A 110,425-nucleotide genomic window follows, 5' to 3' on the forward strand; every position below is an offset into this window, starting at 1 on the left:
CGCACACAATTTCTGGCACCTGGGCATGCGCAGACGCGATTTCCGCCGCCCCAGTTTAGCGCAGCGCGGGGGGACTCGCTGAGCGGGCAGCTCAGTTCGGGGATGGCTCATGGGCCGGTTAAACTACCCCCGTGGGCTGCAGGTTGTTGACCCCTGGTTTATTCCCTTGTCCAAAAAGCACGTTCTTTATACAGGCGGAAGCCAAGGTCTTTGGGAAGCAACAGATGACCTTGAGCGCCCTTTGAAGTATTGGAGTTTAAAAGAACCAAAAACAAAAAGCACACAAACCCCAAAGCATTTTGGCTCATTTTGGAATAGGCAGCACAAAGTGTCATCACATGAGATTTAATAGCTGTGTTTGCTATTTGAAGAATACAGAGCGGTTTTTGTTCTGTTTGTTAGCTAGCTTAATCTCTTTTAAGGCACTAAGAAATACCTGGCACGTCTCTACAAAGAGAACACAGATTATACTATAAATACCGTATATCTCATCACACTGCTGAAAATATCTTCCCAGGGTTCTGGCCTTTTAAAGTTGGTTGGGGGTGGGAAATGACAAGTTTTGTGCTGCTGCTGCTGCTGCTGTACTTTCTCAGTGTATTTGAAGCTGTCAACCTGATGTTTAAATCCTACCCACACCACACACACGCACACACACACACTTGGGAGTAAGTCCCATTGAAATAAGCAGAACTTACTTCAAAGTACACATACAAAGGATTTGGCTGAACATCCTTTGCAGAATTAAGTGTGCCTAAGCCCACAGAAATAATTTGGTTCAGGATTATTGTTCTTGGCATCAGTTTGTCTCAAGAGACAATGGAGTGCCTCTGGGGGCGAAGTTAAACTACTGCATTAGCACACCAAAGTGACCTCTCCGGGCAGCACAAGCCTGTGCAGTGTGTATGGAGGGCCTGGGCTGCCCAGACGACAAGACACCCCTCTCAGCCTTATTGATGTGGTCAAATGAAAGCATTTGGCATCAGCTTGGCTACAGGAGTTGTCAGAAGGAGGCGTACAAGGCCGCCTTAGGGACTCCACTCTGGATTTGTGCAGGGTTTACTCCTGAGCCTTTTCTTCTCCTGAAGATACCCTGCAAAGCAGCGGAGGTTTAGGACCAGAGTTTTCCTTCTCCTAGATAGGCTACCTCCCCAGGTTGAACCCCACCTACCCTTCACTTCCCTCTACAACATGTGCAGAAACCGCCTTCTTGACCGTTGAACCCACGATTGGTCTTGTCCCCTCAATCCACCACAGCCTATCTTCGAATGCATTATTACGGTATTATTCTATTATTAATTAAATGTCTATTCTATTCATCCAAGGATCACAAGTAAGCTGACAATATAAAAACACAGAAATACAAAACAAACAAAAAACCATCCTCTGCCACATATTATGTGTGCCATAAAGTTGCAGTCCTAAAACTGCTTTTTGCTTTTGATATGCTGCTAATATTGGTAGCACCACTATAATGTACTCCAAAGGTAATTCATATACATATAGATGTTTTCAGACTTTAATACTACAAAGCCTCCCTCCACCCCAACTTAAAACACATGGCTAAGGCCTTGGGAATCCAGAGTTAAGTCTCTACTTAGCCATGAATCTCACTGGGCGACCTTGGGTTAGTTACTATCTGTCGGCCTAACCTACCTCCAGTTGTTGCAAGGATAAAATTGGGTGGGTGTCAGAGAACAATATATATTATCTTATCCCATTGAAGATGAAAGAAACTGAATCAAAAGTACTACTGTATTCTTACCAGAATGGTAACTGTCTTTCAGCTGTAACCTCTTTTACACCCTTCAAGATGTAAATAAGCCTGATGTTTCACAGCTGACAGGCAAATACAGCAATATTGTGTTAATGTTAAAGAAACTTACCTTGTCATCCATCTAAATCTTAATGCTTGTCAGTACAATTAAGTTATAAACTGTCAATAAATGATTCTATAATCCAGTAGATAAAATCCAGAAGACTGTGTCATTCTATTGCAGAACAAAGGGTATTTCGACACCTTAAAGATTAACAGATTTAGAGCGCAATCTTACACATACTTTCTCAGCCACAGGTACCAATGAGTTCAATGGGAATTAAGCCTAGATCTGTATAGGACTCTGGCACAAGCTTTTAGGAACAAGGGTCTGCATGAAGTGTTTTTTCTCAGTTGACAGGAACCATGGAGGCTGCTGCCCATCAGGATTGGTAGGGCAGGAATCAGGAAGACCAACAGTAGAGAGAGCCAGAGGTACTGTAATGACAGGCAGAACTAAACCCTCTTCAGGTGTAAGACAGAAGGCAGGCTGAGACTGGCAGGGCAGAGCCCCATTCACATTCTCTTTGTTTTGCAGTGTAATGTTGCCCACAAGGTGGTTGTGAAGTTAAGAGATGAAGAGACCATGCATAATGCCTTGAGTTTCTTGGGAGGATGGTTGGACCACCAGCATAATGAATAATAATATAGTGTTTCTAAACTGGCTTTTCCTATACAGTATAACAAATGGTCATTAGCACATACCAGATTTTCCCCAGAAAGAGGAAATCTGGATTAAACTGGGGGGCGGGTGAGGAGTAAACTGGCTAACGCTGTTATGTGGAGCACCAATTCTACAATAAACACCTGCCTGGACATACCCTAAATCTCTTAAGTCTCAAAAGCAGCATCAGGAGGGTGTTCCCATTGTTTGGATCCCTGTGATTACTTGAAGGCACAACACTTTTTACATATGGGGGGGAGGGGAGCAAGAGAGTAATTCTTATTTGACTGATTTAAAATTAAGACCATCAAAGTTAAAAGGACTTTGAATGTGACCTATATTGCAATTCCTCTTTCAGAAATCCAATATGCAAGGCAAAGCCACCCAAATTTAATGTACTTTGGCCCTTTTCTAACCTCTCTGCTCCACTCCCCTGGTTATAGATCATTGGTTGGTCAATGTGTCACTGACTGTATCCCATAAGTGGCCATTTAAATTCCACACCAATGGATCACTCTGGAGCATTCTGGGAAATTAAGACGGCTGCCTGCTATTGGCCACTACCACCAGGTAAGGCCCGACACACCAGAAGTCAGCTTTCTAAAGCTGCAAGGAAACATGGAGCCTTTGCATCCAGTGTTTCAATTTAATGTGCTAGCTAGAAAGTCACTAAGAGGTTTTGTTTTCAGTGTGCAATAAACAGAAAGTCAATGCAAATCTAGACTTGGTAATAGAGTTAACCGTGCAAATTTGACAACAGGTAACTGAAAAGCAAGTCCTATTGAACTCAGTGGAGTTTATGCCCAGGTACTGCAGCACAAAAAGACAGGTACAAAACACACGGTATTACAGAACATCATCTTTCAATGGAATCTGCAAGCCTAGGATTAGGCTGTCAACCAAGACGTGAGGAGGCCGAGCAAAAACCGACGTGGCCTGCAGGCCTAGACTAGTACAGGGAGAGAGAGGTTTGCTAGGAACCCAACTCCAGGCTGTGAAGAGGCCTTTTAACGCAGCCGCAGCAGCGACAAAACCGCGCTTGCAGGCTTGGAAAAGGCCCATCAATCTGCAGCTCGGTGCTCTCCCGCGAGGCCTGGGAAGGTAACCTTGGCAACCGCAAACGGGGCTCCTATCGACGACTCGGCGTTCGGCACTGCTCTGACCTCTACTGACAGCTCGCGCTTTATCCGCCCCATTTTAAATAACGGGTTTACGAGGAGGACGCACCCCAAAACAAGCGGTTCAATGGGTGGAGGCCCGGGGATCACTAATTGTTTTATTTATTTAAAACGACCCCCGCCCCCCCTCCCCAGCGCCGAGACAGCTAGCCGGCTAATACGTCTGTGCCGAGGCAACAGGCCTGCAAACTAACGCGCCTGCGCGGAAGTCGCCATCGTACCTTGTCGCCCGTCGTAACCGCATTCCCTTTCGCGCACGCGCAGACACAGGGAAAACAGGCTTTGAGCGAAGGAAAATAATCGGGTGGGGGGGGGGGTGAAGGGAACAAGAGGAGCGATATTGTTCAACGAATGCGCAGGCGCGGGGAGCCGCCGCAGCTCAAGCGGTGGAGAGCCTCGTGCTTAATACGCTCGGGGAGGGCCGTTGGGTAGGGTACCTTCGGCTCGCGCCCGTGCGCGCGCGCGGGGGATGCGCATGCGCGCGGGCGACGTTTACACCGTTTCTGCCTCTGGCTCTCTCTGCGCCCCCCCCTTTCCCCGGCCTCCGCTTTCCTTGGACTGAGCCCCCGCTCTATGGGCCGCCCGCCTCGGGCTTTTACCTCAGCCGCCGCGGGCGGAAGGTGAAGAGGAGGAGGAGGAGACTGAGGCGAAAGGAAGATGCCCGGGAAGCTGAAGGTCAAGATTGTGGCGGGGCGGCACCTGCCCGTCATGGACCGAGCCAGTGACCTGACAGACGCCTTCGTGGAGGTTTGAAGGGGCGGGAAGGCGGGAGGGGCTTCTCTCTCTGTCTCTGTCTCTGGTCAGGGGAGCCCTCAGGGGTCGGCCCCGGTCAATACACCTGCGGCTCTTCGCATTGGTTGGTTTACCTGGGGCCATTTGTGCCTCCGAGGTCATCTCGCCTCGGCGCCTCGACTGGCGGGGCTGGCTCCGTGCGGTGCCCTCCTCCTGTTTGTGAAGAACTTCGGAACTCCCTGCCTGTTGAGGTCCAGCAGGCGCCTTTCCCGCGCATGCTTAGGGGAAAAAAAAACGCCTCCCCGCTTTTTAGACTACCCAGATGCTTGGGAAGTCGAGGTGGTTTTAGCCCGTTTTGTAGGATGGTGGATTATTATTATTACTGTTTTATTTGTAATGCTCTTTCGTTAAAAATGAATACAATCAAGGGGTGTGTAAGTTTTGTGAAATAGTTTTCTACACCCCACCCCCATTGTTAAAAACAACAACCACCACAAAGTGGTTTACCATAAAATTATCACAAAAAATCACAACCCTACTTTAAAACATACAAGAGTTAAAATACTAAAACAAATTAGAATCACCTCAACTTGTCTAAACAATGATGTTTTTAGCAGGTGCCGAAAATGCAATTTATTTTATTTTGTTTATTAAACTTACTAGTCACTTGTCACCCAAAGTTTTCCAAGCAACTTGCAGAAATATATAGCCAGATGGGTGGGGTACAAGTAATACATTGTTATGATTATTATTATGTGCCTATTTAATACCACAAGGGGAGGGGGGCATCATACAATACTTCAGTGTATCATCTTATATAACATTTAAGAAAAAAGAGCACACCCACCATAAGTAATAACAGGAAACATTAATTGCATAAATCTGCATATAGCACACGGCAGAATACACACACGTGTGTGTGTTATTAATATTCTGTTATTGTTTTATTATTTAATAAATCGCTCAATAGATCAAACCACTTTGCGAGGCCTGCATGAAAAGCAAGTGGTATGTATAAACACCTTAAATAAGTTACTAATCACAATGCATTATTACTACTTACTAGTTGCTTGTCACCCAGAATGGTCTCCCAAGCGACTTGAAAAGCACATACATTGGTGAATACACTATATGACAGAAAAGGGAAAACAATGATTATAAAAATTCTAAATAAGTTTTTATAAAGGGCCAAGTTTAATAGAAAACGAGCATGAATGTATATTAATCAGATTATATGTAAGCTCAGGAATCCCCAGACTTCGGCCCTCCAGATGTTTTGGACTACAATTCCCATCTTCCCCGATCACTGGTCCTGTTAGCTAGGGATCATGGGAGTTGTAGGCCAAAACATCTGGAGGGCCGCAGTTTGGGGATGCCTGTGTAAGGTTATTACAGCAGTATTCTCTGTTGTTGACATTTGTGTGTCTCGAGACATAATGGAGTGTGCCTTCAGTGGTGAAGTCAAACTCCTGTGTTAGCAGCACCAAAGTGACCTCCCCAGCATGGGCAGTGTATATACAGTCCTAGGCTGCCCAGATGACAAGACACCCCTTTCAGCCTCGCTGATGTGGTCCAAAGGAAAGAAGAGCAGTATGTTTGGCACCAGCTTGGCTGTAGGAGTTGGTGGAAGGAGGCGTACAAGTCACCATCCAAGTGTCTTAGGGACTCCACTCCGAATTTATGTAGCGTTTGCTCCTTAACCTTTTTTTCTCCCAAAGATGTTTCACAAGGCAGCAGAGGTTAGAATTTTCCTTCTCCTATATGGGCTACCTTCCCAGGTTGATGAGCCTCACCTTCCCCTCTTACCATTAATCTCCTAATATCCAACCAAAAATCTATTGTCTTGCAATTTCATTGAAACATAGAACGACAGAGATGTAAGGGGCTCAGTGGGGCATCTAGTCCAGCCCACTGCAATGTCCATTTGATGTTTGCTTCGCTACTGGGAGAGGAAGAGTCTTTGTCCTCTTCCATATCCTCGCCTTTTCTAAACTAAAAAGTGTAAAATGTTGTTGCTCCAAACTCTTGATCAAATCTGTGTTCAGTTCTTGCCTAGAATTGTACAAACAATAGTTGTCAAGTACCTTGTAGTTCACAGGACATGGCTGCTGGATGATATACAACTAGGTGAATTGCATGTCATGCAGGCCTGATATAGATGGCTACTTGTTTTCCCGGCTTGTGTGCTAGGTGCTTGTGTGTTTGCCAGTGCACTTATGGCAGAGAGCTAGAGCCACTCTTGGCATGTGTATTTGCATGTGACCAGAAATGTGTGTTACAGATATTTGAGTACGCATACAGGGAGAACGTGTCTACTTGAAAGGAAACATAATATAATATATTACGGCATGTTGGGAAGAAACATAATATATTAAGTTGCCCAGTATGCTGCACAGAGTAGTCTATATGAAGATTTTTATTTCTTATACTGGTATAAAAGGTCTACATGAAAGTGGTTTGATGTAGGAATTTTGTAATATTTGAAGTAATTTTTCAAGGAATTGTTTTCCCCAATGCTTAGTTTAAAAAAGGAGAAACGTCATTTCATATTTTTTGTACCATATGCTTTCCTTTTATTAGCTATAGATAGATGTTGGTTGTGTTTCTTCAGTAGTGATGGAACAACACTTGGCTCATACTCAAAAATACCATCTTTACTATTTAACTTGTCCCTGAGCTGAGTTCAGGCATTGAAAACTGGTTTTGTGGTCCTGGTGACTATGGTGGGCTTTTTTCTACCTCTTTAATGAACAAGAGCCTGAAATTTTATCTCTCACATGTAAGCAAATTATTCATTGTACTAAATTGACAATTGACATGTTTAGGGTTGTCAGTTTCTCACATATAACAACTATTGTGCCTTTAATACAATAATTGCTTCACGGACTGCTATACGTAATGCACTTATTATACCTGCTTATTGTAGGGAGAATCTTTGCCATCTTTATCCTCACAGAGCTTCTGTGTTTTTAAGACTTGTACTGTATAATGTTCAGAAATAATGTTGATGATAACGATAACAGCAACAACAATAATTTATTTATGCCCCACCTTTCCCCCTGATGGGTCCCAAGGCAGCTTACAGATAATAATGTGAACTGCTAAAAACATAGAAAAAACAATAATTAAAAACCTATCAAACATCAATAGATTATATATATGTATACAATTTTAATTCTATTTAAAGCATATCAAAATTTCTTCCATAAATTATTGGGACAACAAGGGAGGGACACAGTCTTGCTTCTCTAGGGAGGGAGCACCAACGTCTGGGAGCAGCCACCAAGAAAGCCCTCACCCATGCCCCTGCCAAGCATGCCTGGGAGGGTGGTGGAACCAAGAGAAGGGCCTCCCCGAAGATCTCAAAGGTTTGTTTGAGGGAATACAATCTTTCAGATAGCCTGGACCTAAGCTGTGTAGGACTTTATAAGGGGATAACCAGCACTTTGAATTGTGTCCAGAAACAGTCAGTGAAACTGCTGTAGCGAAAGTGTCATATGCTTCCTATAAGCAGCCCCGGTCAACAATCCGGCTGCAGCTTTCTGAGCGCCTTTCAAAGGCAGCCCTGCGTAGAGTTCATTAAAGTAATCCAAACAGGATGTACAGTAACTAAGGTTTGTGTCATTGGCCAAAATCAGACATCTCAAGGAATGGATGCAGCTGGCAGGCACACTAACTTTAATGCAAATGTAATCCTGGACAATGCAGAGACCTGGGCATAAAAGTATGAATCTACCTAAGTACTGCTTTTCCCCATCAGGGCATCTCTGTGATGTAGGAATTCATGTGGGTGTTAAAGACAAAGAGCCTTTGCAAAAAAGGTGATGACTAGATTTAAATCTTTTCTGTTATCCACTGTTCGTTCATTTACACTGTTTTAAAATCAGTTGCAATGTCAGCTAGAGCACATTTGGTGATAATTCAGGACACAATTGTGAACCAAATGTGGTTTAAAGCCCATTTAAGAGCTTATTTTATAGTGGTGTTGGTGGCAAAAGAAATATTTCCCACTGATATTGCAACTGCAGAATGCCATCTGGCAGTGCTGCTTAGGAAAGACAGGAGGCTGATACAGCTGGATGACTGTGATTCTTTGGAATCAAATATCACTCACTGTGATATGTTTGAAATATGATCTGTCAACAGGCCAGTTTCAGGAACTGTATAGGATGTTCCCTTAGCACAGTGATGGGCAACCTTTGGAGCTTGGTGTGTGTGTTAAAAATTGCCAAAAAACCCGAGCATAACTCGGGTGGTGTGTCACTTCGAGAAAAAAACCCATAATTTCGTGATATTTATAGTTTAAATAACAAAAATGTATAATTGTAATATAGAACTGTATTTAATAAACCAAAACCTAATTATTTAACCAAACCAAAACAAAAACCCCTTATTTATCACAAAGTGCCCAGAGCTGTTGAGCTTTTTTGGGGGAGCTGCTGACCAAAGTTTTGGAGGTTTTGTTGCTTTGCTTTTTGGGGGGGGGTATGCCCCAAAGCTGCTGCACTTTTTTTGGGGGGGGAGGAAGAGAACAGATATAAATGACTAATAATACCTTCGCTGGAACTAACACACAGCACCGACACAGTCTGCCAAAGCGCCAGAAAAAACAGCACAGAAAGGGTTAAAAAACCAATCTCTGGCTACCAGCAACTAAAAACAAAAAAAGGATACAGGTTTTAACAGCGGAGACAAGTTGTAGCTGTAGGAGCAGGAGAATAAATGGGGGAAAAACAACAACAGCGCGAATGGGCCGATGGGGCAAGTGCCAGCAGTGAGGGCTCTGCGTGTCACATCTGACACACGTGTCATAGGTTCACCACCACTGCCTTAGCAGTTGCATGGGTGATGGGTTTCACCTGAGGCTGTGAACAAAGTACTTGGGAAAGTCTTGTCAACAATTTTCTCTTCTGACTTTCTTCTGTCCTAGCTGGTGAAAGCCAGCTGAGAGGCTTTACCTGCTCTTGTGTACAGTATTTGGTAATGAATACAACTTTACCAGAGGGTTAATTTTGGGCCACCTTGAAGGAGGCATGGTTGTTCACATTATTTTGCTGTTTATAAACTTCTATTACAATTGTAGACTGCGGAAAGCCAGCATACAAATAGAATTATGTATGTATGTAAATAACTACACAGAAAGATATTAATCCCACTTACTTTTGTACAAAAGTGTGCTTAAAATGCTGACCTTTAATTTTCCATGTTAAATACTATTCCTACACTGTGGAATGCCACTGTTCCGTATTCTGCTCTTCAAAATGCAGTGGGTGGAGACATTGGAAGTAAAGCCTTTGCAATGTCTGAAAGGTCAGATATAAGTCTGATGCAGAAAACTTTGTGGCCATCTGAAAAAAACTGTCCATGTTCTCTGAGTTGAACATGCACCTAAACTTTCCAACATTAGGAAGACTTGTGTCATCTGAAAGGTTTCCCTCTCTTTCCCGATTGTGTTCCAATTATACAAATAGGAAAAGGAAATACTGTATAATACTGTATAATAACTAACCTTTAGTCTCTTCGACTGAGATCCAACATTTCACCAGCAGACATAATGGGACTCCCTTCTCTTCCTCCCCCACCCCATGCCTTTCCCAACTAGCTCTGGAGATGCCTCAGCCATCTGGAGCATGTTTTGGAGGAGTGTGGGAAGATGCAATGGGGAGAAGAGAATTCACATTTGTGCGAGTGGTTGTCTGCTTTGCAAGTGGGATGCCACAATTTGTTATCACCCTTTAAATACTAATTCTTCCCTGTCCTCTGCTGTTTAAACTAGCTGTGATTTTTCTGTAGATTACAAAAAACCATGTGCAGAAAGAGCCTTTAAGCTCTGTGCCTTGCTTACCAGGCTCTGAGAAACTCTCGTGAGCTCTGGAGGCCTTCATGAGATCTTGGATGGCCTTGTGAGATCTTGTGCTGGCTCTGGAAGGTAAGATTGCTTGCACAGGGGTAGTTCCAAGGGGTTGTTTTGATTATATATGATTTTGACTTTACATGCCACCCCCTGGAACATAACCCCCGCAAAATGCGATCCTACTGTATATTAATAGACTAAATAATTTTGTTGCAGCAGTTATGAAGCTTCTGACAATGTTGGCTGAACCATAGGAATGGGATGAGTGTTTATGAACATTCTATCTCCTGAGTGAATTAAGCTGTTAGCCATAGAATGTTCAAAAGCATGGGGGAAGTTAAAGGACAGTTTGCCTCTAGGGCCTTTTACAGATCCTAGAGATAGGCAGAGTTTTGTGAGCAAGGTAGCGAGACTGAGAGGTAGAAAACAGAATGAGAAGCCCTTCAATCTCATGGTTGTTTGAGGGAGGAAGCCCAAGGTGTTTTAGCTAGGTTATCAAAGCTGTGTGCTTACTTAGAAATTTTCTAATTTGGCTAATTTTCCAGACAAGCTCCTCTCAAATTTTTGGATAATGGGTCTTTTTGATTAAATATGGGTTGAATCCTAAAGTTTTCAAAGTTGCATCTATTAGACAATTACACATGTTAAAGAGTTTTAGTACTCATTTTTAATCTCTCTACTGTATGTGAATAGAAATTTTACATCTTACACATTAGTTTACATGTGTATTGATGGGTCTGTAGTTGGGAGATGAATACTGAAGGAACCTCACTCTGCACCCCCCCCCCCCGAATATCTTAATTTTCTTTCTGCCTTGTTTTTCATTTTTCTCTATATAATCTACAAGTGTATAAGTCCTTCACTTGCTTACATGTTCAATAATTATGTGTAGAAACTACAAGCATGCACACCCACCAACACTGTACAGTGAGCATATTGTTTTCACTGTCTAGCCCACTTTTCATCTCCCATATAAGCACAACCATTTCTTTCACACCAACTCATTTTCCCTCATTCTCACTGTTCTGCCATAAACCACACACTGTCACACTGTTTTCTCTCATGTGCATTCAGTAATCATTTCCAGATTCTTCTTAGCCTTTGCATTGTTCTTTGTTGTCTCTTAGAAGGTATAACAGACTATCTGCTGAAGGATAGAAGTGCTAGCTGGTTACTAGCTGCATTGGAATTAAAGATGTAAGCTGGTTATTATCTGGTTTGTAACTTTGAGCCAATCTAGATGTTGGGGTTGCCACTTGAATTGGAATACCAGGACTAAAGTTTTCACCTCCCCAGCTCTATAATTTCAAAGAACTCACAGTGTTAAGTCAGGACAATCACATTTAAACGCCCACCTTACAGACATGTATGGTAGCAATGGTCTGTCAAATATTTGAAAGCAATTGCATGGCATTTACTTTGTTTTAAAAGTTTAATTTTGGAAAAAGGTGGAGAACAAGATTTTGCTTCAATTTGTACTTTTTTTTGTATATTTTTCAGGTGAAGTTTGGAAACACCACATTTAAGACAGATGTGTATCCCAAATCTCTCAATCCTCAATGGAATTCTGAATGGTTTAAATTTGAGGTAAATTCAACAACAAAAGGTAGACTTAGAAGCAAATTATTGAGTAAGACCAAAGAATGTCCATTTTCAACTAATAGCGTCTCCTCTTTTTGTCTGAATCAGCACAAAATGTACTTAGTTTAATCTGGTTTGTCCAAAGAGAGAAGATCAAACTGGTTTCTGATTTTGGATTCTTTAGATAAACTGTAGCAGAAACTTAATTGCAGTTCCCATTTCAGACAGAAAAACAAATAAGTTGAAAAACAGAAATGGATGTTTTGTAGTGGTCATCTGAACATGGTTGCTTTGTGTAGAACCATTTGGAATTCGTAGATTTTGAGACTTCTACCAGTTTCATGTTAATCTTTATTGTATGCTCCACAAGGAATTTAAACTAGCAATTTTGAATCAATAAAGGTTTTGTTAATACAGATTCTGCCTTGTGAAATTTTGAAGCTCCATATTTTTATTTTCTAGGTGGATGATGAAGATCTACAAGATGAGCCTCTGCAGATAACTGTTCTTGATCATGATACTTATAGTGCTAATGATGCCATTGGAAAAGTTTACATTGATATTGATCCTCTCCTCTACAGTGAAGCAGCTACAGTTATCTCTGGCTGGTTTCCAATTTATGATACGATACATGGTGAGATTTTTAACATTGTTTTAAAATACATTTTATTTGGCAAATTGTTTAGGAGTGTTGAGGTAGACTTATTGTGCCATTTAAAATATAAAATAGTTTTAAGCTTTCCTGAGACATCAGTTGAGTTCTTTCAGTTTCACATGTTGTTTCAAAGAAAGAAGTTGAGTTTAAAGTTATGTCATTTTTTCTTTTGCCATGGATCATAGCACTGGGATGACAAATCTTCCAATGCTAAATCCCTGAAAATCTGGACAAAAATAGTATTATATAATATGTGAGCAACACCTAAACAGTGCTGTATAATAGCTGTTGTGATGCAGATTTTGGGTGATATTCATTGTTAGTAGACTCACAGAAGTCAGTGATCTAGTTGGATGTCGCCCTGTGTTGTGTGTGTGTGATTCTGTTTTTATAAACAACAGTAGCAAAACCAACAATAATAAACAATTATCACTGAGATGTCTACATTAACCTTGTGGAAATAAATTTAATTTAAATTATTTTTAGAAACAAATCAAAGAATTCTGCGCCATATACTTAATGTGGTCGCTTTAGTTATTCTTAAAATTTTAAGATAATTTTAAGAATACCAGGTGTAATCTTTAAATTACATTCTGCCATCATAATATTTTCTGAAAACTGTGCCTTAAAAAACTATTTATGGAAGGAATGCCTTTTATTTTAAGTAGACCTGTGTTATGGAATGATTTGTACTCTTTAAAAAAGGATACAGCACACGACATAGGGTCATTAAGGGTGTTCCTCAGTCAGTTTCCTTGTGAACTTACTGGCTTTGACTCATGTGTCATGGGATTAGAGTTCACAGAGTGCTGAAGCAGTAAGTTTCACTTGACACCAGGCTTACGCCATCCTTGCAGCTAGGACATAACTATGGAGGGTTTCTTGCAGCTATTTAGATCTGTTCTTGACATACTCTCCAGTTTGACACTGTTGCAGACTGTGGTTGTTTTTATCTTCCCAAGATGCAGGTTCCAAAGCAGTTTGAATTTGCTATAAAAGTTGCTCATAGCTTTCATGTTGTATTCTATGTTGTATATCGTGGATATACTATAATATGTGATGCCATAGAACAGGAGTCGGCAAGGCTTACTGGGCATGGGCCGGATCACTCCCGTGGAGTGATTTACGGCGTCTGGGCATGCACAGAAGTGATTTCTAGAGCCACGGGTGAGAGTCCCTGCTCCGCACTGCACCTGTTTAGCACAGCGTGCAGGGACTTGCCGAGCGGGTGGCTCGGTTTGGGGGCGACTCGTGGGCCGGTTAAACGGCCTCCGTGGGCCGTTTCCATCCCATGGGCCTTAGGTTGCCGACCCCTGCCATAGAATAAAGAATATTCCAGTGCTATTTGGGACTAATATATATATTAGTCTGAAGGGGGACTATTAGCCTCCATTTAACAGACTAAGGCTGCGCAACGCATGGCAGGGCCAGCTAGTACTGAATAAGAATGTTCCGGTTGCTAAATGAATCTGCCCAGTTATTAAAATTTTCATTAGGGGCCCTTTTATAGGTTACTTCACCTTAGTCAGGAAGGATCTGGTGACGTGTGAAAGGACATTCTCTACCAGTACCCCCATTGCCAAGTCCATGTGGTGTGTTTAGTTTTCATTTGAGTACTTATTTGATTTTTAGTATTTTTGTGGCTCTGTTTTTACTATCTTTTAATAGATTATCTATTGTTTTCTGTTCTTTAATTAATTCTGAACCCCCTTGGGAGTCTTTGGGCTGACAATGGTATTCAGATATTTAAAGCAATAATGGAAGACTATTTTTCTATTCTAATACAAATTCTCACTTTCTCGCACATTTTTTACAAACAGGTATACGTGGAGAGATCAATGTGGTGGTGAAAGTAGACCTCTTCAATGATTTAAATCGTTTTAGACAGTCATCATGTGGAGTTAAGTTTTTTTGCAGTAAGTCTAAAAACATTGTTGGAAAAAATTGTCTGTGAAAAATGAGATAAGTGATATACTAAAGAAATAAAGCTTTTAAGATTTATATTCTTTAGATTGAAAATAGCCAGTTAGTGCAGAATGCAAGTGCCAGAAGAGGCTGCTGGTTTGTTTCCATCCCCAATTCAAAATGGATTTATTTATTTATTTATTTATTTATTTATTTATTTATTTATTTATTTATACATGCATACATACATACATTCAAACCCTTAATAATTTTGGTAATCCAGATAGCTGAAGGAGCCACAACAAGCTCCCCACACTTTTGCAATCCTTTTCTGATCCCATACTAGCAAGGGGGCTTTTTTTGTTTTGGATGTGGTGCCCCTTTCCAGTGAGGCTTCTTGGTACCAGTGCTTTTTTATTATTATTTCTTTTTAGTGCCTGATTTTTTTAGCATGATTCATCTGTAAGCTTTTTATCTTTGTGTTTTATGAGTGGGGTTGTATTTTTTATTTATTTTTAAGTTCAAATTGTTTTATTATAATCTGGCCTAGAATGAGTTGTGGGAAAAGGTGGTACTGTATATAGTTATGTTAAATAATTAAGTATTTTACACTGTACTTGTGCTTTTAACAGCTACATCTATTCCAAAGTGCTATAAAGCTGTAATCATTCATGGGTTTGTAGAAGAACTGGTAGTTAATGAAGATCCAGAATATCAGTGGATAGACCGAATCCGTACACCAAGGGCATCAAATGAAGCCAGGCAGCGGCTTATTTCATTAATGTCAGGTAATTAAAATATCATTTATTGCTTTGAAAAAGGCACACATGAAATCTAATAAAGGCTCTGCATTTCTGTTAATTTCTGTCGAGATTTTTTGCAGATTTTATTGCTGTGTTTTAAAGCCAGCTGAACATTTTATATTAACATTACCTGAAAGAATAGAAAAGTATCAAGTTTGTAGTTCAGGGCTGCTTCCTGAACAATCCTTGCCACTGGAGACTCAGGCAGCCATGGTGGTTAGGACAACATCAACTGTTGTGCAAGCTACTCCAATTCCTCCGCAGAGGTAACTTGCCCACAAGCTTGTAAATGCATTAGTAATTATGTAGAGGTTATTCATATAAATCTTGTTAAATAAAATAAAACAAGTAACTTTTAGACTGGATTGTTGCAATGTACTCTATTTGTAGTTGACCTTGAGGCTGATTTGGTGGTATATACCCAGGTGGCGCTGTGGTTAAACCACTGAGCCTAGGGCTTGCTGATCAGAAGTTCGGCGGTTCGAATCCCTGTGACGGGGTGAGCTCCCGTTGCTTGGTCCCAGCTCCTGCCAACCTAGCAGTTCGAAAGCACCTCAAAGTGCAAGTAGATAAATAGGAACCGCTACAGCGGGAAGGTAAACGGCGTTTCCATGTGCTGCTCTGGTTTGCCAGAAGCGGCTTTGTCATGCTGGCCACATGACCTGGAAGCTATACGCCGGCTCCCTCGGCCAATAATGCGAGATGAGCGCGCAACCCCAGAGTCGGTCACGACTGGACCTAATGGTCAGGGGTCCCCTTTACCCTTTACAGTGGATAAGGTGCTTGATGGACCACCCTACCATAGCTGCCAAGTTTTCCCTTTTCTCATGAGGAAGCCTATTCAGCATAAGGGAAAATCCCTTAAAAAAAGTGATAACTTGGCAGCTATGCCCTACTATGCACATATAACTTCTGCGCCAAAGGAATTGCGCTGGTTGTCTCGTTGCTGACAAATTGATTGTAATGTTTTGTTACTGACTTACAAAGCCCTGTACAGCTTGGGACCAGACTACTTGAGGGCCGTCTTCTGTTTAGACCATTTCATTCACTGCGATCATTGTGTGAGGCCCTTCTAGTCATGTATGTCCAGCAGAGTTGCATCACGTGACTGAAAGGAGGGCCTTCTCTGCTATGACACTCACATTGTCGAATGACCTCTGCTTAGAGATATGATGCAGGTGTTTCACCAGCGGTAAAAGCTTACCTGTCATAGTTGTCATTCCTGGTCACTGACCCTTAATACAGTGGACCCTCAGGTTACGTTACCTCGGGTTAGTATACACTTCCAGGTTTTGCCACGTGTGCATGCGCAGAAGCTCTCTATTGTGCCGCGTGTGTATGCAGAAGCAGCGCCTCATTTTTCAGACTTTTTGCGGTACGTAAGGACCACCAGAATTAATTAAGTTCATATCCGGAGGGTCCACTATACCAGCTTTAAATGAAATGGATATCTGTTACATACTTTACAAAACAAAACAAAACAAATACAGTAAACTACTTTGTTATTTTTATGATGAAAATGATTTATACATTATTTTAAACAAATAAAAATAATTTCTCTTGGGTATTAGGAAGTCTACAAAAAGTCATATTAATAGTAACTGGTAAACATTTCACTTGTTAACATATACAGTAACTTAATATAGCAATAATTTACAAACAGATACCGTAATTGCAACATGGGGTGGTGATTTATAGTTCGTGTTGAAACTTTAGCTCACATTATATAGCAGCCACGTATCCCCTGGAAAGTTGGAATTTCAAAGGTCATTTTGAAATGTTGGACTATGAAGCAATCTTTACAGAATAACTGTGTAGACACTGAATGAGTGAAGATCTGGTCTTAACTGCTTAATGATTCTTTTTCATATACTTGGCAGCTAATTCAGCCTACAGTTGTTTGTTTTGCACTGTTAATAATTATAGGAGTTCTAGCACTTAGCAAAAATATTTTTTTACTTTCTGAAAGTATATTATTTACAGTATTTAAAAATTGGAAATCTGTTACATACTTTCTGATGGAATATTGCCTCCTTTGGAGGGGGTTGTTCACGGTCCGGGAGTGCTCTTTGTCTTTCTTTCACTAAAGGCCCAGGTGATCTCTAGGCGTGCCTTTTACCAGCCTCAGCTGGTAAGACAGCAATCCAACACCAAAAGAACCTAGGTCACGTACAGTTCAAGCATAAACCACAAAAAATGCAACCTGCTGAGAAAATTACATACCGGTACAATGTCTAATTATCTCCACATGGGGTAAACAATGTAGTAAATAGCAGTGGCACTCAACCGCTCTGTCGTGTAAGTCCAAATGAAGTATTACAACAAATGTTCAAAAGGACTCAATATATGTGGATCCTATGAAGTGCGAAGTCCATAAGTAGATGCAAGCAGAACAAGGTTTTCCGGAATAAAAACAACCTGTTTCGCCTTTTGGCTTCTTCAGCCGCTTGAGGCCTAAGTGATGTAGAAAGATGCGAATGAAAATCTCTTCCTATACATTCATATAACAAAATGATCTATTCAATATTATAAATACATACCAACATAAGATTATAACCAGTAATACCACAAGTATTTCTAAGGTTGTAAACCCCTTCACAATTTGGTGAGGAACATCCTTTCTTCAACGTAATGAAATCTACAAAATGTACATAAATACAATGCTATAGTCTTGTCATATTGGGATTAACAGACTCAAAATCATAAACCTGTAATATTTACAAGATAGTAATACATACACAACACTGCTTTCTATTCTTTTTTTACAATTCTTATATTACAGTGATATTCCAGGACACTGTGCGATACACTCACGTTATGAACTGTAATTTATACAAAAAGCCAAAGTATCAACCCAGGTGTATGTAATTAACCAATAGTTACCTCAGTCTTAAAATGATAACCCCCCAAAATGCTGCAAGATTACAGTTCTTAAATTATAAGAAACAGTTAAGATCTAAATCAGTATTAAGACCTGAAGGTGTTAATGTATAAATAAATAGGACCCAGGTGGCGGTGTGGGTTAAACCACAGAGCCTAGGGCTTGCCGATCAGAAGGTCGGCGGTTCGAATCCCTGCAACGGGGTGAGCTCCCGTTGCTCGGTCCCAGCTTCTGCCCACCTAGCAGTTTGAAAGCACATCAAAGTGCAAGTAGATAAATAGGGACCGCTCCGGTGGGAAGGTAAATGGCGTTTCCGTGCGCTGCTCTGGTTCGCCAGAAGCAGCTTTGTCATGCTGGCCACATGACCCGGAAGCTGTCTGCGGACAAACGCTGGCTCCCTCGGCCTATAGAGCAAGATGAGTGCCGCAACCCCAGAGTCGGACACGACTGGACCTGATGGTCAGGGGCCCCTTTACCTTTTTAAAGTAAATAAATCTGGTTTCTGTAGAAGAATCTTCTTGGCTAGTTCCAAGGGTCCATGATATGCCCAAATAACGAAAAAAGATAAATCCTCGTCAGTATGAAATGCTTCATTAAAGTGTGCAACTAGGGGAGCATCATTTATATTGTTCCTTATTCTGGAAAGATGCTCCGAAATTCTAACTTTAATGGGTCTCAGTGTGCATCCCACATACAAGAGACCACATGGGCATCTGATAATGTAAACCACCTTTGACGTGGCACATGTGGCAAAGGACTGTACTGTAAATTTAAACCTGCATCTAGTGCAGAATGTGGCACCTCGACTGCTCACTGGGACAGAATATTGCCATCGTCTTATGTCACTTTTGAAATCATTGCACTGGCTGTCAAAGAGCTACTGAGCAAAGTGTAAGAAGCTGGTACTGGTGTCCAAAGGCTTATACAGCTTGGTAACAGACTACCTTAAAAAGTACTGTAGTCTTATCCCTTATGTATCCGGCTGATCACTGATTGGATTTGAAATGGCTATTATATATGTAATTGTTTTTATTGTATTTTTATTGTATTCTAAAATCGATTCAAGACACTTCATAGGAAGTGATTCATAAATGAAATTAATTATTATTATTTAGATTGTTTCCAGCAAACTCATTTCCTTTCTTTCATTCTCCCCTTCTTTTGTGCCCACCCGATATATTTGCTTAGAAGTTCAGAACTGTATTTTATATTCATCCTGATTTTGAAGTGCAGTGTGTGTGTCTCTTTGATCTCTGCTGTGGTATTAAAATACACAATTTTGCAAAAATGCATTGATATTGTCCACTGAAGGAGGAAACTTGGGTTTACAAATTGATTGTAATCTCAATAATTTTGGCTGCAATTTTTTCAGTAGTGTGAATAATTCAAATAGCTGTCAGCTCACTGCTGATAAAATATTTCATTTTATTTAGAAATTTGTAATTTGTCCCCCCCCATTTAAAGAAACAAATAAATCTCAAAGCACCCTACCCACAAGGCAGCAAAATTTTTGAGTGCTCACTAGGGCATGTGTGTGCCCTGAGGGATTTCTGCACCATTTCTCTACATTCTGCTCTTCCAGCACCTCCACATGCTCTATAAATTGCTTGCTTTGTGACATATTCTGTTGCTGTTTAGAGGAGGTGTGTGGTCACAAGCATTTAGTTTTGAAGGTTGTGCCTAATATCCGTAACAACATGGAAAGATGATTTAAATTACATCCTGTTACACAGAAGATATAATTCTTTTGTATAGCTAAAGTTTCAGTGTCCATTTATTTTCAAATTTTGCATCAATCTATGAATGCTTACATAGTACATGCAAGAGCAACAAGATTGGGCCTGCCACAGAAAAAAACATCAACAAATATATTTAAAGTCTGCTTGTAGTCTGCAGAACACTTTTGGTCTCATACTAATGATGGGTTTACAATCTCAATGCACTTGCCTACTATTAACACTGCTCCCCAGAGATTTCTTGTTGATCAATTTTGCACATTAGAGGGCTTTTCTAAATTCTTTTCTAGGCAATGTATTTCAGCACTGCCTATGTTTATTCTGAACTTAGTTTACTACTGAGTAAATGAGTATAGGAATGAAGCTGGCATAATTCTTATATTTATATTTAGAGAGATTACACACACACACACGTGTGTGTCCATTGTTGTTTTGTTTAGCACTAATACATCACCTGTTGCTCCTAGAAGCTGTCAGCATGCAACAGCGGTCATACCCAGGGACCAGCTTTGACTAGCTGTCTAAACCAGGAGAGGGTAGCCAATGGGTCTCAAACCCTCAGTGAGTTAGGGACTACCTCTGCATGCGAAGAAAGGCTCTGGTGGATTGTGCTGTTTTAAAACAAAAGTGTAGCCAATTTGAATAATAGCTCCTATTTTATCAGTATTATAATATATTAGAAAATGGCTTGAAAAATGTTTGGCGTCTAGTTTCATGGTTATAAAAAGTTTCAGCAGAGACACTAAGGGCCACTTCACAGACTATATAGTTGTCATGTATTTTACCTGTGCACAGGAAACTTGTTTGCAAATAAGCATATATCTGCATCTGTCTTATTTCTACTACAGGGATAGGGAGCCTGTGGCCCTTTAAATGTTGAACCCTCATCAGACCTGAAGAATGAGTCCAACCACATCTGAAGGGCCATAGCTTCCCCATAGCAGTTCTATAAAGGTAAAGGGTAAAGGTACCCCTGACCGTTAGTTCCAGTCGCAGACGACTCTGGGGTTGTGGTGCTCATCTCACTCTATAGGCCGAGGGAGCTGGCGTTTGTCTGCAGACAGCTTCTGGGTCATGTGGACAGCATGACTAAGCCGCTTCTGGCAAACCAGAGCAGCACATGGAGCCTTCCCGCCGGAGCGGTACCTATTTATCTACTTGCACTTTGACGTGCTTTCGAACTGCTAGGTGGGCAGGAGCTGGTACCGAACAACAGAAGCTCACCATGTCGCAGGGATTCGAACCACCGACCTTCTGATCGGCAAGCTCTGTCTAAACCACAGAGCCACCCACGTTCTATAGGAATCTATAAAATATTTGTGTATCTGAAGAAGTGTGCATGCACACGAAAGCTCATACCAAAATATAAACTTAGTTGGTCTTTAAGGTGCTACTGAAGGAATTTTTTTATTTTGCTATAAAATATTTGTATGCATCTGTAAAATTGTAACTGGTGAAACAGTCCTTAAGCCCATGTACTTCTGGATGACAGAGCACAACATTTTTAAAAAAAGAATAAATCATGCTATCTACATGTGAATATATTTTTCTGTTCTCAACTTTGTCTTATTATCAGACTTGCAAATATATTTTAAGTTACTGTAATTTGTGGCTAACTGGCATATACTTCTTTTGCAGGAGAGCTGCAAAGGAAGATTGGCTTGAAGGTCCTTGAAATGAGAGGGAATGCAGTTGTTGGCTATTTGCAGTGTTTTGATCTGGAGGGAGAATCTGGACTAGTAGTACGAGCCATAGGAACAGCCTGTACCTTGGATAAATTAAGTAACACATCAGCATTCTTACCCACATGTAATTCCCCATCCAAAGAAATGAAGGAGTAAGTATGAGTCAGATGTTCACTGGAAAGAGATTTTCATGTTTTGTTTACATACTCATACAGTTTTGCATTATTTCATTTTTCTGCTGTGATTTCATACACATGTTCCTGCCTACCATTCTTGTTGGTAATTTTTTGGAATTTAGAAATCTGAGGGGATTCAAAATGAACGGATGGTCCTATTTGACCAGATACTGCAGAAATAAAATTTGTGTGACAAATGCCTATGCAGTCATACCATATATAATTCTAGCAGTGTTTCACAAGGTGCTGCTGATGGTGTTTGCCTCTTCTACATTGCAGTTTGATGTGCATGTTTTTACTGGTGGTGAACCTGCATCGATGGAATGTTTTGTCTTTCAGAATCTTTTGCCGTATTACAATTTTTCAACAGACCTTCTGTTTCCAGTACTTGTAGTCCAAATGTGCATCTGCATAAGAGACAAAAGTATTACAATGTGAATATTAAATGCTATAATACCATAAGATGCTAATATGTGTTAAGCTATTTCTATTAGGTTCTTATATCTGCCTTTATTCTAAATAAGAGAGGGAAGCACCGAGTTGTCTTTGCTGCTCTTTGACCTGAAATAGTAGGCAAGCTTTCACTTCACTTATAGTTCATGGGGTTCAGTTTTTAGCATGAGCAAGTGAAATAAAAATAGTAGCATGCCAGCCTGAAAGCACCTTGTTTGGGAAAGCTATGTATATGCCTGATGAAACGGCATCTAGCTACATTTACAGCATCATAAATACTTTTTTTATGCCAGCCCTAAGAGAAGGACCAGCATATGTTTTTTTCTGTGTGTGTAAATCGGGATTATGTGCGCTCTAGTTGAGAAAGCTGGAATCTTGAAAACTATCTGTTATTTAGGAGCTCATTATTGAAAATAATTATTTTCATACATTGAGGTATGTGCAAATGTTAGACTCACCCTCCTATAACTGTATATTTTGTCAATATGCTTTGTACACTGCTGTTGCTGGGATTGCTGAACCTTAGGTTTCATGCCTATCCCATAGTTCCGCAGTTAAACCTGTCACATTCTGTTTTCATATCCCTCTAAGGTTGGCTAAGGTTTTATGATCTGCTGCAGGAAGCACCACACTGACATGGTCTGTGTGAAAGCAATTGATAGCTAAATGCAGGGTATATGACCAAAGTTAGTCTGTGCGATAGCTAGCCAGGTTGCTTTTGCACTGGTAAGATAAATAAATGCTTCCAAATCTTAGTTCTGAATTAGCTTCGTTCATTGTTCAGAATTGATGCTACTTTGTCATGTTTGATCAGACAATTGAAACAAAACTCTTTGTGAACTCGGATGTCACTGGCTATTTTTATTTATTTCTGTTTTCAGCTAGCCATGAGGCTGGTCCACAGATACTGGCTTGGCTTGCTAGCCAACCTTTACTTGAGCTTGCAACATACATCCTTCCTCAAATCCTCTGGCATGCACAGAGGGCTTTGGGGGGGGAAGAGTAGAGATCCCCCCTTTAGCCTTAGTATGGGGAGAAATACAGCAACCCATAATATATTTTCCCCCAGCTGTTTCTTGCCTTTTCCAATTCTCAGCACAAGTGAGAGTTTAGAGAAGTATAGGCTACTGGGTTTATTTTCATCAGAAAACATGGGAAACTCATATTGTGAGTAATTTGTATATACCCATCTTTTTGCTAAGAGCCATTTTAAAAAAAAGGAAGACAATTTTTCTTTACAAAGCTTCCCTGTAGTGGAATCATAGGTCCATAAGTAAAACCATGCAATTGCCACATTGCTTTTACACATCTAATAACCTGCTAAGAATGTTCTTCCTACATCTTTTGTCATTCCATCTTGAAAGGAAAATAGAAACATTATTTCTCGATTCCCTGGTTGCACCTTGCATGCTAAGATTTTTATGTTTATTAGAAACAGAATCAAACCAGTCTAAAGAAATTGCATTGAATCCAGGTTTTACAAGATTAGCAGGCACCTATGGATATTTCTTTCTTCCCAGTTAACCCATTGCTACAGATACCATGTCACTTTTAACAAGGTAATGCTTAGCTGCTTTCTTAAGATTTCATCTTAATTGTTTAGAGCAGGGGTGTAAAAAATGAGTTGGGGGGCCAACTTCTCAGTGAGTAGATCCTTGGGAACCACATCCATTTTTTTAAAATAAAAAAAATGTGAATCCTAGCACAATTTGTTAAACACCTGCTGCTGAGTCCCCACCCCACAATTTCAAGTACAGTATTTCACTGTCTGGTGTATATCCCAGACAGGGAGGGGGGGGGAAAGCTATGAACGAGAATCTCCTGTCAGAATCCACTGTCCAATGGCTCCCTAATTCATCTCCCTTGTGTGAGCATAATTAATTTGCTGAGGCCTTTACTTAGCATGAGATAAATTGAAGTGGCAAGCTAGAGCCATGTCATCGATTGATCTGCTTGTGAGGAAGCATGCCAGTTTGCCATTTTTGGCTTCTTGGCTCACATGGCTGAAGTTCTGTGAAATATGATAGGTGTCCTGTGGGCCATGTTGGGAACCACAAAAAGGTATGATAAGGCCCTCAAGCCTTACGTTTGACACCCCTGCTTTAGAGCCTGCTCTTAAAGCTCCCTGAAATATTTTTAAATGTAACTTTGCAATATTTTGTATGTATTTTTTTTTCTTTCCTCCCACCTTGGCTGCAAATTCTCTCAGGTCTCCGCTGGTTCATCCACCAAGCCATGGATGTCGCTCGACTCACAACAGCCCAATTCACACAGCTACTGGCTCACGGCTTACTCAGAACTTCTCTGTGTCTGTTCCCACTCTCATCTACACTGGTACGAGACTGCTCAGACTCAGAAGCTGGGGAGAGACAGGCTACAGGCACAGTGACTGCAAAGGGCAGGCAGGCAGGCAGTGTAGGCAGGTACCACAAAACTTTTCTCACTGGGAGTCTTACTCCTGGAAATAACTACATTAGTCTTCATCTGATACAACAGAGGTGATAGGCGACTGGAATTTAAGCATCTCTCTCTTTGTACTTTTGCTTGGTGTGTGTGAGGTTTTTTTCCTTTCCAGTTATAAACTGAAAAACCTAAGGTGTGGAAATATCCCTTGTCATGGTGGGGAAATATACATCTTGATTGGGCTTCAGGCTTAATCATGATGTCCTCAAAGATGTTTCTGTGACAGAAGTCTTAATTTGGACAAACAGGTAAGGCACTATTAAATGTAACCAAGGTTGTCAATACAATGGTATCAGTCTGGTTTCCTTCTTTGTTTTTAGCTGTGGCACACTGCAGATGCTAAAGGATAAGGAAACTTTCTTGGAAATATATATGTGTGTGCGTATATATATATATAAGTGTCTGTGTCTGTGTGTATATAAACACACAGATATATGGTCTGCAATTGTCTTTGTTTTCCTTTTTGATAATTGGTTCAAAAAAGCATTTTGCACTGCTGCCCCAAGTGATGGTTTTGACGAGTTTTACTTTCTTTGCCTGTTTTTCTTGGTTTTTGATGCTTCATTCCTCAGCTGTGTATTTTGTTCTTGTTTTTGTTTTGCTATCAAATATTTGCCATCTCCCTGCAATAATGCTGAGTTGGCAAACAAACTTTTTTTTTTGCCGTTGCCTTTGGCCTCATAATCCAGCTTTGCACTTCAGGACAACTAGTGGCCCTTCCCCATCCCTTCCCACACCCTGGTGTTGGGATCATGCTGCTATCAGCTCGGTCCTTTGGCATAGGATCACTGAATATGTTTCCACCTTCTTCTGGCAGGATTCCTTTCAATGAAGATCCCAATCCCAATCCTCATTCATCAGGACCCTCCACCCCTCTGAAAAACCAAATCTATTCCTTTTCACCTTCCAAGTCCTACAGTCGACAGTCCTCTTCTTCTGACACAGATTTGAGTTTGACACCCAAAACTGGTAAGGTGCTGCCACCCACGTTATTTTGATTTGTTTATTTGTTTTGTTTAATTTGTGTTGTTTCTATTAGCTTTTTTACTCACTTCCTTTTCTCTGTTTTTTGGCATGTAAGTTAGCCAATATTTTGGCCAATAAAGTTTGAAAACTGTCTACATGCCTATGAATTGCTTTTTTGCATTATTTAGTTTATTGACAGCTTTTGCAAGCTGACATATAGTACATCAGAATATAAGAGAAAGGTCACAAGGGGTTGTCTTTTAATTTCCTCCACATTATATTGCAAATTATGGAGATAAATGGTCACCATAATATGTTGGGGAAGTAGTTTCACATTCCTTTTTAACAGTGTCAGACTCATAAGACTAACTACCTTCTAATCCGAATATGTTTCTGTATGCGTGCACTTCTTGGCAATTAATCACCTGAGCTTTCTAGAAATGTGGCCGACTGGCTGCCTGCTGAGCTGCTTCCAATCTATGTACAATTGGCATAGACACCACCTACTTTAAGTTAGTAGTAAAGTCCTGTTAGCAACTTATGTTTTTGATGTAGAAAACATTTTAAGTTTTTAAGTTTTATTATTTCATTTAATCTAAGGAGTGAATGCATGCCATCTTACAAACACTGAACAAATGCCACCATCCCTTAATGTTGCTGCTTTACTCTGCCTGCTAATTCAGTGGTTCTCAAACCGTGGGACAGGCTTCCCTTAGGAGGCATGAGGCATGAGGCACCAGGAGAAAGGTTGTGAAGTTCCAGTTAGGGATAGGATCTCGAAAATTGTGGTACCGTCCATGGGCTCCAACCAAGACCTCAGTGGAGTACCCCCTGACAGACAACCTTTCTGATCAATGTGGGACTTGAGGCAAATTGCATCCTCAGTGTCCCATCTTCTTAGGGTGATTTGACAGACAAGAAACCTAGAAACTGCTACTGCTTTGATCTTTGATGAATCACTATGCAAAGCTCCAGTTTTCTTTTCTAAAATATATGTGGGGGTATTATCCAGATCCTTATGCATAATTTAGGTGCAAGGATCTCTACAGTTTCATTTGTGGAAAATAATTGATATTGTTTGCAGAATGTAGTGGATGTTTGAAAAGCAGCCTGAGTTCAGAAAGTTTGAGAACCACTGCTTCTAAAAACCACTGTTTTAATCTGTTTCCTCTTAAAAGAGTACATCTTTATTTTGTACTTCCTTTGCTAGTTAAACGGATACATTCCTGTTTATGTTGATTTAAGAGGCTATTTTAACATGTGGTGTGGATCTAAACTTGATCATACTCTGAGTAGGCCCATGGTATCCATGGGACTTAAAATAACTTAAGTTGGCTTTGCTGTGTCTATTTTAAGTATGGATCCAACTCATTGTCTTTACAGAAATAAATTATTTTTCTATGCTGTTGAATTTAAAGAAATGGAAAGAAATAGTTGACATCACATTAACCATTCTTAGAAAGTAGGCTAACATTTGTGCATGTGTATGAGGGAGAGAGAGACAGGCACACACACATGCATACACACAAAGACAACATTTACTGCACTAGATCTAATATTGTTGTTGTTGTTGTTTAGTCGTTTAGTCGTGTCCGACTCTTCGTGACCCCATGGACCATAGCACGCCAGGCACTCCTGTCTTGCACTGCTGTCTAATATACTGGTCACTAAAGGAAGGAGAAAGGATCTGAACAACTTGGCCAAAATCTTGCACTCACTTACATTCCTTTAACTTTGGTGAAATTTAAACAGGCTAATTGGCCAGACCATGGATGGAATCCAAAGGGACTCTCATGCAAATGGAATACATTTCTCCTCATACCAAGTGTGTGTGTGTGTGGCATAGCTGCCAAGTCCGGGTCGTAAAGATCCGGGATCTTCAGCGCGCATGACCGGAAGTTGCGTGACGCAACTTCCGGTGGCGCTTCGCCCTTCTATGGGCATCAGAAAATGGCGTCGCCAGCGCCGGAAGTCGCTTCCGCGCATGACCGGAAACACGTAAAAGCGACTTCCGGCGCCGGCGCCGCCATTTTCTGATGCCCATAGAAGGGCAAAGCGGCACCAGAAAAATGGCCGTCGGGAAGAAGCGAATTTAAGGGAGAATGCCGGGATTTATCACCAAACGGGAGACCGCCGGGAAACAGTAAGAAAAAAGGGGTTTTCCCGGCGGATACGGGATACTTGGCAGCTATGGTGTGTGGGGGGAGTTCTACATTTCCTTCTGATTCCTTCCTCCATCTGCATCTACCCTGTTTCATATCCCATGCTATTCCTAATGACCCCAGTCCTTTTCATTGGCTGAAGCCAGACACAGTGTCTGGAAAGCTTCATTCCATTAGCAGAATTCCACTTGGAGTTTGTTGGATCTCAAACTTTGAAACTAGTTCCATGATCTCAGGAGAGGTTTAGGCACATTCTGCTTGAAAAGCAAACCTCTATAAAGCATGACAAATCAAGAAGAGTTTTCAAAAACAGCTTTCATGCTGAAAATTACTTCCTCATTCCACTGATGGAACACTTCCCATCTGCTAGGTGGCACCATAGGACACAATCACGTATAACCAGATATAGTAATGGAAATGATGGTGTATATTCTTTCTAAATATATTACAAGTGTATATTGCTTTAAAAAAAGTCAAGTTTTGCTCTCAGTGTAGATTAAGTGTTAGTGATTAGAAGTTTAGCATCTTCAGAATGCTACTTTGATGCAGCTTAGAGTCTTGATTTATAACTTGTGCTTTTTTTGTTTGTTTGTTTGTTTTTTGCAAACCAGCAGAGTCATCTTCCTAATAAAATGTTGCTAGCTGTTTTTCTAACACTGATGATTACCCTAACATATATGTGGAGGAAATTGAGAAGATAGGAACTAAAAATAAAAAACTTAGAGTAGTTCAAACATGAAATAAAAATTAAAGGCTGTGTGGTTCAAGTTAAGAAATTCCAAAATTCTTCTGAAAAAGAAAATGTACATTTTTTAGGCTCGTGGAAAGTAGCTGTTCCTCATCTGCAAGCAAATTTATTTTGAATATCATAGTTTGAAATAAAAGTAAAAGCACATTGAAACCATTCCTGCTATTAAGGAAGAACAGTTTATTAAAGTATCATTTGAATGTGCTCTTCATTCACATTGTAGTGCTGTATTTGTCATTTCATTTATTGTATGTCAGTAATAGCTCATTCATATTCTGTTAGGTTGTCTGTTCGTTTTTACAAAATTTGATTTTGCTTGATTCATTTTGCTTTTTGCTTTCTTTTTAGTCATCTTCTGAAATCTATCATCTCTACTGCTTCCCTCCACAGCACTTTCCCCCCAGGGACCTAAGATTTTCCTGTATCCCAGCTCCCCCACACTATCTTGTGATTCCCCACAGCTTAAACAGCCCTGTCTCCTTCTCTCTGGGTCTATCTCTAACCCTCTTCACACTAGCCATGCCAACCCAATTCTGAGGAAAAGTGTTTCTTTCACTGAAGAGCTGCTTCTGGCTGCTTCTGGTAGGATCAATCTTAAATCGCCTTGCTGTTTTCTTTAGTCCCACTATTGGCGCTGAGGGTAGTTTTAAAGCTTCTCTTGTTTTCGCTGCACACCCTTTTAAAACTCTGAAAACTGCTGGCTGCATGACGATGACAAAGTCTACTCACTAAATGGGTTTTTCAACTTAATCAGCTTTTTTCCCCTTTAGAGTTTGGTCACCATTTAAAGAAACATCATCATTTTTATACTACAGATTTTTCTCTTTTTTTCTCCAAAAACTTTACCAAGCATTGGTAATTGGTTTGTTTTTCATCATTAGATGGTGATGTAATAATTCATTTCCAGTCATTTTAAAATATTCCTCTGCTTTACCTGGAGCAAACATTCATTCTTTCTCTTCGGGCCATTTCTACCGTATTCCTCTGTTGACCATCATGTGGCCACCAGCCATATTTGGTTTCTGTCCTGTTTTCAATACTATTCCCAAAATGCACGTCTGTTTTGCCTGTTATTTCTCTAGATTGCTTTGCTGAATACATACTTGGTTAGTGTTTGTCTACAGGTAGTGTTTTAGTTGTTCTTTCTTCTGCAAAAACATGTTTCATTTCCACAAATAGTCTTCATTCCATTCTGTCTTCATTTTTAGTATTGTATAGTCCCTTGTAAGATATTAAATTAGATTGACAATACAGAATGGGACTATATAGATGCTAATGTTAGTTTCCTTATCCAAAAGCAGCTAAAAATATTTCCTTTGATTTTTTTTTGTCCTTACTCTAGAATCTGGTAGTTTTAATAAAAGTGGGGGTGACCAGCAACCTGTAGATTCCCAATATAAGTTCAAACACTTACAACCACTTTCTGCTTGCATTATTTGGATTTGTGAATTTGCAAGTGGTTAAAAAATTCCAACCATTTCAGATGTTTTGTACGAAATTAATGTGTGAATGTGTGGGAAATCTTATACCTTACAATTAGCTTATCTGTTCAAATTGTGGGTTTCTTTTTACTTGCCTTATTTTAAACAGATTAGTTTTTAGTCTAGTATAGGATGGTATATAGTGTGTACATCAGTATCTAAATTGTCAGTGGTATGGCTGTCCATATTTATTTGAGATAGGGATGCCATTAAGGGGGGCAAGGGGCTGAGAGCCCCTCCAATTTTCAAGGAGGTGGCCAGACCCCCTCAATATTCTGCAGCAATGTTCGCATACTGTGTGTGCACGCCATGTGACGTGCGCACATCATGCTCAAGCTGCACGGTGTGTGTGTAACACATCAGCATGTCACACAGTGTGCGCAAGTGATGTCAGCGCGTTGTGTGGTGTGCAGGCATAGTGTGCGCACGTTGTGTGGTGCTGGCCCTTTCAATCGCAGGGGCAACCTGGTGTGCCTGATTTCAGATAATTTAGAGTGCTAGCGATTTTCTGTTTTGTAAGTACTACGTGCTAATGGGTAAGACCCCTTTATTTCACTGAGGCTTGCCCAGAAGCAGTTTCTGGTGGATTATATTTTATGAGAGAGAATAAGCATTTCATCACCGGAATTGTTATGATTTTTAGATGAGACTGATACATATTGATGTAAGAAAACTAGGCAGCGTTGAAAGAAGCCCTTAGCAAGTACATTGTAAAAAAAATTACTGGTTTTGATAGTAGAAATTGCATTAGAAACACAGGAAGCTGCCTCCTGCCAAGTTAGACCTTTGGTCCACCTGCCTACACAGACAGCTTCTCCCCAGAGTTTCAAGCAGGAATATTTTCCTTTCCCCACCTTCCAATGTCAGGGATTAAACCTTTGGATGTTTTCTACCACTGAGCTGTGGCCTTCTTTATTATTTTAGATGCTGCTGCTGTGTGAACACTGAGGTGTAATGCCCTTAAATGCTTTAATACTTTACCTTGAAATTTTTACTGTAGAAACTAAAAATATTCACAGTTGTATGTTTGCCTTTTTAAATGCTCTGGGCTCATGTGAATGTCATATAGTGCAAATTTTTAGGGACCCACATAAACTATAAGGTTTAGACCACTGTTGTGGTGCAAAAATGTTCTAGTACAGTGGGACCTCGACTTACGAACTACCGTACTTGACATCTGACGTTTTCGACTTACGATCAGAAAAAGTGGCTGCGCGCTTACGATTTTTTCGACTTACGAATTTTTCCATTTCCAATGCATTCCTATGGGAAACTGCTTTTTCTATGGGAAACTCGACTTACAAAGTTTTCGACCTATGAGTGTGCATTCGGAATGGATTAAATTTGTAAGTCGAGGTCCCACTGTACTCTGAAACTTTAGAAGAGAAGTACATAAATAATCCAATTAATGTCAGGAGAAGAAAGTCACAATATTTTGCCAACAGTATACTGAAACCTCTAAAACGATAGCTTTTACTTAACCACAGTTTATGAGCATGCTGACAGATTTTTTTTATCCTAATTGATGACCTGCTTGAATCCTGAAGTTCTCAGTATTATCAGTGAAAGAAAGAACAAACTATATTTAAATCTTTAGACCTACCGTTTTATTTCTGTCTACACTAAATCCCTTTTAATTTTTCTGTACTGTATATGTTGATGGGAAAATTTTTAATCTTTTTGCTGCATTGGATAAATAAAAACACATTGTTAGGTCTTCTCTACAACTAGAAATAAAAAGACTGACACATTGTATCTATCAAAATATATTTTTTGTGCAAAGGTACATGGTAAATGATTTTGGCTTTCAGAATCTCGCAAGTTTGACCTTTCATAATTCTTACATTTGCATGTATATGCCATGTTATTTAAATTAAAATTCAGTATACTATAGTATTTAGCTGTTTGATATGACTGCTTACTTACATGCTGTTATCCTTTAGGAATGGGCAGTGGGAGTGCTGGAAAAGAAGGGGGGCCATTAAAAGGTCTGTTAAGACAGCAAACTCAGACGGCTTTGGAGCAAAGGGTAAGAAAGGCATGATAATCCTATTTTTAACTTGCATGTCTGAACCCAGTCACTGTGGAAATGTCTCTTTATCAACTGCTAATTTCCTTGTTCATTAAACAACTGTTATCTCCTTGTGTTGATCCTGAACTGTATGGGATTTAATCCTTGTTCAGATGGGAGAATTAGCTATCCAAAACAAGGACATGCCATGGATAATTCCACCATAAGTATGTACAGTATTATGTGTTTCTGTCCTTTCTCACAATTTGATAAACACTGTTGGATATCCATAGTCATACTCTAGAAAGCTCTAAAACAGAATTTAAAAAGCTAAATCTTCATGTAAATGAATTTGTGTCAAAGCAGCTGTTAACCTCCTCCACCTGCTCCCTAAGCTTGTATTTTTAAGTGGCTGTGAACTAGAACTAGAACTATAAGCACATTCTGCCTAATGGATCTAAGCTCAACTGGATACCTGCACCTAAATTCTTTGTGAATTTCAGATTTTTTCACTAAAGACAAACTTTTACTTGGGTTTAGAGGACTGTACCAAATGTTATATACTTAACACTGTATATGCACACACCATTAAAATGTGGATTAATTCTAAAATGAATAGCAACATTAAGTTTGTATAAGTTGGATGATTCTCTTTTCATTTCTTGTGTTACCCATTGCTAAGGGAGGATCGCCTCATAGGTTCTGTAGAAGGCGGGTATGTTCCAAATCAATGTGTGACATTTCTTTTAAGCCCTCTCTTTTTGTGTTAATTTTATTTTGAAAACCCCTTTTGAGTTTGGAGTTATATTTTAGGAATTTGGGATTATTTGTTAATAGTATTATTTCCAGATTCCTTTTAGAATCCTTCAGATGCAAATTTATAAAGATTTCTCCTCGGATCATTTAACAAATCCAAATCCTCCTGCTTAACCAGTAGACCGCATGACTGTACATTTCATTAAACTTTTCATTTCATTTAAATAGCAATTCATATTGTTTATTTTGTAATGTTTAATTTGAAAATAAACTAACGCAAAAAGGAAGTTTTTACCCTGTGCCCCTGTCTAAGTAATTTAAATGTTTTGTGGGTTTTTATATGTTGTTTGGGTTGATAACCTTTATTTTTATTTTAAACTCCCTTTGCAAGCTTTTAATACTTTGATGAATTCTTCATTAATATGTTTATTAGTAATGAACAGTCATTATAAAGGCTAGGCTTAAAATGTATCTTTAAAAATGTCCTGCACCTTCACACCAAAAAGTATGCATATAAACTATGTATGGTGGTACATTGTGGGTCTAATTTCCATAGTTGATATATGCTTTAATTTTACATCTGCTTCTGTTTTCCCCTCTCCAATCAAACCATTTGTTAGTCATCTGTAGTGCAACAAACCAAGTATTAACAGCTATGTTCCTTCCATTGATTTTTGTGTGGATTATGCGGAAGTGTTTGTCCCTGTAGCCTGTACCAGTTTTAGGAGTTAGAATATAAGCCAGTAATGTGGCTGGGAAATAATTTCCAGGGGCTGGTTCTGATGTTACATTCCCTACTTAAGGAATGTAAGGAAATGGCTGAAGATGTATAAATGTTTGTTCTGAATTATTTATTTATATGTGCAAAAATATACTCCTAATACTAAGAAAAGAATATAATGGCAGTGAACACAGCTTAAAATCAACAATAATATTACATTCATAAAACAAGCCCCAAAAAACACCTACAAATCAGCAATCATTTTAATACATCAACATAGTAGGATTACCTCTCAGAGTAGGCCTAGGTGAACAAATGAGTTGGATTAAAGGGACATCTAGTTCCAAACTCTTCTCTCCTAAAACAGCCCCCTAGATGTCCCCAGGTGCCTCTCAAATGGGAAATAGTATAAGCAAAGTCTAAGATTGCTCATATATACGGTATTGGTATGCTGTGTTGTGTGATTGCACAACTGGCTTTAATTTTTTTTAAAAAAACCCCATTGACTTATAGTACAAGGAACTGGAATGGAAATGGGTTGAGAGCTCTTGTGAGATGATTTATTGTTGATGTCTCCTATGCAAATGCATTTTGCAGTCTTTTTATTATGCCTTTTTAATTGGAATACATGTAGGGCTCTTGTTGGCTATTGGTCATGAAACCTCCACATTTGGAGACCATATAACTCTGAATATCAGGTATAAATACAGTTAGAAGTCATGAGATTAAAATGTAGAATGGCATGGGACAGGCCTGTGTATCATGAGCTAGAATATGGCAGATGCCAAAATTACAGTTGGTTTATATATTGATCTAGTTTGCAAATTACACTAAACCATGGTTTGTGTTGCAAGGAAGAGCTGTAGTGAGTCTTGGGCTCACGCCCTCCCCCCTCTTGTTTCAGGCATGGAGACCAGAAACTTCTGTTTTAGATTATCCACAGTTTAGCATTATATCTAAAGCCTAAACAGTGGATAATCTTAAATGTGCCTAGTGAAAACAAGTCAGCTTCATAAACTATGCTTTGAAATTGTCTTTGTTTCCAATCACCATAGTTAAGACTGACCACAGTTTGTCAAGGTTTGGGCAACATAAGATGGTGGTTAATGTAAAACAGAAGAAAAACGTATTAATGCCTCCTCAGTGCCACCCTGGAAGAGGACGGTGGTAGTGGGGGAACACACAGGCCAAAGGCTTGCTGCAGATCATCCTCATGGTTTAGCATTTACAAGCAAATGATTCATTGCATTTTTGAACTGGGGGAAAAATGAGATGGCTTGAAATAATCATGGTAATGCAGGCTTAGAGGTTGCAAGAGTTGAATATCTTGTTATTTTCATTGTTCTTATCTATTATTTCTATTTCCCATCTCATTTTATAACTGCCTATGAAATCTTGTGGGTTAGATATCTAGCTCTTTAAAAACACCATACAGTACCTCTCAGCGAAAACAAATATTCTGAAATGCTAAGATATGCATATTTTCTTTTCAGACTTTTAGAAGGTTTTTCAAAGTTTGTGCTTGGCTTGTTAATGGCTTCTTGGCTTTTTTCATGCTCCCCCCCCCTTTGTACTGCTTTTTATAATCTAAGGAAGAATGTTAATGCTATGTAACTGAATCAGTAGACTATCCAGGTTGTGAGCTTTATAGTATGAAAGTAGAGGCATCTGTCATTTTTCATGTCATAGTAAGATGTGATAATGATTATTTTCTCCTTTCCTTTGCACTTACCAATCATAGGAACATTATGAAATAAACCATTGTTGCATGAACTTCCATTTATTTTTTGCATTGATGCTGTAGAACTGGCAAATGGAAACCCATCTTCTTTCCCCCCATAAACATGCTATATATTATTGTGTGCAGATCTGCATTAGACCAGCCCATTTGGGGCAATCCCTGTTTAGAGACAAAAAGATAATCTTGCATAACAGATATAGTAGTATTGTTATCTGAATCTTATTCTTTAGATTCGATTTTATCCCTTAAGTAGAGTAGCCATGGTCAAGAAAAAGCTTGGTGAAACATTTTAAAGTTGCATTTCTCCTTTTTATTATTTCCGAGTTTTTGTTTGTAAATTCCATTTGTTTATGGCTGTGTGACCACACAGAACATTTTCAGTTGCCTAGAAATTTCTGTTTGCTGGAGTCAAGACACTTCCCCCTTATCTTTGCATCTCTCTGAACATTAGCCCTGTGGTTTTGGAAAGAGTGGTGCTACTCCTCTACTTGTGCTTCATGTTCAGACCCACTCCTGCCATCCCTTTCCTCTTTCCTATCCATTCATTTCCTCCTTGTAGCCCTTCTCCTCTTGCCCTCTTGTGTCTGGAAAGCAGATGTACATGATTCGAACTTAAGGTTGCAATGGGAAGGGGAACTGCAGCCTGAAATCATCTAGTGTAGCCTAAACCTAATTTATGCTAATGCATGGGTGTTTCATGCTGTGTTAGGGATCAATAATGCCTGTAAAATAATTTTAACTTGTCCACCATTCCAAGTATTATGGGTATATGTGTCTCTTGGTCATGGGAAACTAATCAAATCCTAAAGCGGCTTCTTAAACATCCTGTTGCCCTGGGCTCCTGGAATAAATAATAATAATAATGCATAATAAGAATATTTTCTGAAATGATGGGCCCAAATTAATTTACTGTGTTTCTGGATGTGCTTAATGAAATAAAACACTCTAGCAGCCGAATCTCAGGAGCTGATCATGGTGCCACTATAATATGACCTGATTGAAGTTAAGGAAAAATCTAGGACTTTATTAGGTCCTTGATTCAGCATTTTTCAATACATTCTCCTCTCAGAGTAAAAAGACTGTTTGGTACCTATTAAAGCATTTGTTTGTCTTTTAATTGCCATAGTATAATGACTCTTTGAGGTCCTGTTTCTGCAAAATAATGGCAAGATCCCCGCATAGTGTAGTTGTTTTTTATGAGGCAAAAAATATGTAGGGTAAAGAAGATACCTAACTGCCAGAACAAAGATAGACTATAGGATTCCCAGCACAATTCACTGAGCATTTACTTAGAAGTAAATTACTGGTTTCCATGTGATCTAAACCCAGTATGGTTTCAACAGCAGCTATAGTAGTAGTAGTAGTAGTAGTAGTAGTAGTAGTAGTAGTAGTACTGGTAATTAATGTATTGAGCTCCCTGGAAGAAAGGAAGGATAAGAATGTAAGAATTAAATATAAGAATTAATCAGGACTTACAAGTAAACACCACTAAGATCAGGCTCTAAGTCTCCTAATAATATCTCTACAATACTCCCTGATCCCTCTTAATGCACTCATTAGTACATTTTATTGAGTCCAGCACGATGTACCCATTCAGGGCTTTAGGATTCTAGTATCACAATATACAGTTAACATCCCTGTCCAGGGAGCACCATTATGAGGGGGAAAGTAGTGTCTTAACTGCTTTTGAGATGTCTGATAACCCCACAGCGTGTTGGGTCTGTGGATGGCATACATTTTGCTTGTTTAATGCATAGTATAAATCTTTAAAAAGCATTTTGCCAACTGTCCTGCTTTGCCTGTGTTTCAAGAGATACTTGCATGTTGATTGGTGAACAATAGGTCAAGCCCTTAAGATCAATTATAATTTCTTCCTTTTTTCTTCTTATTGGAACAGGAATTTCCTTTTTTTACTTTGACGGCCTTTCCTTCAGGCTTCCTTCTTCATGTAGGCGGTGTTGTCAGTGCTCGCTCAGTGAAGCTCCTGGATCGCATTCACAATCCTGGTATGTTACAGGAATAAATCTTGATATTTTGTTGTGACCTTGACACTCTGTATATTTATATATATTTATTGGAGGTAAGACCTTGCAAAATGTTTTGAAGTGAAATAAACAAAGCTTTAGCAAGACTTTTTCCCAACAGCCTTCTTGTAAATGTTTTCAATGTCATTGAGCTATTTAATTATAGTGCCAGTGATATATAACATCAGAATCAATGACAAAACTGAATTCTCAAATTGTAAATCTTACTAGGACTCTCAAGAGAAAGTGTTCAAGTGCAAACTTGGATGTTTTTCTGTTTCAGCTCTTTTTAAATGTTTGAAAGTTGGCTATTGAGGATTCTTCCAGAATCTAGGAACGTCTGATTTTTTGTGTGATGAATCAAGGAAAATTGCATAAATTATCCTGAGATTTCCCTAGAATATTCTCTAAACATGAACAGAGTAAGATTTGGAAGTGAGGAATTCCATTTTTTAGCAAGTTAGATGCAAGAGGTTAGAAATGGCCTTATTCAAATGGTGAGCTCCCAGCCTCTGGTCCGTTCCTTTAGAACTAGAAAGCAAGTGTTTTTCCATTTAGCATTACCCATTTCCCAGTCTAATATTTTTTTCCACTGGGCTTTAGTTAGGATGGGAAAGGGTGTAAGTTAGAGCTTGGTAGTGTTCCATTTACTCTAGATGAGCAGAGAAAGAGGAGCAAAAGTGGTTAGAGTTGGAGATCCCAGAGGGAATAATTCCCTAGACCAGGGGTAGTCAACCTTTTTATACCTACTGCCCACTAATGCATCTTTCTTGATGGAAGAATTTCCTTACTGCCCACCAGTGCTTGATGGAAGGAGGATTTAGCTTGTGCCGTAGAACCCCCTACCACCCACCTAGAATCCTGAAACTAGTGGGCAGTAGGGACCAGATTGACAACCCTTGTCCTAGACTCCTCCCTTAAGGAAACATTTCACCCTGCTTTTCATTGGATAGATTCAAAGTGTGATATTGGTGCTGGGAACTTAGTTGCCCTTTCCCCAATCAGGAGCTTAAGCTTGAGCCTTCAGCAGTAGCCTCAGTTAGACTCACAGCAATAGACTACAACCCCTCTTCAGTCTCCCATTAATCAGAGTAAGCTGTGGAGCCCTGTGGACTTGGGAAGGAGGGAAGGAATGAAGCCCTGGGCTTAAGGTCTTAAAGGAAAAGGAGCAAGTGCCATTAATGCCACAAATCTAATTGTAAACATAAAAAAAGAGTTATCTGGTGGGCACTAGGACACAACCAGATGAGATTGTATTCTTCCTGTTGCTTGAGGCAGGAAAACTCCGAAGGAAGGTCTCAGCCCTCTGGGAATGTCAGTTTGTTTTCCCACCTCACTTGCAGCAGACCTATATTCACTCACTGCTCTTCTGGCCTTTACTCCCAGTTCACCAAGTTGTCACTTTCACTGTTTCTGAGACTTCAGAGTGATTGCATTTAGTTTCTGTGTTTCAGTGTTTCGGTGTGTTGGGAATTTTATTTTCAGTCAGTTGTCAGTTAAATTACCTCATTGTGGTGTGTCTCTTATTAACTGTCCTGTTACCGTTCTTATTTAATTGAGATCCTATTTATTCAAATTAACTGATTCTTTTAATTCATCCCTCTCATTTATTAATTCATTATTCCTCTCAATTCATTAATTGTGAAAATAGATTTTACTTGAATACAGTCATACCTCATGATACGTCCGCTGCGGGTTGCGTCTTTTCAGGTTACGGACGCGCCGAACTTGGAAGTCCCAGAACGGGTTACTTCCAGGTTCGGCGCGTACGTAACCTGCACGCATGTGCAAAAGCAACGCGTCACACGCGTGCGCAGATGTGGCGCTTCAGGATGCAGTCTTTTCATGTTGCGAACGGGCCTCTGGAACGGATCCCGTTCACAACAAGAGGTACCACTGTAATTATTTTGCTTGATTGAAGAAATTAACTGAACCCTTAAAAAAGCACAATCTCCCATTCATAATCCTTCTCAACTTCCCTATCTTCCTGCTTGGTAAAGGCTGTGAACAGTTCTACTGACTGCTAAATACCTTGTGCTTTAAGGAAAGGTTCCTCTGCCTTTGTGCAGGGCCTATGTTGATAGAGGGTATATTCCTGTCAAGAAGCAAGGTGTTGGAGCCAAGTCAACAAGGTATGCAAATAGATGTCTGCCACTTGAAGGTGAAGTAGCATACCACGACCAGCCTGCAGTAGCAGTGGCAGCAGTGGGCAATGAGATGGTATAGAGCCTGATTGGCCAGCAGCGGGCAGAGGAGGTGGCCATCGGCTTCAGAGCTTGTATACAGGCAAGCCAGATACAATGGTGAACGGCAGCAAACAGCAGTGAATCACAGAGATGAGAAACTTCCTGCACATGATGTAGGATCTGGGTCAGCCCCAGATCAAAAGGTCTTGTTGAATTCTGATAGCTCTTCAGGGGTTGAGGTTATGGATTTTGAAGCCACCCCCCTTTCCTGTAGCTCCAGTGTTTATGATTGCTTCAATGCAATTCAGTTGCTTTGTCTGTATAACCAAGAAGTTCTACTACCTCTGCTCAGTGTATTGTACAGCAGTTATTCCCCTTCATGGATCAATGCCTTGTCGATGCAAAGGCGCTTGAATAACTCAGAGAAGCTATGAGCTATGCCATGCAGGGCCACCCAAGATGGACAGGTCATAGTGGAGAGTTTTGACTAAACGTGATCCACCTGGAGAAGGAACTGGCAAGCCACTCCAGTATCCCTGCCAAGAAAACTCCATGGACAAAGACAACAGGCATATAAAAGTTATGACTCTGGAAGATGAGCCCCTCAGGTCGGAAGGCGTCCAACATGCTACTGAGGAAGAGCGGAGGACAAGTACAAGTAGATTCAGAGCTGATGAAGCGGCTGGGCCAAAGCCGAAAGGTCGCTCCGTTGCGGATATGCCTGGAAGCGAAAGGAAAGTCCAATGCTGTAAAGAAAAATATAGCATAGGAACCTGGAATGTGAGAACCATGGATGGAGGTAAGCTGGATGTGGTCAAAAATGAGATGACAAGAATAAATATTGACATCCTGGGCATCAGTGAACTAAAATGGTAGGGAATGGGCGAATTCAGTTCGGATGACTATCATATCTACTACTGTGGACAAGAATCCCATAGAAGAAACGGAGTGGCCCTCATAGTCAACAAAAGAGTGGCAAAAGCTGTAATGGGATGCAATCTCAAAAATGACATAATGATCTCGATACGAATCCAAGACAGACCTTTTAACATCACAGTAATCCAAGTTTATGCACCAACTACTGGTGCTGAAGAAAGTGAAATTGACCAATTCTATGAAGACTTACAACACCTTCTAGAAATGACACCAAAGAAGGATGTTCTTCTCATTACAGGGGATTGGAATGCTAAAGTAGGGAATCAAGAGATAAAAGGAACAACTGGCAAGTTTGGCCTTGGAGTTCAAAATGAAGCAGGGCAAAGGCTAATAGAGTTCTGTCAAGAGAACAAGCTGGTCATCACAAACACTCTTTTCCAACTACACAAGAGACGAATCTACACATGGATATCACCAAATGGGCAGCATCGAAATCAGATTGATTATATTCTCTGTAGCCAAAGATGGAGAAGCTCTATACAGTCAGCAAAAACAAGACCTGGAGCTGACTGTAACTCAGACCATCAGCTTCTTATAGCAAAATTCCAGCTTAAACTGAAGAAAGTAGGAAAAACCACTGGGCCAGTAAGATACAATCTTAAATCAAATCCCTTATGAATACACAGTGGAAGTGAGGAACAGGTATAAGGATTTAGATTTGGTGGACAGAGTGCCTGAAGAACTATGGATGGAGGCTCGTAACATTATACAGGAGGCAGCAACGAAAACCATCCCAAGGAAAAGGAAATGCAAGAAAGCAAAATGGCTGTCCAACGAGGCCTTACAAATAGCGGGGGAGGGGAGGCAAGCAAAATGCAAGGGAGATAGGGAAAGATACAGGAAGCTGAATGCAGATTTCCAAAAAATAGCAAGGAGAGACAAGAGGGCCTTCTTAAACGAGCAATGCAAAGAAATAGAGGAAAACAATAGAATGGGGAAAACCAGAGATCTGTTCAAGAAAATTGGAGATATGAAAGGAACATTTCGTACAAAGATTACCATAATAAAGGACAAAAGTGGTAAGGACCTAACAGAAGCAGAAGACATCAAGAAGAGGTGGCAAGAATACACAGAGGAATTATACCAGAAAGATATGGAGGTCTCGTACACCCCAGGTAGTGTGGTTGCTGACCTTGAGCCAGACATCTTGGAGAGTGAAGTCAAATGGGCCTTAGAAAGCACTGCTAATAACAAGGCCAGTGGAAGTGATGATATTCCAGCTGAACTATTTAAATTTTTAAAAGATGATGCTGTTAAGGTGCTACACCCAATATGCCAGCAAGTTTGGAAAACTCAGCAATGGCCAGAGGATTGTAGAAGATCAGTCTACACCCCAATCCCAAAGAAGGACAGTGCCAAAGAATGCTCCAACTACCGCCCAATTGCCCTCATTTCACACACTAGCAAGGTTATGCTTAAAATTCTGCAAGGCAGGCTTAGGCAGTATGTGGACCGAGAACTCCCAGAAGTGCAAGCTGGATTTCGAAGGGGCAGAGGAACCAGAGACCAAATAGCAAACATGCGCTGGATTATGGAGAAAGCTAGAGAGTTCCAGAAAAACGTCTACTTCTGCTTCACTGACTATGCAAAAGCCTTTGACTGTGTCGACCACAGCCAACTTCTTAAAGAAATGGGAGTGCCTGATCACCTCATCTGTCTCCTGAGAAATCTCTATGTGGGACAAGAAGCTACAGTTAGAACTGGATATGGAACAACTGATTGGTTCAAAATTGGGAAAGGAGTACGATAAGGTTGTATATTGTCTCCCTGCTTATTTAACTTATATGCAGAATTCATCATGCGAAAGGCTGGACTAGATGAATCCCAAGCCGGAATTAAGATTGCCGGAAGAAATATCAACAGCCTCAGGTATGCAGATGACACAACCTTGATGGCAGAAAGTGAGGAGGAATTAAAGAACCTTTTAACGAGGGTGAAAGAGGAGCGCGCAAAATATGGTCTGAAGCTCAACATCAAAAAACCCCCCAAGATCATGGCCACCGGTCCCATCACCTCCTGGCAAATAGAAGGGGAAGAAATGGAGGCAGTGAGAGATTTTACTTTCTTGGGCTCCTTGATCACTGCAGATGGTGACAGCAGTCACGAAATTAAAAGACGCCTGCTTCTTGGGAGAAAAGCAATGACAAACCTAGACAGCATCTTAAAAAGCAGAGACATCACCTTGCCTACAAAGGTCCGTATAGTTAAAGCTATGGTTTTCCCAGTAGTGATGTATGGAAGTGAGAGCTGGACCATAAAGAAGGCTGATCGCCGAAGAATTGATGCTTTTGAATTATGGTGCTGGAGGAGACTCTTGAGAGTCCCATGGACTGCAAGAAGATCAAACCTATCCATTCTGAAAGAAATCAGCCCTGAGCGCACACTGGAAGGACAGATCGTGAAGCTCCAATACTTTCGTCACCTCATGAGAAGAGAAGACTCCCTGGAAAAGACCCTGATGTTGGGAAAGATTGAGGGCACTAGGAGAAGGGGACGACAGAGGACGAGATGGTTGGACAGTGTTCTCGAAGCTACGAACATGAGTTTGACCAAACTGCGGGAGGCAGTGCAAGACAGGAGTGCCTGGCGTGCTATGGTCCATGGGGTCACGAAGAGTCGGACATGACTAAACGACTAAACAACAACAAGCTGTTATTTTCCCCTAACACCTATCACATTAAAACTAATACATGCTTAATGACTGAGATTTCAGCAGAATTAGTCACAGCAAAACTGCATTCTACTACCACCCTTCCTAGGCGAGTTGCAGCTTGCATTTTATCTGACATACATGTCAATTCACCTAACTGTCACTGCAGACTTTGCAGCCCATTCCAGAGGGGCTGTTGCCACTTCAGCGGCATTTTCCACTAACATACTGGTACCTCTTCAGGAGGTTTGTGGGGCAGCCACTTGAGCTAGTCTGAGCTCAATTACTAGGAATTACAAGATTAAGATAAACATTTCTGCAGAGGCTGCATTTGGGAGGTGAATACTTCCGTGGGATCTTCCTACATATTAAGCAGCCAGCACCTACCCATAGATGTCATGGTTAGCTTTTGAGCATCCCACTTTATGGTGTCTAGTGCCTACTAGAAAAGGGACTATTGGTTCTATATGAAAGGTGTTTTTGAGTGGCTACTAGAACACCACCACAATCCATCCTAGACTGACTGACAAGCTTATAGTTAAGATTTGGTGTTAGGTGTGGGCTGTCCATATAGTAACCTTGTGTCTTTATATGTTATATGTAGTTGTCTTATTTATGGCTGTGGTGTTTTTTAGTTGAATGGTTGGTCTTAGTATTAAGCAGTTTTTGCACTTGGCCAGAAGGTGAACTGACATTCTAACAGAAACTGCAAGGGAGGGATAAGAGATTGCTTTCTCTGGAGTGATAACATTTTCCCACCTCAAGGATCACAAGGTCCACAATCCCACTTGGTGGTATCCTAGTGCCCACTCAGAAACACACTTCAGATCAGACCCTTTTCTTCTAATTCCTCCTTATTCTTCTGTACTGTTCCTGCTCTAAGGAGTTCTGGAGAAGACTGGATAGTTATGGGAAAGGCAAAGAGCCAATGAAGTATTCTTCATGTGGAACTTTTCCTAATATTAACTGTTCCACAGATCTTGTCCGTATAATGAGGGCAACTCCAAAACCTTTATCCCCAATAAAGTGGGAACTCTAGTAGTGGGACAGCTCCTGTCAAAACAGGGACTCTATTTAAGCTTATTAAAAGGTGGAACCTCTCCAGTTTCAATAGTACTGAATTCAAAAAAGATAGTTGCTTTCCCTTAGAAGTACTTTGAGAGAATTATCACTTAAGGTAGTGGATACACAGGCTCCTTTTACTTCCTAGCCTCTGGAAATAACCAAAGTATTTCCTGGTTCTACACATTTTTTTCAAGTTTCATTTCCACCCTTCCTTGCCCAGGTTTTGGTCTGAATAGAAGACTCCACTAGCAGCAAAACTCAGAAACAAGTTGAGGTATTGATTGTGTCCCTTTCCTAAGGACATCTCTGATCCTTTAAATAGCCCCTAAAGTGGATGCTCCTGCCATTGACTTGTTTTCTGTGACAGTTTGCATTGATTTGTAATTGATTTCCTAGCAAAGAAAATGTCAGAAAGGTAAATGTACCCCCAGAAGAAGCTTTATGTCATGACAGCTGCTCATAAGGAATTGACTGCAGGAATCAGTTTGTTTCTGTGGGCTAATCAGCCAGCATCACTTCTTATAACCTGTTTTTTGATGGTCTTGGTGAGCTGTCCTTGGCATCAGCTTGGGAACAAATGTTATTCTGCATGCCTTCAGATTGTTTTGTGTGAACCACAGTGGCTAATATGGTTGCTTGGCTTGGTCACTAGAAGGGCCCTTTGTTCATGTCCAAGAGAGGAGATTCTTTCTTACTTGGTAGATCTCCATTTTGATAAATAGGTATAAATAGATAAATATACATAGGTATAAATAGATGGTTCTTGTTTCTGCTTTGCTCCTTGATGAAGTCCTGTGTTTTGGTGTTGTAGACTGAGGACTGGGAGCCTTCTCTTTTGGGTAAGGTCATTTTCAATGTCTAACTTTTTGAAGAAGAGGACTTCCCACTTCAAAAAATTTCCTCTGTTCCTGTCCAGATTGGTTATTGGTCAGATCAGATACAATCTCCCTTTTGCCTCTAACCAATAAAGATACGCCCATGTCTCAGCACCTTAACAGATATTGTGCGTATCTGTTGAGGTAATACCTAGTCGGCATGCAAAAGGGACAGCTGCCTATGGGGCATTCCCCTGTTTCTAGCAGTTCAAGTGGGCCCTTCTTATGCAGCTGAGACCCCATTGCTTCCAACATACCATACAGTTAGTGCCAGCCAAGCTTTTTCTGTTGTAAAATGTTTTATACATTAGCCACAAAAGTTGAAATATAGCCATTTAAGTACTTTTTCCTTTTCATGTCTCAATACATTAATGAATCCTGCATGACTTGAGAAAATCATGTAGCATGAAAAGAGAAAGGACAATTTCATTGGAACATTTTCCAATCTAATTTCCTGTTAAAATTTTTAAAAAATAAATAAAAGAAAATGCTTCGTAAGAAAGCAAAGGAAAATCTAGAGGCAGGTGAGAGATGCTTGTGCTGATAAAATGCTAATATTGGCTATTCAAAAATAAATTCTCACAGAACTGAAGCAGCACAGTAGTTCTGAAACTGTCCTGCCATTTGCTGTCTTTCTTTAAACGTTATGCTATCATTTCTGCTCAAATAATATTAACTGATAATTCAAGAGAGAAATTCATAAACTGCCAGATGAATAAGTAGGGAAACATAGAAAAGGACTTTTGAAGCATGGTATTGGTAATTGCGTTAATCTTTTTTTACTTGATAAATATAGCTAGAATAATATAGCATGATCCTTCCACCCTTCCTTTTCTATTTTCACTCTCTTATTAACTTTGCTGTCTGTGTCTTTCCAGTTCCTGTGGAGTGGTATTAATCAGTTGTGTTCTTGGTGGTGTGCTGTTTTTTTTCTTTCTTGCTTTCACTATTCTGCTAAAACTGATCTACTAATTTGCTGTTTTGAACTCAGCCTTTGTCGGAATTATGGGTAACACAAGATCATACAAACTGCTAGACTGGAATAGTTTCAATTCAGGTATTTTATTAGTCATTCAGTACTACATACGCTGACAGAAATTATGGCAGCTCAGTGAAGTCTTTTTAGAAAAATGGTAGCTTGTTACCAAGTTAATATTTCAAATTTTAATTATTTTTTATCTTGAAAATTTGCAAAAGAATTTTCAGTTTCAGAACGTTAAAACCTACCATTAAATTAAATCTGATTTAGTTCCTTGAGAGCCTCCCTCAGCCAACTCTTTGCACCCCGATAAATCTAATGAGGTCATGTTCCATGTTCTGTCATTTGTAGAAGACAACTCTGTTAGAATGCCCTTCCCTGAGAGAGAATGTTAACCTTTTGAAAGCAAACTAGGATATTTTTTGTTCCAACAGTCATTTGAGGACCTGGGGAGAATGTGGGTAGTTCTTGCTTCTGTTTGGGGGATTTTGAGAGATTTTTAAAAATGTATCATATCATTTCCATGTGGCTTTCTTTATTTTTAAATGAGCCAAAGTGCTGGGCAGCTGAAGAACAGAGTGGAAATATAGCAACTGCCAAATTATCAAGCCAAATTCTTTTGACATAATGGAAAGCCCCTTGCAAGCAGCAAAGTAACGACATTTTATAAAAATTACCATTTCATGACGTTTTCCATTGGAAAGCCTAGAGACTGGCAGCCACCAGAGTCACATCTATAACCATGGTGTTGTATTCTCTTGATTTTCTGACTTACAGGGAGGGGTGGGGAGAAGGGTGTCCATTGGAAATTGTATGCTTTCTTATTAAATCCATAAAAAATTTTTTTAAAGAAACACTTTATGAAAATGTGTAATGGAAATAAAAGAGAGGGATCAGATAGATCAGGGCCTAGGAAGCGATATGTTCAGATGTCTGAATGGTGAAGAAATACTTCTAGTGTATCGGTCTATACAGTACTGGAATACTGTAATGTAACTGAGTTTGAGATTGGTAGGTCTCATGGAGAAGAATACTGTTGTAAATGCTTTAGTTCCACAATACAGTAATTTTGGAAGCACACACATGCAGCCCTTCCCATTTTGTAAGTGTGTGCATGGATGCATACTGAAATAAAAAGTTTGAATAACCTATTGGTATTGGAGAGAGGTAAAGGACCCCTGACCATTAGGTCCAGTCGTGACCGACTCTGGGGTTGCGCGCTCATCTCGCATTATTGGCCAAGGGAGCCGGCGTATAGCTTCCAGGTCATGTGGCCAGCATGACAAAGCCGCTTCTGGCAAACCAGAGCAGCACATGGAAACGCCGTTTACCTTCCCGCTGTAGCGGTTCCTATTTATCTACTTGCATTTTGAGGTGCTTTCGAACTGCTAGGTTGGCAGGAGCTGGGACCAAGCAACGGGAGCTCACCCCGTCACAGGGATTCGAACCGCCGACCTTCTGATCAGCAAGCCCTAGGCTCAGTGGTTTAACCACAGCGCCACATGGGTCCCTATTGGAGAGAACAAAAGGGTAATTAAAACCAGCTTCTAGTGACAAGGTTCAAAACACACACAACACACCAAAATTGAATCAACAAATCCATACCATATTGCCAATATGGTAATAGTGTGAATGAACCTAGGAAATTGAAAATAATATTTTTTTTTTACTAATAGTAATTTAATTGTGTTAAAATTATTTGATTTCATTCCCGTTTTATAAAATAACTTTACACTTAGTGGGTTGCCTATATTTAACTTCTGAACACTTCTGATCCTTGCTTATAAAAAAAGTCAAAGATGTCATCCTGTGCCCACTAACCTTGAAAGTAAACCCATTAAACACAAAAGTGACTTACTTCTAGGTAGGCATTTATACTATTGCACTATAAGTTAACCATACAATGAATTCTTAATGAATGCCTGGATTTCAGCAAGCAACATGCCTAAGCATCTTTGCATTTGCTTATTTGGCAGGAGCAGGGGGGTACTTTAGCATCCACCCACACTTATTGTGTTATATGTAGTATTTGCATAAAATAGCTTCTAATGAGTGCCTAATCTCAGATGAACCCATCATAGGAAATATGAGTCCTGGTTGCTAGAAAGTAAAGGACAAACTACAGAGATTTCGAGGATTAGAAATGAGACAGAAACAGGAAATAAATGTGCACTAAAGAGAGAAAAGCAGCAACTATTCAGGATTCTGGGGATTCCAAAATCCTGATGTTCCCCCCCCCCACACAAAAAGCATGCATGCATGAGTCACAGGGTCACCTTCACTCATTAGCTGAATTCACTAAAAGCAGGAGCAATAATGTTGGCTCATCTCACAGAATTGTCCTAGAAGGTTGCCTAAATCTCCAGGATGGTTAGAGACTTACTTTTTTAAAAAAATGAAAGCTCAGAGTCTGGATCCCCTGTTTTTATGAGCCAATTGCACAATTCTAATCTGGCCATGGCTGATGTCATGAGCTTCCTGATCAGGACTTGTTCTCTTTTGTTTAACTGGACTTTCAGAATATGTCAGTTGGCTCTCCAAATAATACTGATTAACGATAGTAGTTGATAAATCTAGAATTCTAATATTGCTTATTATTTTGATTAAATGAATAAGCAAGTAAAAGATATTTGAAAAGAAACCAATTTATTGTTTTCAGTTTATTCTTAATATTTATCCTATATGAGCTCTGTAAACTGCTTCAGTCTCTTAAGCAGCCCCAGAGGGGGCCACTGGTATGGAACTGGAGTAGGGTAGCTGAGTTTTGAAAGCAAACTTAGAAAGCTTGCTTAAAAGTGTAATTTAGATGGTAGATAGCCCAAGGTCTAATTGACCTTGGCAGCATTACAGAAATAACTTGGTGTAAACATTAACGGTCCTTGAACAATTTTTTCCCAATCTATTAGACACCACAGAGTTTTTCACTGTGATGTTATCTTATTCTTCTGTCTCTGCATTTAATTTTTATTTTATTTTTGCAATGACTGTGTTAACTTTTGAGGAACAGTTTTATCTCCAGCTTATATTCATTCCCCTTATATCCAGCTTTTAAATGTTAAGCATACACTGCAGTTAAAAATCATTTGGTCATTGCATCATGCAACTCCAATTTAACTTTCCTTATATGAAGTTACTGTAGCTCTCATTTTCATTAGTAATCTCCCCTTGGAAATTGATGTTCATTTGGGATGTAGTGTTGTGGGTTGTTCAGGGAGCCCTAAGCCTTGTATATTACACCATTGAAACTAGCTAAAATGTATAAAACAATTAATAAATGTTGGAAATGTAAGGAAAGAGAATGAACGTTTTACCATATGTGGTGGAAATGTAAGAAAGTGAAAAGCTTCTGGGATAATGATATATAATCACCACCTTCACTTTTAATTGTGAGGTCACTTAATGTTGGCAGTTAAAGCGGTTACCCATGATTCATGGTGGCATATGAATGGTGGCACTATTAAGTTTATGATTTATCTAATACAGTGAGTTCACAGTGATTTCACTGAGTATCAGAAAGAAGCCCTTCAATCTGGAAGTACTATGTAGAATTTTATTTTCTGGAAATGGATCAGGATCGAAACATGCAAGGGAGTAAGAGCAGAGGGTCTGTTTTTGAATGTTGAATGATATCATCTGATTAAAATATTTTTTAATGAAAACTCCCTTTAAAAAAAGTTGGCCTTTGATTCCTGACCTCATGCTAATTAATATACATCAAGGACAATATGAGAGAGACTGAATCACAAATCAGTTTTGGCAAATTAATGGTTCTGGAACTTTTGTTCCCAAAATGTAGAATGAAAAAAACATGACTTAACTTTAATTGGTTTTTTGGGGGTCTGAACAAGAAATAAATTAACAGCACAAACTTATATAGGTTTACTCAGTTGTCCAGTTTATGCAAGGACTTCTGTTGGTGCGGTGGTACGTTCCCCCCCTCTTTTCCCTCTGTTCTAGCAGTTCCTCCATCCTTCTGGACCAGATTTGGGTGCATGCAGGAGGAGAGGCAAGGGAGCACATGTAAATCCATGTGTGAACAGGAAGTCAATCAAACCAACCCTAAGGCCCACTGAGTTCATTGAGTTAAGTGGATATACAGTTGTAGCATGTGCATTCATGTGCATTTAAAATGATAGGTAAATAATAACTGACTCCTTCTTGTTAACTGTCTTAATATTGTCTCATTCAAAAGAGTTTCAGATGGTTTTATCTAGTTTTTCTGACTAGAAAGCATTCACAGGTTTTTTGTTTGTTTTTAAATATATAATTCCCTCTTTCCCCAAGGCTTATGCATAGTTGGGGTTTGCTGCTGCCGTCAGAGTTATGTGCAGGATATATGATTTGAGAATGTTACAGTTTCAGTTGTAATTTGAAACTGCTATGAACTTGTACATTTCATGGGCTATTTTCCAAATATTCTTACAGAAAATATAACTTATATTGATGGCTAGACTTCCAGAACGATAGTGTTAGTCTTTCACAGAAAAACAAAATTTTGTAGTATCTTAAAAACCTGCAACTTTTATGGCATAAAAGTTGGCATAAAATGCAACAAGAGCTGGCTTCTAGTCCACAAAAGCTTATGCCGTAATAAATGTGCTGTTTTTAAGGTGCCTCAAGATTCCTGGTTGATTATGCTGGATATACACATCAGTAGCCTTTTCTGGATTCATTTGAATAGCATTGAGTTGTATCCAACGAAGTTGTTCTGTTAATGCAAAATCTTCACCTTATGGCAGCAGAACTTCCCCTTGCTCTCCTCTCCCACTGTGATCCCCCCCACCTCCCCCAAAATAGATCTGAGATGGAAGAGAGCAAGGGAAATTCTGTTGCATAAATGGAACTCTTTAGTTTCTCTTCAGATTGCAGACATCTTTCACCCTTAAAAAAACCAAGTTTATAGGGCCCACATACTTTATCTTTTATGGAAATAGTTGTTCTGTTAGTCCCTAAAATTATTCTAATGCATAAGAACCTTAAGAAAACCTTTGATAAGCAGCCTCCTACAGAAGCTTCATATATACTTTCTTGTAGATTTGTCTCTATGGCCATAATGGCTGAACTGCAACATTTTTCAGTGCTAAATGTCCCTGTGAATCTTTGCATTGTTGGCACAAGAAGAAGTAGATTGTTTTAAGATTGCTTACTGTAGCTTGCTTATTCCAGCTAATACTGGTAGTAGCAAGCCAGTAATATCTGATATAATGTTGAAGAACGTGCTGCTAGCAGACTGCCTGACTGTTAGTGGGATTAATAACTTCATAATAGTGCAATTCATACTTGATTCTCATCCAGATGAACACTTGCTTAACCTGGCTTATCATTCATCTCTTAACTTGGAACGTTCAGCTGATGAGAATCAGTCAGCAGCCACCTTTTCGTTATGTAGGTCCCTTTGCTCTCTGCAGAATAGTATTTTGAAACGAGCAAAGCTTGAGAAACATTGGAAAGGGTTGTATAATAGCCCTAGGTTAAAATGACCAAGAGAGGTTTTCACGATATACTTACTGGGCACATTGACCTCTTAGAAGCTTCTAAAGAAGAGTCAGCCCTGCTGGCTACCAAAGACTAAACAACAGAGCCATTGATTATATAGGGCTGTCTGTCCCTGTGTGCACAGGAAACAGCACATTGAGGGGATGGGGGCAGGGGGCTACAGACTGTTCTAGGTATGATGCTCTAATGTAGGCATGATGGACCACAGGTTGACTCAAATTAGTTTGTGTGTTTTAGTGTGATTTATTAAACCAGCTTGGCATCGGAGCTACAGTCATACCTCATGTTACGTCCGCTGCAGGTTACATCTTTTCGGGTTGCTCTCCGCGCCGAACCCAGAAGTACCGGAACAGATTACTTCCAGGTTTGGTGTGCACGGATGTGCAGAAGCGCTAAATCGCGCTTTGTGCATGTGCAGAAGCACCAAATCACATCCCGTGCGTGTGCAGACGTGGGTTGCGAATGCTGCAGGTTGTGAACATGCATCCCACACGGATCATGTTCGCAACCTGAGCATCCACTGTACTCAACTTTATGGCCAAATGGGATAATATAATGCATGTTCCTTGAATTGTATCTTAGTCTCTTTCATCTAGTAACAGGATTGTAGCAAAGATATTTTCTGTGTATCCATGTGAGATACTGCTTTGGACATATGCAGTGTTTGCCTAGAGATCCAAAGCTTAGATACTTTGCTATTCTTCAAGACACCAATCTTACCACTGGGTTTGAAATAGGCATAGAAAGTGTCGGGGCAAGTGATGCACACTAAGTTAAAATATCCTAGTTTCTCATAGATTCTAAGGAACAATGAACACCAGAACATCACTGGGGCATGTGATGTGCTGCCGCGGTTTCAGAAATGCCTGTCATGGCCAGGCAATTCACCATAATAGGGGACCTTTTGCAGAAGCCTCCAAAGCTATAAAGAATAAAGGATGCACACACACACACTGTAGGAAATTGCTATAAAGACTTAGCGAGTTTTGATAAAATGTAGTTCTAGTGCTATTATTATTATTAATTAGTTAATATACCTCGTAACGACTACATTTTGTGGGTGGTATTCAGCTAAGTTTTACATAGAAGAGACCCATTGTATACTCTGAGTAAAAGGTATTGGAATAGCATGCTGAGTTCTTATCCATCTATCCATCCATCCATCCTTCAGGAAAGTCTGATGTTTTATCACTTTTTTATAATTATTATCATTATTTCTGTTGGGAGCCACCTACAGTGGCTGAGAAAACCCAGCCAGATGGGTGTGGCATAAATATTTATTATTATTATTATTATTATTATTATTATTATTATTAATATTCACCAGAAGGTCCCAGTGTAGGTTTCTGTATACAAAAATGAAACAGTACCAACCCATAACTCCAAAACACAACCTGTGTTTTCAAATGTAAACTGGAAGATAATAATAATAATTTATTTATACCCCGCCCTCTCCAGTCAAAACCAGGCTCAGGGCGGCTAACACCAATAAAATCACAATAAGATAAAAGAAAAGAAAACAATTAATTAAAATACAGATTAAAATACAAAATATTAAAATTTAAAATGCAGCCTCATGTTGGATATATGTATACATGTTGAATCATCTAGGCCAACGTGGCCAACTCCCAAGAGACTGCAATCTACTTACAGAGTTAAAAACTGGCAGTGATCTACCCCCTTTTGGGGGGTTCAGGTCAAAGTTGTTGAGCTTTTTTAGGGAGGGGGAAAGCCCCATTTTTTGTGGGTGCATTGCAAAAAAATAAGCTTTTTTTAGGGGAGCCAAAGTTGTTGAGCTTCTTTGAGGGGAGCCAGTGATCTACCACAGACGTCCAGTGATCTACTGGTACCTGTTGGACGTGCCTGATCTAGGCAGTACAGGGAACTAACAACTTACATGTATTTAAATTGTGTACATTCAGCTATATGCGCTTGCCCAAAATAAAAAATAAAAATGGGATGGGGGGCAAGCGCCTGGGAGAAAAAAGGCAGAGCCACCCACTATTGAACCCAATGTGTATATGATTTCTCTCTCTTTTTTAAAAAAAAAATCTCAGATGGTACTATAAGAGATGATTATCATTTTTAATAGAAACTTCCATTCAGAGCTGTCAGTGCCACCAGCAGAAAGCTTTTTTTTTTAAATCAATTGAGTTTTAAGTATAGTGTAGGATCTTATTTGCTTTTCAGGGTTGATTCCTGAAAATAAAGAAACAGGAGTAAGGAAGCATTTTGAGCACAACTGTCTTAGTAATACTTGGGGTTTGTGTTAATGCAATATTTTTCTCTTTACATTTTCAAATTGGGTTACTTGGGTGGATTTGCCCTTTCGATATTCTTATCATATCATACAGGCTGCAATGAAAGAATATTAATTAGTCCTAGTAAATTATTTGACTTATTTCTGACAGAACTTAATTTAAGGGCATGGAGCCAATATGCAATTCTAAAATCACATCAGGAGAAAGCTCACTGATGTATGCATGAGTACACCAACCGAAGTTGATATTGACTACAGATAACTAGTTAGAAGCAACAATTTTTCAGCTGGAGTGTCCCATTACTGCTCTACTAATCATTATCCTCCAACACCGTATCTATTTGTAGGAACTAAAATATTGATTGAACCCTGCAAGATTCTTGTAATTCCAGTGAAAGATTCAAATGCAGCAGAATTTTGTACAGATCTTCTGCTCAAAAGTTTTTAGGGAATCCTTGCTAAACTTACTTGAATAGATTTTTGCTAGAAAAGCTTGTGATTGAGTGCTCTGTATGCTTGCCTTTTGCTTTCACCTAGACTCCAGGGCCATTACTTTCTGTAACCATTTCAGTGAGCTGCCATAGTTTTCAGTCTGTACTGTCACCTGATCCAAGCATGCGCCAAAATACCCACCGTTTCTGGCTCCTGTCTGCTGAATCTGCTTTGCAAACCCTTAGTTCTTTAAGCTTTTGCTTTAGCCCGGAACAAACAGGCGGCACCCTTCTGGAGTGTGCTGGACCCATGCCATCCTGCTCCCCCCCCCCAACTCCTCTATTGTTTATGTAAATCCTTAGCTTTACGTAAATGTGTAAATGCTCTGATGGCATCCCCATGTGAAATTGTGTGGCTCGTGTAAAAAAAAAAAAGTCAGAAAAAATAGAATGCTCCACATTGCACTGCATTCCAGTGTTTTGTATGAACTATTCTTGCCATGTTGTGGTGTATTGGTTTTATTTATTTATTTATTAAAGTCATTTTTATCTTTTTACATGCAAGGTAAGTTTGCGTATATTGTGTGTCAATATGCATTGCATTTTGTATATATACAAAGTTCTTTGTTTAATTTTAATCGAGAGGGAACTAAAATCCATTAAAACCTATGATATTGTGGAAGAGGAATTCATTACTTTTTTACCCTTTTAATTAAATTATGTATGAGAGGAGAAACTTTGTTTTAAAACTTTATAGTTTGGCATGTGGTTTTCTGGACACAGTGGAGCTGGTCCTGCTCCCATACACTACGTGTTAAGTGATCCTCGTAGTTCTTCTCTGCTAAAAAGCTAGTTTGCTTTTGGGAAAAAAACATTGGTTTGGCCATTTGTTATTGGATTCCACGTGACAGTATACCACATGGTGTTTAACCATGATCTCACAATGTACTTTGCATTTTTAGGTCTGGTTTTTAGCCATTGAGTGGTTTTAACTCAGTGACCTTTCAGTAACTGGTGCTAGTCAAACATTTACAGTGAACAAGTGTTCACTATTGTGAAGATACTACAATCAAATAACACACATGAATGGAGCTCATCAGGATTTATCACAGTAAAGGTAGCAGGAATAGGACATAACTTGTTTTTAAACTCTGTGAGCTGCAGAATCCCACTTGTTAGCAGAAAGAAACAGGATGAGTCTATGGATCCTTTGACAGTGTTTCTGCCTCTTTCTTTTGAGCATTTCTTTTTTTACCACTCTGTCCTTTTTAGCCATGTTTGCAAATTTCATATATTTGCTTGCGTTTTTATTTTTTTGCTTGCCTTGTTATCTTCCCCACCCTCCCTCTTTCTTGTCTCACCTTCTCTGACCTGCTTTTCTGAACTTTCATTCAAACTTAATTATTTAGAAGGTTAAGCAATACTATCAGTAACTACATATGTTATATATGTTGAGACATGGTTCCAACACAAAAGAGTGATGACACTTAGATTTTGAGAGTAATTATCTTAATGTTTTCTTACCATGGATCATTGTATAACTTAGGAAAAGCTGTGTAAGGTTAGACCAACATTTTCCCCATCAGACTCCATTCGTGCCTAGAAAGGCATTTGAATGAGCTATTTACTTTCCATTGTAGGAGTCTGGCCTGGTTTAGTTTTTGTCCTAAAAAGACCCCACCCACTTGAATAACTGATCCTTGGGCTCTGATGTCTGGATAGAGTCTAAAGTCTGCCCTTGACCGGAGAATAGGAAAGGAATGGAAACAGATGAATGCCAAAGAAGTGGGTGCACCTTGTAAATCTGTTTGCCTGCCTGTGATCCACTATGGCAGAGACTTATAGAAATTAATAGAATGCTAGGTTTAAGTATATGGTCCAAATTTCATTCTGGGAGATAAAAACAGGAGTTACAGATATATGATTACTTCTACACTTTTTAGTAGCTGATGGACTGATCTCACTATGCCAGCAAATGCATTTTTGCTTTACCAACACAGTGCCACAGAATGGCAGTGATATAACACCAGTATTGTTAGAGATATTAACTATAGCATGTACACCAGCGTGGGTGTTTAAGATGCAGATTAAATAGTTTAAAGAGTCATATCTTTAAACGGTGGACAAATATTTCTTCTGAAACATCTAGCTTTTGGTTCCCACCTAGTCCTGGCTTCTTCTCAGTGTGGTAAGGGTTAAGCAGGTTGTTGTCTGGACCCAGGGATGGCCTTAACATTAGACAGAATGAGGCAGCCATCTTACGAAGTAGATGCTGATGAGCGGCAATGAGGAGCCAGAGGACACAGCTATGTGTTCCATGCTTCCAAGCTGGCTGACTTCCCTCAGGTGTAATGGAGAATGCTATTCTGCCTCCAGTGTTAAAGTAATATCCAGCTTCCATTCTGGTCAGCTTCTATACATGGAGTGTATGGAGTACCATCTTGTCCTTTGCCTCAGGCAGCAAAATGTCTTGGGTCAGCCCTGTCTGGAAGTAAACTACAGTCGTACCTTGGATCCTGAATGCCTTGTGAGTTGAACGTTTTGGCTCTTGGAACGCCGCAAACCTGGAAGTGAGTGTTCCAGTTTGCAAACGTTCTTTGGAACCCAAACATCTGATGCTGCTTCCGATTGGCTGCAGTAGCTTCCTGCAGCAAAATGGAAGCTGTGCCTTGGTTTCCAAACATTTTGGAAGTCGAATGGACTTCCGGAATGGGATTCTATTGGACTTCCAAGGTACGACTGTATCTTGATTCATTACAAGATATCCTTATGCTCTTAGAAGGCATGCCCATTTGAGAATTGACAAGCTTTATTCTCAAACTTTTACACTATGAACAAGGTCTACCTATTTTATTCATTAGAGCCTTAGATAGTTAGGGCTTTTGAGAAGGCCTACACGTTACGTGAGAACTGGCGAACCCTCCAAGTGTTCCTGCACTACAACTCTTATTCTCCATGATGGAGAATCAGTGGTGGTTGAGGGGCTGCAGGGAACTGGAGTTCAGAAACACCTAGGGGACTGCAGGTTCCCCACTGTCTTACATGGTTAGCTGCTAGCTTTCCATTTTGTAGGAGGCCTTGAGCCAAGCCCCACCACCACCATCCAAGATTTCACTCGAGCTGCCAATTTTTTCAGCCCTAATTTATAGCAATATGCTTTGTATTTTTAGTTTAGTCACTGCATGCTTTTTTAAAAAGGCAGGGCCATCCACACTTAGGATAAATATGGCTGTATGATGATATAATTGTCATTATGGAGTTAGTGAAACTCATAAATGCATTCATTTTATTTCTCTTTATGGTGACCTCTTCTGAAATTGTGTTATGGAAAGGGAGTCCCCAAAGCCCTCTCTCCTTTATAAGTAAGCTTTCACAGTACATAGTAAGTTGTTTTTTGTTTGTTGTTTTGTTAATTTGCTTGTGTGTGTGTGTGTGCTTGCGCTGAATGCATTTCTTCTTAATTAGCAAGTCCTGCTCTTAAACACATTTTTCTTGAGAATTAAAATTGCTTTTGGGGTTTTGGTTGTGTTGGGCTTCATAATAACTTCCACAAATATTTCTGCTGGTGCACATGTAAGCCATTTAAAAAATAAATGAATTAAAGATTCTTGCTCTGAACACCCTGCTTGTGAGTAAGTTCTGTTTGCAATCAGTGGAACTCACTTCCAAGTAAATCTGTTTTAAGACCAGGGTGCAAGTTGGAAAAACAAGGTTTGCCTTCAGTGCATCCTCACAAACGTGTCATTTATGGTTACAGTGTTAACAAAATTGTTCTTTAAAATGAATGTTATACCTTGAGTTTTTGATTCATTTAATAAATGCCATTTTATTTACTAGTGTAAGAGACACCTTTTCCTTTTTGGTTGCAGCAGCAATAGGCTGTGTGTCTCATTTGGTTATTTTTTGGTTGTCATATCAATATAAAATAACAGACTGGTAGCGAAAGAATGGCTTAACTGTAAACTATGCCATATTCCACATTGCTTTTGAAAAGGTTTAAACCTCTTTCAATAGAAAAAAAAGTTGTATCAATTTGATATCATGGTTAGATGTGCTCCAGGAAAGTCATTAAAAGAAAATACCTGGTGGAAGTTATCAAGCATGAGACCATTTGCAAATAAAATAAAAATAAAAATTCATGCCTTTATTGAGACCTCTTTCCCAATGAAACACTATGATTGCCCGTAAATCGTTGGGGTTAGCAACACCTCACTATGTAAAGTGTGAAAATGATTCCACCATTCAAACATAAAAAGTGCCATTTATACACATATACTTATGCAACTGTTATAATTACATTATAACAGTGCAGTAATAATGAGTGGTAAACTCCTGGTAACAACAAATAATTGTTTTATGTTGTTTTTCATGTATACTGCCTAGGTTTTTTAAATAATTCAATAGGTCTTACTCCCAGGTAAGTGAGGTTAGTATTGCAGACTTTGTAACCATAGTGCATGATAACTGAGCAGCCTGAGCAGAAAGCACCACTTTTCACAACTTGTAAGAGTAGGCCAGACAAATGATTTACCAGTTCTGAGACTGCCATCTAGATGCCCCAAGCAAGCTAGCTACTAGAATTAAAGCAGAGGATGCTGAACTTTAGAATTAGATCCAGCCACAAGGGGATTTTTCAGGATACTCACACTACAGTGGGTTGTTCAGTTTCCAGACATAAGCAGTGAGTGTCCACCATATATTTAAGCACCGTCAGCCACAGTTTAATCATGCATGTGGAACTGTATATGAAAATAATCTGGTCACAGGCATCTATGCCTCCTTTAACTTAATACAATACAGAATGGTCTCAACCTTAAAATTCTGATCTGAGAGTGCGACATAGTTAGCCTATGACTGAAAAGTGTCAAATCTTCTTGAAAGCCAAAATATGTTGCTGTTGACACTTCAGGATTTGTGGGCAAGGAACTTGGGGAGAATTTCTGGTTTGTTTGTTTTTTCAGTGAGCCACCCGGAGTCAGGTTTTTCTCACCAATCCCCTGGCTGTTTATTGTTATATTTCATCCATTATCCTGTAAATCCTGTGTTGCTTGTTTCCTGACTACTGTCTGGCTACTGTTCTCCAGTCCCTGCTTATATATACATATCAGCATCATAAGCATGATGTTTTGGAATTACAACATAGCCAGAGTTTTATGCCATACTTTGTGAATTTGGATGGCATATACTGCCTCATTGGACATCTTTCTTTGCATGGCACTAATGTTTCACCAGTTATTACATTATCATATGTAATAATGAAATATTGTGTGAGAGTGTTAGTAAATGTATCCCATAGGCCACACACAAGGGTAAGCTTATCTCTCACACCTGTAGTTCAGCACTGAAACTTGTCCTCAGATTGAGAACTTAATTCTTTCTTTTGAAGGAGGCCAGTGACATTGTGCCCTAGAAACCCTCAGAAACACATTTCTGTGTTCTATGTCTAGAGAAAAATGGGCACCTAAAGGTCCTGAACTGTCTTGCCACCTACAGAAGTGAGGGTACTGGTTGCTTGCAGTTGGGATCTCAGTGACCCCAAAAACTAGGTTATTTAGTTTGCACAAAAAATAGCTACCGTCTTTCCCACATTTTAAGACACCGTCTTATAACTTTTTTTCCTCAAAAAAACACTGGGTGGCTTATTTTCAGGGAATGTCTTACCGGTATTTTTATTACATCAGGAGCAGTGCCCCTCTTGCTCCCTGTCTCCCTGCGGGGCAGGACTCTTGACTGAAAGAAAATGACGGGCAACAGCCACCACCAAGCTCCATGAGAGGGAGTCTGAGGGAAGGGAGGTGTGTGCATCGCTGGCCCAGCCCTCTCTCCCCGGCCCTGGGATGTTCGTGAGGGAGGGAAGGAGCTCCTCCGAAGGGCTGCTCTCTCTCTCTCCCCTCCCAGGTGGGGACTCACTTAATAGCAATCTGCTACACTGGAGCTTCTTAAATTTAAACCAGTACAGTATAATGGAATCTATCTGTGTGATGCAGTCGTAGCAGTAGCCTATACTAAAGCAAATAAGGATCTCTACCAGCCAGCCAACTGCCCAAGACTTAAGAGCGAAAGTTCCAACAATGTAGCACTTTGTAGCACTGATAGCAAAGAGGCTACCGGCTGAGATACTGCAGAAAACAAAGAAGCCAGCTGAGCAGCAATTAAGATGGTAAATGGTAGCAATTAAGTAGCAATTGAGCCAGCAGAAAGCCGGGTGAGATAATCTGCTGGTCCTAACAACCCGTCTGTGTTTCTCTTACCCACAAAATGTTAACTTTTGTGTAGGGTGTAGGGCAGTGTTTAGCAGCTCCTAAACAGCGAGAAGGGGAAAGTCCTTAATCCCCAAGGCAAGGACTGCGCCACCGGCAGCGATCCCGGTACCGGTACAAATCCTTAAAGGGGAAGCTCTACAGACAAGCAATAGAAAGAAAAAAGAATCCTCACTTTTTAAAAGGCTATTAAAAGGGGGAAAGGTGGGGGGAAGCGAGAGGTGGGCTGTGTGTGTGTGTGAGAGAGAGAGAGAGAGAGGCGGGGGGGGGGGAGAGAGAGACGCGCACACAGAGTCTCTCCCTAAAGGGGAAGGCAGCGTCTTCAATCGCCCCTCTTTTTTCCCTCGTGCTTTCATCTTCTCCCCTCCGCAAATGCCACTTTTCTCCTCTTCACCAAGCAAGCAGAGCTCACACAGCCTAGCTAAAAAAAATATATTTTGGAATCCTTTTACAGGTATTTTAAAAAATGCTTACAGAAACGGGAGGGGGAATCACGAGGCTGCAGGAACGGCTCTACGGTGCATTTTTACAAGCTTTTAAAAGAAATACGTGTCTTTGGAGCGACAGTAAAATGGGGAGAGATTTTTATGGGGGGGAGTTGGCTGGCGGGAGGGGGGAAGGGTCTATCACTATGTCTTATTTTCGGGTTATGGCTTATATCGCGCAACTGCTTAGAAATCCTGCTATGTCTTATATTATGGCTACGTCTTAAAAAGGGGGAAACACGGTATGATACAAAAATGGTTTTGCTTTTTCACAAGAAAAGTTCTCATTGAGGGGTGGGGTTAAACAATTCAGGGTTATAAAGTGGCTTAGTAAAGCTGTGGGGGTACTATTGACCCTTGGTCCCCTCTGTGATGTTGGTAGAAGCTGAATTACTGATTATTATGAAAATAGACAGAACATTTCATCCTCTATGCTCCTTTCTGGTGGACAGAAAGATTTCTGGGCTAAGCATCTGCAGCTATGGCCAACAACTAAAATTATAAGCAGCTTTGTGCAGGATCATTTTGACCCCTGATCCTATGTGCATGTTCTCTCCCCTCGGCCATTCCAGATGTCTATAAGACAAAAACTATAAGAGTAAAAACATTGATTTCCCTCTTCCACTGTTAAGAAAGGAAGGCCTAAACATGGCAATTTACACATTGTCATAGTTAAGGACCAGAAGTGAGGTCCTTATTTTGCCCTAATGGGCAAGAAGGTGGCAACCAACTATGACCAGAGGCTGAGTGAGGACTACCTGGAATATGGAGTTGTAGAAGACTGACACAAAAGTTTTATGATTTTTGCTCTCAGGGTGCATTCGAAAAACAAAACAAAACACCATTGATGGAGAATTCTATATAGCAATGGGGGCTTCTATACACAAACAACAAGTGTTAAGCTCCACTTTTCTTGATTGACTATGGAGTTTTTGAAAGTGATGCCCAGAGAGGGAGGAAACCACAATGAGTATGATCTCTTTAACATTGAGATTTGGTGACTACGAAAGTCGTTAACAGTGGCTACTGCTCTATTTTAGTCAAGAAATAAATACGCACACATAATGTTAGATAGGAAATGAGTGTAGTTCATAGCCACAATGTTCCCCTGTGCAGACAATGTTGGACAAAGTAAATCCATAAAATCTTGTGTTTTTCTAAGAATGAAAGAAGTCAAGTGAATCAACAAGGTTTCTGTTCATGAAATCAGCACTACAAAGGAATAAGCAAGGTTACCTAATCAGTATAGAGATAGGCTGATAGGAAGCAAAAACAAAGTTGTCAGGCTCTTGTGACAGCTTGAAAGCTAAATTATTCTTTATCTTTAGCCACAGAGTTTTACATGCTTGTGTTAGTGCAGAACAGTGACTGATTTTTGCTTTATCTTTCAGATGACCCAGAGACACGAGATGCATGGTGGGCTGAAATACGACAAGAAATAAAATCCCATGCAAAGGCACTGGGGTGTCATGCTGTAGTGGGCTACAGTGAATCAACTAGCATTTGGTAAATCACTTATATTTTTGTAATGCTTTTGAAATGAGTCCTGAATCATACAAGCAGCATGTGTGGAAGGCGAAGAAATTATTGCAGGAAGCAGTGTGTAGGCAAAGCTGAGACAGGCAGCAAGAATGCTTCAGACAATGGTGCAGAAAACAGGCAGAGAGGTGGGGACACCCTTCCTGGCGCATGCCAAAGATGCATCACTGTGATGTGTTTCAGATGCCTGTTAAAAACCTACTTGTTCAGGCATTTCCTGACTGTTGTTTTTTTATATTGCACTGCTTAGTATTTTGTTTCCATATTCTGGTTCTGGATTCTTTTCAGTGATGATGTCTTTTTGTGTTGTTATTTTTAATCTAAACCTTGCAGTTGTACGTTTTTTACTTTGGAAATCAGATTTTTGAAAACAATATTCATTGGTCTATAAATTAATTGAATAATTGAAAAAATAAACATAGCGACAGCACTGTAGGAAGCTTCCATTACTCTAGTATTGGCTGCTGTTTCTTGTAGATGGAGCAGAACAATTAATTAGATCCTTGTATTTACAGGAAAACATAGTGCACCCTAGGGATGCGGGTGGTGCTGTGGTCTAAACCATTGAGCCTCTTGGGCTTGCCAATCGGAAGGTTGGAGGTTCGAATCCGCACAACGGGGTGAGCTCCCGTTGCTCTGTCCCAGCTCCTGCCAACCTAGCAGTTCGAAAGCATGCCAAAAAAGTGCAAGTAGATTGATAGGTACCGCTCCGGCGGGAAGGTAAACAACGTTTTCGTGCACTGCTCTGATTTCGGTGTTCTGTTGCACCAGAAGCAGCTTAGTCATGCTGGCCACATGACCCGGAAAAACTGTATTCGGACAAACACCGGCTCCCTCAGCCAGTAAAGCAAGATGAGCGCTGCAACCCCATAGTCGTCTGCGACTGGACTTAACTGTCAGGGGTACTTTACCTTTTATTTATAGTGCAGCCTTGCTTAGGCTTCACAACCTATGGGAGGATTTTATGTGTTCTCTTGTCCCCAGATCATTCTTTGATCAATCCTGCTTGGAAAGAAATGTCTTCCTTTTGAAATATGAAAGTTGTATGAGGGCATATTCTGCCCATCATATAAAGTATGCCTCAGTCATAGTTCTTTTCCTTCCTTGATTGTTTACAAGATTTTCACAGTGCTATCCAGTTTGCAGAACATAGGATATATAGTTTGGGAAATGCTGTGTTTAGAGCTCTGTAGGGTTTGTGCTGTCAATCACTGGAAATTGAAATAAGCAAGACAGTAGCTCTGAAAAGAATGCACAACTTCTCTCCCTCTCCCAATTGTTTCAAAGGAAAGGCCTGTGAAATTTTCTGATAAGTTCTTTTGCTTTTATTTGCCTCATTTTTTAATGTTCTTTAAAGAGCTAAAGGGACTCTCTTCTACTTCAGTGTAGCAGCTGTAGCTGGGGAACATGCAGTCTCTAAATATTGGCCCGGGGGGGGGGAATTAAACACCCAGAAAAGTATATAAATAGTATGGGCATGGTAGGGAAGATGTATTCCTGATCACTCATGATGCTGCCCAAACAGTGCTTATGCTACTTGTGCATCCACAATCCAGAGGCCATACATGATATAACTGGAAGGGGGCAGATATAAGGTTTTCTGGGTGGCCAACTATCTCTAAACTTCACAGCAGTAAAATTCAATCATTAAACTTGTTTGGGAAAATATGCCAGCAACAGTTCTAGTGTATATTTGTACAACAGAAGTGGGGAACCTTTTTGGCCCAGTGGGTCTGATCTTTATCTCCCCTACGGGCCAACTTGGATTGGGTGGGTGGGATTGACATCATCTTCATCATCTGTTGATGAGAAGAGAGTGCAGTCCTGCTGGCTGCAGAGGGCTGCCTCACCTTTCCTGAATGCTGTAACTATATTTTTCACCATGGCCAAACAGCTCCAAAAGGGTTTGATCTGAATTGGTATCATAATTTTTGTTTTGACTTTTACTAAATAGGATGCCTAAAATGCATATAATAATAAAAAATGTGGCTTTACCATCTTCTTTTCTTTTCTGTAGTGAAGAGGTCTGTATTTTGTCTGCATCTGGCACGGCAGCTGTACTGAACCCTAGGTTTCTCCAGGATGGCAGCGCGGAAGTCTGTTTGGAACAAAGGTTGTCATGGCAGCCTGGCTACTTTTCCATAGGGTCAGAGAAGGGAGAGGTTGATTTTTTTCCTCAAAACCAGGATAGTTCTTCTCTATTAGGGTAGGTTACCAGTGTTACAGTACAGGATGCGGGGCCAACCACTTTACTGATTTTTCACTAACAACAACAGAAGTTGTGGAGCTCTGCACCAAATCTCTAGCCTTATTGTTTTCAAATTTCTAACAGCCTCAGCAAGGTAACACATTTGACTACTAACCACATAATGCAAATCTTTTCTTCCTCTTTGCCACTCCTTCGTATTCTGCTTCTCATAGCACACTGCATACAAGTGACCCCCTGTGGTTTGTTTCACTGCATAAGCTTGATGAAAAATGTATCATATGGCAATTTTCCTCTCTTTTGAATGGGCGTGAGTAAATTGAACTCTTTAAAAATGTCAACTAAAGTTCATGAAATGTTAGAGGTATTAAGCCTGAGGAAATCGGCTAGAGTTGATGGTATTGAAGCACAACTCATTCTTCAACTTGGCACCATCTAGTGGTTCAAGACACAGGGGCTCTCCACACTATCCAGTAGGAAGCAGGCTGTTTTGATCAAAAGTTTTGGCTTGGAGTTAGACTAGAAGGCACCTCCCACTTTCTCCCAGAGGCCAGTATTCTCCCTGCAGACCTATAAAATACTGTAATGTATACCTGTCGTTACATCATTGCATCTTTGTACATTCCCCTTCCCCCTTGTTTCTTCATCTTGCCTTGCAAATATTAGTGGATTAAACTTTTACTTAAATAAAGTATGTCTTAACCCAGTTCATCATTAGGGATCAATAGCATTATGTCTGCACCTAACCATTTCCCCTCTGTGCCCTCATAAAATAGTATATATTGTTATCCCTCCCCCAGTATATAAAAGAGTATCAAATAAATACAAAGATGGTAAGCACCACTTTTTGAATATAATATGTGTATATGCTGCTCTTTTCAGTGGGATCTGTTGCAGGAGATGTTCTTGTTAAATTTTATTTTAAAGCTGTTGTTTATACAATCCATCACTTACATTAGACAAGATGAGTTTGTTTCAGTGCTTCTAAAGGGAAGGTGTTTTACGTCTAACTTTTGCTGCTTGGGTTGTACCCAGTTGTTTTTATGATGAAGCTTTGATATGCAAATTGTGTTATCAGAATCATTTTTTTTATGCCAAAAGCATTAAATTGGTCCACTTGCTCAGCTGAAAAATCCTATCAGTGCAAGGTACAGCAAAGATGTGTGGTAGTTTTAAAATAAAGAAGAGGGATAAGGTGTTATATGTGCAGATAACAATATAAACTACCATGTCCTGTGATTTCATTTGCTTATCCCCAAAACATATACCCCACCTTTCTATGAAATATTCAGTGCAGAATATTTTGAGATTTGCAAACAGTAGCTTTCCATGTTCAGATTACGCTGCAGCTGTCAGAAACACGAGGCACTACACACTGTTAGGTGCTCCCTATTTCCCCAAGAGGTAAGAAGTAATGGGGTAGCATTATGGGTTTTCTTTGGATCAGGAAAATGACTTTGGGTGTTCTTGCCATAATGAGTTTTATTTAAAAAGATACGGGCAGAGTATAGAACAAGCAAAACAGACTCCATGAGGAGGCATCACAACTGCTAATCCTGCATCAGACTCCCTAAGAGAGCAATTGCACCCCAAGGTGCTTCGCCTTTTGCTGACTCACTGCTCTCATGCATTCTATCTCTGCTCAAATTCAAATTGCCACAACCTGTTCTAGAGATGCCCAAACTCTCTGAGTGTTATATTCAAAAAACAAAAGCCCTCGGGGTACAGTCAGGTTTTTTTGTTAAGACATGGATAGGCAAAGCCATAGCCATATATTTGCTCATTCTAATCAAAACAGTCCATCTTATTACTCTGTTGCAATTGTCCCTCTCATTTATGCAACTTGGATTTTTTGTTGTACTGAGCTTTCTTAATTCTTGTCAAGACTGTAACTCTATAGAAGCTTGACTTTTAACATTGATAGAATCAAGTATTCTACCATTAGTTCCCATGTACTCCAGCCTTGCCTTGCATTTACAAGCATACCTTAAAAAGGTAGGAGGGGTAAGAACAAACCTTTATACAGCGTCCCTGCCTGATCTCTTGAAGGCAGTTTGACTCACTACAGGTGGCAGGTGTGTGGCTGTTTACCAGCTTAATCACTTGCAAGAACCATAAAAAGAGAACAAAAGTTGACCACCACAATGTATGGGTCAGTTTAAAAACCACACACAGTAAAATACAATATTTATATTTAACAAGATGGTGTCTGAATGGTAATATTAGATGTCTCACAATCTCATTTTTTAGGTTAGAGGAAACATCACCTCTAGGTTGTGGCTTTTGCCACATACCATACGATGAGCTCAACATGCCATTCCCTGCTCACCTCACTTACTGCTGCAACTGCAGGAAGCAAAAAGTCCCTGATGTTCTTTTCACAACAATAGATTTGCCTGTGGATGCACTGGTGGTTGGGAAAGGATGTCTCATTCAAGCCAGGTATCTTTCTGCCAGATTTGCTTTGATCTCTGTTTTGACCTCTCTGTTTGTTCTAAAGAGCAGGGTACAGTTATCCATGTTAGTAGCGCTGGCTCCTTTAACAGCATCTGAAAGTTTCCTTTTACCAAGAGCAGGTCAACTCTGGAAAAGGGAAGGCAAAAAAAATGAATTTTAGTCTGGACACTTTTTGTCAAGACAAGCAACTTGTTACTTCTGACACATCATTTTTTTCTTACAGCTTAAGCACATTTTCTAGGAAGGAGGTACCATTTAACTTGGTGATACTTCCTTCTGGGTGGAACTTGCATTTCCCCTTTTTAAAATTTGCATATTTAGTAGAGAATGCTGCACATAATTCTGTTGTTGGTAAACTTTAAAACACATCTGTCAGACTGTGGTGGTTTTTTTTTAGTCCTTTGTTTTTGTTCAGACCTTCTAGTTTATCTTTTAAACCCATTTTACCTCCAGCTTGGCATATCACTGATTGGGGTGGGGAGCCTCGGGAATCATGCTTTTATAGAATAGGGCATTTTATAGTGTTAAACTTCTTAGCCATTGCTAAGAGACTTTTCATGTAGGACCAGGCTTCAACTAGGTTTTGCTCATGGACTTGGCTTAGACATATACATTAATTTCAATGGGACAACTCCAACTAAAACATAGTTGAACATGACCCTTTGTTACATGACCCTTTGTGTTTTACTGTCCTCCCCAATAGGTTGTGTCGGCTGAAAAAGAAAGCACAAGCTGAAGCAAATGCAACTTCCATCAGTAATCTGCTGCCATTTATGGAATATGAAGTACACACTCAGCTGATGAATAAGCTAAAACTGAAGGGAATGAATGCTCTTTTTGGACTGAGGATTCAGATCACAGTAGGAGAAACAATGCTAATGGGTTTGGCAGTAAGTTTTTCCTGTATTTATTTTGGGGTTCTTTTATTCCCTTTTCTGGAGAACAGTTAAAATAAAATAAAACCCACATCATGAAAACAACACCTCTATTTAAATTAGGATATCTGCATAGCTCCTTATTCCTGGTCACTGGATGCCAGTACAAAGAGGATATTTTTTTACAATTCTTCTAGAAATTATAGAGGATCAGACTTTGACTGAGATAGTCAGGCGAAGTCTTACTGGTAGCCATTATGTTCTCTAGAAAGTAGCAATCTTCCACAACCAAGTAGCTAGGCTCTATAATCAAGTTGGCACTATTTGGCAGTTAGGCATTCCAAAATTATGGAGCACATGCATTCAGGCATAGTATTCTACGCAAGGACTTGCATTGTGCTATTTACACACATGTTATAAACAAAGTAAAAAAACAAAACAAAGTATGGGCTATTTACATTTGTTGCAAGCATATGTTTTTCTTTTCATTGGAATTAAATGAGAAAAGCATTTACTGTGCCTTAATTGAAACTTGGTCAAGCTAACAGTAGAGCATACAGAATTGACTCAAAAGGTGGGTGTATTTGGCCTACAGGCAGCCAGCTGGTCTTCCATGCTTTAACCACAGTTGGTGAGCAGCCACCTGGAATGCCTCATTTTTTTCCATGCATGGTAAATGCACAATTAAATGGACAGTACAATCTAGTCTTAGTTGTGATGCTTTTTTGATTATGCACCATTTAGTCTTTCTTCTAAACTGCCATGGAATATGATTGAAGGGCAGTATAAAAAGTACCTACCGTATTATAAATAAATGATGACACCAAAAAGAGAAAGTAGTATTTAAGAGATGTAGTTAGTTGATTAAATGTATTTCGGGGGATGAGGGAAGATTATAGATTTGGGAACGGCAGACTTCAATGGACTTAAAGTTTTTCAAGACTATAGAGAACCTGGAAAATAGCCATTGGCAGCTGGCAGAATCAGCAGGTGGCACAACTGTGGCTCTCTTCAATCAGACATGAAGGCCATTACTTAAAAGAGGCAGTCGTTTTCTGCATTTCCCACAGACTCCAGTCTCATGCTCAAAACTCTGGTCCCCCCCCCCAAATCACCTTCCTTTCCTTTGCAGCATCTTTCCTATATTTCAGCTCCTCCATCCGTCAGTATATGTTCAATAGCATCAGCTGCACTCTAGAGAACTGTGTTCCTGTTGCTATGTTCTAATGCCTGATATGGAAAGTAGTGTGCCCCTGAATACCAGTTAATGAGAATCACATGTAGGGAGAGAGCTGTTGTCCTCAAATCCTGCTTGCAGGCCTCCCATAGACATCTGATTGGCCATTGTGATAACAGGAGTGGACTAGGTGGGCTTTTTGGCCTGATCCAGCAGTTCTTAAATAATTGTTGGTAGAAACAGTCTTGCAGCCAGGAATGGAGCATTCCTGAGTTCTCTTCACCCATTCTAAAGAGCATTTGTGTGCTTGGGAGGTGTGCTCCTAAGTCGAACTGTTGATGCACGGGCGTTCACGCCCCTGAGAACTATGATCCAGCAGTTTACTTCTCCATAGTTTTCTAATGAAAACAGAGATTTTGAGATTCGGCATTTAGGGAAGTTCCTTGAAGGCTACTGGCAGAATAAATCTCATTGTGGTTCAAGATGGGATGCCTCCTTGTTAAGTTCTTAAGATGCTGTGTCTGCAGCTTCTGTGTTATCTATTGTATTTTGTATATAAAACAAAAAGATGATATAAGACCTAGGGCATTCTAGACTCTTGCAGGATCCAGCTTATGGCAGTCTTTGTAAAATTGTAAGTATGAACAATGAAGGTGATATCTGTAACAGTGTATGAATTTTTGTGTTGCTAATCTTTTTAAAAAGCTGAATGGATTACATGTTCTGCCAAATGGGTTTAGTATGGAAAGCTTCCAGAAGTTATTCTAATAGTATAACATTACTAGAAAATTCGTGATTGTGAGATTCAAGTTTAAATAGTGGACATGTAACAAATAGTGTGAAATGCATGCTTATAAAGCATTTATATATATAAAAAAGCATGAATATATATTGCACTTCATTATTATTTTTTATCTCATTCTTTAAAGTCTGCCACAGGTGTATACCTGACTGCTTTACCATCTCCAGGTGGGATTCAAATTGCTGGGAAGACGCCGAATGACGCCACTTATGAACAACATATTTCGCACATGCAGAAGAAGATAAATGATACAATAGCCAAAAATAAGGAGCTTTATGACATTAACCCTCCAGTAAGCAAGGTTATGGAACAGTTCAAACAATTCTGAGTCATACACAGTTCATACCTAATCTATAACCTGTTAGCTAATGCAGAATGGATTGTGCACATGAGCAAAGAAACTTACTTAGAAGGTAGCTGTGTGCACAAGCGGGGGAGTCTGTAATTGGGGGAGGGGGATTTCTTTTTATTATTATGATGCATATGTACAAAGAGTTTTGCAAGAACAACTGAACCTTTCCTCCCCACACCCCTTCACCCCTTGATGTATCTCAAGCCTATATTGGTGGCTTCTATAAAGGAGGAAGGCCAAAAGACCAAAGAACCCTGCTATGAAACGTAGGTCTAGGCTTGGTTTCCTGGTTTCCTGCCTTGGCTTATCCTCCGGAACCCACAGTCTGCTCAGTTCTGTACATAACTTTTTTAAACTGCAGAGCCCCAATGTTCCTTCATTTCGTAGAGAAAGCATAAGCTGTAGGTGGATTCTTTAGTCTAAGAAGATGCTAATGCTGTATCCATTAGGTTCTCAGTTGGGTACTCAGAACAGGAACAGTTAAACAGTCAAACGCTTTATTGCTGCCTCAGCTCTTGAACTGCATTATTTCTGCTTTAGGGGATGCTGGCCTCTGTGCTTTTTCTTAGACTGCAGAATCCATGCACCCCTTCATCCACTGCCAAGCAAGGAAAGGAGGAAGCACCAGCAGTCGAATGGTGCAGTTTGAAGAAGTTCTGCGTTGCATGAATTAGGACCTGATCCATGCTACCCAACACTTCTTCAGATTGTACCTTTCAAGGTGTTGAATTTTGCCCTGATGATAAGGGGCAGTGCCTGTACTTTTTGCCTTTGTTTTGGAGGAAGGGTGTAGTGGCATGGCATTTAAAATAAGCGAGGTTTAATAAAAATAAGGGATGCATACATGTTTTCATACCATTGTTCTGCTTAGGAGGCACCTGAAGAAATTATAGGTTCGCCCATTCCAGAACCAAGGCGTACTAGGGTGCTAAGATCACAGTCTGAAAGTTCTGATGAAATTACAGAATTGGACCTGTCACATGGAAAAAAAGATGCTTTCGTCTTGGAGGTATGTTCTGTAAAGTTTAGACTTCTACATGCCTTCTGAAGAACTTAAAGGGTATAAAACTATCAAAGTTGCTAATTAAAGAATAATTTCTTGTTAAACACTTAACACATCTATTGTGGTGCAAGCTTCTGTGAACTAGATTCTACTTCATCAGCTGCATGAAGTATAATCTTTTGGGAAGGTTGGGGGTGTCCACTGTCATAAAGTATAAGATTGTTTGCCTTACACGCCCGATTTTCTATAATAAAAAGTTGCAGGAATTCAAAACTTTTCATGGTAACATAACAACCTTAGGAAAGGCAATCCTAAAATTCTTAGTGACAAACTTATAGTTTAACTATCCAAAATATCAGATATGCTCTATCAGCCAAAATACACTAGAAAGGGGTTAGTGGCCTACAACAAATATTTTTAGTTCCTGTTTGATCAATGAAGACCTAAGTGTATAAGTTGTTTGTTGTTCTCAGCATTCATTGAGCTCTTCTGTTTTTTCATTTCTAGATAAGATTGCTTTGATAATTATTAACCAAAGTATTGCTTTATTTGTGACATTGAAGGAATATAACTGTTCAGAATTTTGTATTTTGGTTGGTTGGTGAAATTATTGCATCTGCTTTCTGACCAAGGTCAGAGATTCAGCTAAGGAACTTAGTAGCTAAGAGGAAAATTGAACAAAATATTTAAGGGACCTAACAGGTTTGGGGAAATGAAAGCTGAAAGAGCGGTCATCTACTGTCTAGTGGTCCGTAAAGTTGGGAGGGGATGCCTTTTCCTCTGTTAATTGTATTTTGCTTTTATGGATAGATAGTCAAAACTATTTTTATTTTATTTATTTTTAAAAAATGTTTTGCTAGAACATCTTTAAAAACTCTGAATTCGTTAACCTCGCACAAAAATCTTAAGTAGAACCTAAGTTTGATTTGGGGTTGTGTCTGTGCCGCCTTATTCACCCCTTACCTAACTGCCTTACCACTCTGTCCAATATGGAGATTTGGCTGCACCAGTTAAGAAATGTTGGAGAGAGATATGGGTGGTGTTTAGTGGAGGCAGCCAGGGAAAAATGGTAGCAATATGGTGACAGTGGTGAAATTGAAGAAGGGGCTGGTTTAGCAGGTTTGTTTGCTTGCATCCCTTCACTCTCACAGCCCAATCTACAGCTTGTGTCACTACAGATCAGAGAATAAATATTTTATAAAGTAGGCACAGCTATTCTTTATGAAATAAACAATTTTTAAAATAAAAATATGGACAGTTGTTTTATAATCATTAGCATCTAAAAATAGTCCCAAATCAATTGAATTGTCTCAAAGAGCGAAAAACCAGTTGAAATGATTTTGGCTGTGTTCATAAACACACTTTCTCTTGAGCATGTTACATTTAAATTCCAGCTCAGTTTGTCCAGGGGAAAGCTTAGTCATGATGGTGATTTTGAGCCTAACTGAAGTTACCAAACATGTTTTTAGGAGCAAAAAAGGCCTTGGCTAGTGCTATATCTATATCTATATCTATATCTAATCTATATCTATATCTATGTCATCCAGTATATGCTGTATTAATCTTGATAAATCCAATTTCAGGGTGCAACATAATTTATATACTGTCTTTTTTCAGATTGATGATACAGATGCAATGGAAGATGTTCACTCTTTATTAACAGATGTCCCTCCACCTTCAGGTATGGTAAACATTGGTTTCTAATTTTGTTGACTTTAGACAATTCTCTCCGACAATAAACTGCTGACTCTCTTCATGGGGTGAAGAACCATGTAATCAGGTATATTGGACATGTTCCATCCAAAGGTGGGGAACCTTTACTTTTGGGTTGAACTGTTACTTGCCTAAAGTGAACTGAAACTGTGTGAGACATTTAATGCTATATATCTGAATCACTTTTGTTAGCCTGGACTTTATATCAATAATATCATACCTTCTGAAGAGGATATTATCTCAGTAAGATTTACAGTGAATTTATAATGTAGGTCAGAATTTTACACACACACACACACACACACACACACACACACACACACACACACCATATTAGAGAAGTTTCTGAGGTTGAGAGATGATGGCTACATTCATATATATACTGTCAACCCACAGACAGAAAACCAGATTCCATTCCAGTGCTTCTCCATCCTGCTTTGGCATCTCCTAACTCAGAATCCTAGGGATGCGGGTGGCGCTGTGGTCTAAACCACAGAGCCTAGGGCTTGCCAATCGGAAGGTTGCCGGTTCGAATCCCCGCGACGGGGTGAGCTCCGGTTGCTCGATCCCAGCTCCTGCCAACCTAGCAGTTCAAAAGCATGTCAAAGTGCAAGTGGATAAATAAGTACTGCTCCACCGGGAAGATAAACAGCGTTTCTGTGCGCTGCTCTGGTTCTCCAGAAGCAGCTTAGTCATCCTGGCCACATGACCCGGAAGCTGTCTGTGGACAAGCGCTGGCTCCCTCGGCCTATTGAGCGAGATGAGCGCCACAACCCCAGAGTCGTCCGCGACTGGACCAACGGTCGGGGGTACCTTTACCTTTAACTCAGAATCCTAGTCTGATGCTCTGAATTAATACTTCAATATTGGTTTTTTTTTTAAACATAATTTTTATTGATTTTACAAATTACAAAAAATGGTACATACATATACACCTTTTCCACCTTCTTCCCACCCCCCTCCATGGGTCCTCCCCTGCCACAGAAGTATCCCACGCAGGTGAACAGTCAGAAGTGGTCCATTTTATGATTGGGTTTCTGTCCTCCTCCCCCTCCCCTGCCCCCGAAGCCCCCCCCTGCCACCAGGGAGCTCCAGTGAACCAGGGCAGTACGCAGGAGTTCATCCATCCAACCATCTAATGTCATACCAAAAAAAAAAAAAAATACAAAAAGAGAAAAAGAGAAAAAAGAGAAGAAAAAAAAAGACAAAAAGGAAAAAAGACAAAAAAAAATTCATCATAATTGTTAAATTCATAATTGTTAAACCATATTTTGTGGGCTTCCCCACCCTCCCCCCTTCCCCGGTTTTCCTCCCTTATTTATCATCTTCAACAGTTTCATAGTTCATATTTTATAACATACACCTTTATATCTTGTACCACTTTTAAACTAACTATTATCATTTTCGCCTATTGTCCAATCACTGAGAAATCAAACTCCCATTTTTTCTTCCCGTGCCTAATTTTTACCCCTCTATAGGCCTCCATATTTTCACCTTTTTCCAGAATCAATTCACTTTTTAAACCTATAATTATTCCCAAACTAACCTTACACCCCCCCGAGTACTGGCTCCACCCCACCAATCCAGCAAGTTCCATAGTCAGCAGTCCAGTTATAGTCCTATTAACCCATCCTTACAATCACAACTTCACTTTCCCTTCACCCCACCCCCTGTTTACAGTCTTTTGCCATCCAGGCCTCCATATCAGACCCCTGAGCTTCTTCTCTTCTCTGCTTAATTTTTCCTTCTTCCCTGTGGTCATTCTGGAGTTCCAGTAAGTCCAATTGTGCCCCCCTTGAAGGGGAGGCACTCCATCCAACTTTTTGTAGAGTAAAATCATCATTTTTTTCGTGATGGGCTTCATTTTGTGTTAAGTCATCACAGTCCTCATCATTGTCATTCTCACATTCGTCTTCTTCAGTTTCAAAAGCTTCATCTTCTAAGAAATCATATTCTGCCATCATCATCTGGAATTGTTGCTGTAACACTTGCCGTTGTGTCTCCTCTTGACATAGTTCTATTCTTGCTTCCCACATTAAGGTCAAAACAGTCCGCTGAAACTCAGGCGGGTACCTTTTTGTTGACATAGTTCAGTCCTGTCAAGGTCAAAACTTGTCACATGGGGTGGAATATAATCGCAGTCTATTTTCTCGACTCCATTTTAACAAGCTGGCTGCATTCTTAAAAATAAAGTTCGAACTCACATTTCAAAAGTATATAAACCAAAAAAGAATTTCCAAAAAGTCCAGAGATAAAGATAGAAATAGAATTTAACTATAAATCCTGATCAACTCACTGGATTGTCTGGGCTGCCGGCTCCCGAGGAACAGAAAGGTCTTTCTTAGTCTTAACTTCTTTCTGCAGGGCAATCACAACCACAGTCTCTCTCCCCTTTTACCCTGCATTTAGGGGAGATTCTCTTTGATGCCTTTGAGGAATCCTTTTAAGTTGAAATCTTCTGTTTACGGCTTCGGGTTTCTGTTTACTGTCTCTTATGTTACCGTAGGGGGGGGGTGGCTTCCTCTTTTCCCCTCTCTCCCAGGTCCAAATTGTTGCCTTAATTTACATTCCAAAGAATCCAAATTACTCACAGTCTATTCATTTGCTGAATGTTCTTTGAAGAATTGGCCACCTCCACTTCCCAGACTCGCAGCTTCGCACTCTCAGAGCAGCAATGTCAGCCTGTCCGCCGCGGTTCACCTCCTCGCTCTCGGGGGCTTAAACAAAGCCGATCCGGGGAGGAGAGAGCCCGCTTTTGGCGCCGCCAGGCAAAATCTGTCCCCAAAAAGCTCGATTTGGGGCTTTTAAGGAGGTTTCGCTTCGCTGGAACGATTCCCTCCACCTCTGAAGCGCCGAGGTCCGCTCCGCTGTGCGGACCCCCGTCTGAGCAAGATGGCGTGGTCAACCGGAAGCCTCAATACTTCAATATTGGTTTTAAGCCTGTTTTCCTCATCTAACTCCACAGGATTGATAACCTTGGATTCTTGTTAAATATTTGTCTAAAACAGGGTGGATTCATTTACAGTATCTCTGTAATGCTATCTCTTCTGGAACTGGCTGAGATAAAGGCTGAAAGACCAAACTTGCACAATCCTTAAAGAACTACTTGAGTCCGGCCCAGCTCTATGAGTGTGTTTTCAACTAATTTGTTGAAGGAATGATCGATGCTGTAATACAGTCTACCAATAAGCTGTGTGCATTTCAGTAGCCGTTGTGTGGGTGTTTGTTCCTTCAATATGGGGTTGCTTATAATGGCTGTACCCTGATGAGGTTCACATGTCCACAGAGACAGATTAGAACAAGTTGAGGGTTGACTCTTTTCTGCCATGCTTTGCAGCGTGACCCTGAAGGTCTGTCCTCCAAATGCTACTAATGTGACCAATCTTTTCAATGTAGGTCTTTATGTGATTGGTCCCTGGATTAGCTCACTTTACTCGCCTTACAACTCTTTAGGATTTATAAAATGAAAAAGAGATGACTTTCCTTTTTTTGTGCTGGCACAACAAATTAGAAACCCTGACGTTTCCCAAGGATGAAAGCCTTCATACTACCTGCTGAAGGGTGATTAAACATGCTCAGATTAAGGGGATCCTAGCATTGATTCAAGGTTCTGCTGGTTAAGAATCCATCCTATTATTGTTGAGCAATTAGTTATTAAATCTGTTGTGTTCATAGAAATTGTATATATTCTTGTTCACAGGTGGCCAACCCTTTTCAGGCCAAGGGCCATGCTGACCCCTGGTGAACTCTCTGGGACTGCATCTAAAAGTGGCTGTGGTAATAGCTGCAGTTCTCAAGGCTTGCTTTCCAAAAGGCATTCCCAGCAGCTGTTTTACACAATTTTAAATCATTCATTATGGATCATATAATTGCATTTGTTTAAAAGGACAAATTCTCAGGCAGTCTTTCAGGGGCTCACAAAAACCTTTTGGCATTATAGGGTCACAGAAAGGGATTCATGAGAGCCGTCAGTAAAAAATGAAGTGCAGGGGAATGGACTGTCTTGAGGGTAATAAAAACCTTTTGGCATGGAGGACCATTTTCTTTATTTAAAAACGCTATATTTTGGGGGTGGTCTTGGTCACAAAAGGTTGGTGTGTGTGGATATGGCCCTCAGTAAGTCATAGAGTAGTCTTGCATACCATTACAAACAATGCTGACTAGCCTGAGATTGGGACAGCCATACTTGCATCCAGAGCTGGACTGTGCTTTATCCAGTGGAGGGTCCTTTAGTTCTGTTGCTGGAACTGGGAGTGACTGAGTTTGACCCTGAGGTTTAGGATGCAGAAACCTTGCTGACAAAACTAGAAGGCCAGGCTCCTGTTATTTAATATTACTATGATCTTGCTTTCCTCCTCTTGGCCTGGTCAGTGGAACAGTATTTTCTACTTGGCCTGTCTAAGGGATCCATACTGCTTGCCAGTCCTAGGAGCCAATATAGATTACCCCATTCTCATCTCTGCCCAGTGGTTGTGTATAGACAGTATGAGGTAGCTCACTAAGCTAGGGTCTCAGTATTAGTTGGTGGGGAGCAACAATTGAAGAGGCTGTTGTTTTGATTTTGTGGGCTTCCCAGAGGCATTTGATTGGCTGATGTTAGTAACAGGATACTTCCTACAGTTGATGAATATTTGATGTGATCCATTTGGGCTTTTCTGGCGTTCTTCCACAATCATGGTCATTCCCCCACCCCACTCTCTTATCTCTTGAAACTGCTTAACCTCCAGAATTTGAAAACACACTTGTACTTTGCACTGTCTGAGGACCTGCAAGTCCAATAACACAGATGCCGTTAACTTGTACTTGAATAAACTGCTGTCTGTGAACTGTCTTTTAGGTCAGTGGACAGAAAAGGTTTCAAAGTTAAACAACTAAAAAGGGTACAGTGGTGCTGAAATGCTGTGTTCTTTCATTAGTATCGGTTTCATGATTTTCTCAGTGCATCACAACTGTATAATAGCAAGATTTTGTCCTTCCCACCACTTCACAGCCTTTGAGAATAGCAGAGACAAATGCAAAATATGTGAAAAACATTTTGGATATTGTCTTTATATTATCTTTTAGTTACTTAGTTTTATATTGACTGTTTATAAACCACATTGAGGGCTGTCATGTCAAAATATTCAATACAAATTTTGTAAGTAATAAATTATGCAGAATCACACTTCATTCAGGTTGGGCTAGTGAGTCTACCAACAACATCCATAATAATTGCTACATTTTAGTGCCCATTTGTTTTCATTTCTCAACTTCCAAGTTGTCCACAATCTACTAGCCGCTTGACACTTTTGATACATCATTTTTTAGTCCTCCCTCCCATATCGTCTTTCTTCCTTTAAACCCTTCCAGTATTTTTGGTAGTCAGTTTCTCATATACAGGCTAGAATAGATCTACAGTATTTCTCTTACTGCATTCCATAATGGACTTGAGAGCATTTGTGGCTCTAGGAGTGCCCCCTGGTGGAATTTGTCACCCACTGTAGTAGTGCTAGTGGGATTTATTTCTCATGAACACTTTACAAAGTGTATTTTGATGATTTTCTCTACAATTATGAGAACAAGAAGGTTGAAAAATATCAAAATTTTATCTCTTCTTATTCAGTCTGTCTTCAGTCACCTAGACTGAACAACTGATTGGATTTTGCAGTTATTTTTTAAAAAAATACCTTGACTGCAAGTACTTTCAAAGAAACCACCTTATATTGAGTTTGACCATTGGCCCATCTAGCTCAGTATGGTTGACACTAACTGGCAGCAGGATTTCAGGCAGGAGTTCTCCATAGCCCTACCAAGAGATGCTGGGGATTGATCATGGAAGCTTCTGCTTGAAAAGCAAATCCTGTGCCACTGAATCATGGCCTTTCTCCAGTTGGGGATCTCTGGCTCATATCATATTTTTACTGTTTTCCTACATGGTTGCTTAAAATATGTAATCCTGGCCACTTTCACAAGTAGGATGTCAGGGACTGGCTGGACAATTAGGAATGGTGGGAGGCTGCAGCCAGAGAACCCTCTAGGGAAGCCTCAGAAGAGGAAGGCTCCAAACCCAGGGAATAGAGGATCAGAGCCGTCTTTCCTATTGGGCTTACTGGCGCATGGCGCCAGGGCGCTGACCTCTCAGGGGCACCCCAGTGAGTGGGGGAGCTGTGTGGCTTTGCCAGTGGCCTCCCCTTTCCCTGCATGCCCACCAGCTGTGCACCGTCAATTATGTGGCTGGCTGGCATGCAGCTTCCTTCCCAAGCCTCCGCGGGAGGAGAGCGAACCCCACAGAGGCTTGGGGAAAGGTTTACAACTCTGGGAAATGGGGGGGGGGGGCGCCGGAGGGATCTTTGCACCATGGCGCCGGATTTGCTTAAGACGGCCCTGCAGAGGATGAAGGGGTGGAGGCAGAATGGTTGAATGCTGAACAAGCAACAGGTTTGAGTGAGAGAGAGGAAGAAGAGGCAGAAAATGGCAGGTGTAGGACAGACAGCTGAAGGAGAGGTGGGGGCTGAGGCTGCAGCAGATTCACAGGAGCCTGCTGGTCCTACTGTATGCAACTCCCCTCCCCCATTGTCGTCAAGCACTTGGAAATTTTTGCATGTAGCAGAATGACAAGCCCAGAGGTTGTAGTGGCCCCCTCCCCAGCAGAGTTTAGGACTGCAGGGGAAACAGCTGGATGGGGAGGAGACTTAGGGGGAAGTGGGAGGCCCAGATAATCGGTTCTTGAAACTTCCTCAGTGGGGCTACTCTCGCGTAGGATTTTCTTGTTTTTATTCTGTTTCCTTGAATAAAGAATCAGTTTTAGTGCTCAGCTCTGAGTCTCCGTACTGACCTACAGCTGAACCAGCCCTGAGATTGCATTTTAAAAACTTTCTGTACTCTTACTTTTTCTAAGGATTAGCACACATATTTGTGCAGGCTCACAATAAACGGATATGTATGTATATTTGTGCAGAATATTTCTGTATTGTATTTTTCTGATATATTACTGCTCTAATTGAAAATCTAGCTGTGAAACTACACAAAACTTGAAAGCTGATCATGTTACACAGCACCATAATAATGTTCTCTGATATTAAAAATAATACCTTTTATGTGATTTGGCAGGATTTTATAGCTGCAACACAGAAATTATGCCTGGTATAAATAACTGGACTTCTGATATACAGGTAAAGAAAAAAGCATGCAAAAATAAAAATTAAATGCCTTTTCTTTCATAGTGAAATGTATAATCTCAGACCTAAATAATGATTTGTGTCTAACACAGTGTTTAGCATTCATAAGAATAGTTATCCATGTAAAAAAATTATAGGAGCAAGATCCCCCATACCATCAGTTCTTTACCAAAAATTATAGCCCAGTGGTGGCACAATGGATTGCATCTAAAGGTGCCCTTCTACTCAGAGAAGGGCCATTTTTACACCTTCCACTAGAGTCCCATTCCTCATCCTGCTGCCCTCCTAATGTTTTGGACTACAACTCCTATCAGCCTTCACCAACAAATGGAGGGCAACCGGTTGGGGATGGCTAAAGAGATTGTTTGGCTTCTGCAAACTGTGATCAAGCTGAAGCATGAGAACTGCTGTGAAACCCGCCTTAACAAATGAATGAATGGACCTGAATATCTCTTTTCAACAAAGGTTTACAAGGCACGTTACAAAGATGCAAATAATAATAATAATAATAATAATAATAATAATAATAATAATAATAAATACAAGATAAGATCAAAACATAAATTGCAGTGGGGGGAAAGCCACACAAAGCAGGAAATACTGTTTTTAAATTTTTTGAGGAGGAAAAGTTTTTGGTGCCCCAAATAAAATAGTTTGCATTCCCTGCAAGCCTCCCAGGCACCACATCTAAATGCGCCTTCTTCTCCTTGGTTGCTAGCCACTTCACCTCAGGTGGAGGCATCCAAACAAGAGCGCTGATAAGATTAGTACACAGGCAAGTTGCTATGGGAGTAATTATTGTTCCATTTACCTGGGTCTCAAACAGTATAGGGCATTATAGCTAAGTGCTAGCAATTTGAATTGCACTCTGAAATGCACCAGGAACCAATATTCAATATTACTGAGGTTTTGTTCCCGATGACCAGTCTCAGTTAGTGCCCTACCAACTGTGCTCTGTGCAGTTTTCAGTTTCTGAGCTGTGTGGAAATGCAACATGTCCCCACCCTCATCTACCAGGTTACAGTAGTCTAATTGGGGCATTACCAGGGCATGGATGACTGGCTATCTAGTAGAGGTCCCAGTTACTACACCAGCCTAAACTGGTGAAACACATTATGTGCCACTGATGTAACTTGTGTCTGCTGTGACAGACCTAGGAGTGTCTTCAAGCTGTAAACCTGGTGTGGGTATGAGTGTAATCCCATCGAGGACAATTTTAACGCCATCAAGCAAATGAGCTACTATTCCACAGAAGTGCTCATCAAGATGTTTTGTAGCACCATGTGAATTTTTTGCGGAAAAATGCTAGTGGGTTTCTCCACTACTCCCCTGTACCTTCAGCTCACAGAAATTTGAAACCAAACCTAAAAGTTAAACTCTAAACTATGTTCCTAATCTTTCCCTTCCCTGGTACAAATCCACACACCCTCCATTATTTAAATATATAGGACATATAGAATTTACTTGCACATACCCACACAGGTTCATGGCTCTTAGTTGTACTGTAAAATGGAACAGACAAGTTCTATCTGTGTTAAGTCATCCTGGATTTAAAAACAACAACAAAAACATCATCACCTCTCTCATCCTTAGTTACTTATATGGTCTGTAATAAAATTATATTTAAACAGCAACTCGTTTAATTTGTTGTTTCTGCTTTAGATGTTCACATCAGTGAGAGTCTCCAGACTTAATAATGTTACCCTAACAAACCAAACACTCAACAAGACCTTTAATGATCTCTGTGAGAATCTGCTCAAGGTAAATGAATGGCTGCTGGAACTATGTACTGTATGTGTTTGAACTATTAAGTTTTTTTGCCAATGGTATCTAGAATTACTTTTCTGGCACGTCTCAGTGCCTACTTTTCTGCTTGTGGCAAACTCTGGAGTGGATTGCATAACCTAATACTGAATGGGACAATGCTGATGAGTTGGTGGGCACAGCCCCGTAGCAAAGGGTTGTACTAGATGGCTACTTGGTCCATTCCAACTTTAGGTCTCAGGAAATCATATACAAATGTTAAATGGCACATAAGATAATGCAAGTCTACACCTATTTTCTTGTTAAGACACCAGAGTAAGTATCAGTGTACTAGCTATCTCTAGGAGCCATGGACATGGTGAAGGGATTTATGGCTGTGTTCCTTGTTCTACTTTAAAACATGAAGGGTGCTTTTCACCAAAATTACATTCCTGAAAACCACTGACAACATACAGATCCAGTAGTAGCACAACACCTGTGGCCGAGATGGAAGATTTATTGCACGGGCATTTCTGGAGTTTGACCAAAAGCCACACATTCAGCATGGAGTGACAAAGGTTGGCAACTATACAGTAATTAGCAAAGCCACCAGATGATTCTTAAATGCCATTTTAATGCCACTGTAAGAAACTGAGCCCCCATACATATTTGCAGTATATATCTCCAAATGTATGAATCTTTCCAACATATCTTTGCAAACCACTACAGGCAAGGGTCCAGGTATGCCAGAAACAGCATACTCAAAATGATTCACACACACTTTAAAGGTAGATGGCAACATCTGCTCTACATCTGATGTAGCTGAAGCAGGGAATTAGAATTGGGCTACAAAGAAATGAAACCCAGACTTCCACCAATTTAGAGCATACTTAATATATACTAATTTCTTGTGTTCAACAGAGCCTGTATTTTAAACTTCGATCTATGATCCCTTGCTGTCTGTGCCATGTAAATTTTACAGTTGCTCTTCCAGAGGATGAATTAATTCAGGTAAGCCAGTCCATTCACCTTTTTGTATTTGAATCTCTTCACATTAATCTGTGACAGGAGCAGCCTTTGAAAAAGTAAAGCTGGTCAAGTCAGACACAGGTTATGCCGAAAGCTCCTTCCCAACCATTTAGTTTTACAATTTTGAGTTTAAAAGCTTGGACTGCTTAGCAAACAAAGTTTATGAAGATACTTTGGAGAATGACAGTTGTAATGCTCCTTTTCACTGCTCAGTTGATGCCTGTCCAAGGTGCTGTAGGACACACATTCTCAAGAGTGTGACTGTTTTTGGCAAGGCCCTGGACATACTATATAACTTTGATAATTTAAATGTGTCTCTACACAAGTGTTCATGTGGTTCCATGTAATTGCAGTGCTCGTTGCCATTTTCTTTTAAAATATGTGTGGCCATGCTGTGAGCCTATTTTAGCAATTGCTGTATTTAAATGAGAGGTTTGACTGCATTCTAACCTTTTCAGTTATTTGCATGCCCCAGAATATGGTGAAATCATGTTTAATTAAATTTCTTTCTTTCAAAGTTGTGGTGAGGAATGCTGACAGAAACAAAACCTTACTATGATTACACTGTTGCAGACAAACTGTTTTGCTATTTTAAAAGGTTTTTTCAGATGCTTTTAATGCTTGTAATTGGTTTTTTTTAAAAAAAATGTGCTGTTTTGTGGTTTGCTGCCCTGGGCTAGCTTGCGAGGAAGACAGAGTAGAAGTTTTATAAAATCTCAAATCAGCCATACGAAGTACCATTGCCTTGGATAGTTATTTGCCTACCATTTTCCCTTTACACAGTCCCAGACATCTTTATTTCTAATTACCAGTTATCAAAATAGGCTCACTGAATGGAATAGTTTGTATTGAAAATCATTGAGTTAGATTCAGACTATTACAGTCATACCTGCCATCAGGTTCTGTTGATTTTGGGGGTAGGAGACATGGGGCTAGTGCAGTGATCAGACCCGATGCCATCACATGGTGCTAATTTTGGATCTAGCAGATTCCAGGCTGCCACAGCCCCTCCCCCATTTGGGGGCTTTCTGCAGGCTGCAGGCAATCCAGCCTGTGGCACTTCTGCCCACTTGCATGTTTCGCAGGCAGAACAGAGAGTTCCCTGCCAGTGGAGTGATACTGATATCACCCCATCGGTGGAAACTAGCAGGGCTTGGTAGAGGAAACCTCTGTCCAGTACACACAAACCCTAAAAAGAAGGCGAGGTCAATTGCAACCTTAGGTTGGATCCAATCCATAGTGGTTAGGTTATGATGTTCCGTAAAGGTTTTTGCTTTTAAACCTCTCTTGCACCCACTGCACCTGAAATGAGAGTCCAGGAGCAAAACAACACAGAGACAGGATTCAAGATTGGCAAGGCATAGGGCAAATATCACTTAATTGGACAGCCTGCCTGCTGCCCAATATTTCTCTCCCCAGCCCCACCAGCTGTGGAGTGCTCATAGGAATCCCCTGGCATCATCCAAAAGGCCTCATCCAAAAACCTGGATGGGTGATGGTCAACCCTGCCCCTAAGCTGGGGCCAAGGCCTAATTGGTGTCCCCAATATTCCTTAGCGCCCCCCCGGTGGCTGATGTTCCTTCCGAGTGCCCCTAACCCACCAACAGATGTTCTGGCAATAAAACACCAGAAAACATCCTGACTGATGAGGAAGGCAAAAAAATCCCCCTCAAACAGCTAAACATGTGGATGGTAACTAGTGACAGCTGATGCCCATAGCAAGAGTATGCGACAGAGGGAGGGTGAGCAGGGAAGTCACCTCCAACACTAATGTGTCTCTGTGTAGCATGTCCAGTATTTAAATACTTGGTGTGGTCCACAGACACAAAGTTCTGGTTCATGGCAAGTCTCTGTCCCCCCAGGCGGTCAAATGAGCTTGGAATGGCACCCAGTGAGGGCCAGTGGGGGTGCACTTCCCAACACCTCTTCAAGCCCAGTTGGCTCCTTCACGCTTGCAGCACATGCAGCGCTAGCATGCCGTCAGCTGAGATCAGCGAGCGAAGATTTACACCAGTTAAGAAAAATGCCATGGTTAAGTTAAAAAGCAAAGTGAGGTTTGCACGATGTGTGTCTGTATATCTCCCTAAAGTGTAAACGGGGTTAATTTTAAACTTTGAAATAAAGTCTAAGGAATAAAAACCTGACAACATTATATTTACATTTGCAGGTCACTGTTACAGCAGTTGCAATAACATTTGACAAACACCAAGCTTTGCAAGCAGCTAACACTCCTGCAGAAAAAACATTACAAAGAGGTAAACACATTGAGGAACTTAAAACTGTCAGCTCTTGCTTGTTATGGGTGCTATAATTGTTCATTGTCACAGTCATCTCAGGATGTCCATTCATTTAATTGGGCCTAAGTGGGTGTCATTAGGTGCAGCACTACAGCCTAGACACCCTTTCCTAATGTTGCTGCAACATATTTCATCTTTAAAATCATTAGTCAAGCAGCTTTTATCATTCTCAGGTTTGCTTTTAACCACAAGCAAGTGAAACAATCATACATTTATGCTGCTCACACACACACTGGGATGGTTATGATGCATGCAGATGCTGGGGGTGGATTGAAACTCTAATGTATTTAATTTCATGCCTTGATTAAGATTGATTGATTAATTTAATTGTAGTGTGTGCAGTGGCTTACAGGGTGTGAGTCTGAGAGTAAACTGCATTAAAGTGCCCTGTGTTCATGCCTCTGGGGAATAGAATTAACATCAGCTGAAGCAATACCTGCAGGTAACCTTAAGGCATGATTTCTTAATTTAACCGGTGATTTTTCCAGAGGGACACAGGTCTTCAGGGCATATTTAAAAAGAAGCTGCTGGTACTACTTAATCAGTTAAGTGAACTGGTTATTAGTGAACATCTCTTTGCTTTCCACTATATAAGACAATGTTTCCGTGTGCTGCTCTGGTTTGCTAGAAGCGGCTTTGTCATGCTGGCCACATGACCTGGAAGCTGTACGCCGGCTCCCTCGGCCAATAACACGAGATGAGCGACGCAACCCCAGAGTCAGTCACGACTGGACCTAATGGTCAGGGGTCCCTTTACCTTTTTATATTAGAAGGACAGTGGATTGCTAACGAAGTTGTCCTGTTAGCACAATGACTTCTGACTGTGCAGCAGGTCATCTTCTTTTCTCCCCAGAATAGATTGGGGGAGCAGAAGAGAAAGTCCCATTGTGCAGGCAGAAGTCATTGCACTAAAGGGACAACTTCATTGGATACAACAAAGTATGTGGGGTTTTTTGTGTGTAGGTAGGTATATATGGATTTTGTAAAGAAGAAATAAATTAACATTTTTGTGCATTTCTTCTGTTGTTGTTTTTGTGGCCAGCTTCTACAGACAATGAAGAACAGCTACAGTTTACCATGGAGCTTTCTTCTGATCCTCATGCTCCCCAGCAATTCTCGCCAGCAAAAGGTTAGTTAAAGAAAAAGGCCCATATGCTTATCTTCCTGTGTTCCATCCACTTGCTCCTTTTTTGTTTGTCAACCTTAGAAGTAGCCCTGCTACCCAATGTAAGTTTTTTGTTTGCCAAAAAGACTTTATCCTCCAGATATGTGAGGAGGGCGAAACAAAATGTTCTTAATATGTCTGCTGTGCAGTCTCTTTTTAAAAACAGGGTGGCTGCTGCTGAAGAGGGAGCAAATGAACAGGAACAACTTGCGCTTCTTTTACTGCTCTTCTGATGCTGCTTTGAGCTGCTGCCAAACAGCCATTCTAGTCTAGAGATAGCTGCATTTCGCAAAAGTATGAGGTGGTTCATCTAACTACAAAATGTGCTCTGAAGTGATGGGTTTTGCTGAGTCTGAATCAAGTCTTTTTGGGATTTTAGGAATTGTAAATATTATAGATTATTTCTCTTGGAGCGGCAGATATAACTAACAATGCGCCGTGCCAGGTATTTTCCAAAGGAAAGGAAATGTTCCACCAGCCTCATCCTAAATCAGGCTTCCTCAAACTCAGCCCTCCAGATGTTTTTGGCCTACAACTCCCATAATCCCTAGCTAGCAGGACCAGTGGTCAGGGATGATGGGAATTGTAGTCTCAAAACATCTGGAGGGCCGAGTTTGAGGAAGCCTCTCCTAAATCTTTATCCTAATACAGAGGTAGTAGATTTCACAGTGGGGAGCCACAAAATGATTAATCCAAACTAGGGAGGTGAGGCAAAGTATGTGATTTGGCATAAGTAAGTGCAGAGTAATGCTCGCTGGAATAAATATTCCAAATTTTGCATTAGACTGATGAGGTCTAAACAGGTAACTGCCTAGAAAAGAGATATTAGCATTACATTGGAAAGCTAATTTGAAATCCCGTCTCTCTTGTGAAAGTGTTTTGCTACTCAAGTCAGCATAGCACATATGTAAGGAGGTCAAAAGTATAATGTCTGCTGTGAAGCAAGTGCCAGTAATTTCAGTGGGCTTGCTTCAAGGTAAGTGGGCATAGAATTGCAGCCCAAATCAACAAAGCGTCTTGTGATACCTTAAAAGATGAACAGTTTTATTATGGTGTATATGTTTGTGGCAAGAGCCTACTTTGTTGGATATATGAGGTTCTATCCTGTTGAATGGTGTATGTTCAACAAATGAACATCAAAGGGAGGCTCCAGCAGGAAAGTGCTGAATGAGAACTTAATCAGTTAATTTTATGTGAAAAAATGTATTTTTTCTTATTAATTATTGTGGATAATAACATTTAGTCTGTTACAGATTTTAAGTACTGTATTTGTTATGAATTTTAGTTGTATGGATTTTATTGTTGTAGCTTGCTTTGATAACTTACTTTGGTATAAAGCAACAAAATAATTTTCTCCTTCTGGACTTGACTAGAAAATGATTTCCTGTTCTACCACAGTTAATAAATGCAGAATATATAGGATATGTGATCACGCTTTTGTGAATGGTCACTATGCTTTATGAAACAAGACTCCTTTTGTTTTTACAACATCAGGAGTGTAATTAGGGAGTGTCCCAGAGACCCGAACCCCACAAGATGCCCGGAGTATTCCAAAGTGCAGTGCCCAGGAGACTACACCCAACCACCATGCTAATTTTCCCATAGGCTCTTGTTTTAATTTTAATATGTATATAAGCAGCCCATAGCTCAGAATAAGTCCTGATAGGTAAACTTTGCTTCCCCCCCCCCCCTGGAATGTCAGCCTATATTTGCATGTACATACCATACATGGCAAATTTGTGTCATAAGCCGGTGCCCCAAGTCTTCTAAGTACCTAACAATGCTCCTGTGCAACTGATTAAAATGGCTATCCTCTGGAAATTTATCCCTAAAGTCAGTTTTAACAGATTATGCTAGGTCATTGCCAGGTGAGGTAATTACACAGTTTTACACAGTTAATGTCTCAAGGAAGCTTCTGGAGCAACACACTATCCACCACACAAATACTTCGACAAATCTATCCTGTTGCTGAGTTTCTGTTTACCAAACCACCCTCCTCTTCTTTCTACAAATCAGACGCTTCTGGAATTCCATGTCTTTCATTGTGTAAACTTAGCTTTCTTGCAGGGTTTCACTGTTGTTAACTTATTTGGCTTATTCTTTTCCAAAGATTAGTAGGAGACCCTGTTTGTAAAATAACTGCTGGCCAGTAGAGGGTAGTCTACTCCCTTGTCAGCAAACAGTGTGTTTAACATTAACCATGGATGGTCTGTGAAACGCAGCAAGCTTTTATGTGAGATCATCAAGGTTCGTGTCAATGCCTCCCATTCTCTAAAGGGAATTCTTTCTTTTGGAAAGATCTGTAGTTGATTTATGATTCATAATTTACTTGAGCTCCTGTGAGAACTTAATTATTAATTTCATTTGCACTTCAGGCAAAACAATGGATCAACAAACCACACATTTATTACAGTCTCACTAAACACCCACAGAGTGCAGTGTTAATGTAATGGTGCTAAAGGGGTATATTCAGCTTACAAATATAATTCTGTTTTTTTAAATTTCTATAAAGAAAATACAGCTTGGACAATTGCCTGCCTGCCTTCCATAAAGTCTTGGAATATTGTTTTGCGTTACCATAATACTTAGGTCCTGTCCCCCCCCCCCCCGCGTTTTGACTTAACAGCCTGCTGCCCTCCCTGCTTTCTCCCAACAGCTTTGAGACAAACTTGCATCATTACAAAAGGATCAGGGAGCTTCTGCAAACAAATAAGCATGTTGTCGCCTAGTTAAAGCATTATGTTCTGCATGTAGTAAAGTATGCAGGGAAGAAGGCTAGTGTGCATAATTCTGCTATACTCTTGGGAAAAAGTAGCATGTGAACAGGCCCTGTGTCTCTAAAACAGAGATACCTTAACCTGAGTAATGCTGTTGAAGTTGTACTATGTACATTGTGGGTTCATGAAGGCTTCAGCCTGAATTTGTTACCACTTTTCAGGAAGCAGGAAGCATTGCATTCCAATTAATCTGGCAAGTGAGATTGATTCACAACTGCAGGCATGTAGTCTTTAAACGTACACATAGACACAGGCAACACATCTTCATAAAAATGCAGACATTCCTTTATTCACATTGTTGCATTCTTATTGTTGCACATTACAAGAAAAGAAAAAAACCCAACCCCAGGAAGTAAAAACTGGGACAACAGAAAATTCTTTTTTCACCTTGACTTTTCACACAGATACACACATGACTTTTCTCTAGAGTTGCATGCACACAGCAAGTATTGCTGTGGTCTGTTGACACTAGCTAAGTAGGCATGTCTGTCTAGGAAATCTATAATCCAATAACACTTGATGTGTGTTTAGTATGGCCCCTCCCCATCACATTTTTGTCCTAGGGTATTTCCTAGCTTCCTTCAAAGCCCCACACCTAGCACTGTTTCATACACAATTTTAAATGTATCCTTAAAAATGCAAAGTGTTTATATGACAAATTTGTGTTTATAAGCACATACATCATATGTGCACAATCATCAGTCAGCAAGGTTTCTCCAAAAATAAGACAGCGTCTTATATTTATTTTTCTTAAAAAAAAAAAAACCCACGGTGGCTTATTTTCAGGGGATGTCTTTTTTATATTAAGTATGGTACAGTTTAACCTACAAGGTTAACCTACAAGGTTAAACTGCCTATCACTATGGCTTATTTTCAGAGTATGGCATATTTTCGGGGCATGGCTTATTTTCGGAGAAACACGGTAGCTCCCTTAGTGTCAGTCTTTGCTTTGCTGCTGTCATGTGGATAAAATGAGCCCTAGTTGACATAACCCATGTTGATGGTGGTGGGCTAGTGTATAGCTGCACTAATAAAGAGTTGCCAAGGGCACACATGCAAAATAGGAGAAATTTATTCTCCTGGCTTAAGATTCTCCAGCCTGGGCTGAAACATAACCTTTTTATATTTTGACAGAAGTGCAGATTAAGTTAGTGAAATACTGTAGTTAAATCATGTTCTTCCATAAAGAACTGACATGATTTACATTGGTTTGTAGAAATTACTTCAACCGTGGCGAAGTAACCAGTGGCCCACAAGTCAGATTCAATCCACCAGCCTGCCAACTTGTCTATGACTGTCTAAAAGTGACAGTCAGAGCACTGCCTCTGGGAACAGCTGCTTTCAGCATAGGCAAAGGAGAAGGTGGGCAGCTCTTTGAAAGCATCAGTGGAGATTGGGAAATCATTTGTCTCTGTTGCTTGTGATATCCTGCCTCCCTCCCTCCCTCTACAGCAACTGCTCAAAGCAGTGGTTTCTAATGTCTTTTGTCTCCTTTACTGTTGGGAAAAGCGAGGGATGAGGGAGGCTGGCTTTGTTGGGATTCACAGCCTCAAGGCAGCTGATGCTTCATAAATGAACATAGGGAGGGGCTGCCACAAAGTGCCTAGCTGCACCCACTGGTGGCTTGAGCCCTCCAGGTGGTTGGCCAAGGGAGGATGTGGCCCTCAGGCAAAAAATGGTTCACTGACACTTGATTTAAACTGTAGTAACAGATTGTGTTGCATTGATCCTATAGTAATCAAACCATATTTTCTTTAGCAGAGCACTATTTGAACAACTGGAAAAGCTTGTTAGATAGCCAGCACCCAATGACAATAATATACATAAAATATAAAGAGATATTTTAAAATGCTGCTTACAAAATGACTAGGGAGCATTTTTTATATAAAAGTTTCTCAGTATAGAACTGTATACAATCATATGAAATGAATCGGATGAAATATCCATGCAGCTTAATGCCTGTAACCTATATGAAGCCCTCGTTCTGGGGGTTGTTGCCTCCGTTTGTGCATAGAGAGGTTTGCTTTTATGGTGCTCTTTGCAAAATCAGCACCTTGGAGAGCAGAATAAGGCTGACAGTCTGGGGCTGGAAACATACTTTCATTTGGGTGTGCGTGTGTGTGTTGAAAATAGCTTATTAGATCCATGGTTGCCTGTGCTATGTGTATGTTTTCCCCACAGTCAGCCATGGTAAACCAGAGCAGTTCATAAACCTGCAAAACTTGTTTGATCAGACAAAACCAAGGCACTAAAGAACTAACAAACAGCTACACACAAAAACAAAACTTGCCATCTGTCTTCAGTCTGATTTTGCTTAGTGGAAGCCTTTATACAGTGTTTAGAAATCTGATGAGAGAAATTTGTGCCCTTTTCATGCTAGAACAGATGTCAGCATATGATATGTCAGTGAGTAAGTTCCAGAAGTTTTGTGAGGTTCAGACTTGCGGCTGATTGTTCTTTTATTACAAACATATAGTTCTTTGGCAATTTTTCAGTTTCTTCTTTGCATGCTTACCTGAGGACCATTAACAAAATTTCAGTTCTTTCTTGAGCCTGGTGTACCTTAGTCATTCCTGTTTCATGCTTCTAGGGCACTGTAGTCTATACTATTATGGGTTAGTTTGTGTGGGATGGATATGTGGCAGATCATGGGTTAAGCCAGGGAGATCAAATGCCTTGTGAACGTATAGACCAACTTACAGGTTTCAGCACTCTGGTGAAAAGTTCTGAAAATAACAGAGGTCTTCTGAAAATAATTATGATGGCTTTCTTAAATATTATGAAGGTAAACACAAGCTTCCTGGATTAGAATTTATTTCATTTGAACAAGACATAACTAATTTTTGGTCTGTTGGACTTAGAAGAAAAAAGAATATGGTATAGAAATGATAACAATGCAAAAGATAATTGGATACATGCCAGTCAGGGCACATGCCTCCATTCCTAGAAACAGTTGAGATAGGCTTTTAAAATGTTCTATTGTTAGCCTGCAGTTCTTACAGAAGAGCTTGAGTAATAAATTACTTGGCTAAAAATGAGTACGCCTCATGCTAGGCTTCTAAAGGGCATGGGGTGTACTCATCCAAGGACAGGGGGGACCTGAGTGAGGACAAAATAGGAATGAACAATCAAGATCCTGTTTGAAAGAGAAGAGGAAATGCATAGGAAAGAAACAGTTCAGCAGATTTGAACCATGTGATGAAACTGCAGGGTATGAAACCATGATGGTGGTGATGAGGGCTTAGAATTGTGCACCCTGCTTGGAGTGACACTTTTAGTGGAAAGCGGAGAGTTATAGCAGAGTCAGGATTCAGTAATAAGATTTATATGGGAAGAAGAGACGCATAGAAGCTATGAAGGGGGAGCATTAGGCAGCAGTGCAGGACATAAAAGTCCCTTACCCCACAAAGAAAGGCAGATACAGTATAGATATAGAGAAATAGATAGTTTCTTAGGAATCCCAGATTCTGCTCACAAACGTCCGGGGATTTTCAGCAGCCTTGCTTGCATTTGTGATTATACATTAAAGCTCCAGTTCTGTAATTATACCATGCACTTATGGTAGAGTTCACAGAAGTAATTTGGCTCCCAACATTCGGGATACTTAGAAAGAGAAGAGTTCTGCATGCTCAGCATCTGCTTTAAGTTCTGAGAGGGAAAAAGCATTCCTTGCAGTCTTTTGCTGACAAAAATTTTATGAGAGAAACTGTCCCACAAATTTTAATATTTATCATGTACAATTTTAAAAGGTTACACACCTTATGAATTTAATCTGTGTCACAAACTTGTACTAGCTGTTAAAATTTCCCCACCAATTAGTGGGGTCAGTTTTACATACTGTACTGTACTTGCAAAGATTTTCCCTTTCTTTTCTTTCTTTCTTTCTTTCTTTCTTTCTTTCTTTCTTTCTTTCTTTCTTTCTTTCTTCTGTTGGGCTCAGTCTTGGCTTCTGCAGGGGAGCAAAATGGCTAAGTCAAATATTTAGACGTCATTCTTTCCAAGGTTTTTAGAACTTGCTTTCTGATTTTATAACCACATGCATAAGTGCATCATTCTATCGTTTCTTCTGTTTCTATTCTGTGATTATCAATCCTTTCTCCCTCTGCTTTTTCAGTTTAGCTGCCTATTCCATCAATGTTAATCCTCCATGTTAGGTTAAGCATTAACCCTTATTCTTGTGTAGCCATTCTATACATTTAGGTGCTATGCTATGGAGCGTAGGCAGTAAATGTAGTAGCTTCGTAGACTACATGGTTCTCTTTTTAATAGTTGTAGTTCAGATTTGCAATCCCTTGCTATTTTTAAACAGAGAGCCTTCTAAGCATGGAAGGCCATAGAACTAGAAGAGAATCTTTTTAAGGTGATATCCAAAGACACTTTGCCAAGAAAAATAAATCCCTCTTGAATGTAGTACAAAGTTTACTGTATTCTGTTGTGAACAATAGTTGTGCAAAGTTAATGTTGTGTGAAATAAAACCAGAAAACACAACAGAGGGATTTCTCTAGATTACTCATTTAAAAATTGACATGAAATAAAAATCTGTATTAATATAGTTAATGTTTCTTATGTCATATCAGTGGAATTCATTTTGTCTTATTAGAGGACCTGGAGAATGCAAGTTCCCACACAGCTGTCCAAAGAGGTGAGTTTCCTTGATTTAGCTATAAGCCAGAACAGGGGATGCATTCCTGGCTCTGTTCGGGGTACACTTGGGATGTGGCTTCAAGCATTCAGGAAGTATGTACCAGTTGCCTTGGAAAGCATGCTCTGATGTGGCTTATTGATATCTGAATATGCTCATCAAAGTATTTTTATATACATTAGGGATAGCTAGAATTAGAAGTGACGGGTAGTCTTATATTGTCGCTTTGTCTTCCAGAACAATTTTCATAACTGGTTGTTCAGTTCTTCATCTTGCTTTAATGTTATATTGAATTCCTCAGTTGTTGTTGTTTTTTACAGAGGACTGGAAGGGGATGGAACTAAAGATCAGTTAATACATAAACAATGCATGCTGTTGTGGAATTCTTGATAACAGTCTTGGTGCCTGCCTAGGAATACTCAGTAATCGGGGGGGGGGGGGGGACACACCAAACCTTCAGTTTTCACTGCAAGGAAAAGGAAGAGGTGTTTCAACAGCACAAACAGGGGCTTACGTGAGGTATATTTTATCTTTATTTCCTGCTTATCAAGAGGAATTCTGTGATTTTTAAATTAAAGCTCAGCTGAAAACAATTTTTAAATTAAAGCTCAGCTGAAAACAATTTTAAATTAAAGCTCAGCTGAAAACAATTATTGAACTTATGATCTAGTGAGCTGGTCCAGGAAGCTCATAAACTTGGGTTTAAGAGTTTGAGTGGCCATGCAAGGCACCCCAGGTCTTGGGTTCAAAACATCAAAGTTGTTGCCAAAAGGGTGTAAATACTTTTCATTTATTTGTTTAAAAGATTTGTCTCGTATGGCTACTGTCAAGGGTGGGGTGTGATATCCTAAGGACATTATAACTATATGGGAATTCCCTCATTCATGTGGACCTGTGCCGGTTATTTTATTTTATTTTTTTAAAATAAAGGATATTTTCACTGTATGTGCACTTCACACTGGTTAAGACAGTCAGCAGACCCCATTCAAACTGCAGCCAGCAAGCTCTCACCCAGCAGGGATCACATTGAAGAAAGAGCTGTATGAAACAGCATGTGGGGACCATGTACACTGGTGCCATGATTTGTACAGTCACAGTGATCCTCCAGATCAATTCGTTCTTGCAAATTGCGGCAACTGTGTGAATCTGTTCATGTGATCTCTGCTTCCTTGCAGTCCCTGCTGGTGGCCCTGCAGACTCCCATAGGCAGTTTGTGTGGGACCTGTCTAGTGTCTGCTCTGGACCAGTGCCTGAAATTGGTGTATCTGGGGAGTGGAAGGTACTTGCGCAGTATCTTCCTGCTGATCGTCATACAGCAGAAGGCACAATTTGTGCTGCCTTGTAGAAGCCTCCACAGTGATCCCAAGCACTGTAACTTTCAAAAATGTTGGACATAATTCACAGAATCATCAGAGTTGCCAAAAGGGCGTCTCTTGAAGCACCATCAAGCACTCTGAAAGCATTGTTACAGAAAACTGCAAGGCAGTCTTATAGCAGCAGGTACTCTTTTGAATTCACTGCTGCAGAAATGGATAAAACAAGATAAGTGTGCATTTTCATATGGATGACGTTTCTAGATGTTCATACTACATAGGTGAATCATGTCCTTCCAGTAATGTCCAAGCAGAGGCAAGCACTGTGTTTTCTTGGAAAACCACTTATTCTTGGATGCAGATAATTGATTCATCAGAAGGAGCACTGCAATGGGCAAAGGGGCATCACCCATATTTTTTTCCTTTGTTTTTCCTTTTGTTTTTCTGTCTGTGTTTCCAGCAACATCAGTTGATTACAGTTCCTTTGCAGACAGATGCAACAGCTGGATAGAATTCATTAAACTGAAAGCTCAGACCATAAGGCGTGGATCAATTAAGACAAGTAGGCGGTCATTTCTACCACATTCTGATCATTGGAAGCGTAGTTCTGATCTCTCAGTGGCAAAGGGTGGAGCTTCCTACCCAGTAGTGGCATTGCAAAATCAGTGTCCGAGTGTGAAAGCTGCAGACACGCAGCGTCTGTTTTGAAAACATTAACGCCAGGTTGATTTTGGAGCACATTGTTCTGTGCTCCAAAAGTAAATTGCCAATAAATATATAGGTGATAAATAGGCTTGTGAATTGTGCAACTAAAAGGTATACATACAGTGTGGCAGAAAGTGTATGTATACATCAGTGAAATTCTTCAGACTATGCAAGGATCACCTGCTTGATATTTGTGGCAGCAATCACTGAATTACAAAGTGGTGAGTTTTTAATTTTTGTTTAAGTAGTTCAGTGGCTGCAGGTATGACTTTTGCTTTAGTTACTCAAGATGAAGATTTACCTGGAAGCTGACAGCAATGAAGAATTTGTCCAAAATTTGAAAAATGCTGGACTGGAGAAACGTGTCAACTTTCACACTCTTTCCCCGTAGACTTTTTGTCGTCCCCTCTAGCAGAAATTTTTACCAAATTGTGATACCTTTCCCAACCACTCCCTCCCTCCCTCCGCACTTCCTGTGTCTTCAATTTATAACTGATCATTTGTATGTGCAGCTGCTGGCCTCAGTGTTTTCTTTTGCAGGAATGCTACTCTTCTTCCAAAATTAAATCCCATTCAAGCTTTTTGTCTCTTGTTTGCATGTGCTGCATGGTTATATCTTTTCTATGGCTGAGCATCACGGGCAGCTGAATGTTGTCACCAAGCTATGTGGAAACCATGAAGAAGGCTTAATCTGCTGGAGCGACCGATGCAACTGTCCATATATTGAGTAGTTATTCTCTGTCTGTTTTCCTTCCTTCCTTCCTTCCTTCTGCCATTTGTAGCCATTTCATTCGACAAGCCAAGTCCATTGACAGAAGGACAAACCCGTCGTTCTGGCCCATCCGGCATGAGTTCCACTGTGCCAGTTGTTAAGATGACACCTCTTTCTTTCATTGCTGGGGCAAAAATAACCAAATACCTTGGAATAATCAACATGTTTTTTATACGAGAAACCACTTCTTTGCGTGAGGTAAGCTGCACTGGAGTTCGCATTTCTCTCATGGCTAACATGGCTGATCTTGGGCTTTAGTTATGCTGGGTGCAAGGGATGGAGCAATCCAGAATTAACAGAAACATAAAGGGCATAAGTCTTGCTTGAGCAGGGACCATTCCAGATTATCATATCTCCATATACCTTCACTATAAGTACAATCCAATGCACAGTTGAATTTTGTGCTCTTTTTAGCAGATTAACCCAGCCCCTTGGTTGTGTGTTTGCAGAAAAGATCCACAGTATAGCTCTGCTAGATAATTTGAAAAATATGCAGGTATGCTATTATAAGGCAACAATAACAGCAAACGCTTTGGGAGCCTAAGCAAATGGTCACACAGTCCATCTGTTCCTTGTATGGTTTTGAATGCTATTTGTGGTTTTTAATAGCTTTTTTGCTGATAAATGAGACTGTTTACTTGGAGGTTTGAAGTGGTAGTTCTCAAAGTATGTGTTAACTCTGAATGATTCTTTAGAAGACTTTGTAAGAAAAATGACACAACTCTTTTGGAACAACTGCTGATTAGTTTTCACTTGTTTAGAATAAATTTGAAACTAAAGAACAGTAAGTGTTGTGGATGGTTTTACTAGTGCCTTTCCACTAAAATGCGTGTTGGTGTGTTTTTATAGGAGGGCGGTGTAAGCGGTTTTCTGCATGCATTCATTGCTGAGGTCTTTGCAATGGTAAGGGCTCACGTGGCAGCTCTCGGGGGAAATGCCGTTGTCTCTTACATCATGAAGCAGTGCGTGTTCATGGAGAATCCAAACAAAAATCAGGTAAATGGTCCTTGAAGAGAACACTGTATGTCTGGACATAAACGGTCAGGGACCGGAGAAGCCTGACAGCATTTGCAATGTACTGGCATCCAGGCAAGGTTCTCCTAACTAATCAGTCAAGAACTCCTACTAAGACAACAACCTACCTGTTAATCATATCATGTTACGTGATTGACAGGATGGGTTATCCCACTCACCTGTCAAAGGTTGGCCCTCGGGAGTGGGGGCAGATGACAGTCTGGCTCATGTGTCCAAAAGGGTCCCCCACCCCTTCTCTAAAGGGTTTGTGACGGCTCCTAGGCCTTAAAATGGAGCCATTAGACTTTTCATTTGTTCGTAGCTGCTGGAATTCTTGGCTAATAAACATGGCTGCATGATTTGGCTCCATTTGTGTGTGAAGTCACAATAGATGCACAGGGAATGGAGGACTGCATTTTCCAAGAAACATCACAGTTTTGATATATATATATATATATATATATATATATATATATATATATATATATATATATATATATATAATATCCCCACTTTTTAAGGACAGGAGTCTTAAATCCCGATAAAAAAGGAACAACTGCATTTATTGCACTGGGCTACAAAGGCCTTTTGAACAATGTGTACCATTCCAAAATGGACGTTGGCAAATTGTTGATTTGTAGCTTTCTGCTGCGTCAGCTTTCAAATAAATTGAAAGGGAAACACATGAAAAGTGAGCCTAAAAAGGCTGAGCATCCTTAGCTTGGAGAAAAACAAAGTTTATTTGTTGGGGCTGTTAGGGAGGGCTAATTCACAAAATTAGCTGGTGTAGATGTAGGGGGGGGATTATTTACTCAGGCCATTTCACACAGAAACCATCTGTGTGATCAGAAGCCTCTGAATCTCTTTAGTTTTGGCCTCTGCTATAACCATCTGCAGAAAGCTCCTTCTCTGCTATCATTGCTGCAGTTGCTTCTGGCAGCAGAGAGGTACAAAGACCTTGTCCGGTAGCAAGAACTTCTTTGCACATTTTAAAGTTCTGTGTAAACAATAAGATTCTGTTAAAAATCTACAAGATATATAACTGGATGCCCGCTTTCTGTCTTTGCAGGCACAGTGCCTAATAAATGTCAGCGGAGATGCAGTAATCTTTATACGTGAATCGGAATTGGAAGGGGCAGCAAACCAGCTCTCCACAAATGGCTCTCAACCTACCAATTCAAAAGATGCCGTAAGCTACAACATGAAGAAGTGAAATGGCTTTAATTATACCTCGAGGTTATCTTCAAAGTGTCAGATGCCATGGCTTTGATTTGTTTCTTTTCAATCAGCAACAATCCTTATATTAAGGACTGTTCCGTTTTGAGGCAATCATAAATACTGTCCGTCAGATTTCGTAAGAGCCCCTGTGCACACAAAAGAACAACTGTCTAAAGGAAGAACTGAAAATAGCAGATGTTCATCAGAACTGAAGTCATCAGGATATCGCCCTGTATATTATAGGGCCAGAACAAAAAAATCTTATCAGAAACAAATGTTACTAATTCTCAGAGGGGGGAAGAGGGGATTTATATTACAACTGGAATATAGCTGAGAAGTTCAAATCTCTCCATGTGTTTTGAGAAAGGAAAAGCCAGTTCCAACAGCACTGCCAAATATGCAACGTGCAAAGTAAACATAGCTTTTGGAACTAGTGACAATCATCGCCAACATGAACTGGACAGACTGGATGTAGCTGCATGTTAAAATATTTTTTTTTCATGTTTGTGAACTATTGAATATTTTTGTATTGTACATTTTTTATTTTAAATTGTTAAATAGAATTATGATAAAATAACTGGTTCAGATAACTATTGACATTTTATGTTATTGGAACAATAGCGGTAGATCAAAATCTGCTGTCTGAAGTCTGTGAAATCCTAGCTGCGCCTGAAGAGGAAATCAGGGCTTTGGATTTCACAGGTTGCAAATACAAGGAAACTTGGAGAAAGAGCAGTATTCTAGAAAGGCCACCACTCACAGATGGTGTTAAATATGGTACCTAGGAAGATGAGGGTTGCTGCAGTAAACAGAGGATTAGAGACACGCAGAGGGATTTGATAGAATATAACAGTCCATAGATCTGAGAAACTGCTATTAACAGATGCAATCCTAGACACTTGCATGCCTGGATAGGGGAGATAAATGCATGCTGAAGCATGAAATATGTTTTGAAAGTTTCTGTGGCAGCAATCACTTGGCTGAACAGGCATGCCACTTTTATTAAAACTGGCTTGCCTCTTCAACTGGTGAGTAGCTGTAGGAAGAACTTTGAAAACCTGTGGATGCACTTCTTCCCTCACTCATGGCCATATAGGAGCCCAGCTGAAGTGTTTTCGATGGCCTCCCATGTGGAACTTGAAGAAAAGTTGTAAACTTGAATGTAAATAGATGACATTTTGCTAGATATAGGTACAGAAATTATCTATTTGTCCAATTCAGAGATTCCATTGTAAATGAGAATGATGAAATCACATTCCTATTTGCATAATAAAGCTTCTTTCTTAAAAAAAAAAGATAATCCTGATTTGCTATTTGGGAGATGTGGTGAGGAGGTAAGCATGCAATGATTTTTGGGTGGGTTGTATCAATTGTATATTTTGCATTAGTCATGTCAGAGAATACCCACTGAAATTAATGAATTTAGGCCCCTTAATTACAATGGGTCTATAACCACATCTCTCAGTCTCTAGTGGCTTTGTTGTAGAAATAGCTAGAAGCAATTTTGGAACACAATCCTTGGAGCTGCTTTGCAGAGATACGTTGAGGACATACTGATTGCTAGATTCTCACAGGTTGTGGAAGGTAACTAATGGGTGCACTAACAGAAAATTTAAATGAGCCCCCCCCCTCAAAGTTCTGTGAGTGACATCCAGCAGGTAGGGTCTCAGCTGGCTTACTAGATGGAGTTGGTGACTTCTTGAAAGCTGACAGAGGCAGTTTTCTTGATTCTTTTATCTTAATTCATTTCTAACTCCTAAAAATCAATGTTGTGTACTGTTGACATTTTATTTTTTCAATTGCTGATGATCTGCCAGGAAATAGCCTGACAGATGAAAGCTATTTTTCATTCTAGTCCTCTGAGAACCCCCGGTTCCATTTAGTTAACGCATTGTTTTCTTTGCTTTAACATCCACCATACTTGGCGGTAACTTTTTACCAGCCTTTGTTGGATAGCATACAGAAAAAGGGAATGGCAACCTCCGTCTCCACTGTGGGGAAATGAATGCTCAACCAAAGGCAGAGCACAGGCCATTCTTCTTAACCTCCTGGCAAGGAAGTGCCGAGCGCTGGGGGCTGGTCTCTGTTGGGACTGATAGGGAAAGAAGGCAGAGGAGCCAACAGTAGCTGGAGCCAGAGCTAATAGCAGAATATCTGAGACTTAATTATTGTGGTCTGCATCCAATACCAGCTTTGCACTGGCAGAAAACACTTCTTTTCACCTAGTTGTCACCAATCCCTTCTACCCACTTCAGCTCCCCTTGTCTCCTCTGAAAAGGTTAGAGGAACCTCCAAAACATGTTCAGGTATGTCACAGAGGGTGGTAGGGAATGGATGGTCACAGGGCAGGGATATGGAAACTCAATGCCCTTCAGGCCTCTCTATCTGGCCCTTGGGACATTCTCCGGGCCTGCTTAGCCACGCCTCTCACTTTGTATCCTCCTTGACTGTTTTTGCCTGACTGGAACCTGTCCTTGAACTCTGATGATGTCTTCCGCTTGCCTGGACAGAAAGTAGGGGGGGGGGGTTGGTTGGTTGCGAAGAAACTTAGCCTTATAGGTAAAATTCATGTTTACGGCTCTGAGCAATTTTGACTCTGGCCCTGTCCACCACTGGCATGTGGCCCCTGAAAGGTCCAGAAGGGAATGTGGCCCTTGATTTGATAAAGGTGTCCCATCCCCCAATGTAGGGGGGAAATGCTTTCCACTAGTGCAAAGCAACTACAGTGGTGCCTCGACTTATGAAGGCGATCCGTTCCGTGGTGCTCTTTGGGTGTCGAATCCTTCGTAAGTCTCCATTTTGCGCATGCGCAGAGCGCGCATGCGGTGAAAATACTTCCGGGTTTGCGGACTTCGTAAGTTGAAACCTTCGGAAGTTGAAGCATTCGTAAGTCGAGGTACCACTGTATTGGATAACCCTGTAACTTCTGAAGACAGTGGTTTTCCTGAGTCTCGGCTAAATACATGCTCTTCAAGCCTTTTAACAGCAGTGTGAGGGAGAGGACTGTGATAGGCAGATTGACAATAAGAGTGTTGCATAAAGTTGTGAACTTTTAAGAGAACACACCTTTTAAAGGAGATTCTGAAGCTTGTCAGAGATTTCTTATGCCTAAAGGCACAACAGCTGCTAGAGAGTTGTTCCTGCTGCTGTTCCTGCTGCTGTTTAAACACCGCCTAAGGTCCCTGGAAAGAACCCTGGTTACAACAACGAAAGCACAATGTTAAAGGCAGTTTAATAAAGCTACTTACAATCACAAAAAGAAGGCGGCACTGTCTATAAGGGGGCTGTAGAGACATAGGCAGTATTTTAGATATTTGGGGCCTGCGTCATTCAGGGCTTCAAACTGTAACCTTGAATTGGGCCAAGAAATGAATTCTCAAGCCTCTGTATTTTGGAACAATTGCAGCAGGAAGATTAGCAGCAGTATATAAGTATTTATAATGTTGCACATGACGCTTTACAAAGAAGAGGTCTCTAGCCCAAAGGGCTTACAAATCCTTTTGAAGATTGAAACAATAGAAGATGTAGGGGGAAAAGGCAGGAGTAAACCTGAGTCTTCACAATCAATCTTTTAGTTACAGTTGTATTGGTTTTTCAGAAAAGTTGTTTTTTGAAATGGTAATGAAAATCCCTTATTGAATGCACAACTTGATTTAAAACCTCGTTGAACATGCTACTCCTTCCCTTAGGATCCCAGTGGGACACACTTGCATCTGCTAAAGCAAGCAAAGAAATAAATCGTTCTCATATTTACTGGAAGCACCTTTTGTGGAAGACGGCTTTCCAAACCTGATGGACTTCACGTGTAGGCTGTCAAAGTGGTCAGAGAGGGGAATGGGCAGACTTTGCTCAGACTATATGGTACAACCCAGATTCACCCAATTTCTCACTACGGTATATGAGATCCAGCAGTCATGCACCTTGCGGTCCTGCCTATAATGCACATCAGGTTCCCTTCATGCCACTTGAACAGGAGGTAATTTCTGAGAGCAGAAATATGTGTTCCTTCTACCAAAAATTAACAGCCACCGTAAATGTTGCCTGCCTATCAAAATGTATGCTATGATTTATGGAGGGCTCTGTTGGTGTCTATTTTCCCGGTAAACGTATGTTGTCTGTTAAACGTTTTAACACTGCCATCTGGTCTAATTAATGACTTGCAATAGTTGCCTTCTCTAAACATGAGCACTACCATGTTGCAAAACATTTGTTGCTGCGCCTGTAGTGAGACAAGGTAGATTCTTGTCTTCTGGTAATCAAAGAGCTCGTCTGAACACTGGCTCCCCATTTGGATGTTGGGGCAAGCAGTAGTCCAACAACATCTGGAGGGCCACAGGTTCCCCATCCCAGGCTCAGCCCATTCTAGACCACTCCTTGTTGTAGGAACATAGTAAGCCTTATTACAGTCTTGCCATTGGTCTACATTGGAGGATGGATGGCGGCTAACAGATTGAGGCTGAATCCCGACAAGACAGAAGTACTGTTTGTGGGGGACAGGAGGCGGGCAGAAGTGGAGGACTCCCTGGTCCTGAATGGCGTAACTGTGCCCCTGAAGGACCAGGTGCACAGCCTGGGAGTCATTCTGGACTTACAGCTGTCCATGGAGGCGCAGGTCAATTCTGTGTCCAGGGCAGCTGTCTATCAGCTCCATCTGGTACGCAGGCTGAGACCCTACCTGCCCGCAGACAGTCTCGCCAGAGTGGTGCATGCTCTAGTTATCTCCCGCTTGGACTACTGCAATGCGCTCTACGTGGGGCTACCTTTGAAGGTGACCCGGAAACTACAATTAATCCAGAATGCGGCAGCTAGACTGGTGACTGGGAGCAGCCGCCGAGACCACATAACACCGGTCTTGAAAGATCTACATTGGCTCCCAGTACATTTCTGAGCACAGTTCAAAGTGTCGGTGCTGACCTTTAACGCCCTAAATAGCCTCGGTCCAGTATACCTGAAGGAGCGTCTCCACTCCCATCATTCTGCCCGGACACTGAGGTCCACTACTGAGGGCCTTCTGGCGGTTCCCTCATTGCGAGAAGCCAAGTTGCAGGGAACCAGGCAGAGGGCCTTCTCGGTAGTGGCGCCCACCCTGTGGAACACCCTCCCATCAGATATCAAAGAGAAAAACAGCTACCAGATTTTTAGAAGACATCTGAAGGCAGCCCTGTTTAGGGAGGCTTTCAATGTTTAATAGATTATTTTATTTCATTTTCTGTTGGAAGCCGCCCAGAGTGGCTGGGGAAACCCAGCCAGATGAGCAGGGTATAAATAATAAATTATTATTATTATTATTATTATTATTATTATTATTATTATTATTATTTTATTATTATTATTATTATTGACTGACACCAGCTCTCCTGAATCTCGCCATCCTTTCTGGAGATGGTGGGGATTGAACCTGAGGCCTTCTGCAATGCAAACCATGTGCTATGTCTCTGGGTTATGACTCCCTTCATATTATCTGTTGTTGGTATCCATCTGTCTTGAGAGACAATGGCGTTTGCCTTCAGGGGTGAAGTCAAAACACTGTGTTAGCAGCACTGAAGTGACCTCTGCAGGGTGCAAGCCTGGGCAGCATATATGTAGGTCCTGGGCTGCCCAGTCGACAAGACCTCTCTCTTGACCTCGCTGATGTGGTCCAAAGGAAAGCAGAGCAAGACGTTTGGCACTGGCTTGGCTGCAGGAGTTGTCGGAAGAAGGCATACAAGGTGCCATCCAGCCATCTTAGGGACTCCACTCCACTCTGGATTTGTGTAGGGCTCACTCCTGATCCTTTTCTTCTCCTGAAGATATATCCTGCAAGGTTTAGGATCAGAGTTTTCCTTCTCCTACATAGGCTATCTTCCCAGGTTGGTGAGCCCTATCTGCCCTTCACTTCCCTCTAGGGTTGAATCAATGGGAGCCCACATGAAATAAAACAGAACATCTTAGAAGTATGAGCTATAAGGATTGTCACAGTGGCCTGGGTGGGCTACTTCAGAGTAACGACTCCACACAGCTCTGCATTTTATCCTTTTATTGGTGCTGTGTATTTACAGTGCTAAAGGCAGTGCTATTTACAGAGAGTGGCACATCTTGTCAGTCTTCTTCAGTACCTCCGAATGGAGGTTGGCGCGTTTTCCTCCAGCATTAAAGCTTGGGGAGACCCAGCCTCTTCCCACGACGTTTCTTGCGCAATTCCGGAGTTGGTGGGATCGGCCTTCCCCCCTTGCTCCCCCCTTCCTGTCCCACCTTGGGCAGTGGCTCTGCTACCTTGCCTGAGCCTCGGACACCACTTCCTGCTTCTCCCTTGAGTCGGAACTCTCCCTGCTTTCCCCAGCGCTCGGGGATGGGCTGGAGCTCAAGATGGGAGGGACCTCCCAATATCCTCTGTCCCTCACAAGGATGAAGCACATTTTGCTTCCTGAGGTAGAGGACAAGATGGCGCCTCCCATTCCATGTACCAAGAGCTGATCCAACTAGCAGTTGAATCTCACTTAGACACTGGCAGTGTGGCAGTGTTCTCCACCACACCTATGGACAGCAAGCAGTTGAAGGGCTCAACCTGACAGCAGCTACCCAAATGAATGCTGTAGCCCCAGAGCATGGGAGGTCTCCTGGAGATACCTCCATACTTAGATGTGACAGCCACTTTGGGCAGGCCAGGCCAGGCCACATGCCACACACAGAGACCTGCTCACTTTCAAAATGATAGGCCCTCAAACCCCAAGTTGGCTATTAGATGGAGCAAGCGGGACCTTCAGCATAAAGTTGCAATGAATTCTCATGTTCCTCATAGGAGTGTTCCCATTCAGCCATTTCTGTTCAGGATTCTCTCTCCCCAGCCCAGTTCCTCAGTTTACCTTTTCATCTGGTGCCCATGACTACTGAGCATGAAGCTACCTTGTGCTGAATCAGTCACTTGGTTCCTCTATCCCAACTCTGCACCCTGACCGGCAATTGCTCACCAGGGTTTCAGGATCTTGCCCAATTCCACATTGAGATTGAACCTCGGGGCTTCTGCATGTGAGACAGATGCTCTGCCGCTAAGCTATGTAGATGTTTTTGTACCTCTGGAAACCCCAGTGTTTCTGAGCCATCCTATTTTGGCTCCATTTCTATTTTCACATACCATAGAGTTGGATGGGTCCACAAGGGACATCAACTGAACTACCCATGACAGACGGCAATCTAACCTCTGCTTAAAAAACATCCAAGGAAGAGGAGAGTCCACCACCTCCCAAGGGAGTCTGTTCCACTATTGACAGCTCTTACTGTCAGAAAGTTCTTCCTGATGTTTAGTCAGAATCTCCTTTCTTATAACTTCAAGCCATTGGTTCAAGTCCTGCCCTCCAGAGCTGGAGAAAACAAGCTTGCTCCACCTGAGTTTGCTATTAAAGGGTAAGATGGTGATAGCTGGGTGTTAAATTGCAGTTCCGAAGCTTGCCTTTTTTGCCGCACCTTGTTAACACTTGCGGTCTGTTTCTCGGGTGTTTGATCCTTGCTCACACAGGTCGCCTTACTGACCAGGCAAGTTGGGTCCCTGTGGCCTGAGTGATATTGCTGTGTGCACAAACTGGGCTTGCTGCTATCCTGGTGCTGTTTTGCCACTTTGCTCTCTTCTAGCCAGTCTGGCATCGTGATGCAGACAATCGATGGTTCAGCACTGCCATATGTGAGAGGAAATTAGCAGTCATGCCACCCTGGAGGCAGAGAGGAAGGCAATGGGTGGTATTCTTTAATCCCAGCAAGGCTGCTTCTGGAAGAAGGGGAAAATGAATATCAAAGGAAAAGATCAGAGGCTCTCAACAGCCTCCAAAGACAGCTCATAGACCATAATTTGTGACTCTTCAGCATGTATGATATATATATATATAATGAATGCACGCAGGTTACATTTTGTTCCAGTGGCCCACCTCTTCTGCTATTGGCTGCTGCTCTAGCAGGAGGTCACGGGATGCTAATAAACATTCTGACTTCACAGGGTGAAGGTGCCATGAATGGAATGCTATAAGTCAGCAGCAAGAAGGACCAAGGGGGAGGAAGAGCTGTGTGCTGTTAACGGGAAGGAGGCAGCGGCACTGGTTCTGGGCAGCCAGGAAAGATGAAGACAAACTGAATGGGGAGATGGTTAAGGAAAAGGGATAGGACAGGAAGCAGCTGATCACAGGAATGGGTCTGCCATGACCCCAGACATCCAGTAATTAAATCAAGTAATCTTGATTTCAGCAAGGCCTTTGACAAGATGCCCCATGATATTCTTGTAAAGAAGCTGGTAAAATGTGGGCTAGACATTGCTACCATTCAGTGGATTTGTAACTGGCTGGCTGGACCGAACCCAAAGGGTGCTCATCAATGGCTCCTCTTCATCCTGGAGAATAGTGACTAGTGGGGTGCCACAGGGTTCTGTCTTGGGCCCAGTCTTATTCAACATCTTTATCAATGACTTGGATGATGAGCTTGAAGGCATCCTGAGCAAGTTTGCAGATGACACCAAATTGGGAGGGGTGGCTAATACCCCAGAGGACAGGATCACACTTCAAAATGAGCTTAACAGATTTAGACAACTGGGACAAAGCAAACGAGATGAGTTTTAACAGGGAGAAATGTAAAGTACTACCCTTGGGCAAAAAAAATGAAAGGCACAAATACAGGATGGGTGACACCTGGCTTGAGAGCAGTACATGTGAAAAGGATCTAGGAGTCTTGGTAGACCACAAACTTGACATGAGTCAACAGTGTGATGCAGCAGCTAAAAAAGCCAATGCAATTCTGGGCTGCATCAATAGCAGTATAGCATCTAGATCAAGGGAAGTAATAGTGCTCTGGTCAGACCTCACCTGGAATACTGTGTCCAGTTCTGGGCACCACAGTTCAAGAAGGATACTGACAAGCTGGAACGTGTCCAGAGGAGGGCAACCAAAATGGTCAAAGGCCTGGAAACAATGCCTTATGAGGAACGGCTTAGGGAGCTGGGTATGTTTAGCCTGGAAAAGAGAAGGCTAAGGGGTGATATGATAGCCATGTTCAAAGGATGTCATATAGAGGAGGGTGAAAGGTTGTTTTCTGCTGCTCCAGAGAAGCGGACACGGAGCAATGGATTCAAGCTACAAGAAAGAAGATTCCACCTAAACATTAGGAAGAACTTCCTGACAGTAAGAGCTGTTCAACAGTGGAATTTGCTGCCAAGGAGTGTGGTGGAGTCTCCTTCTTTGGAGGTCTTTAAGTGGAGGCTTGACAGCCACCTGTCAGGAATGCTTTGATGGTGTTTCTTGCTTGGCAGGGGGTTGGACTGGATGGCCCTTGTGATTTCTTCCAACTCTATGATTCTATTATTCTACATACCTATCTATGATGGGGTCACAGTAAGACATAACTCATCCTCAGATGCTTCCCACGTGACAATCAGAGCCATTTAGTTCTCTGGGATGGGGGGTAGCGGACATTTGACCTCTCTGTTAATTAAAATCAAGCTGCCAAAAAAGTGTGGGAGGGAAATCAATATGATTGAAGCCAAGAAATGTCATGTGAGTGGGCTTTAAAGGTGCTATGCCCAAATTGCAGCATGAATTCTGGCTGGTGTTGAAAGGGAATAAAAAAGAAACATGCCTTTCCCTGCAAATCTTTGCCACTAGCTGATTTCCTGCAAATCTCCCCTGCTGCTTGAAAACATCTGCCTTGAAAACATCTCCTGCAAATCCTAACAGCTCTCCACAGAGGAAACCACCATCTCCTTGATGGGAACTTAGATGTCTTGGCCACAAGTGTGCGCCAGAGAGCAAGGCTAGCATGGAGACAGGTGGGCCCTCATTTGCCTTGTGCTTGATGATGATTTTGCATTGAAATCTGTACAGTGGTACCTCAGGTTACAGACACTTCAGGTAACAGACACTTCAGGTTATAGACTCCACTAACCCAGAAATAGTACCTTGGGTTAAGAACTTTGCTCCAGGATGAGAACAGAAATCGTGCTCCGGTGGCACGGCGTCAGGGGGAGGCCCATTAGCTAAAGTGGTGCCTCAGGTTAAGAAAAGTTTGAGGTTAAGAACGGACCTCCAGAACGAATTAAGTTCTTAACCCGAGGTACCACTGTACATTCAAGATGTGCCCCTGTTCTCCTTACACTGGTTTGATGCCATGCTGACCTAGCAAGATTAGCACAACACCCACACCCACCCACACCCTTTTCCTTTCTGATCAGCTTGGCTTTTATCAATCTGCGTCTGGAAACTGCAGCCCCAGGGGGATAGATCAGCAACACTGGCCCATGACGTATGTGGATGTCTAGACATATATCTGGGAGCAAGTAGAGTGCTCAGCTTGTCCCACAGAGCAGGATACACCTGTACAATAAATGCTCTTCTTGGGAGGTGAAGGATGAATCAAGAAGAGGTTGAACTGGGAGTTTATCTGGAGGTTATGCTTACATGAGCGTAAGCTAAACAGCATTCCTACATGGGAATAAGCCACAGGGTCACACGCCTATCTAGTAGGCTTTGCTAGCTGCAGCAACTAGTACCTACTCATTTTATTTTACAATTCACAACCTCAAAAAGAAATAGCTAAACTAGCTTCAGAAACTAATTCCTGCTGGCTAAGCAGGCACAGCTGCAGAGTCCTGTTTGAAATGTTGGCAACCGGCAGGAGCCGCATTTTTTTTGTGTTGTTGAAGCAGAACTTTTTTTTAGGGGTTGGAGGAGAGAAAAGCAGTGGCAAAACACTGCATTCATACGAGAAGCCCCTCTTTTTGTCTTTATTTACCGCAGAGTTCTCTGAAATCCCATTATTCAATTGAAGCTGAAATCCACACCTATCCAATTTATCATTGGGAATAAGCTGTGTTTGCCAAGAGGAAAATGATTTTCAGCTGGCAGCTGCTGTTTATCCACGAAGTCCTGTTGGGGCAAAAGTCAAAGTAAAACCAAAATCTTATCAGGTGAAAGATGGCTCAGTGTTGTGATCAAGTGGGCAATTTGGTTTTTCAGCCTTGAAGCAGAAAACTGGCAGCTTGTTAGGCTGCTGGGTTTATGGGAAGCAACAGCGTCAATAAAGGATATTTTTTATCATGTGCCAACATTCCCTGCACTATACCAGGACCGGTTAACACTGGCCTCTTTGTCGCCAGGTGACTGCCTTGCATGTGTGAATGGACTATTGCATTCAGTCTCACCGACAGAATAAAATATTCACCTGCCCTTATAACAGTGGCTTTGAAGGCTTAGCATCTCCCTGTGTTGGAGTGGGCTCTGCAAGTCGCTAGCCCTCGTGACCAGAGAAAACAGAGTAAAAGGACAGAAAGGAGGCAGGATTCAAGTGAGATGCCTGCTTGTTCTGAAGGGGTAGGGGTAAAGCCCGATAGCTTGTGACATAACCGCCCTGAGACCTGCGGGTATAGGGCAGTGTATAAAATTTAATAATAATAATAATAATAATAATAATAATAATAATAATAATAATAATAAAATGAAAGGTGGGGTCCTATCTTCCTACCTGGGTGTTCCACAAAGTCATGCTCACTTCCTACCTCTCCACTTCTTTCCTGTTGTCTTGAAGACTGTAAACCTGGTGAAGAGAAAACAGAAGTCAAGGTACTGACCTGTAAAAAAATATTCTAAATCCACAGTACAGCATAGCTGTTATTAGGCTAACCAAAATATCACAGAGTAATGGGCAA

General features: G+C 40.7%; 1 protein-coding gene across 35 annotated transcripts; it reads left to right on the forward strand.

The window, feature by feature from the left end:
• The first annotated feature begins 3,671 nt into the window (after window positions 1-3,671).
• Window positions 3,672-100,067, forward strand: C2CD5 (C2 calcium dependent domain containing 5). 35 transcript variants are annotated; one of them, XM_088676994.1, is made up of 29 exons: window positions 3,936-4,405; window positions 11,745-11,831; window positions 12,288-12,459; window positions 14,301-14,396; window positions 15,018-15,173; window positions 21,444-21,642; window positions 24,329-24,538; window positions 25,400-25,551; window positions 28,849-29,040; window positions 31,883-31,968; window positions 37,066-37,174; window positions 57,403-57,432; window positions 62,207-62,321; window positions 64,372-64,560; window positions 66,811-67,002; window positions 67,721-67,907; window positions 69,999-70,163; window positions 71,095-71,232; window positions 72,844-72,907; window positions 80,029-80,090; window positions 81,759-81,857; window positions 82,761-82,850; window positions 85,036-85,123; window positions 86,208-86,294; window positions 93,709-93,750; window positions 95,524-95,625; window positions 96,551-96,738; window positions 97,390-97,536; window positions 98,624-100,067. In XM_088676994.1, exons 1-29 carry the CDS (start codon window positions 4,316-4,318, stop codon window positions 98,765-98,767), a joined length of 3,678 nt encoding a protein of 1,225 aa, XP_088533120.1. In that variant the 5' UTR covers window positions 3,936-4,315; the 3' UTR covers window positions 98,768-100,067. The 35 variants fall into 35 exon arrangements, with proteins under 35 accessions (XP_034984124.2, XP_088533120.1, XP_034984123.2 ...); XM_035128232.3 differs by lacking the exon at window positions 24,329-24,538; XM_060279180.2 differs by lacking the exon at window positions 24,329-24,538 and having other exon boundaries at window positions 95,554-95,625.
• The last annotated feature ends 10,358 nt before the right edge of the window (window positions 100,068-110,425 follow it).

Source organism: Zootoca vivipara, chromosome 9 (genome assembly GCF_965207765.1).
Source record: "Zootoca vivipara chromosome 9, rZooViv2.hap1.1, whole genome shotgun sequence".
Classification (NCBI taxonomy): Eukaryota; Metazoa; Chordata; class Lepidosauria; order Squamata; family Lacertidae; genus Zootoca; species Zootoca vivipara.

Excerpts from the sequence above, each read along its gene's own strand:
- C2CD5 (XM_088676994.1), top strand. The coding sequence starts at position 4,316 with ATGCCCGGGAAGCTGAAGGTCAAGATTGTGGCGGGGCGGCACCTGCCC. Across the intron at positions 14,397-15,017 it reads TGGAGTTAAGTTTTTTTGCA|CTACATCTATTCCAAAGTGC; the intron begins GTAAGTCTAAAA and ends TGCTTTTAACAG. Across the intron at positions 81,858-82,760 it reads TCTGTGAGAATCTGCTCAAG|AGCCTGTATTTTAAACTTCG; the intron begins GTAAATGAATGG and ends TGTGTTCAACAG.